The sequence below is a fragment of the Hemitrygon akajei genome, chromosome 6 (assembly GCF_048418815.1).
Source record: "Hemitrygon akajei chromosome 6, sHemAka1.3, whole genome shotgun sequence".
Lineage (NCBI taxonomy): Eukaryota > Metazoa > Chordata > Chondrichthyes > Myliobatiformes > Dasyatidae > Hemitrygon > Hemitrygon akajei.
This window is the reverse complement of record NC_133129.1, coordinates 91,546,120-91,665,387: the sequence shown is the minus strand read 5'-3', so window position 1 is coordinate 91,665,387 and position 119,268 is coordinate 91,546,120. Positions and strand designations below refer to the sequence as shown.

At 51.2% G+C, this 119,268-nt stretch overlaps 4 protein-coding genes and 1 long non-coding RNA gene across 5 annotated transcripts; 4 read left to right on the top strand and 1 right to left on the bottom strand.

Annotated features, from left to right (window-relative positions):
• Positions 1-13,331: 13,331 nt before the first annotated feature.
• Positions 13,332-15,929, top strand: LOC140729809 (uncharacterized). Its single transcript, XM_073050022.1, has one exon. The coding sequence runs from the start codon at positions 13,332-13,334 to the stop codon at positions 15,927-15,929; it is 2,598 nt and encodes an 865-aa protein (XP_072906123.1).
• LOC140729265 (platelet glycoprotein Ib alpha chain-like) lies at positions 15,914-16,685 on the top strand. The gene has a single exon (XM_073048843.1). It carries the CDS (start codon positions 16,023-16,025, stop codon positions 16,683-16,685), a length of 663 nt encoding a protein of 220 aa, XP_072904944.1. The 5' UTR covers positions 15,914-16,022.
• Positions 16,686-18,787: 2,102 nt separating this feature from the next.
• LOC140729264 (uncharacterized) lies at positions 18,788-22,032 on the top strand. The gene has a single exon (XM_073048842.1). The coding sequence runs from the start codon at positions 18,799-18,801 to the stop codon at positions 20,149-20,151; it is 1,353 nt and encodes a 450-aa protein (XP_072904943.1). The 5' UTR covers positions 18,788-18,798; the 3' UTR covers positions 20,152-22,032.
• A 2,375-nt stretch (positions 22,033-24,407) lies between these two features.
• LOC140729263 (ephrin type-B receptor 3-like) lies at positions 24,408-69,474 on the top strand. The gene is made up of 4 exons (XM_073048841.1): positions 24,408-24,590; positions 29,763-29,827; positions 65,832-66,507; positions 68,877-69,474. The coding sequence occupies exons 1-4, from the start codon at positions 24,539-24,541 to the stop codon at positions 69,155-69,157; spliced, it is 1,074 nt and encodes a 357-aa protein (XP_072904942.1). The 5' UTR covers positions 24,408-24,538; the 3' UTR covers positions 69,158-69,474.
• A 2,095-nt stretch (positions 69,475-71,569) lies between these two features.
• Positions 71,570-79,843, bottom strand: LOC140729261 (uncharacterized). The gene is made up of 2 exons (XR_012099299.1): positions 79,480-79,843; positions 71,570-77,311 (listed from the first exon to the last, which is right to left on the bottom strand). It is a non-coding gene; the product is annotated as an uncharacterized lncRNA (long non-coding RNA).
• Between the last annotated feature and the right edge of the window lie 39,425 nt (positions 79,844-119,268).

Genomic DNA, 119,268 nt, shown 5'->3' with positions numbered 1-119,268 from the left:
AACTGCCTGAAAGTCCGTGCCTTATTTGTCTTAATTTCTTCAACCTCATCAACAAAGCGTACTATATTATTGGCGAAATGCAACTTGCCCACAACTGATCGGTGCCAGCTGTCATAAGGGGACAGGAGGCTGGACCCAATTGCAGGACGCAGGCACTGAAGTACTAGGGCAGGACGGGAACAACTAAACGATAGACAAGATGTGGTGACCGTGGTGTGCGTGAGGGACGTGACATTCAAGGTGATGCTGGGGTTCCGGGAGAGTCTTAGAGTTCAGGCAAGGCAGGATCCTGGAGTTCAGGCAAGGCAGGATCCTGGAGTTCAGGCAAGGCAGGATCCCAGAGTTCAGGCAAGGCAGGATCCCAGAGTTCAGGCAAGGCAGGATCTTGGAGTTCAGGCAAGGCAGATCCCAGAGTTCAGGCAAGGCAGGATCCCAGAGTTCAGGCAAGGCAGGATCCCAGAGTTCAGGCAAGGCAGATCCCTGGAGTTCAGGCAAGGCAGGATCTTGGAGTTCAGGCAAGGCAGGATCTTGGAGTTCAGGCAAGGCAGGATCCCGGAGTTCAGGCAAGGCAGGATCCCGGAGTTCAGGCAAGGCAGGATCCCGGAGTTCAGGCAAGGCAGGATCCCGGAGTTCAGGCAAGGCAGGATCTTGGAGTTCAGGCAAGGCAGGATCTTGGAGTTCAGGCAAGGCAGGATCTTGGAGTTCAGGCAAGGCAGGATCCTGGAGTTCAGGCAAGGCAGGATCCCAGATTTCAGGCAAAGCAGATCCCTGGAGTTCAGGCAAGGCAGGATCTTGGAGTTCAGGCAAGGCAGGATCTTGGAGTTCAGGCAAGGCAGGATCCCGGAGTTCAGGCAAGGCAGGATCCCGGAGTTCAGGCAAGGCAGGATCCCGGAGTTCAGGCAAGGCAGGATCTTGGAGTTCAGGCAAGGCAGGATCTTGGAGTTCAGGCAAGGCAGGATCTTGGAGTTCAGGCAAGGCAGGATCCCGGAGTTCAGGCAAGGCAGGATCTTGGAGTTCAGGCAAGGCAGGATCTTGGAGTTCAGGCAAGGCAGGATCTTGGAGTTCATGCAAGGCAGGATCCCGGAGTTCAGGCAAGGCAGGATCCCGGAGTTCAGGCAAGGCAGGATCCCGAAGTTCAGGCAAGGCAGGATCCCGGAGTTCAGGCAAGGCAGGATCTTGGAGTTCAGGCAAGGCAGGATCTTGGAGTTCACTGGGCGGGCTGCATAACTCCTGGGCAGGGCCTGGATCACTCAGGCAGGAACACGGGGGCCTGAGCAGGTCATGGGGCACCTGGGTAGGTTGCAGAGCACAACCCGTCAGCAGCGAGGGATGCAAAGGGGCAGCAGCAGTCTGGCCACGCTTGCCCAACAGAGGCAAGGGATAGGAAGGGAACTAGCTCCAGGGTGACTGCCAGACTCACTCAAAGAACTCATCTTTAATGAGGGGAACTCCAAGCCAGGGAAACTGGAGGAACAGGATAGGCAGGACAACCCACCAACTCCACTCAGTCCCAGAGCCCCTTATATACACCGCCAGCCGATGGGCATTAGGTGCACCTCCTTGAGCCCCAACAAGCCACAATGATTCACAGGTGTGACCAATTGGGCTCAAGGGCGAAAGGAGAGAGGGCTACAAGACCCAGAGTCCGGAGTCCACGAACCGGATCAAGACCGGGAATGCGGGCTCCGGACCAGACCATAACACCAGCGTCCCTTTAATTTCCTCCAAGAGACTATGAATCCTGCTGGGATAAGTGTGTCTACAATCTTTCCCACTCCTGACCTCCTTGTATATCCCTGGACTGTTCCGAACAAAGTAACAACTATCACTTCCCTGTGCTCCAATTCCAACCCTGTATCCAAAGAGATGGTCATTTTTCCTCATGCTTCACTCATTCCCAGAAGGGATCCCAAATGGCATAGGTGTAAACATCATCAATAACTTGTCCTGGTTCAACCACGTGGATGATGCAACCAAGAAAGCGCAACAAAGCTTCTACTTCTTCGGAAGGTTAAAGGACGATTGTGTGTTCCTGACACCATCACCAAGTTTTACAGATGTTGCGCAGAAAGTATCCTGTCCCGATGCATCGTGGCTCGGTAAATCATCTGCTCTGCCCATGATCACTAGAAACTGCAGAGTTGTTGACACAATCTGTCCATCACAAGAAGCAGCCTCCCCTCCTACACTTCCCGCTGCTTCGAGTAAGCAGTCAACACAATAACCCGCTTCCCCATCCTGGGAATTCCATCTCCTCCCCTCTTCCATCAGGGAGAAGATACAAAAGCTTGAGATGACGTTTCGCGCATTGGCCTTCATTAAGTCAGGAGATTGAGGTCAAGAGCTGCAAGGACATGTTGAGCTCTATAAAAACTCCGCTCAGTTGTGATCTATTGTGTTCAGTTCAGTTCGCCTCATGATAGGAAGGATGTGGAAGCTTTATAGAGGGTGCCGGGGAGATTTACCAGGATGCTGCCTGGATGGGCAACCATGTGTTATGAGGGAAGGCTGAGCGAGCTGGAGCTTTTCTCTCTGTAGTGAAGGAGGATGAGAGGATACTGGATAAAGATGTACACGATGATAAGAGGCATAGATCGAGTGGAGAGCCAGCACCTTTATCCCAGAAATCATTAAGGGAGGGGGAGAAGCAAAATATCAAAGTGATTGGAGGAAAATATAAGAGGAGTGTAGAGGTATGTCTTTTACAGAGAGTTTGGTGGGTGTGTGTATCAAAATGCCAGGGGTTGTGGTAGAGACAGATACATTAAGGGCATTTAAGACACTCTTAGATAGGCACGTGGGTGCTAGAAAATGGAGGGGTATGTAGGAGGGAAAGGTTAGATTATCTTAAGGTGGGTTAAAAGGTTGGCACAACATCATGGGCTGAAGGGTCTGTACTGAGCTGTAATGATCCATGTTCTAACAAGAACCACCAAGCTCAAGGGAGCCCCCTGTTATTTCGGAATCAGGGCAACTGGAATCCATCAATGTTGGGCACTTACGCGAGAGGCCGCAGACACTGAGTGCAAACAAAATTCATCAACAAAGCACTTTTAGCTTAGTTGAACTATTGCAAAGCGACAGCACCGTTCTGATATTAAACGTATTATATTCATTAAAAGCTGTTTCCTTGCTTCTCTACATTCCTACGTAAAATTATATTTTTGTTCAGCTTCAAGCGTTCTTTCAGAACCACAAAGTCAATTCTTAGGAAGCAACACTTTCGGGAAAAAAACCTCGTTGTCCAGTGTTATTAGACCCCTGCGCGATAAAGAGGAATTCCTGATGTCTATGAAGCTCCTCGGTCGTCCAGGTCAGTGTATAATCAAGCAGTAGTCAATCAAGGCAAGCTGCAACAAATCAAGTTGTACAGCAAGTCCAGTTGCCTTGATTGACTACTGCTTGATATGCGCTCCTGATCTCTCAATCTGCCTTGCGTCCTCTGCCGGCACTGCACCTCCTCTGGAACTGTAACACTGCACTTCACTGCAGAGAAAAATGCTGGAGGACCTCAGCAGATAGAGGGATCTCGGCACGACTGCCTATTCATTTTCAGAGATGCTGCCTGACCTGCTGAGTTCCTCCAGCTCTTTGTGTGTGTTGCTTTGGATTTCCAGCACCTGCAGAATCTCTCGTGTTACTGATTGACTGAACTCTGCCTTCTGCGCTACCGTACTACCCCGACGAGCTTATGGATGAAATGATCTGTCTGGGTGGCACTTCAACAGAAGCTCCTCGCTGCACCTGTGACAATGATAAACCAATTCTCGACTCATTCTGGTTCTGCTGTCTAGTTTGCTTTGTACATTCCGTAGAGGGACGTGGGCCTCGCAAGGAATCACCCGTCCCTAGTTGCCCCGAGAAAGTGCCCTGTGGAGCCTCTGCAGTCCTTGAGGGGTGGGTACACCCGCAGTGCTGATCGGGTGAGAGCGCCAGGATATCGACCCAGTGCCGGTGAAGGAACGGATGGCAGAAAAGGAGCACCAAGGGAGACAGGTGGCGCGGGTGCTGACTTACCCAGCCCTGAGACACCAGGCAAGAAGCATTTGATTCCAAGCGATTGGTTTATTGACCATTACAGATCATTATGGGACCCAACCATGAATACCCTCTCCTTGCCCCCTTCCGTCTCTCAGCCCCCAATAGAGACCCATGTTAGGATCAGGACATCATTCACATATGCCAGGAGTTTTTTGCGTCAGCAGTACAGTGCAATACATAAAATTAATCCAGTACTGTGCAAACGTCTCAGGCACCCTAGCTGTCTACATGCCCAAGACTTTAAAACAATCCTGTATGTGCCTCAATCTCCACATGTCTGTCGTGTATCGGTCTGTGACACCACCCCCGGCAGCGTGTTACAGGCATCCACCCCTCCCTGTTGATAATGCTTCCAACAAATCTGCACAATTTGTTCCTGTTCAGTGAACTTCCTTAACCTTGAGAGAAATTTCGTTTCTGACCCCGCCCCCTCCACCACTTCCCCGTGATTACATCTACACTCAGCGGCAACTTTATTAGATACCTCCTGTACCTCTTTCAGCGGTCACTGAGTGTGTGTTCGTCGTCTTCTGTCGGTGTAGGCCACCCATCCACTTCAATGTTCGACGTGTTATCTGCTCGGAGATGCTCTTCCGCACAGCACTGTTGTAACGAGTTACTGTCGCCTTCCTGTCAGCTTGAACCAGTCTGGCCATTCACCTCTGACCTCGCTCATTAACAAGGCATTTTCACCCACAGAACTGCCTTTCACTGGCTGACCTTGTTTGTCCCTCACCACATTGTCTAATCTCCGGAGAGTATTGTGTGTGAAAATCCCAGGAGATCAGCAGTTTCTCTGACCACCCCGCCTGGCACCAAAAATCAGGCCACAGTCAAAGTCACTTCGATCACATTTCTTCCCTGTTGTGTATTGGACAGTTCAGCAATATTTGAGTTTGATTACACATTCCGGTCCTGTTAAATTATATGTCACGTGTTATATGTGTGTGGAGGCGCGAATTGTGCTGCCACGTGACATGCGAGCGCCTCGCTTAAAGTGAACACGAACTGAGACCCTCATTTCGGTCTCCAGTGTCCTCTTTGAATCAGCTTCATGTTTTGAAGTTAAGGAACATAACATTCCCCATTTCGATGTTCGGTCTGAACCTCTTGGCCAGGTCTGCATGCCTTTTTGCACTGAGTTCCTGCCACATTGATTGGCTGTTGAGATATTTTCATGTTGGCCAGGTGTAACGGTGCCCTAACAGAGAGGCCGGTCCGAGAGAGAGAGAGAGAGACCCCCGGGCTCTTCGGCCATCAGCCTTGGAGTTATGACCCCGCAGGACCCACTGACCCCTTACAACTCACCGCTGTGACTATCGGACTGTCCCGTGACCCGCTGCCCTGTGTGTGACTGCCCTATCTCAGCTTCCCTCTCCAAACACGAGTCCCCTTTTTAAAACTGTCAGCGAGCGGATGTACTTTGAGCCTCCGGCTGCGAGAGGCGGGGACTCTTGTGGGGTGAGAGCAGTCAGACAGACGCCCTCGTTGTTTTCCCACAGCGCTGAGGTGGACAGGGGCACAGAGTCCGCTCCACGGTCCCTGCGGAGTCCCAGCCCAAAGGCCGCTGGCCATGGCAATCTGGCTGTCCCTCTGCTTTTCTTCCATCGCGCTGGCTTTCGACGGTAGGTTTAAAGATGCAATTTATCCAGCACAATGTGTCGATTCCCAGTCGTACAGGGTCTATGGCGCATCGGGATAGAGGCGCTGCATCACGGATCCCGACGCGCGCGTTTGTGTTTTCACACACTCCCAGTGTCAGACACAGAGTGAAGCTCCCTCTACACTGTCCCATCACACACTCCCAGGGTCAGACACAGAGTGAAGCTCCCTCTACGCTGTCCCATCGCACACTCCCAGGGTCAGACACAGAGTGAAGGTCCCTCTACACTATCCCATCACACACTCCCATGGTCAGACACAGAGTGAAACTCCCTCCACACCGTCCCATCACACACTCCCAGGGTCAGACACAGAGTGAAGCTCCCTCTACACTGTCCCATCACACACTCCCAGGGTCAGACACAGAGTGAAACTCCCTCCACACAGTCCCATCACACACTCCCGGGGTCAGACACAGAGTGAAGGTCCCCCTACACTATCCCATCACACACACCCAGGGTCAGACACAGAGTGAAGCTCTCTCTACACTGTCCCATCACACACTCCCAGGGTCAGACACAGAGTGAAGCTCCGTCTGCACCGTCCCATCACACACTCCCAGGGTCAGACACAGAGTGAAGCTCCCTCCACACTGTCCCATCACACACTCCCAGGATCAGACACAGAGTGGAGCTGTTCTGAATGCGCTGGGAGAAATCGAGGAAAAACTGCTGTATTAAGGTCGTGAGTTATTTGGAGTTGGTTTGAAACATCTCTTGGACATCTAAGTGAGCGACTGGTTTAGTGTGGAAGGTTCGTTTGGAGTTTTTCTGCCAGTTTGGACGGGGTTCGTTGACGGCTGCGAACTGCGTAGCACCCTGCTGTGGCCGCTGGGACATAGAAACAATATGCCGGACCGGTCTCCAGAGAGTCGCAGGCCTTCGGGGAGTTATGCCAAGCCGGCTGCCTCTCCAGCCTTGAACAACGCCCTGTTTCGGTTGGTGAAAGTGGAACGCGGGGTGCAATGCATATTGCAAACTGGAACTACCCTGGAAAAGTGCGCGGAGGCTATGGAGGACTTGTTGGGGAGAGATGGTGTTTTGGCCACTGAGAAAGAGTTCGGGAAGGCAGTGTTTCATCTGAGGAATGATGAGTTGGAGCATCGGGCCCTCAGTAGGGGAATCGCGGTGGAGAACATCTTTTTCCAGATGGAGCTAGTGACAGCTCCCACACAACGCATCGTCCTCGGTCACGTAAAGCCTTTCATCCCCAACGTGGACCTGCTTCCCGCACTAGCACGCTTGGGGCAAGTACGGTCAGAAATAACTGCCATCAGGCACAAATTCAGGAGACGCACCCTCCGGACCGTAATCTCTTTCCGGCGACATGTATTCATGCAGCTGGAAAGGGAGGACGAAGTTGAGGGCCGGTTTACTGTCCGGCACGAGGGGGTAGAATATCAGGTGTATTGGAGCTCTGAGCGCCCACGGTGCCATGCGTGCGGGGAGGTGGGGCACTTTCGGAGGGACTGTCCTAGCACCCGAAAACCCAGGGAGTCCACTTCGGGAACTAGTGCCCCAGCTACCTCTGCCCCTGATCCGATTCCTGCTCCTACACCTGTGCCGGTCCCTGCTCCTGCCCCTGACCCTGTCTCTAACCCTGTCCCTGTTCCTACGTCTGTTCCAGTCTCTGCTCCTACCCCTGTGGTTCAGGCGAGTGATCCTGAGGCTACGTGCAGGGAGGTTCAGGCGAGGGACGGGCTGGAGCCTGTGCGGGGAAGGAAAGTGAGGAAGAAATCCAAACACATGAAGAAGTCGGCCCCCGAGACCGCAGAGCTCACGTCCATTTGCCCTGAAGTGGAGCGGGAGGCTCGGGGAAGTGCACAGTCGGACGGGGTGATGGAAGCGGAGAGGAACACTCCATCGTGAATCCCGCACCTGTGTGCTCCTCCGGCTTGAAGAGGAGAAGGGAATGTTCCCCCAAGAGGGCAGAGAATGTAGATGTGGGAGAGTCCCAGAAAGAGGTGGGAATCCGGGTGGAAGGTGTGTCTAACCCTGAATCCCCGGATGTAGCCACCAGTCCTGTGGTAGGTGGTGTGGTTGTGCAGGAAGCTAGTGCTGGGCCTGTTTGCACAACTAAAACAGACCTGGAGCCCTCCACCCAGGACTTAGCAGTAAGCGCCTCCCTGGAGGCAAGTGTATTAAACAGTATGAGCGGAGAGGAGACCAAGCTCTCTCACTGTCAGCATCAGGCTGCCGGTGAATCCCTTGGACCAGAGCTGCTGGGGTCCCCTTCATACCTGTCTCCTGGGGAGGGTGATATAACCTGCATGCCGACCCCATCAACTAATGGCCTGCAGGGAGTCCCTGGGGATTTTCCCTCCATCGTCGTAACTGTGGATAAGACTGATGTGACGGTGGAGCGGGAAGGTATGAGGGAGGTACCCGCTGCGCAGTGTGGGTTACAAGTGCAGCCCCCTTATACAACACACGAGGAGGAAGATGGGGGATCTGTCTGCTGTGAAGGGTTGGAGGGAGAATCTTTTGATAGCGAGACAATGGACATCCTCACCCCTCCTGAGAAATCCCCATTGATACCAGTGGAGGAGATCAGAGAGTTTACTCACTCCTCTGTGGGTGCAAAGCATCGGCCTAAACTGGCCTCGCTCCGCTGGCCTAGCATGCCGAGGCTGGTGAAGTCCCTGCGAGTCATCCTCGGACGGAAGTGGAAGGGGAAGAGGAATGCTGTGTCAGGGAATGACAGACGGCAGCTGAAATCCTTCCTGGATGACCTGGTGAGGGACATCAGGGTGAAAAGCAGCCTCGCTCCTTCGGGAGATGGTGGGTCACAGGGTAGTGATGGTAGCAGTCGGGCCCGGAAAGCAAAGAATATTCTTGGTTTTCTTCGGGATAGTGCGGCTGAGGGCGCCACCGCTCTCAGTGAGAAGGGGACTGGTGCTGAGGCCTAGTGTGCTCCCGACATGAAACTTACCATAGCTAGTCTTAATGTAAACGGTAGCAGGGGCTCTCTCCGCAGATATAACAATCTCTCAGTCCTCAGGGATGGGAGATACGCGGTGAGTTTCCTGCAGGAAACCCATACCACCCCGGGGGACGAGTCCGCTTGGCTCCTGGAGTGGCAGGGTGGGGTCTACATGAGTCACCTTAGCTCCAACTTTAGCGGAGTCGCGATCCTGTTGGCCCCAACCTTCCGGCCAGAAATCGTAGGAGTCCAAGATGTTGTGCCCGGCCGTCTGCTCCACCTGGCTGTGCGCCTCGATGGAGTACCGCTGCATTTTATCAACATGTATGCTCCGAGGCGCGGGGTGATGCAGACGCGCCTATTCTGTCAGCTGTCCACCTTGCTGAGTTCCATCGATCCTGGGGACAGCGACATCCTCGGGGGAGACTTCAACTGTACCCTCGAGGTGGAGGACCGCTCGGGCCTCCAACGCGACCCGGCATCGGCGAAAAGGTTAAAGGAGCTAGTCGGCTCCTTTGACTTGGTGGACAGCTGGCGGAATCTTCACCCCGACTCTAGCGCCTTCTCCAGAAGATCTAGAGAGGGGGGTTCCCGGATAGACCGCCTGTATATCTCTCGGGCTTATGTCTCCCGCGTGTCGGCGTCCTCCATGCGGCCGGTGTCGTGCTCGGATCATCACCTTGTGTGGATGGAATTTACTCCTCTGCACCCTCGGGTGGGATCCGGGTATTGGCACTTTAACAACCGGCTGCTGGAGGACAGCCGATTCCGGGATTCATTCCGAGCGTTCTGGGCCACCTGGAGAGAGAGACGGAGAGAGTTCTCTCCGTACGCGACTGGCGGCTCTCCGCCTCAGGACACAGCATTCCTCTTCCCCTTCCCCTTCCCCTTCTGTCTGAGGATGATTCACAGGGACTTCCCCAGCCTCGGCATGCTAGGCCAGCGAAGCGAGGCTAGTTTAGGCCGATGCTTTGCACCCACAGAGGAGTGAATGAACTCTCTGATCTCCTCCACAGGTATCAATGGGGATTTCTCAGGAGGGGTGAGGATGTCCATTGTCTCGCTATCAAAAGATTCTCCCTCCAACCCCTCACAGCAGACAGATCCCCCATCTTCCTCCTCGTGTGTTGTATAAGGGGGCTGCACTTGTAACCCACACTGCGCAGCGGGTACCTCCCTCATACCATCCCGCTCCACCTTCACATCAGTCTTATCCACAGTTACGACGATGGAGGGAAAATCCCCAGGGACTCCCTGCAGGCCATTAGTTGATGGGGTCGGCATGCAGGTTATATCACCCTCCCCAGGAGACAGGTATGAAGGGGACCCCAGCAGCTCTGGTCCAAGGGATTCACCGGCAGCCTGATGCTGACAGTGAGAGAGCTTGGTCTCCTCTCCGGTCATACTGTTTAATACATTTGCCTCCAGGGAGGCGCTTACTGCTAAGTCCTGGGTGGAGGGCTCCAGGTCTGTTTTAGTTGTGCAAACAGGCCCAGCACTAGCTTCCTGCACAACCACACCACCCACCACAGGACTGGTGGCTATATCCGGGGATTCAGGGTTCGACACAACTTCCACCCGGATTCCCACCCCTTTCTGGGACTCTCCCGCATCTACATTCCCTGCCCTCTTGGGGGAACATTCCCTTCTCCTCTTCAAGCGGGAGGAGCACACAGGTGCTGGATTCACGATGGAGTGTTCCTCTCCGCTTCCAACACCCCGTCCGACTGTGCACTTCCCCGAGCCTCCCGCTCCACTTCAGGGCAAATGGGCGTGAGCTCTGCGGTCTCGGGGGCCGACTTCTTCATCTGTTTGGATTTCTTCCTCGCATTCCTTCCCCGCACAGGCTCCACCCCGTCCCTGGCTTGAACCTCCCTGCACGTAGCCTCAGGATCACTCGCCTGAACCACAGGGGCAGGAGCAGAGACTGGAACAGACGTAGGAACAGGGACAGGGTCAGGGGCAGGAGCAGGGGCCGGCACAGGTGTAGGAGCAGGAATGGGATCAGGGGCAGAGGTAGCTGGGACACTAGTTCCCGAAGTGGACTCCCTGGGTTTTCGGGTGCTAGGACAGTCCCTCCGAAAGTGCCCCACCTTCCCGCACGCGTGGCACCGTGGGCGCTCAGAGCTCCAATACACCTGATAATCTACCCCCTCGTGCCGGACAGTAAACCGGCCCTCAACTTCGTCCTCCCTTTCCAGCTGCATGAATACCTGTCGCCGGAAAGAGATTACGGTACGGAGGGTGTGTGCTGCCTTTATGGCATTTGTTTAGTTTATTATATTTTCGCTTTAGTAATTCGTTTATTATCGTTTTCGAGTTAAAGTTAAGATTGTTTAAAGTAAATTCGTTGTCTGTGATACATCGCGGCATGCGATGACGTCACACCCGGTTACGCCGCGTCCTGTGGGAAAATACCGGTTTGGAGAAACGGGACGGAGGGGGCTCATGTGTGCAGGATCAGCGCGAGAAAAGTTTTCTTTCTACGCACTAGAAACATCATAGAAGCAACGCCGTAAGTTCATGAGATCATCGATATGTTGAATTAAAAATGTTAACGCTGATTCTGTTAAAAGTAATGACGGTTGATAAAGTTTATCTTTTTGTTATTTAAAGAGTTGCGGATAGTTTGTGTTGAAGTGTATTTAAAGCAGTCGATGGCGTAGGTAGATTCTGACTGTATGTTGCACTTTAATGCAATATAGTTGTTGTAGTTTTACTTTTGCAAGTATTTATGATGTAAATGTGATATCAAGAAGGAAACAAATACTGTATATATTTTGTATTGTTTTATCAACAGTTTTCACCATACGTTAATGTGGAAGAGTGAACAGTAAATGGTTAATCTTACTGGGACCACCTCATTGACTGGTTTAAGCTTGGTGTTTAGTTCAGAGTTCTTTTACACCTGTGCGAGAACACTACTGAATTTGTGCCTGATGAAAGTTATTTCTGACCGTACTTGCCCCAAGCGTGCTAGTGCGGGAAGCAGGTCCTCGTTGGGGATGAAAGGCTTTACGTGACCGAGGACGATGCGTTGTGTGGGAGCTGTCACTAGCTCTATCTGTAAAAAGATGTTTTCCACCGTGATCCCCCTACTGAGGGCCCGATGCACCGACTCATCATTCCTCAGATAAAACACTGCCTTCCCGAACTCTTTCTCAGTGGCCAAAACACCATCTCTCCCCAACAAGTCCTCCATAGCCTCCGCGCACTTTTCCAGGGTAGTTCCAGGATGCAAAATACATTGCACCCTGCGTTCCACTTTCACCGACCGAAACAGGGCGTTGTCCGAGGCTGGAGAGGCAGCCGCCTTTGCATAACTCCCCGAAGGCCTGCGACTCCCTGTAGACCGGTCCGGCATGTTGCTTCTGTGTCCGAATCGAGAAAGATACGGTGGTGATGCTGCTTATAAAGTCCTGGAGCGAGTTGAGTAACTGGCCGGAATACCTTGCTGGCTCAGTGCCAGAAATTCCAACGCCGGAAAAGGCTCCGTTAGTCCTGCTGAACTTCCAGGCCGTGAGAGGTCGAGACGTCTCAAACGATGTTTTGGCTCCTACACCGAACGAGAATCCCGACGATAAAGATGGAAGGAGGTTGTCCTGATGTCAGTGGGGGAACAACGGCGTTTGTCTCTGGTTTTTAGAGTGAAACGGCTTCCTGGCGAGTTGCCAGCGGCCACAGCAGGGTGCTACGCAGTTCGCAGCCGTCAACGAAACCAGTCCAAACTGGCAGAAAAACTCCAAACGAAGCTTCCACACTAAACCAGCCGCTCACTTAGATGTCCAAGATATGTTTCAAACCAACTCCATGTAACTCACGATCTTAATACAGCAGTTTTTCCTCGATTTCTCCTAGCACATTTAGAACAGCTCCACTCTGTGTCTGACCCCGGGAGTGTCTGATGGGACAGTGCAGAGGGAGCTTCACTCTGTGTCTGACCCCGGGAGTGTGTGATGGGACAGTGTGGAGGGAGCTTCACTCTGTGTCTGACCCTGGGAGTGTGTGATGGGACAGTGCAGAGGGAGCTTCACTCTGTGTCTGACCCTGGGAGTGTGTGATGGGACAGTGTAGAGAGAGCTTCACTCTGTGTCTGAACTTTTTTTTTACAAAATCCTTTATTATAAATATTGGTGCTATACAATATATACAAAACAGAGGCAAACACATTTACTTCACTACAAATAGACACTAGACATTACACCAAAATGTTGCCATCTCTATCAACAATGGCATTTACATCCTGCGGAGCCCAACGGTCCCGAAACTCCTCTAAGGTCACCGTGGACTGCATGAGTTCCTTTTCAATATTCACCCGATTACGAACATATCCCCCTAACAGGCAAAATAAACCACAATTAGGTAAACTACCAATATTCAAGTGAAGTTGAGCATGGAGTTCTTGGGCCCTTGAGGACCTACCGCGGATGCAAAGGGTTCATGACATCTCCTGGCATTGAAAATATTCAAAGAGGTTCTGCAAGAATGAAAGGGTGGAAGTACAAGGATAACTTGACGGCTCGGGGCCTGTTCTCATAGGACTCACTCTGCCCTAAGACATGAAACAACCAGGATTTGACATAAATTTAAGGTAATTGATAGGGCAACAGCTATTTGTTGGCCAACTGTAATAATACTTCTCTTTTCTTTTAGACATGTGGCAGTCAAGGATACAGTACCTGTTGACTTTCTGCTGTCTCTACACAATGGTGGCTAGCCTGATATCTGCTCCATGTATTCAATACAACGACTTAGAAGGAAAGGTGGCAACGAACTGCAGCAACCAATCTCTTGACTCCATCCCTCTGTCCCTCCCGACAGATACCGAGGTCCTCCAATTGAGTTTCAACAACATCACCTCTGTCTCCTTAAGCTCCTTTACAAACCTCACTAAGCTCCATAACCTTGACCTCTCAAACAACCAAATTAGACACTTGCACAGTGATTACCCCCTCTCAGTTCAGAAATTGGATCTCTCGTCTAACGCCTTAACCACACTTCCTGATTTCACGAAGTTGCCTCTCCTCAGGAAGTTGGTCCTTGATGGCAACGAAATATCAACTCTCCCGGAGAGAGCATTTGCACCCTTGATCAACCTGGAAGACCTCAGCATCAAAGGGAATGTCATCATTTCCATTCCTGACCACATCTTTGACCCACTGGAGAAGCTTCGATATCTCATCCTCTCTGCAAACAAAATCGAGGAATTCCCGAAGGTTGCACTGGGCAGGTTGGAAGAATTGCAGTTTCTTGACATCTCAAACAACAAACTAAGAACAATCCCTCAAGACTTCTTTGAAAACAACGTGCTTTTTTATGTGTACCTGCACGATAATCCCTGGGACTGTGAGTGCAGCGCGGTGAGGTATTTGAAGGGATGGATTGATGAAAACGACGGGAATATATACAAAAATGGGGGGGAACCGGACTCAGAGACAGTGGTTTGTGCAACTCCCACCACTTGGCAGGGGACTCCAATTATTAATATCCCGGATGACCAGATCTGTCCCAGTGTGACAACAGAAGTGATGACTCTGAGAACCACTGTTGATGAAACTCCAACCACATTTAACACTCTTTTCCATCAAACGTCTCCACACCAGGAGTTCTGTGCTCAATACATTGACTTAGAAGGAAAGGTGACAACGAACTGCAGCAACCAATCTCTTGACTCCATCCCTCTGTCCCTCCCGACAGATACCGAGGTCCTCCAATTGAGTTTCAACAACATCACCTCTGTCTCCTTAAGCTCCTTTACAAACCTCACTAAGCTCCATGACCTTGACCTCTCAAACAACCAAATTAGACACTTGCACAGTGATTACCCCCTCTCAGTTCAGAAACTGGATCTCTCGTCTAACGCCTTAACCACACTTCCTGATTTCACGAAGTTGCCTCTCCTCAGGAAGTTGTTCCTTGATGTCAACGAAATATCAGCTCTCCCGGAGGGAGCATTTGCGCCCTTGATCAACCTGGAAGACCTCAGCATCAAAGGGAATGTCATCGTTTCCATTCCTGACCACATCTTTGACCCACTGGAGAAGCTTCGATATCTCATCCTCTCTGCAAACAAAATCGAGGAATTCCCGAAGGTTGCACTGGGCAGGTTGGAAGAATTACAGTTTCTTGACATCTCAAACAACAAACTAAGAACAATCCCTCAAGACTTCTTTGAAAACAATGTGCTTTTTTATGTGTACCTGTACGATAATCCCTGGGACTGTGAGTGCAGCGCGGTGAGGTATTTGAAGGGATGGATTGATGAAAACGACGGGAATATATACAAAAATGAGGGGGAACCGGACTCAGAGACAGTGGTTTGTGCAACTCCCACCACTTGGCAGGGGACTCCAATTATTAATATCCCGGCTGACCAGATCTGTCCCAGTGTGACAACAGAAGTGATGACTCTGAGAACCACTGTTGATGAAACTCCAACCACATTTGACACTCTTTTCCATCAAACGTCTCCACACCAGGAGTTCTGTGCTCAATACATTGACTTAGAAGGAAAGGTAACAACGAACTGCAGCAACCGATCTCTTGACTCTGTCCCTCCCTCCATCCCGACAGATACCGAGGTCCTCCTATTGAGTTTCAACAACATCACCTCTGTCTCCTTAAGCTCCTTTACAAACCTCACTAAGCTCCATGACCTTGACCTCTCAAACAACCAAATTAGACACTTGCACACTGATTACCCCCTCTCAGTTCAGAAACTGGATCTCTCGACAAACGCCTTAACCACACTTCCTGATTTCACGAAGTTGCCTCTCCTCAGGAAGTTGTTCCTTGATGTCAATGAAATATCAACTCTCCCGGAGGGAGCATTTGCGCCCTTGATCAACCTGGAAGACCTCAGCATCAAAGGGAATGTCATCGTTTCCATTCCTGACCACATCTTTGACCCACTGGAGAAGCTTCGATATCTCATCCTCTCTGCAAACAAAATCGAGGAATTCCCGAAGGATGCACTGGGCAGGTTGGAAGAATTGCAGTTTTTTGACATCTCAAACAACAAACTAAGAACAATCCCTCAAGACTTCTTTGAAAACAACGTGCTTTTTTATGTGTACCTGCATGATAATCCCTGGGACTGTGAGTGCAGCGCGGTGAGGTATTTGAAGGGATGGATTGATGAAAACGATGGGAATATATACAAAAATGAGGGGGAACCTGACTCAGAGACAGTGGTTTGTGCAACTCCCACCACTTGGCAGGGAACTCCAATTATTAATATCCCGGATGACCAGATCTGTCCCAGTGTGACAACAGAAGTGATGACTCTGAGAGGCTTGGTGTAAGAAACTCTGACCACATTCCACATACTATTCCTGTAAACGTCTCCACACCAGGAGTTCTGTGCTCAATACATTGACTTAGAAGGAAAGGTGGGAATGAACTGCAGCCATCGATCTCTTGACTCTGTCCCTCCCTCCCTCCCGAGAGACACCGAGGTCCTTCTATTGAGTTTCAACAACATCACCTCTGTCTCCTTAAGCTCCTTTACAAACCTCACTAAGCTCCATGACCTTGACCTCTCAAACAACCAAATTAGACACTTGCACAGTGATTACCCCCTCTCAGTTCAGAAACTGGATCTCTCGTCTAACGCCTTAACCACACTTCCTGATTTCACGAAGTTGCCTCTCCTCAGGAAGTTGGTCCTTGATGTCAACGAAATATCAACTCTCCCGGAGGGAGCATTTGCGCCCTTGATCAACCTGGAAGACCTCAGCATCAAAGGGAATGTCATCGTTTCCATTCCTGACCACATCTTTGACCCACTGGAGAAGCTTCGATATCTCATCCTCTCTGCAAACAAAATCGAGGAATTCCCGAAGGATGCACTGGGCAGGTTGGAAGAATTGCAGTTTTTTGACATCTCAAACAACAAACTAAGAACAATCCCTCAAGACTTCTTTGAAAACAACGTGCTTTTTTATGTGTACCTGCACGATAATCCCTGGGACTGTGAGTGCAGCGCGGTGAGGTATTTGAAGGGATGGATTGATGAAAACGACGGGAATTTCTCAATACAAAATTTCTCCGACAGTTAGGACGGAACTGCCTGCTGCTCTTCACCCTGCTCTGCCTCTCGCTTGGCCTGGTCCTCTTTGAGATCTCCGCCCTCTCCTTCTACATCCTCAGATTCCACCGGAGACTCTACCGTCCCCTGAGGCAGTTGTCCCGACGGAGCTGGTACATCAGGCTGGTCCGCTACAGCCTGTTTCTCCCCGACTTACAGCAGATCTATCCTCCGCCAAGAGCTGCCTTCAGCCCGGATGCCACAGAGGCCTCCCCGCTAGAGGAAGAGGAGTGGACCAGTAATGCGACCGAGGCTGCTGGAGATGCATTCACTAGCTTCCTCTAAACAGATCTGGGGCAAAGGAACGCTTTGGGATTGAAAGCTTTCAGTTTTATAAGGTTTATTTGTATACATGCAAATGGAGTTAGGCCCACCTTCGTTATGCACCAAATGTTGCACATTATATGTATCAACTGGATTATTATTTCCCCACACATGTTCCCCCTCCTGTTCTATATCGCCATATTCAGTATAATATTGCCATATTGTAATTTTATAGAGAAGATATTGGGGCGATGGTAGTGTAGTGGTTAGCACAATGCTTTACAATACCAGGGTCCTGGGTTCAATTCCTGCTGCTGCTTGTAAGGAGTCTGTAAGTCCTCCCCATCACCACATGGGTTTCCTCCAGATGCTCTGCTTTCCTGCCACAGTCCAACGACGTACCAGTTGTCAGCATCATTGTAAATTGTCCCGTGTTTAGTCTAAGGTGATTTGCACATTCTCTCTGCATCACAGAGATTCCCCTGGGTTCTTTCCACATCTAGACCGCACATCAGGGCTGTCCCATCAGCCAATGGGTGCTCCTGATGAGGATGAGATGGCTCACAGAGAGCAGACATATTCACGGACCAGTCATACTCACTTTTTGTTGCAATAGCTTCCAATACAAATAAGTGTAAGGCGATGCATTTTGGAAAGTCAAACATGTGTAGGGCAGACCAGAGGGCCCTAGGAATAAATGCACATGGTTCACTGGTCTGTGCCACAGGTGAAAAGGGGGTTTAGCATGTCGCTGTTTTATCGGTCATAGCACCAATTGTTTACGACATTATGTTGCTGTTGTAGAAGTTGTTGGTGAGACCACACTTGGAGAATTGTGTACAGTTCTGGTCACCCCGTTATAGGAAAGACATAGTTAAACTGGAAAGGGTGCAGAGATGATTTATGAGATGTTGGCAGGACTGGGTGTAGTTGGTAGACCTGAGTTATAGGAAGGTAGGCCAAGATAAGTCTTTATTCCTTGCAACATAGGAGAACTCAGGGCAACCTACTGAAGGAGTTTAAAATTGTGGGTGACATCGATAGGTGGATGGTATCAGTCTTTCCCCAGGGTAGAAGAGTCAAAAACTAGGAGGGCAAAGAGCTGGCACGAGTGGGAGATGTTCTAAAAGGGACCAGAAGGGCACTCATTTCTTTGAGGGTGGTTAGGTTATGGAATGAACTGTTAAAGAAAGTGGTTGAGGCATCATTTAAGAAGCACTTGGACAGGTACTTGAAGGAGTGCGGTTTGGAAAGGTATGGGCCGAGCGCTGGGAATTTGAACTACAGGGTGATGTGGACTGGTTGCATGAATGGGCTTGATTCCCTGCTCTGTTACTCTATGTCTCTTTGGGTAGAGCATGGAAAAAGAGCATTCGGCCCATCCTATCCATGGTGGAGTCATGTAGGCGCATCTCCCCAATGCCAACCACCAACCCTTTTCCCCTCGGCCTTGCAATTCCTCCTCTAATATAAAGTCGCCCAATTCCCCTTGAAGGCCAGGACTGAAACCTGCCTCTGAGACCTGTCACAGCCTCAGCTTTAGACCCGTTTATCAGTGGTTTTTTATTCCACACTTGGCTGATAAGCCTACTGTGTGGTATCAGAGAGAAAACTGCCTGAAAGTCCGTGCCTTATTTGTCTTAATTTCTTCAACCTCATCATCAAAGCGTACTATATTATTGGCGAAATGCAACTTGCCCACAACTGATCGGTGCCAGCTGTCATAAGGGGACAGGAGGCTGGACCCAATTGCAGGACGCAGGCACTGAAGTACTAGGGCAGGACGGGAACAACTAAACGATAGACAAGATGTGGTGACCATGGTGTGCGTGAGGGACGTGACATTCAAGGTGATGCTGGGGTTCCGGGAGAGTCTTAGAGTTCAGGCAAGGCAGGATCCTGGAGTTCAGGCAAGGCAGGATCCTGGAGTTCAGGCAAGGCAGGATCCTGGAGTTCAGGCAAGGCAGGATCCCAGAGTTCAGGCAAGGCAGGATCTTGGAGTTCAGGCAAGGCAGATCCCAGAGTTCAGGCAAGGCAGGATCCCAGAGTTCAGGCAAGGCAGGATCCCAGAGTTCAGGCAAGGCAGATCCCTGGAGTTCAGGCAAGGCAGGATCTTGGAGTTCAGGCAAGGCAGGATCTTGGAGTTCAGGCAAGGCAGGATCCCGGAGTTCAGGCAAGGCAGGATCCCGGAGTTCAGGCAAGGCAGGATCCCGGAGTTCAGGCAAGGCAGGATCCCGGAGTTCAGGCAAGGCAGGATCTTGGAGTTCAGGCAAGGCAGGATCTTGGAGTTCAGGCAAGGCAGGATCTTGGAGTTCAGGCAAGGCAGGATCTTGGAGTTCAGGCAAGGCAGGATCTTGGAGTTCAGGCAAGGCAGGATCCCGGAGTTCAGGCAAGGCAGGATCTTGGAGTTCAGGCAAGGCAGGATCTTGGAGTTCAGGCAAGGCAGGATCCCGGAGTTCAGGCAAGGCAGGATCCCGGAGTTCAGGCAAGGCAGGATCCCGGAGTTCAGGCAAGGCAGGATCTTGGAGTTCAGGCAAGGCAGGATCTTGGAGTTCAGGCAAGGCAGGATCCCGGAGTTCAGGCAAGGCAGGATCCCGGAGTTCAGGCAAGGCAGGATCCCGGAGTTCAGGCAAGGCAGGATCTTGGAGTTCAGGCAAGGCAGGATCTTGGAGTTCAGGCAAGGCAGGATCTTGGAGTTCAGGCAAGGCAGGATCCCGGAGTTCAGGCAAGGCAGGATCCCGGAGTTCAGGCAAGGCAGGATCCCGGAGTTCAGGCAAGGCAGGATCTTGGAGTTCAGGCAAGGCAGGATCTTGGAGTTCAGGCAAGGCAGGATCTTGGAGTTCAGGCAAGGCAGGATCCCGGAGTTCAGGCAAGGCAGGATCCCGGAGTTCAGGCAAGGCAGGATCCCGGAGTTCAGGCAAGGCAGGATCTTGGAGTTCAGGCAAGGCAGGATCTTGGAGTTCAGGCAAGGCAGGATCTTGGAGTTCAGGCAAGGCAGGATCCCGGAGTTCAGGCAAGGCAGGATCCCGGAGTTCAGGCAAGGCAGGATCCCGAAGTTCAGGCAAGGCAGGATCCCGGAGTTCAGGCAAGGCAGGATCTTGGAGTTCAGGCAAGGCAGGATCTTGGAGTTCAGGCAAGGCAGGATCTTGGAGTTCACTGGGCGGGCCGCATAACTCCTGGGCAGGGCCTGGATCACTCAGGCAGGAACACGGGGGCCTGAGCAGGTCATGGGGCACCTGGGTAGGTTGCAGAGCACAACCCGTCAGCAGCGAGGGATGCAAAGGGGCAGCAGCAGTCTGGCCACGCTTGCCCAACAGAGGCAAGGGATAGGAAGGGAACTAGCTCCAGGGTGACTGCCAGACTCACTCAAAGAACTCGTCTTTAATGAGGGGAACTCCAAGCCAGGGCAACTGGAGGAACAGGATAGGCGGGACAACCCACCAACTCCACTCAGTCCCAGAGCCCCTTATATACACCGCCAGCCGATGGGCATTAGGTGCACCTCCTTGAGCCCCAACAAGCCACAATGATTCACAGGTGTGACCAATTGGGCTCAAGGGCGAAAGGAGAGACGGCTACAAGACCCAGAGTCCGGAGTCCACGAACCGGATCAAGACCGGGAATGCGGGCTCCGGACCGGACCATAACACCAGCGTCCCTTTAATTTCCTCCAAGAGACTATGAATCCTGCTGGGATAAGTGTGTCTACAATCTTTCCCACTCCTAACCTCCTTGTATATCCCTGGACTGTTCCGAACAAAGTAACAACTATCACTTCCCTGTGCTCCAATTCCAACCCTGTATCCAAAGAGATGGTCATTTTTCCTCATGCTTCACTCATTCCCAGAAGGGATCCCAAATGGCATAGGTGTAAACATCATCAATAACTTGTCCTGGTTCAACCACGTGGATGATGCAACCAAGAAAGCGCAACAAAGCTTCTACTTCTTCGGAAGGTTAAAGGACAATTGTGTGTTCCTGACACCATCACCAAGTTTTACAGATGTTGCGCAGAAAGTATCCTGTCCCGATGCATCGTGGCTCGGTAAATCATCTGCTCTGCCCATGATCACTAGAAACTGCAGAGTTGTTGACACAATCTGTCCATCACAAGAAGCAGCCTCCCCTCCTACACTTCCCGCTGCTTCGAGTAAGCAGTCAACACAATAACCCGCTTCCCCATCCTGGGAATTCCATCTCCTCCCCTCTTCCATCAGGGAGAAGATACAAAAGCTTGAGATGACGTTTCGCGCATTGGCCTTCATTAAGTCAGGAGATTGAGGTCAAGAGCTGCAAGGACATGTTGAGCTCTATAAAAACTCCGCTCAGTTGTGATCTATTGTGTTCAGTTCAGTTCGCCTCATGATAGGAAGGATGTGGAAGCTTTATAGAGGGTGCCGGGGAGATTTACCAGGATGCTGCCTGGATGGGCAACCATGTGTTATGAGGGAAGGCTGAGCGAGCTGGAGCTTTTCTCTCTGTAGTGAAGGAGGATGAGAGGATACTGGATAAAGATGTACACGATGATAACAGGCATAGATCGAGTGGAGAGCCAGCACCTTTATCCCAGAAATCATTAAGGGAGGGGGAGAAGCAAAATATCAAAGTGATTGGAGGAAAATATAAGAGGAGTGTAGAGGTATGTCTTTTACAGAGAGTTTGGTGGGTGTGTGTATCAAAATGCCAGGGGTTGTGGTAGAGACAGATACATTAAGGGCATTTAAGACACTCTTAGATAGGCACGTGGGTGCTAGAAAATGGAGGGGTATGTAGGAGGGAAAGGTTAGATTATCTTAAGGTGGGTTAAAAGGTTGGCACAACATCATGGGCTGAAGGGCCTGTACTGAGCTGTAATGATCCATGTTCTAACAAGAACCACCAAGCTCAAGGGAGCCCCCTGTTATTTCGGAATCAGGGCAACTGGAATCCATCAATGTTGGGCACTTACGCGAGAGGCCGCAGACACTGAGTGCAAACAAAATTCATCAACAAAGCACTTTTAGCTTAGTTGAACTATTGCAAAGCGACAGCACCGTTCTGATATTAAACGTATTATATTCATTAAAAGCTGTTTCCTTGCTTCTCTACATTCCTACGTAAAATTATATTTTTGTTCAGCTTCAAGCGTTCTTTCAGAACCACAAAGTCAATTCTTAGGAAGCAACACTTTCGGGAAAAAAACCTCGTTGTCCAGTGTTATTAGACCCCTGCGCGATAAAGAGGAATTCCTGATGTCTATGAAGCTCCTCGGTCGTCCAGGTCAGTGTATAATCAAACAGTAGTCAATCAAGGCAAGCTGCAACAAATCAAGTTGTACAGCAAGTCCAGTTGCCTTGATTGACTACTGCTTGATATGAGCTCCTGATCTCTCAATCTGCCTTGCGTCCTCTGCCGGCACTGCACCTCCTCTGGAACTGTAACACTGCACTTCACTGCAGAGAAAAATGCTGGAGGACCTCAGCAGATAGAGGGATCTCGGCACGACTGCCTATTCATTTTCAGAGATGCTGCCTGATCTGCTGAGTTCCTCCAGCTCTTTGTGTGTGTTGCTTTGGATTTCCAGCACCTGCAGAATCTCTCGTGTTACTGATTGACTGAACTCTGCCTTCTGCGCTACCGTACTACCCCGACGAGCTTATGGATGAAATGATCTGTCTGGGTGGCACTTCAACAGAAGCTCCTCGCTGCACCTGTGACAATGATAAACCAATTCTCGACTCATTCTGGTTCTGCTGTCTAGTTTGCTTTGTACATTCCGTAGAGGGACGTGGGCCTCGCAAGGAATCACCCGTCCCTAGCTGCCCCGAGAAAGTGGCCTGTGGAGCCTCTGCAGTCCTTGAGGGGTGGGTACACCCGCAGTGCTGATCGGGTGAGAGCGCCAGGATATCGACCCAGTGCCGGTGAAGGAACGGATGGCAGAAAAGGAGCACCAAGGGAGACAGGTGGCGCGGGTGCTGACTTACCCAGCCCTGAGACACTAGGCAAGAAGCATTTGATTCCAAGCGATTGGTTTATTGACCATTACAGATCATTATGGGACCCAACCATGAATACCCTCTCCTTGCCCCCTTCCGTCTCTCAGCCCCCAATAGAGACCCATGTTAGGATCAGGACATCATTCACATATGCCAGGAGTTTTTTGTGTCAGCAGTACAGTGCAATACATAAAATTAATCCAGTACTGTGCAAACGTCTCAGGCACCCTAGCTGTCTACATGCCCAAGACTTTAAAACAATCCTGTATGTGCCTCAGTCTCCACATGTCTGTCGTGTATCGGTCTGTGACGCCACCCCCGGCAGCGTGTTACAGGCATCCACCCCTCCCTGTTGATAATGCTTCCAACAAATCTGCACAATTTGTTCCTGTTCAGTGAACTTCCTTAACCTTGAGAGAAATTTCGTTTCTGACCCCGCCCCCTCCACCACTTCCCCGTGATTACATCTACACTCAGCGGCAACTTTATTAGATACGTCCTGTACCTCTTTCAGCGGTCACTGAGTGTGTGTTCGTCGTCTTCTGTCGGTGTAGGCCACCCATCCACTTCAATGTTCGACGTGTTATCTGCTCGGAGATGCTCTTCCGCACAGCACTGTTGTAACGAGTTACTGTCGCCTTCCTGTCAGCTTGAACCAGTCTGGCCATTCACCTCTGACCTCGCTCATTAACAAGGCATTTTCACCCACAGAACTGCCTTTCACTGGCTGACCTTGTTTGTCCCTCACCACATTGTCTAATCTCCGGAGAGTATTGTGTGTGAAAATCCCAGGAGATCAGCAGTTTCTCTGACCACCCCGCCTGGCACCAAAAATCAGGCCACAGTCAAAGTCACTGCGATCACATTTCTTCCCTGTTGTGTATTGGACAGTTCAGCAATATTTGAGTTTGATTACACATTCCGGTCCTGTTAAATTATATGTCACGTGTTATATGTGTGTGGAGGCGCGAATTGTGCTGCCACGTGACATGCGAGCGCCTCGCTTAAAGTGAACACGAACTGAGACCCTCATTTCGGTCTCCAGTGTCCTCTTTGAATCAGCTTCATGTTTTGAAGTTACGGAACATAACATTCCCCATTTCGATGTTCGGTCTGAACCTCTTGGCCAGGTCTGCATGCCTTTTTGCACTGAGTTCCTGCCACATTGATTGGCTGATGAGATATTTTCATGTTGGCCAGGTGTAACGGTGCCCTAACAGAGAGGCCGGTCCGAGAGAGAGAGAGAGAGACCCCCGGGCTCTTCGGCCATCAGCCTTGGAGTTATGACCCCGCAGGACCCACTGACCCCTTACAACTCACCGCTGTGACTATCGGACTGTCCCGTGACCCGCTGCCCTGTGTGTGACTGCCCTATCTCAGCTTCCCTCTCCAAACACGAGTCCCCTTTTTAAAACTGTCAGCGAGCGGGTGTACTTTGAGCCTCCGGCTGCGAGAGGCGGGGACTCTTGTGGGGTGAGAGCAGTCAGACAGAAGCCCTCGTTGTTTTCCCACAGCGCTGAGGTGGACAGGGGCACAGAGTCCGCTCCACGGTCCCTGCGGAGTCCCAGCCCAAAGGCCGCTGGCCATGGCGATCTGGCTGTCCCTCTGCTTTTCTTCCATCGCGCTGGCTTTCGACGGTAGGTTTAAAGATGCAATTTATCCAGCACAATGTGTCGATTCCCAGTCGTACAGGGTCTATGGCGCATCGGGATAGAGGCGCTGCATCACGGATCCCGACGCGCGGGTTTGTGTGTGTGGAGTTTTTCAGGTTCTACCTGTGACTGCGTGGTCTCTTCCCCCCCACCCCCAGGAGAGCTTTGTTCCCTCCCACGTCCCAAAGGTGCACGGGTCGCTGGGTCAATCGGCCCCTGTAATTTGCCCCTATTGTATGGCGAGGAGTAGAATCTGCTGGGAGTTAATGGGAATGTGGAGAGAATGAAATAAGATTGGTGTCAATACGGTGGTCAGTACGGATTCGATGGACCGAATGACCTGTTTCCAAGCTGCATGGCTCATTGATCGGGATGGTACTAGTAGAAAGATTAGAAAGTTTAACCGGATTAATTTAGATGTCAGATGGCGAGTTGCCAGGAGTAAAGGTGAATCTCAAAGAGTCAGTTGTTTTATTCATGGGATATGACGTACGTGATTTTTTTTCAATTTTCATTCTAAATATTCGTAGTTTGCGTACTACCAATCAGAAACATTTCAAGTGCCGCACCGTTTTCCAGCCGTGAGCAACAGCTGGTCCACGCAGCTGTAAAAAAAATTAGAGCGAACTGCAAACATTTTCTCTTTCGATCCTCCCACTTTCTGCCAACTCAAAGTGAACCCGTGGGCATGCGCAGGAGCCCCAGTTATGCCTGTCTTTACGTTGGCAATTTCCAACAGGTCGAGCCTGCCCTGGCAATGCTCTCCAACACTTTCCGCGACACATTGGCGACTGCGTCGCTGTTGCTTTATGCCCCTTGCTGAGCTGGTCAATTTCATCGACTTGGTCTCCTACTTCCATCTGCCCTTAAATTCACTTGCTGTATTTCTGACGCTTCTTTCCCCTTTCTCGATATCTCTGTCTCAAGCTTGGGAGAAAAACCGTCAACCGACATCTTTTACAAACCTACCGATTCCCATAGCTACCTCGATTACCTCTATCTCCTGTGAAAATGTTACTCCTTTTCCTCAGTTCCTTCGCCCCTGCCGCATCGGTTCTCAGGATGAGGCTTTCCTTTCCAGAACATCAGAGATATCTTCCTTCCTCAAATAACAGCGTTTCCCTTCTTCCGCCATTGATGCTGCCCTCGCTCCAATTCCTGGTCATCCGCGGTCACCCCATCTTCCCGCTGCTTTAACAGTGACAGAGTTCCTCTTGACCTCAGCACCCAACACATCATTCTCCACAACTTCCGCCATCTTCAACGGGACTCTACCGCCACGCATACCCGTACCTCCCCACCCAATTCCCCACTTTCTGTAAGGATCGTTCCCTGAGTGATTCCCTGGTCCATTCGCCCCTCCCCCCCCATTAATCTCTCTCGTGGCACCTATCCCTGCAAGCACCGGAAGTGCCACACTTGCCCATTCACCTCCTCCTCCCTCACCTCCATTCAGGGGCCCAAACAGTCCTTCCGGGTGAGGCAACACTTCACCCGTGAACCTGCTGGGGTTGTCTATAGTGTCTGGTGTTCCTGATGCGGCCTCCTCTGTATTGGTGAGACCCGATGTAGATTGAGGGAACGGGTTTGTCGATCACCTCCACTCCATCCGCAAAAAGCGGAATTTCCCGGTGGCCAGCCAATTCGATTCCTATTCCCATTCCCATTTCCGGCGTCTTCTTTCTCCTTTGCCATGATGAGGCTATTCTCGGGTTGGAGGAGCAACATCTCATATTCCGTCCAGGTAGCCTCCAAACTGATGGCATGAACATCGATTTCTCCAACTTGCGGGTAAAAAACAAACTACTCCTTTCCCACATCTTCACTTTCCCACTCTGCACTCTTCTCCTCACTGGCCTATCACCCCCCCCCCCCCACCCCGTGCCTTTCTTCTTTCTCTTTCTCCCATAATCCGCTCACCTTTCCGATCAGATTCCTTCTTCCCCGGCCCTTTAACTTTCCTCCCAACTTCTTACACCCCCCTCCCCCCACATGGCGTAACCTATCACAATCTAGATTCCTCCTTCTCCTGCCCCCACTCTTCCCGCTTCCTTTCCAGTCCTGTTGAAGGGTCTCGGTCCGAAGCGTCGACTGTTTATTCATTTCCATAGATGCTACCTGACCTGCTGAGTTCCTCCAACATTTTGTATGTGTTGCTCGGGATTTCCAACACCTGCAGAACCTGTTGTGTTGACACCATTCATTTCATTGAGTGTGCTCCGCCAATCAACCATGGTTGAGTTTTTTTTTCAACCCTATTCTCCCCGTAACCCTTAACCCCTTTACCGGCGTAACACACACACACACACAATGCTGGCTAGAACTGTACTGCTGGCCGACTGCTGCTTCTCGAGATATGGATGGGTTAGCTAGACTGAATTCTTCCTGGGTTCAGTGTGGTGATATCCCAACTATCGTGAAGAGCGGTCGCAAAGTCTTTATTCCAAACTAGGAGAGCATAGCAGAGTCGCGTAGTGACTAGCACAACGTTTTACAGTTACAGGCGGCCAGGGTTCAATTCCCGCCGCCGCCGATACATTCTCCCCGAGACCACGTGTTCTCCGGGTGCTCCCGTTTCCTTGCACAGACCAAAGACATGTCAGTTGGCAGGTTAACTGGGTGTTGTAAATTTTCCCGTGATTAGGCTAGGGTCGAATCGGGGTGGTTGCTGGGCGGCGCGGCTCAAAGGGCCAGCAAAGATCTATTCCACGCTGTAGCTCAATAAATAAATAAAAATGTAATTGGTGTCCATTATAACTGGACATATATTTCTGAAAGCAGCGAACCTTTTGGCAGAGGCAATCACCTTAGATGTCCGAGAGAAATTGGTAACTGGTTTCCTACTGTCACCTTTACTGAGGTACGGTGACAAAATTTGTTTTGCATGTCGTGCATTACAGCGAAGTAGTACAAGGGAAAAGCAGTAATAGAAGGCAGAATAAAGTGTTGCACTTACAGAGAGCGCAAGGGCCGTGGCGTAGGGTGAAGCAGAGAGTCCATCTGACTGTACTAGGTGACCATTCAATAGTCTTTTAACAACGGGATGGACACTGTCCTTGAGTCCGGGTGTACGTGCATCTTCTGCCCGAAGGGGTGGGTGGCGGGGGGTACTGTATGTCCTGATGTTGGCAGCTTTACAAAGGGAGGAACAAGTGTAGACGGAGTCCATGGCGGAGGCTGGCCGCTGTCCACGGCTCTCTGCAGTTTCTTGCGGTCCCGTGCAGAGCAGTGGGATGCCTCCGGAGGGAATGCTCTCTGTGGGGCATCGATAACGACTGTGAGGATCGTTTCTGTTTTCAGTCTCCTGAGGAAGTCGAGGGGAAGGTGAGCTTTCATGGCTGTGCACTCCCACCACCCACCTTGACAACAACAGAGAGACCATGGTCCACAGTCCATCAACATCTAACACTTCGACATCTCACAGGCTCGCTCTCTCCATGACGAGAGAGAGAGAAACAGATGTCTCTCCTTCCACCGCGACAGGGATGACAACAGCCGCCATTTCGATGTTGCAGCCAGTCTGAGGCCTTGCTCTTTTATTTCGAGTTCCCCAACTTGAGGATCGGCAGTTGGATTACTGTGTGCAGAACCACCCTCGCTGTCTTCGATGTTCCGGCTCCCGCTACGCTTCAGTGCAGGACACCAGTGAGAATTCGCGTCCGCAGGGCTGTGCAGGCCCCGAAGTCACTCGACTTCAGGCCAAACCGGGATCCAGTATTGCCGAAACGCGGCCGATCAGCGGGGCTCCGAGAACGCGAGTACGCCATTGTGCAGAGGCGCAGTTTTTGAGCGCCGCTGTGGCTCAAAGACCCCGACAGAACCCCAACCAACCCGAAAAAGGAAAGTAGAGACATTAGAATAGAAAAATATTAGCAGTTTCCCTGATGAGTTGGGAGAAGTCGCCCACTGGCGCATCTTTAACTCCGCCCAGTTTGGCCACTTTGGACACTATGTTGCTTTGCCTGGACACTCATGTTGTCTGCTTGGCACTGCTCCAGGGTGTACAGTATTTCAGAGAAGACATGCTAACCCCTCCTTGCTGGGTCGTCGTGGTCCCTTGTCTAATGAAACTCAGACCAGACTCTTCTGTGTGAGTGATTTTAGTTCGGCAAGATTCTGTACAGTTTGCCTGAGCTCTTACTAGTTTTTCCGATTGATTTCTGTAATAAATCTTTAGTTTGAACTGCCGAAGTCTCCCTGATTCCTGCACTTGAGAGTCATTGCGACTCTCTCTGGGTTATTCTTGAATTCTGCCAGCAGCCGTCTTGCCACGAGGTTGAGTCCTGTGATTTGAGTGTCTAGGGACCCAGAGCGTGAAACCCAGCTCGGCTCTTTGAGGGCGAGGGAGCTCCACTCCTCCATACTTCCAGGCCCGGTATTTGCCCTGTCGTTGTCAGGTTGCTCTCATTGGAATCTTGCTGTGCGCACATTGAACGCAGTCACTCCATGTATCAGAGGCGGCCATGGAATACTGTGAGCGGGGAGGAAAACACAGCTGCAAATGCTGGAAATCCGAGCTAAACTGAAACCAGAAACACTCGGCAGATCACGCAGCCTCAATGGAGAGAGAAACGGGCCTCGGCCGGCAACGCCGACTGTTGCTGCCTGACCCGATGAGTTCCTCCCCAACTTCACGCGTGTTTCTAGTGAAATAAAGTTCTTGTTTTGAGTCTAGCATTCTTCATCAGCGCCGAGAAAGTGAGAATCGAGTTGGTGCGGGTGGGGAAGGGACAAGGATAGGAATTCCTCTGATAGGACAAGATAATCAGACAATTCAGGGAACGTTAATAAAACCAGCAAAAGGGCTAAACACCCACCAGCTCAGTCAGCATCTAGGCAGAAAGAAAGGCATCGCTTCAGATCTGTTCTCGCTCCATTGATGCTGCCTGACCTGCTGGGTGTTTCCAGCACGTTCAGGTTTCTAGCATCCACAGTTTTTCCATCTAAAGAGCAGATGAAGACCTGTTTAACCAGATGCGAATATTGCGCAGTTGTTAGTTATCGCTGGGCTTCTGAAAAACGCAGGAAGGGGAAGGAGGAAGCAGAAGGAAGCCCGGCAAAGTGGGAGCAACGTGTCAGCTACAGCCAGAGGCAGCATTTTGACGGGTTGTCAAAGGTTCTATCGAAATACAAATCTCTCCTCTTTCTCTCTGATAGAGGTGCTCATGGACACTCAGTTGGAGACGGAGGAGCTGAACTGGCTGGCGCTGCCCAGCGGCGGGGTAAGGTGCCAACTTTCACAAACTCTTCCCTCGTCTTGCAAGATGCCCTTCCAACCCTTGAGTTGTGCTGCCCAGCAACCCCCAGTTTAACCCCAGCCTAATCACGGGACAGTTCACAATGACCTACCAGCCGGCACTTCTTTGGACTGTGGGAGGAATCCCGCGTGACCACCAGGAGAATGTACAAAGTCCCTACAGGCAGAGGCGGGAATTGAATCCTTGTCGCTGGTACTGTAGAGCGTCCTGCTAACCACCACGCTACCGTGCCAGCCCAGAGATGTCCAGACCCTTCGGCCCACCTCGTCTGTACTGACCACCATGCCTATCTACTCTGATCCTACATAATAAATTACCTCATCCCGCTGTGCCTTGCTCATTCAAGTCCCTGTCCAGATTACTGTTCCTGATAACTGAAGTCTTCCAATCCCAGGTAACATCTTTATGTGCCAGATTGTGTTGATTGAACACAGAACATAAACCAGTCCAGGCTGTAGAGGGTTATGTCACCACGGTTCGGATATGGGGCAAGTGTGGAGTGAGAGACACTGAAGCAGGTCGATAGTTCACAACTTTAATTCGAAAGTAATTAAAGGGAAAATAAAACAATAAACGGTAAGCCAAACAGGGTTGTTAACTAGAACTCTCCAAAGGGAAAACAAAGCCTACACCGTGGCTGCAAAGAATGTCTAAACATTAAATACCGCTGGTCTTCAGAGCCAGTTGACTTGAAAGTCCAATAACTCAGGGAAGGCCGAATGCAAAACAGCAGCGAAGCGTTGCTGTGCTCTGCCCAAGTCTCGACAAGCGCTACGAAAACAAGAATGGAGTTAAATACTATCACGATTAAGTAATAATGACGTGACACGTACAAATTCACAAGCGCAGTTGCCGCATCGACTGCGCTGCCGAATCCGCGGTTTGTGTCAGGACTCGACACTGTACGACGCTCTTCCAAATCACCGAGCTCCAAGTCGAAAGGAGTTCGCTCGATCCTTTATGACCAAGCCAGCAAAAACGTACCATCTTATACTAACGAAACTAAGTTAGCGAAACAGCAAAATTAGAGTTAAAAAAGGAGGATCTAGTGTTTTCCCGGCGTATATGACGAATAAACTCTTCTCGGGCTTTCAGTCGGGTACAGATATAGATTGTAACCGACGCTTCCACATCAAACTCCGCCATCTTCATCGGGGATGACCAGGGCAAGTCCGCTGGTATTTATACCCCGTAGTATGTCCCTCCTGATTGGTTAGTCCTCATCCAATCAGGTTTTCGCTGTCCCATTTTGATCACTATCGATTTCCAGTTCTTCCTTAGAGTCAGATCTTCGTCTTCGTTAAAATCCTGTCTCTCTAGTTTTATTTCATTGGCTTGGTCCCAAAGGCTATTGGCGCAGCACTGTGCCGCCTTAGTCAATCCTGTGGCTGTTGCGAGTGCGGTGATTTCTCCGGGTAACCCGAACGGATGCACCCCCTGTGCTCCTTGTTGCGGGTTTCCACCGTCTGACCGATATACGCTGCTCCGCTTTCACAGGAAACCGGCCGACCTGAGTCCCAGGTCACCTTTGACCCAGATAAGCTGCAACTTGAGCTTCGTTAGGGGTTTGTAGATGGTATTTCTTAAGGATCTGGCGATCCTTCGAGAAACCGCGGGAATATAGTGAAGACAGGCGGTAGCGAAAGGTTCCTCCCCGTTGCTAGGATTCCTGGTTTTTCTGTCAGCCCCTGTAAGGGCCCGATTGATTTCCATCACCTTCTGGCCGTTCCGTAGGAGCGTCATGCGTAATAGTCTTATTTTCTTGGGGAGACTCTCCGGGTCCGAAATAGTTTTCGCACCGTTAATCAGAGTAGAAAGAACTTTGGGAGGCGTGATGGTGGCTGTTGTTGAGGTTTAAGTCCGTGTGAGTGGGTTTCCAATAGACGCCATGTCCGGGGCTATCATCTGGTTTCCGTCGTATTAGCAGGTCCGGGAACATTCTTCTCCATCCCCATCGTAAATTGAATGTTTGGATTTATACTGTTCATATGGAAGTGGAAATTAGAGGAGCTAACCTTCAAACTAGCGGTCACGGAAAAGTATATCACCCCGTCCCTCTCCCTCTCAACGGAACGAAGAGAGCGGGAAACGTGACTCCTTCTGCCGCACCCTAAACCACGTGACAAATTACCCATAAATGCGCAACGTGCAAACAGCTCCTGGATAAACCTTTAACCTACTCCAATATCAACCTAACCCCTCCCTTCCAGATACCTACTTACTACCCGTTACACCACTGGCGTCTGGGGCAGCAATGAAGGTCCTCCACCCGGCGGTATTCAGGTCTTCCTTCATCACTTCAGTAGCTTCCTCTCGGTTTTCACTCCTGTCAGTCACACAAGTCCCGGGGGGAGACTCAGGAATACCGTCACACTCGGATGTAGAAGGATTCTTCATCCCCTTTCTTGATCTTTCTGTCTCCATCTCTGGAGACGGCTTATCTACTGATATCTACTACAAGCCTACGGACTTTCACAGCTACCTGGACTATTCCTCTTCCCATCCTGTCTCTTGCAAAAATGCCATCCCCTTCTTACAATTCCTCCGTCTCCGCCGCATCTGCTCTCAGGATGAGGCTTTTCATTCCAGGACGAAGGAGATGTCTTCCTTTTTTAAACAAAGGGGCTTCCTTTCCTCCACCATCAACTCTGCTCTCAAACGCATCTCTCCCATTTCCCGCACATCTGCCCTCACCCCATCCACCCCCATCCCTTCCCACTGATCTCCCTCCTGGCACTTATCCTTGTAAGCGGAACAAGTGCTACACCTGCCCTTACACTTCCTCCCTCACCACCATTCAGGGCCCCAGACAGTCATTCCAGGTGAGGCGACACTTCACCTCTGAGTCGGCTGGTGTAGTATACTGCGTCCAGTGCTCCCGGTGTGGCCTTTCATATATTGGTGAGACCCGACCCGTTTTGCTGAACTCCTACGCTCTGTCCACCAGAGAAAGCAGGATCTCCCAGTCTCCACGCATTTTAATTCCATGTCCCATTCCCATTCTGATATGTCTATCCATGGCCTCCTCTACTGTCAAGATGAGGCCACCCTCAGGTTGGAGGAACAACACCTTATATTCCGTCTGGGTAGCCTCCAACCTGATGGCATGAATATTGATTTCTCTAACTTCCGTTAATGCCCCTCCTCCCCATCTTAACCCATCGCTAATTTATTTATTTATTATTCTCCCCCCCCCCCCCCCCCTGCTTTTACTCTTTCTGCCTCTCTCACAATCACTCCTTGCCTGTTCTTCATCTCCCTCTGGTGCTCCCCTCTCCTTTCTTTCTCCCTAGGCCTCCCGTCCCATGATCCTCTCCCTTCTCCAGCTCTGTATCCCTTTTGCCAATCAACTTTCCTGCTCTTAGCTTAATCCCTCCCCCTCCTGTCTTCTCCTATCATTTCAGATCTCCCCCTCCCACTTTCAAATCTCTTACTATCTTTTCTTTCAGTTAGCCCTGACGAAGGGTCTCAGCCCGAAACATCAACTGTACTTCCTATAGATGCTGCCTGGCCTGCTGCGTTCCACCAGCATTTTCTGTGTGTTGCTTGAATTTTCAGCATCTGCAAATTTCCTCATGTTTAAGGATTCTTCATTGTTGTTTCGGTAACGATTTTGATTCTGGTATGAAAATACCAATGCCTTTGAATGGAAAATCCTACAGCAGGTAGAGGATTCTATCACAGGTAAAGCTCTAAATGAAATGGCATCGTAGGAAAGCAGAATCCCTCATCAGAGATTCCCACCACACAGGTATGCTCTCTTCTTGCTTCTGCCATCAGGTAGAAGGTACAAGAGCCTTGGGACTCATACCACAGGTTCAAGAACAGTTACTACCCCTCAACCATCAGGCTCTTGAACAAAAGAGGATAACTACACTCACTTGCTCATCTCATTATCTCATGTTCTCATTATGTATTGCTATTTAATTATATTTGCATTTGCACAGTTTGTTGTCTTCTGCACTCTGGTTGATCTTTCATTGATCCTGTTATAGTTACTAATCTGCGGATTTGCTGAGTATGCCCGCAGGAAAATGAATCTCGGATATGTGTGCCATATATATACTCAGATAATAAAATTTACTTTGAACTTTACCACTCTGGGTTATTAGCCCTGAGCTGAAGCCCTGAACCTATAGGGCCGATGGACCACTCTTAGTCTGGCCTCTACCCTTTGACCTGTTTGGGATGGGTGACCCTACCAAGAGCCAAAGCATAAAGCCCTGACTCCAGCCAATATAGCTCTCCAAGTCACCGAAGCACGCAAGATCGTAGTTTTCTTGGAGATCCCTTCCACATAGCCATCCATTTTACGCCTTTCATCCAAGAGCCTCTTATACAATGGTTCCCAATTTGGGGTCCATGGACCCCGTGATTAATGGTAGTGGCAGGGCTCCATGGCATAAAAAAATTGGAACCCCTGATCTTAAGCATCCCACCAGCGTATTCCAGACACTAGCCACTTTTTATGCATAGTTGTTTTTTAAAAATTATTTTATTTACTTATTTTCCTGTAAATGCACACAAGGAAATGAATTTCAGATTAGAATATGATAACAAATATGTACTTCAGTAATAGATTTACTTTGAACTTTGAAAATGTTTTCTGCACCCTCTTTTGCTTAATCAAAACCTTCCTGTAGGGTGGAGACCAGAACTTTACACAGTGCTCCAGGACAGCATGTTAGTGTAGTGGTTAGTCCAGTGACCCAGGTTCAATTCCCACCACTGCCTGTAAACACTTTGTCTGTTCTCCCCGTGACCACGTGGGCTTCTTCCGGGTGTTTCGGTTTCATTCCACAGTACAACGGCTATGGGTTAATTGATCGCATGGGTGCGATTGGAAAGCGTAGTCTCTTCGGGCTGGAAGGCTCAAAATCTAAGTCAAAAGAAAATACAACTGAACTATGACTTCCCAACTCTTGTACTCCGTGCCGTACGCCTTGCTCACTGCTCTTCCCAGTGTGGAACTATGTATTTGTAACTGTAAGTCGAGCATGTTCGCCCCGTACCCAACAGGCAGGATCTCCCGGTGGTCAACCATATGTCATCTCCTCTGCTGACAAGATGAGACCACTCTCAGATTTGAGGAGCAACACATCATAGTCCATTTGGGTGGCCTCCAAATTGACAAATCAAGTTCTCGAGCCTCCAGTAATTTCTGCGCCACCTCCTTCTTCTATTCCCTATTCTACATAGAACAGTACAGCACAGGAACAACCCTTTGACCCATAATGTTGCGCTGAAGCAGCTAAAAAGTAAATTTTAAAAAACCGAATCCTTCCTACCTACACAATGCCCATATTCCTCCATCTCATTCATATTCATGGGCCTATCTAAATGTCTCTTAAAAGCCTTACTCACCTCTTCTCTTCTCCATACCTACCCATCACCTCCCTCTGGTGCTCTTCATCCCTCCCTTTTTTCTAAGATCCACTTAAATCTCTTATCAGATTCCTTTTTGGTCCTTCCACCTATCAGCTACCAGCTTCTCAGTTCACACCCCCCCCCCCCTTCCCTGTCCGCCCACCTAATCACCTTCCAGCTTGTACATCTTCCCCTCCCACCACCTTCTTATTCTGGCCCTCTTTCCCTTTCCCCATTAACCAGTCGCGATGAAGCGTCCCAGTCCAAAACGTCGGCTGTTTATTCCCTAGCATAGATGCAGCCTGGCCTGCTGAGTTCCTCCAGTATTTTGTGCTTGTGGCACTAGGTCTTGTTGTTCAACAACACTCCCCAGTGCCCTACCACTTTCTCGGCACGATCTGCCCTGGCTTCACCATGATCATCATCACCCCGTGCCGTGCCGTATTATGTGGACAATCATGGTCTAGCCACGGCCACGATTGTTGTTGGCAAATTTTTCTACAGAAGTGGTTTGCCATTGCCTTCTTCTGGTCAGTGTCTTTACAAGACGGGTGACCCCAGCCATTATCAGTACTCTACCGAAATTGTCTGCCGCCTGTCAAGATGATTATGTAGGTGAAAATGATTAGTAGGTTTGTGTGTCAGGACAATACTGGTGATGAGGTGGACGGCAAAGAAGGCCGCACAGGCTCATGACGGGATGTTGTTCAACTGGGAAATAGGGAAAGGGAATGGCAAATGAAATTTAACTCAAACAAGAGCAAATTGGTGCATTTTGGAAAGCTAAACCAGGACTTGTGATCTGCACCAGCTGCTCATACGACCGTCCACCACCTGCTCCCATGGCTTCATGTGACACTGATTGGGGGGGGGGAGGGGTCTAAGCAGGTGCTACACTTTGCCCAAGGGTGACCTGCAGGCTAGTGGAGGGAAGGAGCGCCTTACTCCTCCTTTGGTGGAGACGCATCTCCACCCTACCACCCAGCCCTGGTTTAGCTTTCCAAAATGCATCACTTTGTACTCGTTTGAGTTAAATTCCATCTGCCATTCCTTTACCCATTTTCCCAGTTGAGCAAAGTTTCTAATCGTTGTCATAGAAACATAGAAATCTACAGCACATTACAGGCCCTTCGGCCCACAATGTTGTGTTGACCATGTAACCTACTCTAGAAACTGCCTACAATTTCCCTTACCGCCTAGCCCTCTATTTTTCTAAGCTCCACGTACCAATCTAAGAATTTTTTAAAAGACCCTATTGTATCCACATCAACCACCATCCCTGGTGGTGCATTCCACACACCCTCCACTCTCTGTGTGAAAAACTTAGCCCTGACATCCCCTCTGTACCTACTTCCAAGCACCTTAAAACTATGCGCCCCCGTGTTACCCATCTACATGATCATCTTGATTATTAATATACAGTTAATTATTAATATGATGAACAACAGGGGACCCTGTGCCACCCCGATCTTAAAAAAATCCTCTACTACCAGTTTTTTTTTCCAACCAGCAAACTAACTTTGTCTCCGATTTTCTAACGCACTCTGATCCCAATGTACCCTGACCTTCCGGACTATTTCTGTGCCACTGCTGATAGTTATTTATTTAGAGATACAGCTCGGAGTAGACCGTAACAGTCCCGGACAACCCTGATTTAACCTTAGCCTAATCACGGGACAATTTACAATGACAATTAACCCTCCCGGTACCTTGTTACCGGGATTCATGATGGGCTTAGATCAGGTAGGCAGTTTCCCCCAGGGCACGGGTTTAAAGTGAGAGGGGAGACACTTTGAAAGCGATCTGACGGTTACGATGTTCACATGGAGGGGGGTGGTTATCGGGGAACGGGCTGCGGTGGAGGCAGATACAATTACAACGGTTAGAGAGTCCTTGGACAGGAGAGGAGTGGGAAATTTACGAGGCAAATATAGGCAGGTAGGATTTGTGTGGATGTGTTACAGTCGGCAGGGTTGAGCCGAAGGTCCTGTTCCTGTGTTGTGCGGCTGATTTTAAGAGTCGCGTTTCACGAGAGAAATTCTTGCCCTCGGGACGCCGCAGAGGTGTTTCCCCACTGAGCTGAATGCCATCCTTGGGACTGACACCCAATTAGCCAATCACAGGCGTAGCCTGGCCTCTGGCTGGGCGGGGGATAACTGAGCAACTTCCAATGGGCACAGCTGTGTTGACCCCTGAGTCCTGCACTGTCCCCGCCCCCTGAAGCTCCCCGACAAGGTGGGACTGGGATGGGGTCGTTCTCTCATGACTTTCATGGAATCACTTCAGCGGAAGTGATATTGACCAGAGGCTGAGGATAACTACTTAGAATACAGAGCAGTTCAGTATAGGAACAGGCCTTTCGGTCCATCATGTCTGTGCTGAACGCGATGCCATAAACCTATATTAAACTATCTGCCTGCACATGATACATATTCCTCCATTTCTCCACTATTCATGTAACTGTAGAAAATTATGTCTGCTCCATGCGCTCACCATTCTCTTTCTAAAAACGAACTTGTCCCACGCATCTCCTTCAAACTGTCCCTCACTCGCCTTAAACCCATGCCCTGTAGTATTTGACATTTCTACGCAGGAGGGGGGATTCTTCCTATTTTATACATTTCATTACGAGCAGCGTGTGTGTATGTGTGTGTGGGGGGGGGGGGTCGTCGAAATGTCAACATTTCCGGTCAGGTTCCTGCACGCACTGAGAATGGAGCAGTGGGTAAAGCCCAGAGTTGATCCTGCCCCCCAATGCCCCCCCTGCCGGCTCTGTGCATGAGCGTGGAGCTTGCTTTTCTCTCTGTGACCACATGGGTCCGCCCTCCGTATCCCCCCCACCCACAGGTACTCGGTTTCCTCCCACATCCTAAAGACGCAGAGGGTCGGTGGGCCAAAGAGCTGCTGTAAATTGCCCCACTCCACCCCCCAGGATGTGGCTGAGGGAGGAACTCTGGAGGGTGCTGACGAGAGGTGGGGGAAGCAGCTAGCAACTGTTCACTGATTAAACAACTTCTCCCTCCACTCTATTTGAGCTACTAGAGTCAGTACACTGTTTGAGCAATGAGATCCTGTATACTGATTGAACAACTAAACCCTGCTTGCTAATTGAACTACGAGACTATTTGCCCTTTTGAGCAACTAGACCCTGTTCACTGATTGAGCAACTAGACACTGTTTGCTGATTGAACAACTAGACCCCATTCGCTGATTGAGCAACTAAACCCAGTTCACCAGGGCAACTAGACACTGTTCGCTGTCTGAGCAACTAGACCCTGTTTGTTGTTTCAACAATTAGACATATTTGCTGATTGAACGAGAAACTGTTCACTGATTGAACAACTGGACCCTGTTCACCAACAGGCCAACTAGACCCTGTTCACTGATTGAGGAAATAGACACTGTTTGCTGATTGAGGAACTAGACCCTGTTCACTATCTGAGCAACTAGACCCTGTTCGCTGTCTGAGCAACTAGACCCTGTTCGCTGATTGAGCAACTAGACCCTGTTCGCTGTCTGAGCAACTAGACCCTGTTCACTGTCTGAGCAACTAGACACTGTTCACTATCTGAGCAACGAGACCCTGTTTGCTGTCTGAGCAACTAGACACTGTTTGCTGATTGAGCAACTAGACCCTGTTCACTGTCTCAGCAACTAGACCCTGTTTGCTGTATCAGCAACTAGACCCTGTTCGCTGTCTGAGCAACTGGACACTGTTCACTGATTGAGCAACTAGACCCTGTTCACTGTCTCAGCAACTAGACCCTGTTTGCTGTATCAGCAACTAGACCCTGTTCGCTGTCTGAGCAACTGGACACTGTTCGCTGATTGAGCAACTAGACACTGTTCGCTGATTGAGCAACTAGACACTGTTCGCTGTCTGAGCAACTAGACACTGTTCACTGATTGAGCAACTGGACACTGTTCGCTGATTGAGCAACTAGACACTGTTCGCTGATTGAGCAACTAGACCCTGTTCACTATCTGAGCAACTAGTCCCTGTTCCCTGTCTGAGCAACTAGACCCTGATCACTGATTGAGCAACTAGACACTGTTCACTGATTGAGCAACTAGACCCAGTTCACTGTCTGAGCAACTAGACACTGTTCACTGTCTGAGCAACTAGACACTGTTCGCTGATTGAGCAACTAGACACTGTTCACTGTCTGAGCAACTAGACAATGTTTGCTGTCTCAGCAACTAGACACTGTTCAATGATTGAGCAACTAGACACTGTTCACTGATTGAGCAACTAGACCCTATTCGCTGTCTCAGCAACTAAACCCTGTTAGCTGACTCAGCAATTAGACACCGTTCACTGATTGAGCAACTAGACACTGTTCGCTGTCTGAGCAACTAGACACTGTTCGCTGTCTGAGCAACTAGACACTGTTCGCTGTCTGAGCAATTGACACCAGTCGCTGTCTGAGCAATTGACACCGTTAACTGTCTGATCAACAAGACCCTGTTCGCTGTCTGAGCAACTAGACACTGTTCGCTGTCTGAGCAACTAGACACTGTTCGCTGATTGAGCAACTAGACACTGTTCGCTGATTGAGCAACTAGACACTGTTCGCTGTCTGAGCAACTAGACACTGTTCGCTGATTGAGCAACTAGACACTGTTCGCTGTCTGAGCAACTAGACCCTGGTCGCTGTCTGAGCAACTAGACCCTGGTCGCTGTCTGAGCAACTAGACACTGTTCGCTGTCAGAGCAACTAGACCCTATTCGCTGTCTGAGCAACTAGACCCTGTTCGCTGTCTGAGCAACTAGACCCTGTTCGTTGATTGAGCAACTAGACCCTGTTCACCAGGGCAACTAAACCCAGTTTGCTGATTGAGCAACTAGACCCTGTTTGCTGATTGAGCAACAAGACCCTGTTTGCTGATTGAACAACTAGACATCTGAGCAACTAGACACTGTTCGCTGTCTGAGCAACTAGACCCTGTTCGCTGTCTGAGCAACTAGACACTGTTCACTGCCTGAGCAACTAGACCCTGTTCACTGATTGAGCAACTAGACCCTGTTTGCTGTCTCAGCAACTAGACTCTGTTCACTGCCTGAGCAACTAGACTCTGTTCGCTGATTGAGCAACTAGACCCTGTTAGCTGACTCAGCAATTAGACACCGTTCACTGATTGAGTAACTAGACACCGTTCACTGTCTGAGCAACTAGACCCTGTTCGCTGTCTGCGCAACTAGACCCTGTTCGCTGTCTGAGCAACTAGACCCTGTTAGCTGACTCAGCAATTAGACACCGTTCACTGATTGAGCAACTAGACACCGTTCACTGTCTGAGCAACTAGACACTGTTCGCTGTCTGAGCAACTAGACACTGTTCGCTGTCTGAGCAACTAGACACTGTTCACTGATTGAGCAACTAGACACTGTTCACTGATTGAGCAACTAGACGCTATTCGCTGTCTCAGCAACTAGACCCTGTTAGCTGACTCAGCAATTAGACACTGTTCACTGATTGAGCAACTAGACACCGTTCACTGTCTGAGCAACTAGAAACTGTTCGCTGTCTGAGCAACTAGACACTGTTCGCTGATTGAGCAGCTAGACACTGTTCGTTGATTGAGCAACTAGACCCTGTTTGCTGTCTCAGCAACTAGACACTGTTCACTGATTGAGCAACTAGACCCTGTTTGCTGTCTCAGCAACTAGACCCTGTTCGCTGATTGAGCACTATCTGAGCAACTAGACCCTGTTCGCTGATTGAGCAACTAGACCCTATTTGTTGTTTCAACAATTGGACCTATTTGCTGATTGAACTAGAAACTGTTCACTGATTGAACAACTGGACCCTGTTCACCAACAGGGCAACTAGACCCTGTTTGCTGTCTCAGCAACTAGACACTGTTCACTGATTGAGCAACTAGACACTGTTCGCTGTCTGAGCAATTGACACCAGTCGCTGTCTGAGCAATTGACACCGTTCACTGTCTGAGCAACAAGACCCTGTTCGCTGTCTGAGCAACTAGACACTGTTCGCTGTCTGAGCAACTAGACACTGTTCGCTGTCTGAGCAACTAGACACTGTTCGCTGATTGAGCAACTAGACACTGTTCGCTGATTGAGCAACTAGACCCTGTTCGCTGATTGAGCAACTAGACCCTGTTTGCTGTCTCAGCAACTAGACCCTGTTCACTGCCTGAGCAACTAGACCCTGTTCGCTGATTGAGCAACTAGACCCTGTTCGCTGTCTGAGCAACTAGACCCTGTTCGCTGTCTGAGCAACTAGACCCTGTTCGCTGATTGAGCAACTAGACACTGTTCGCTGTCTGAGCAACTAGACACTGTTCGCTGTCTGAGCAATTGACACCAGTCGCTGTCTGAGCAATTGACACCGTTCACTGTCTGATCAACAAGACCCTGTTCGCTGTCTGAGCAACTAGACACTGTTCGCTGTCTGAGCAACTAGACACTGTTCGCTGATTGAGCAACTAGACACTGTTCGCTGATTGAGCAACTAGACACTGTTCGCTGTCTGAGCAACTAGACACTGTTCGCTGTCTGAGCAACTAGACACTGTTCGCTGATTGAGCAACTAGACACTGTTCGCTGTCTGAGCAACTAGACCCTGGTCGCTGTCTGAGCAACTAGACCCTGGTCGCTGTCTGAGCAACTAGACACTGTTCGCTGTCAGAGCAACTAGACCCTATTCGCTGTCTGAGCAACTAGACCCTGTTCGCTGTCTGAGCAACGAGACCCTGTTCGTTGATTGAGCAACTAGACCCTGTTCACCAGGGCAACTAAACCCAGTTTGCTGATTGAGCAACTAGACCCTGTTTGCTGATTGAGCAACAAGACCCTGTTTGCTGATTGAACAACTAGACATCTGAGCAACTAGACACTGTTCGCTGTCTGAGCAACTAGACCCTGTTCGCTGTCTGAGCAACTAGACACTGTTCACTGCCTGAGCAACTAGACCCTGTTCACTGATTGAGCAACTAGACCCTGTTTGCTGTCTCAGCAACTAGACTCTGTTCACTGCCTGAGCAACTAGACTCTGTTCGCTGATTGAGCAACTAGACCCTGTTAGCTGACTCAGCAATTAGACACCGTTCACTGATTGAGTAACTAGACACCGTTCACTGTCTGAGCAACTAGACCCTGTTCGCTGTCTGCGCAACTAGACCCTGTTCGCTGTCTGAGCAACTAGACCCTGTTAGCTGACTCAGCAATTAGACACCGTTCACTGATTGAGCAACTAGACACCGTTCACTGTCTGAGCAACTAGACACTGTTCGCTGTCTGAGCAACTAGACACTGTTCGCTGTCTGAGCAACTAGACACTGTTCACTGATTGAGCAACTAGACACTGTTCACTGATTGAGCAACTAGACGCTATTCGCTGTCTCAGCAACTAGACCCTGTTAGCTGACTCAGCAATTAGACACTGTTCACTGATTGAGCAACTAGACACCGTTCACTGTCTGAGCAACTAGAAACTGTTCGCTGTCTGAGCAACTAGACACTGTTCGCTGATTGAGCAGCTAGACACTGTTCGTTGATTGAGCAACTAGACCCTGTTTGCTGTCTCAGCAACTAGACACTGTTCACTGATTGAGCAACTAGACCCTGTTTGCTGTCTCAGCAACTAGACCCTGTTCGCTGATTGAGCACTATCTGAGCAACTAGACCCTGTTCGCTGATTGAGCAACTAGACCCTATTTGTTGTTTCAACAATTGGACCTATTTGCTGATTGAACTAGAAACTGTTCACTGATTGAACAACTGGACCCTGTTCACCAACAGGGCAACTAGACCCTGTTTGCTGTCTCAGCAACTAGACACTGTTCACTGATTGAGCAACTAGACACTGTTCGCTGTCTGAGCAATTGACACCAGTCGCTGTCTGAGCAATTGACACCGTTCACTGTCTGAGCAACAAGACCCTGTTCGCTGTCTGAGCAACTAGACACTGTTCGCTGTCTGAGCAACTAGACACTGTTCGCTGTCTGAGCAACTAGACACTGTTCGCTGATTGAGCAACTAGACACTGTTCGCTGATTGAGCAACTAGACACTGTTCGCTGCCTGAGCAACTAGACACAGTTCGCTGTCTGAGCAACTAGACACTGTTCGCTGATTGAGCAACTAGACACTGTTCGCTGATTGAGCAACTAGACACTGTTCGCTGATTGAGAAACTAGACCCTGGTCGCTGTCTGAGCAACTAGACCCTGGTCGCTGTCTGAGCAACTAGACCCTGGTCGCTGTCTGAGCAACTACACACTGTTCGCTGTCAGAGCAACTAGACCCTGTTCGTTGATTGAGCAACTAGACATCTGAGCAACTAGACACTGTTCGCTGTCTGAGCAACTAGAACCTGTTCGCTGTCTGAGCAACTAGACACTGTTCGCTGCCTGAGCAACTAGACCCTGTTCGCTGATTGAGCAACTAGACCCTGTTTGCTGTCTCAGCAACTAGACCCTGTTCACTGCCTGAGCAACTAGACCCTGTTCGCTGATTGAGCAACTAGACCCTGTTCGCTGTCTGAGCAACTAGACCCTGTTCGCTGTCTGAGCAACTAGACCCTGTTCGCTGATTGAGCAACTAGACCCTGTTCGCTGATTGAGCAACTAGACACTGTTCACTGTCTGAGCAACTAGACACTGTTCACTGCCTGAGCAACTAGACCCTGTTCACTGTCTGAGCAACTAGACACTGTTCACTGCCTGAGCAACTAGACCCTGTTCGCTGATTGAGCAACTAGACCCTGTTTGCTGTCTCAGCAACTAGACCCTGTTCACTGCCTGAGCAACTAGACCCTGTTCACTGCCTGAGCAACTAGACCCTGTTCGCTGATTGAGCAACTAGACCCTGTTCGCTGTCTCAGCAACTAGACCCTGTTCGCTGTCTCAGCAACTAGACCCTGTTCACTGTCTCAGCAACTAGACCCTGTTCGCTGTCTCAGCAACTAGACCCTGTTCGCTGATTGAGCAACTAGACCCTGTTCGCTGATTCAGCAACTAGACCCTGTTCGCTGTCTCAGCAACTAGACCCTGTTCGCTGATTGAGCAACTGGACCCTGTTCACTGTCGGAGCAACTGGACCCTGTTCGCTGTCGGAGCAACTAGACCCTGTTCGCTGATTGAGCAACTAGACCTGTTCGCTGTCTGAGCAACTAGAGACTGTTCGCTGTCTGAGCAACTAGACCCTGTTCGCTGATTGAGCAACTGGACCCTGTTCGCTGTCTGAGCAACTAGACCCTGTTCGCTGTCTGAGCAACTAGACCCTGTTCACTGATTGAGCAACTAGACCCTGTTCACTGATTGAGCAACTAGACCCTGTTCGCTGTCTGAGCAACTAGACCCTGTTCGCTGATTGAGCAACTAGACCCTGTTCAATGATTGAGCAACTAGACCCTGTTCGCTGTCTGAGCAACTAGACACTGTTCACTGATTGAGCAACTAGACCCTGTTCGCTGTCTGAGCAACTAGACACTGTTCGCTGTCTGAGCAACTAGACACTGTTCACTGATTGAGCAACTAGACCCTGTTCGCTGTCTGAGCAACTAGACCCTGTTCACTGTCTGAGCAACTAGACCCTGTTCGCTGTCTGAGCAACTAGACCCTGTTCACTGATTGAGCAACTAGACCCTGTTCGCTGTGTGAGCAACTAGACACTGTTCACTGTCTGAGCAACTAGACACCGTTCACTGATTGAGCAACTAGACCCTGTTCGCTGTCTGAGCAACTAGACACTGTTCACTGTCTGAGCAACTAGACACTGTTCACTGATTGAGCAACTAGACCCTGTTCACTGTCTCAGCAACTAGACACTGTTCGCTGTCTGAGCAACTAGACCCTGTTCGCTGTCTGAGCAACTAGACACTGTTCGCTGATTGAGCAGCTAGACACTGTTCGTTGATTGAGCAACTAGACCCTGTTTGCTGTCTCAGCAACTAGACACTGTTCACTGATTGAGCAACTAGACCCTGTTTGCTGTCTCAGCAACTAGACCCTGTTCGCTGATTGAGCACTATCTGAGCAACTAGACCCTGTTCGCTGATTGAGCAACTAGACCCTATTCGCTGTCTGAGCAACTAGACCCTGTTCGCTGTCTGAGCAACGAGACCCTGTTCGCTGTCTGCGCAACTAGACCCTGTTCGCTGTCTGAGCAACTAGACCCTGTTAGCTGACTCAGCAATTAGACACCGTTCACTGATTGAGCAACTAGACACCGTTCACTGTCTGAGCAACTAGACACTGTTCGCTGTCTGAGCAACTAGACACTGTTCGCTGTCTGAGCAACTAGACACTGTTCACTGATTGAGCAACTAGACACTGTTCGCTGTCTGAGCAACTAGACCCTGGTCGCTGTCTGAGCAACTAGACCCTGGTCGCTGTCTGAGCAACTAGACACTGTTCGCTGTCAGAGCAACTAGACCCTATTCGCTGTCTGAGCAACTAGACCCTGTTCGCTGTCTGAGCAACGAGACCCTGTTCGTTGATTGAGCAACTAGACCCTGTTCACCAGGGCAACTAAACCCAGTTTGCTGATTGAGCAACTAGACCCTGTTTGCTGATTGAGCAACAAGACCCTGTTTGCTGATTGAACAACTAGACATCTGAGCAACTAGACACTGTTCGCTGTCTGAGCAACTAGACCCTGTTCGCTGTCTGAGCAACTAGACACTGTTCACTGCCTGAGCAACTAGACCCTGTTCACTGATTGAGCAACTAGACCCTGTTTGCTGTCTCAGCAACTAGACTCTGTTCACTGCCTGAGCAACTAGACTCTGTTCGCTGATTGAGCAACTAGACCCTGTTAGCTGACTCAGCAATTAGACACCGTTCACTGATTGAGTAACTAGACACCGTTCACTGTCTGAGCAACTAGACCCTGTTCGCTGTCTGCGCAACTAGACCCTGTTCGCTGTCTGAGCAACTAGACCCTGTTAGCTGACTCAGCAATTAGACACCGTTCACTGATTGAGCAACTAGACACCGTTCACTGTCTGAGCAACTAGACACTGTTCGCTGTCTGAGCAACTAGACACTGTTCGCTGTCTGAGCAACTAGACACTGTTCACTGATTGAGCAACTAGACACTGTTCACTGATTGAGCAACTAGACGCTATTCGCTGTCTCAGCAACTAGACCCTGTTAGCTGACTCAGCAATTAGACACTGTTCACTGATTGAGCAACTAGACACCGTTCACTGTCTGAGCAACTAGAAACTGTTCGCTGTCTGAGCAACTAGACACTGTTCGCTGATTGAGCAGCTAGACACTGTTCGTTGATTGAGCAACTAGACCCTGTTTGCTGTCTCAGCAACTAGACACTGTTCACTGATTGAGCAACTAGACCCTGTTTGCTGTCTCAGCAACTAGACCCTGTTCGCTGATTGAGCACTATCTGAGCAACTAGACCCTGTTCGCTGATTGAGCAACTAGACCCTATTTGTTGTTTCAACAATTGGACCTATTTGCTGATTGAACTAGAAACTGTTCACTGATTGAACAACTGGACCCTGTTCACCAACAGGGCAACTAGACCCTGTTTGCTGTCTCAGCAACTAGACACTGTTCACTGATTGAGCAACTAGACACTGTTCGCTGTCTGAGCAATTGACACCAGTCGCTGTCTGAGCAATTGACACCGTTCACTGTCTGAGCAACAAGACCCTGTTCGCTGTCTGAGCAACTAGACACTGTTCGCTGTCTGAGCAACTAGACACTGTTCGCTGTCTGAGCAACTAGACACTGTTCGCTGATTGAGCAACTAGACACTGTTCGCTGATTGAGCAACTAGACACTGTTCGCTGCCTGAGCAACTAGACACAGTTCGCTGTCTGAGCAACTAGACACTGTTCGCTGATTGAGCAACTAGACACTGTTCGCTGATTGAGCAACTAGACACTGTTCGCTGATTGAGAAACTAGACCCTGGTCGCTGTCTGAGCAACTAGACCCTGGTCGCTGTCTGAGCAACTAGACCCTGGTCGCTGTCTGAGCAACTACACACTGTTCGCTGTCAGAGCAACTAGACCCTGTTCGTTGATTGAGCAACTAGACATCTGAGCAACTAGACACTGTTCGCTGTCTGAGCAACTAGAACCTGTTCGCTGTCTGAGCAACTAGACACTGTTCGCTGCCTGAGCAACTAGACCCTGTTCGCTGATTGAGCAACTAGACCCTGTTTGCTGTCTCAGCAACTAGACCCTGTTCACTGCCTGAGCAACTAGACCCTGTTCGCTGATTGAGCAACTAGACCCTGTTCGCTGTCTGAGCAACTAGACCCTGTTCGCTGTCTGAGCAACTAGACCCTGTTCGCTGATTGAGCAACTAGACCCTGTTCGCTGATTGAGCAACTAGACACTGTTCACTGTCTGAGCAACTAGACACTGTTCACTGCCTGAGCAACTAGACCCTGTTCACTGTCTGAGCAACTAGACACTGTTCACTGCCTGAGCAACTAGACCCTGTTCGCTGATTGAGCAACTAGACCCTGTTTGCTGTCTCAGCAACTAGACCCTGTTCACTGCCTGAGCAACTAGACCCTGTTCACTGCCTGAGCAACTAGACCCTGTTCGCTGATTGAGCAACTAGACCCTGTTCGCTGTCTCAGCAACTAGACCCTGTTCGCTGTCTCAGCAACTAGACCCTGTTCACTGTCTCAGCAACTAGACCCTGTTCGCTGTCTCAGCAACTAGACCCTGTTCGCTGATTGAGCAACTAGACCCTGTTCGCTGATTCAGCAACTAGACCCTGTTCGCTGTCTCAGCAACTAGACCCTGTTCGCTGATTGAGCAACTGGACCCTGTTCACTGTCGGAGCAACTGGACCCTGTTCGCTGTCGGAGCAACTAGACCCTGTTCGCTGATTGAGCAACTAGACCTGTTCGCTGTCTGAGCAACTAGAGACTGTTCGCTGTCTGAGCAACTAGACCCTGTTCGCTGATTGAGCAACTGGACCCTGTTCGCTGTCTGAGCAACTAGACCCTGTTCGCTGTCTGAGCAACTAGACCCTGTTCACTGATTGAGCAACTAGACCCTGTTCACTGATTGAGCAACTAGACCCTGTTCGCTGTCTGAGCAACTAGACCCTGTTCGCTGATTGAGCAACTAGACCCTGTTCAATGATTGAGCAACTAGACCCTGTTCGCTGTCTGAGCAACTAGACACTGTTCACTGATTGAGCAACTAGACCCTGTTCGCTGTCTGAGCAACTAGACACTGTTCGCTGTCTGAGCAACTAGACACTGTTCACTGATTGAGCAACTAGACCCTGTTCGCTGTCTGAGCAACTAGACCCTGTTCACTGTCTGAGCAACTAGACCCTGTTCGCTGTCTGAGCAACTAGACCCTGTTCACTGATTGAGCAACTAGACCCTGTTCGCTGTGTGAGCAACTAGACACTGTTCACTGTCTGAGCAACTAGACACCGTTCACTGATTGAGCAACTAGACCCTGTTCGCTGTCTGAGCAACTAGACACTGTTCACTGTCTGAGCAACTAGACACTGTTCACTGATTGAGCAACTAGACCCTGTTCACTGTCTCAGCAACTAGACACTGTTCGCTGTCTGAGCAACTAGACCCTGTTCGCTGTCTGAGCAACTAGACACTGTTCGCTGATTGAGCAGCTAGACACTGTTCGTTGATTGAGCAACTAGACCCTGTTTGCTGTCTCAGCAACTAGACACTGTTCACTGATTGAGCAACTAGACCCTGTTTGCTGTCTCAGCAACTAGACCCTGTTCGCTGATTGAGCACTATCTGAGCAACTAGACCCTGTTCGCTGATTGAGCAACTAGACCCTATTTGTTGTTTCAACAATTGGACCTATTTGCTGATTGAACTAGAAACTGTTCACTGATTGAACAACTGGACCCTGTTCACCAACAGGGCAACTAGACCCTGTTTGCTGTCTCAGCAACTAGACACTGTTCACTGATTGAGCAACTAGACACTGTTCGCTGTCTGAGCAATTGACACCAGTCGCTGTCTGAGCAATTGACACCAGTCACTGTCTGAGCAATTGACACCGTTCACTGTCTGAGCAATTGACACCGTTCACTGTCTGATCAACAAGACCCTGTTCGCTGTCTGAGCAATTGACACCAGTCGCTGTCTGAGCAATTGACACCGTTCACTGTCTGAGCAACAAGACCCTGTTCGCTGTCTGAGCAACTAGACACTGTTCGCTGTCTGAGCAACTAGACACTGTTCGCTGTCTGAGCAACTAGACACTGTTCGCTGATTGAGCAACTAGACACTGTTCGCTGATTGAGCAACTAGACACTGTTCGCTGCCTGAGCAACTAGACACAGTTCGATGTCTGAGCAACTAGACACTGTTCGCTGATTGAGCAACTAGACACTGTTCGCTGATTGAGCAACTAGACACTGTTCGCTGATTGAGAAACTAGACCCTGGTCGCTGTCTGAGCAACTAGACCCTGGTCGCTGTCTGAGCAACTAGACCCTGGTCGCTGTCTGAGCAACTACACACTGTTCGCTGTCAGAGCAACTAGACCCTGTTCGTTGATTGAGCAACTAGACATCTGAGCAACTAGACACTGTTCGCTGTCTGAGCAACTAGAACCTGTTCGCTGTCTGAGCAACTAGACACTGTTCGCTGCCTGAGCAACTAGACCCTGTTCGCTGATTGAGCAACTAGACCCTGTTTGCTGTCTCAGCAACTAGACCCTGTTCACTGCCTGAGCAACTAGACCCTGTTCGCTGATTGAGCAACTAGACCCTGTTCGCTGTCTGAGCAACTAGACCCTGTTCGCTGTCTGAGCAACTAGACCCTGTTCGCTGATTGAGCAACTAGACCCTGTTCGCTGATTGAGCAACTAGACACTGTTCACTGTCTGAGCAACTAGACACTGTTCACTGCCTGAGCAACTAGACCCTGTTCACTGTCTGAGCAACTAGACACTGTTCACTGCCTGAGCAACTAGACCCTGTTCGCTGATTGAGCAACTAGACCCTGTTTGCTGTCTCAGCAACTAGACCCTGTTCACTGCCTGAGCAACTAGACCCTGTTCGCTGATTGAGCAACTAGACCCTGTTCGCTGTCTGAGCAACTAGACCCTGTTCGCTGTCTCAGCAACTAGACCCTGTTCACTGTCTCAGCAACTAGACCCTGTTCGCTGTCTCAGCAACTAGACCCTGTTCGCTGATTGAGCAACTAGACCCTGTTCGCTGATTCAGCAACTAGACCCTGTTCGCTGTCTCAGCAACTAGACCCTGTTCGCTGATTGAGCAACTGGACCCTGTTCACTGTCGGAGCAACTGGACCCTGTTCGCTGTCGGAGCAACTAGACCCTGTTCGCTGATTGAGCAACTAGACCTGTTCGCTGTCTGAGCAACTAGACACTGTTCGCTGTCTGAGCAACTAGACCCTGTTCGCTGATTGAGCAACTGGACCCTGTTCGCTGTCTGAGCAACTAGACCCTGTTCGCTGTCTGAGCAACTAGACCCTGTTCACTGATTGAGCAACTAGACCCTGTTCACTGATTGAGCAACTAGACCCTGTTCGCTGTCTGAGCAACTAGACCCTGTTCGCTGATTGAGCAACTAGACCCTGTTCAATGATTGAGCAACTAGACCCTGTTCGCTGTCTGAGCAACTAGACACTGTTCACTGATTGAGCAACTAGACCCTGTTCGCTGTCTGAGCAACTAGACACTGTTCGCTGTCTGAGCAACTAGACACTGTTCACTGATTGAGCAACTAGACCCTGTTCGCTGTCTGAGCAACTAGACCCTGTTCACTGTCTGAGCAACTAGACCCTGTTCGCTGTCTGAGCAACTAGACCCTGTTCACTGATTGAGCAACTAGACCCTGTTCGCTGTGTGAGCAACTAGACACTGTTCACTGTCTGAGCAACTAGACACCGTTCACTGATTGAGCAACTAGACCCTGTTCGCTGTCTGAGCAACTAGACACTGTTCACTGTCTGAGCAACTAGACACTGTTCACTGATTGAGCAACTAGACCCTGTTCACTGTCTCAGCAACTAGACCCTGTTCGCTGTCTGAGCAACTAGACACTGTTCGCTGATTGAGCAGCTAGACACTGTTCGTTGATTGAGCAACTAGACCCTGTTTGCTGTCTCAGCAACTAGACACTGTTCACTGATTGAGCAACTAGACCCTGTTTGCTGTCTCAGCAACTAGACCCTGTTCGCTGATTGAGCACTATCTGAGCAACTAGACCCTGTTCGCTGATTGAGCAACTAGACCCTATTTGTTGTTTCAACAATTGGACCTATTTGCTGATTGAACTAGAAACTGTTCACTGATTGAACAACTGGACCCTGTTCACCAACAGGGCAACTAGACCCTGTTTGCTGTCTCAGCAACTAGACACTGTTCACTGATTGAGCAACTAGACACTGTTCGCTGTCTGAGCAATTGACACCAGTCGCTGTCTGAGCAATTGACACCGTTCACTGTCTGAGCAACAAGACCCTGTTCGCTGTCTGAGCAACTAGACACTGTTCGCTGTCTGAGCAACTAGACACTGTTCGCTGTCTGAGCAACTAGACACTGTTCGCTGATTGAGCAACTAGACACTGTTCGCTGATTGAGCAACTAGACACTGTTTGCTGCCTGAGCAACTAGACACAGTTCGCTGTCTGAGCAACAAGACCCTGTTCGCTGTCTGAGCAACTAGACACTGTTCGCTGTCTGAGCAACTAGACACTGTTCGCTGTCTGAGCAACTAGACACTGTTCGCTGATTGAGCAACTAGACACTGTTCGCTGATTGAGCAACTAGACACTGTTCGCTGCCTGAGCAACTAGACACAGTTCGCTGTCTGAGCAACTAGACACTGTTCGCTGATTGAGCAACTAGACACTGTTCGCTGATTGAGCAACTAGACACTGTTCGCTGATTGAGAAACTAGACCCTGGTCGCTGTCTGAGCAACTAGACCCTGGTCGCTGTCTGAGCAACTAGACCCTGGTCGCTGTCTGAGCAACTACACACTGTTCGCTGTCAGAGCAACTAGACCCTGTTCGTTGATTGAGCAACTAGACATCTGAGCAACTAGACACTGTTCGCTGTCTGAGCAACTAGAACCTGTTCGCTGTCTGAGCAACTAGACACTGTTCGCTGCCTGAGCAACTAGACCCTGTTCGCTGATTGAGCAACTAGACCCTGTTTGCTGTCTCAGCAACTAGACCCTGTTCACTGCCTGAGCAACTAGACCCTGTTCGCTGATTGAGCAACTAGACCCTGTTCGCTGTCTGAGCAAGTAGACCCTGTTCGCTGTCTGAGCAACTAGACCCTGTTCGCTGATTGAGCAACTAGACCCTGTTCGCTGATTGAGCAACTAGACACTGTTCACTGTCTGAGCAACTAGACACTGTTCACTGCCTGAGCAACTAGACCCTGTTCACTGTCTGAGCAACTAGACACTGTTCACTGCCTGAGCAACTAGACCCTGTTCGCTGATTGAGCAACTAGACCCTGTTTGCTGTCTCAGCAACTAGACCCTGTTCACTGCCTGAGCAACTAGACCCTGTTCGCTGATTGAGCAACTAGACCCTGTTCGCTGTCTGAGCAACTAGACCCTGTTCGCTGTCTCAGCAACTAGACCCTGTTCACTGTCTCAGCAACTAGACCCTGTTCGCTGTCTCAGCAACTAGACCCTGTTCGCTGATTGAGCAACTAGACCCTGTTCGCTGATTCAGCAACTAGACCCTGTTCGCTGTCTCAGCAACTAGACCCTGTTCGCTGATTGAGCAACTGGACCCTGTTCGCTGTCGGAGCAACTGGACCCTGTTCGCTGTCGGAGCAACTAGACCCTGTTCGCTGATTGAGCAACTAGACCTGTTCGCTGTCTGAGCAACTAGACACTGTTCGCTGTCTGAGCAACTAGACCCTGTTCGCTGATTGAGCAACTGGACCCTGTTCGCTGTCTGAGCAACTAGACCCTGTTCACTGTCTGAGCAACTAGACCCTGTTCACTGATTGAGCAACTAGACCCTGTTCACTGATTGAGCAACTAGACCCTGTTCGCTGTCTGAGCAACTAGACCCTGTTCGCTGATTGAGCAACTAGACCCTGTTCGCTGATTGAGCAACTAGACACTGTTCACTGTCTGAGCAACTAGACACTGTTCACTGCCTGAGCAACTAGACCCTGTTCGCTGTCGGAGCAACTGGACCCTGTTCGCTGTCGGAGCAACTAGACCCTGTTCGCTGATTGAGCAACTAGACCTGTTCGCTGTCTGAGCAACTAGACACTGTTCGCTGTCTGAGCAACTAGACCCTGTTCGCTGATTGAGCAACTGGACCCTGTTCGCTGTCTGAGCAACTAGACCCTGTTCACTGTCTGAGCAACTAGACCCTGTTCACTGATTGAGCAACTAGACCCTGTTCACTGATTGAGCAACTAGACCCTGTTCGCTGTCTGAGCAACTAGACCCTGTTCGCTGATTGAGCAACTAGACCCTGTTCAATGATTGAGCAACTAGACCCTGTTCGCTGTCTGAGCAACTAGACACTGTTCACTGATTGAGCAACTAGACCCTGTTCGCTGTCTGAGCAACTAGACACTGTTCGCTGTCTGAGCAACTAGACACTGTTCACTGATTGAGCAACTAGACCCTGTTCGCTGTCTGAGCAACTAGACCCTGTTCACTGTCTGAGCAACTAGACCCTGTTCGCTGTCTGAGCAACTAGACCCTGTTCACTGATTGAGCAACTAGACCCTGTTCGCTGTGTGAGCAACTAGACACTGTTCACTGTCTGAGCAACTAGACACCGTTCACTGATTGAGCAACTAGACCCTGTTCGCTGTCTGAGCAACTAGACACTGTTCACTGTCTGAGCAACTAGACACTGTTCACTGATTGAGCAACTAGACCCTGTTCACTGTCTCAGCAACTAGACACTGTTCGCTGTCTGAGCAACTAGACCCTGTTCGCTGTCTGAGCAACTAGACACTGTTCGCTGATTGAGCAGCTAGACACTGTTCGTTGATTGAGCAACTAGACCCTGTTTGCTGTCTCAGCAACTAGACACTGTTCACTGATTGAGCAACTAGACCCTGTTTGCTGTCTCAGCAACTAGACCCTGTTCGCTGATTGAGCAACTAGACCCTGTTTGCTGTCTCAGCAACTAGACCCTGTTCGCTGATTGAGCACTATCTGAGCAACTAGACCCTGTTCGCTGATTGAGCAACTAGACCCTATTTGTTGTTTCAACAATTGGACCTATTTGCTGATTGAACTAGAAACTGTTCACTGATTGAACAACTGGACCCTGTTCACCAACAGGGCAACTAGACCCTGTTTGCTGTCTCAGCAACTAGACACTGTTCACTGATTGAGCAACTAGACACTGTTCGCTGTCTGAGCAATTGACACCAGTCGCTGTCTGAGCAATTGACACCAGTCGCTGTCTGAGCAATTGACACCGTTCACTGTCTGAGCAATTGACACCGTTCACTGTCTGATCAACAAGACCCTGTTCGCTGTCTGAGCAATTGACACCAGTCGCTGTCTGAGCAATTGACACCGTTCACTGTCTGAGCAACAAGACCCTGTTCGCTGTCTGAGCAACTAGACACTGTTCGCTGTCTGAGCAACTAGACACTGTTCGCTGTCTGAGCAACTAGACACTGTTCGCTGATTGAGCAACTAGACACTGTTCGCTGATTGAGCAACTAGACACTGTTCGCTGCCTGAGCAACTAGACACAGTTCGATGTCTGAGCAACTAGACACTGTTCGCTGATTGAGCAACTAGACACTGTTCGCTGATTGAGCAACTAGACACTGTTCGCTGATTGAGAAACTAGACCCTGGTCGCTGTCTGAGCAACTAGACCCTGGTCGCTGTCTGAGCAACTAGACCCTGGTCGCTGTCTGAGCAACTACACACTGTTCGCTGTCAGAGCAACTAGACCCTGTTCGTTGATTGAGCAACTAGACATCTGAGCAACTAGACACTGTTCGCTGTCTGAGCAACTAGAACCTGTTCGCTGTCTGAGCAACTAGACACTGTTCGCTGCCTGAGCAACTAGACCCTGTTCGCTGATTGAGCAACTAGACCCTGTTTGCTGTCTCAGCAACTAGACCCTGTTCACTGCCTGAGCAACTAGACCCTGTTCGCTGATTGAGCAACTAGACCCTGTTCGCTGTCTGAGCAACTAGACCCTGTTCGCTGTCTGAGCAACTAGACCCTGTTCGCTGATTGAGCAACTAGACCCTGTTCGCTGATTGAGCAACTAGACACTGTTCACTGTCTGAGCAACTAGACACTGTTCACTGCCTGAGCAACTAGACCCTGTTCACTGTCTGAGCAACTAGACACTGTTCACTGCCTGAGCAACTAGACCCTGTTCGCTGATTGAGCAACTAGACCCTGTTTGCTGTCTCAGCAACTAGACCCTGTTCACTGCCTGAGCAACTAGACCCTGTTCGCTGATTGAGCAACTAGACCCTGTTCGCTGTCTGAGCAACTAGACCCTGTTCGCTGTCTCAGCAACTAGACCCTGTTCACTGTCTCAGCAACTAGACCCTGTTCGCTGTCTCAGCAACTAGACCCTGTTCGCTGATTGAGCAACTAGACCCTGTTCGCTGATTCAGCAACTAGACCCTGTTCGCTGTCTCAGCAACTAGACCCTGTTCGCTGATTGAGCAACTGGACCCTGTTCACTGTCGGAGCAACTGGACCCTGTTCGCTGTCGGAGCAACTAGACCCTGTTCGCTGATTGAGCAACTAGACCTGTTCGCTGTCTGAGCAACTAGACACTGTTCGCTGTCTGAGCAACTAGACCCTGTTCGCTGATTGAGCAACTGGACCCTGTTCGCTGTCTGAGCAACTAGACCCTGTTCGCTGTCTGAGCAACTAGACCCTGTTCACTGATTGAGCAACTAGACCCTGTTCACTGATTGAGCAACTAGACCCTGTTCGCTGTCTGAGCAACTAGACCCTGTTCGCTGATTGAGCAACTAGACCCTGTTCAATGATTGAGCAACTAGACCCTGTTCGCTGTCTGAGCAACTAGACACTGTTCACTGATTGAGCAACTAGACCCTGTTCGCTGTCTGAGCAACTAGACACTGTTCGCTGTCTGAGCAACTAGACACTGTTCACTGATTGAGCAACTAGACCCTGTTCGCTGTCTGAGCAACTAGACCCTGTTCACTGTCTGAGCAACTAGACCCTGTTCGCTGTCTGAGCAACTAGACCCTGTTCACTGATTGAGCAACTAGACCCTGTTCGCTGTGTGAGCAACTAGACACTGTTCACTGTCTGAGCAACTAGACACCGTTCACTGATTGAGCAACTAGACCCTGTTCGCTGTCTGAGCAACTAGACACTGTTCACTGTCTGAGCAACTAGACACTGTTCACTGATTGAGCAACTAGACCCTGTTCACTGTCTCAGCAACTAGACACTGTTCGCTGTCTGAGCAACTAGACCCTGTTCGCTGTCTGAGCAACTAGACACTGTTCGCTGATTGAGCAGCTAGACACTGTTCGTTGATTGAGCAACTAGACCCTGTTCGCTGTCTGAGCAACTAGACCCTGTTCACTGTCTGAGCAACTAGACCCTGTTCGCTGTCTGAGCAACTAGACCCTGTTCACTGATTGAGCAACTAGACCCTGTTCGCTGTGTGAGCAACTAGACACTGTTCACTGTCTGAGCAACTAGACACCGTTCACTGATTGAGCAACTAGACCCTGTTCGCTGTCTGAGCAACTAGACACTGTTCACTGTCTGAGCAACTAGACACTGTTCACTGATTGAGCAACTAGACCCTGTTCACTGTCTCAGCAACTAGACACTGTTCGCTGTCTGAGCAACTAGACCCTGTTCGCTGTCTGAGCAACTAGACACTGTTCGCTGATTGAGCAGCTAGACACTGTTCGTTGATTGAGCAACTAGACCCTGTTTGCTGTCTCAGCAACTAGACACTGTTCACTGATTGAGCAACTAGACCCTGTTTGCTGTCTCAGCAACTAGACCCTGTTCGCTGATTGAGCAACTAGACCCTGTTTGCTGTCTCAGCAACTAGACCCTGTTCGCTGATTGAGCACTATCTGAGCAACTAGACCCTGTTCGCTGATTGAGCAACTAGACCCTATTTGTTGTTTCAACAATTGGACCTATTTGCTGATTGAACTAGAAACTGTTCACTGATTGAACAACTGGACCCTGTTCACCAACAGGGCAACTAGACCCTGTTTGCTGTCTCAGCAACTAGACACTGTTCACTGATTGAGCAACTAGACACTGTTCGCTGTCTGAGCAATTGACACCAGTCGCTGTCTGAGCAATTGACACCAGTCGCTGTCTGAGCAATTGACACCGTTCACTGTCTGAGCAATTGACACCGTTCACTGTCTGATCAACAAGACCCTGTTCGCTGTCTGAGCAATTGACACCAGTCGCTGTCTGAGCAATTGACACCGTTCACTGTCTGAGCAACAAGACCCTGTTCGCTGTCTGAGCAACTAGACACTGTTCGCTGTCTGAGCAACTAGACACTGTTCGCTGTCTGAGCAACTAGACACTGTTCGCTGATTGAGCAACTAGACACTGTTCGCTGATTGAGCAACTAGACACTGTTCGCTGCCTGAGCAACTAGACACAGTTCGATGTCTGAGCAACTAGACACTGTTCGCTGATTGAGCAACTAGACACTGTTCGCTGATTGAGCAACTAGACACTGTTCGCTGATTGAGAAACTAGACCCTGGTCGCTGTCTGAGCAACTAGACCCTGGTCGCTGTCTGAGCAACTAGACCCTGGTCGCTGTCTGAGCAACTACACACTGTTCGCTGTCAGAGCAACTAGACCCTGTTCGTTGATTGAGCAACTAGACATCTGAGCAACTAGACACTGTTCGCTGTCTGAGCAACTAGAACCTGTTCGCTGTCTGAGCAACTAGACACTGTTCGCTGCCTGAGCAACTAGACCCTGTTCGCTGATTGAGCAACTAGACCCTGTTTGCTGTCTCAGCAACTAGACCCTGTTCACTGCCTGAGCAACTAGACCCTGTTCGCTGATTGAGCAACTAGACCCTGTTCGCTGTCTGAGCAACTAGACCCTGTTCGCTGTCTGAGCAACTAGACCCTGTTCGCTGATTGAGCAACTAGACCCTGTTCGCTGATTGAGCAACTAGACACTGTTCACTGTCTGAGCAACTAGACACTGTTCACTGCCTGAGCAACTAGACCCTGTTCACTGTCTGAGCAACTAGACACTGTTCACTGCCTGAGCAACTAGACCCTGTTCGCTGATTGAGCAACTAGACCCTGTTTGCTGTCTCAGCAACTAGACCCTGTTCACTGCCTGAGCAACTAGACCCTGTTCGCTGATTGAGCAACTAGACCCTGTTCGCTGTCTGAGCAACTAGACCCTGTTCGCTGTCTCAGCAACTAGACCCTGTTCACTGTCTCAGCAACTAGACCCTGTTCGCTGTCTCAGCAACTAGACCCTGTTCGCTGATTGAGCAACTAGACCCTGTTCGCTGATTCAGCAACTAGACCCTGTTCGCTGTCTCAGCAACTAGACCCTGTTCGCTGATTGAGCAACTGGACCCTGTTCACTGTCGGAGCAACTGGACCCTGTTCGCTGTCGGAGCAACTAGACCCTGTTCGCTGATTGAGCAACTAGACCTGTTCGCTGTCTGAGCAACTAGACACTGTTCGCTGTCTGAGCAACTAGACCCTGTTCGCTGATTGAGCAACTGGACCCTGTTCGCTGTCTGAGCAACTAGACCCTGTTCGCTGTCTGAGCAACTAGACCCTGTTCACTGATTGAGCAACTAGACCCTGTTCACTGATTGAGCAACTAGACCCTGTTCGCTGTCTGAGCAACTAGACCCTGTTCGCTGATTGAGCAACTAGACCCTGTTCAATGATTGAGCAACTAGACCCTGTTCGCTGTCTGAGCAACTAGACACTGTTCACTGATTGAGCAACTAGACCCTGTTCGCTGTCTGAGCAACTAGACACTGTTCGCTGTCTGAGCAACTAGACACTGTTCACTGATTGAGCAACTAGACCCTGTTCGCTGTCTGAGCAACTAGACCCTGTTCACTGTCTGAGCAACTAGACCCTGTTCGCTGTCTGAGCAACTAGACCCTGTTCACTGATTGAGCAACTAGACCCTGTTCGCTGTGTGAGCAACTAGACACTGTTCACTGTCTGAGCAACTAGACACCGTTCACTGATTGAGCAACTAGACCCTGTTCGCTGTCTGAGCAACTAGACACTGTTCACTGTCTGAGCAACTAGACACTGTTCACTGATTGAGCAACTAGACCCTGTTCACTGTCTCAGCAACTAGACACTGTTCGCTGTCTGAGCAACTAGACCCTGTTCGCTGTCTGAGCAACTAGACACTGTTCGCTGATTGAGCAGCTAGACACTGTTCGTTGATTGAGCAACTAGACCCTGTTTGCTGTCTCAGCAACTAGACACTGTTCACTGATTGAGCAACTAGACCCTGTTTGCTGTCTCAGCAACTAGACCCTGTTTCCTGATTGAGCACTATCTGAGCAACTAGACCCTGTTCGCTGATTGAGCAACTAGACCCTATTTGTTGTTTCAACAATTGGACCTATTTGCTGATTGAACTAGAAACTGTTCACTGATTGAACAACTGGACCCTGTTCACCAACAGGGCAACTAGACCCTGTTTGCTGTCTCAGCAACTAGACACTGTTCACTGATTGAGCAACTAGACACTGTTCGCTGTCTGAGCAATTGACACCAGTCGCTGTCTGAGCAATTGACACCGTTCACTGTCTGAGCAACAAGACCCTGTTCGCTGTCTGAGCAACTAGACACTGTTCGCTGTCTGAGCAACTAGACACTGTTCGCTGTCTGAGCAACTAGACACTGTTCGCTGATTGAGCAACTAGACACTGTTCGCTGATTGAGCAACTAGACACTGTTTGCTGCCTGAGCAACTAGACACAGTTCGCTGTCTGAGCAACAAGACCCTGTTCGCTGTCTGAGCAACTAGACACTGTTCGCTGTCTGAGCAACTAGACACTGTTCGCTGTCTGAGCAACTAGACACTGTTCGCTGATTGAGCAACTAGACACTGTTCGCTGATTGAGCAACTAGACACTGTTCGCTGCCTGAGCAACTAGACACAGTTCGCTGTCTGAGCAACTAGACACTGTTCGCTGATTGAGCAACTAGACACTGTTCGCTGATTGAGCAACTAGACACTGTTCGCTGATTGAGAAACTAGACCCTGGTCGCTGTCTGAGCAACTAGACCCTGGTCGCTGTCTGAGCAACTAGACCCTGGTCGCTGTCTGAGCAACTACACACTGTTCGCTGTCAGAGCAACTAGACCCTGTTCGTTGATTGAGCAACTAGACATCTGAGCAACTAGACACTGTTCGCTGTCTGAGCAACTAGAACCTGTTCGCTGTCTGAGCAACTAGACACTGTTCGCTGCCTGAGCAACTAGACCCTGTTCGCTGATTGAGCAACTAGACCCTGTTTGCTGTCTCAGCAACTAGACCCTGTTCACTGCCTGAGCAACTAGACCCTGTTCGCTGATTGAGCAACTAGACCCTGTTCGCTGTCTGAGCAAGTAGACCCTGTTCGCTGTCTGAGCAACTAGACCCTGTTCGCTGATTGAGCAACTAGACCCTGTTCGCTGATTGAGCAACTAGACACTGTTCACTGTCTGAGCAACTAGACACTGTTCACTGCCTGAGCAACTAGACCCTGTTCACTGTCTGAGCAACTAGACACTGTTCACTGCCTGAGCAACTAGACCCTGTTCGCTGATTGAGCAACTAGACCCTGTTTGCTGTCTCAGCAACTAGACCCTGTTCACTGCCTGAGCAACTAGACCCTGTTCGCTGATTGAGCAACTAGACCCTGTTCGCTGTCTGAGCAACTAGACCCTGTTCGCTGTCTCAGCAACTAGACCCTGTTCACTGTCTCAGCAACTAGACCCTGTTCGCTGTCTCAGCAACTAGACCCTGTTCGCTGATTGAGCAACTAGACCCTGTTCGCTGATTCAGCAACTAGACCCTGTTCGCTGTCTCAGCAACTAGACCCTGTTCGCTGATTGAGCAACTGGACCCTGTTCGCTGTCGGAGCAACTGGACCCTGTTCGCTGTCGGAGCAACTAGACCCTGTTCGCTGATTGAGCAACTAGACCTGTTCGCTGTCTGAGCAACTAGACACTGTTCGCTGTCTGAGCAACTAGACCCTGTTCGCTGATTGAGCAACTGGACCCTGTTCGCTGTCTGAGCAACTAGACCCTGTTCACTGTCTGAGCAACTAGACCCTGTTCACTGATTGAGCAACTAGACCCTGTTCACTGATTGAGCAACTAGACCCTGTTCGCTGTCTGAGCAACTAGACCCTGTTCGCTGATTGAGCAACTAGACCCTGTTCGCTGATTGAGCAACTAGACACTGTTCACTGTCTGAGCAACTAGACACTGTTCACTGCCTGAGCAACTAGACCCTGTTCGCTGTCGGAGCAACTGGACCCTGTTCGCTGTCGGAGCAACTAGACCCTGTTCGCTGATTGAGCAACTAGACCTGTTCGCTGTCTGAGCAACTAGACACTGTTCGCTGTCTGAGCAACTAGACCCTGTTCGCTGATTGAGCAACTGGACCCTGTTCGCTGTCTGAGCAACTAGACCCTGTTCACTGTCTGAGCAACTAGACCCTGTTCACTGATTGAGCAACTAGACCCTGTTCACTGATTGAGCAACTAGACCCTGTTCGCTGTCTGAGCAACTAGACCCTGTTCGCTGATTGAGCAACTAGACCCTGTTCAATGATTGAGCAACTAGACCCTGTTCGCTGTCTGAGCAACTAGACACTGTTCACTGATTGAGCAACTAGACCCTGTTCGCTGTCTGAGCAACTAGACACTGTTCGCTGTCTGAGCAACTAGACACTGTTCACTGATTGAGCAACTAGACCCTGTTCGCTGTCTGAGCAACTAGACCCTGTTCACTGTCTGAGCAACTAGACCCTGTTCGCTGTCTGAGCAACTAGACCCTGTTCACTGATTGAGCAACTAGACCCTGTTCGCTGTGTGAGCAACTAGACACCGTTCACTGTCTGAGCAACTAGACACCGTTCACTGATTGAGCAACTAGACCCTGTTCGCTGTCTGAGCAACTAGACACTGTTCACTGTCTGAGCAACTAGACACTGTTCGCTGATTGAGCAACTAGACCCTGTTCACTGTCTCAGCAACTAGACACTGTTCGCTGTCTGAGCAACTAGACCCTGTTCGCTGTCTCAGCAACTAGACACTGTTCGCTGTCTGAGCAACTAGACCCTGTTCGCTGTCTGAGCAACTAGACACTGTTCGCTGATTGAGCAGCTAGACACTGTTCGTTGATTGAGCAACTAGACCCTGTTTGCTGTCTCAGCAACTAGACACTGTTCACTGATTGAGCAACTAGACCCTGTTTGCTGTCTCAGCAACTAGACCCTGTTCGCTGATTGAGCACTATCTGAGCAACTAGACCCTGTTCGCTGATTGAGCAACAAGACCCTATTTGTTGTTTCAACAATTGGACCTATTTGCTGATTGAACTAGAAACTGTTCACTGATTGAACAACTGGACCCTGTTCACCAACAGGGCAACTAGACCCTGTTTGCTGTCTCAGCAACTAGACACTGTTCACTGATTGAGCAACTAGACACTGTTCGCTGTCTGAGCAATTGACACCAGTCGCTGTCTGAGCAATTGACACCGTTCACTGTCTGAGCAACAAGACCCTGTTCGCTGTCTGAGCAACTAGACACTGTTCGCTGTCTGAGCAACTAGACACTGTTCGCTGATTGAGCAACTAGACACTGTTCGCTGATTGAGCAACTAGACACTGTTCGCTGCCTGAGCAACTAGACACAGTTCGCTGTCTGAGCAACTAGACACTGTTCGCTGATTGAGCAACTAGACACTGTTCGCTGATTGAGCAACTAGACACTGTTCGCTGATTGATAAACTAGACCCTGGTCGCTGTCTGAGCAACTAGACCCTGGTCGCTGTCTGAGCAACTAGACCCTGGTCGCTGTCTGAGCAACTACACACTGTTCGCTGTCAGAGCAACTAGACCCTGTTCGTTGATTGAGCAACTAGACATCTGAGCAACTAGACACTGTTCGCTGTCTGAGCAACTAGAACCTGTTCGCTGTCTGAGCAACTAGACACTGTTCGCTGCCTGAGCAACTAGACCCTGTTCGCTGATTGAGCAACTAGACCCTGTTTGCTGTCTCAGCAACTAGACCCTGTTCACTGCCTGAGCAATTAGACCCTGTTCGCTGATTGAGCAACTAGACCCTGTTCGCTGTCTGAGCAACTAGACCCTGTTCGCTGATTGAGCAACTAGACCCTGTTCGCTGATTGAGCAACTAGACACTGTTCACTGTCTGAGCAACTAGACACTGTTCACTGCCTGAGCAACTAGACCCTGTTCACTGTCTGAGCAACTAGACACTGTTCACTGCCTGAGCAACTAGACCCTGTTCGCTGATTGAGCAACTAGACCCTGTTTGCTGTCTCAGCAACTAGACCCTGTTCACTGCCTGAGCAACTAGACCCTGTTCGCTGATTGAGCAACTAGACCCTGTTCGCTGTCTGAGCAACTAGACCCTGTTCGCTGTCTGAGCAACTAGACCCTGTTCACTGTCTCAGCAACTAGACCCTGTTCGCTGTCTCAGCAACTAGACCCTGTTCGCTGATTGAGCAACTAGACCCTGTTCGCTGATTCAGCAACTAGACCCTGTTCGCTGTCTCAGCAACTAGACCCTGTTCGCTGATTGAGCAACTGGACCCTGTTCGCTGTCGGAGCAACTGGACCCTGTTCGCTGATTGAGCAACTAGACCCTGTTCAATGATTGAGCAACTAGACCCTGTTCGCTGTCTGAGCAACTAGACACTGTTCACTGATTGAGCAACTAGACCCTGTTCGCTGTCTGAGCAACTAGACACTGTTCGCTGTCTGAGCAACTAGACACTGTTCACTGATTGAGCAACTAGACCCTGTTCGCTGTCTGAGCAACTAGACCCTGTTCACTGTCTGAGCAACTAGACCCTGTTCGCTGTCTGAGCAACTAGACCCTGTTCACTGATTGAGCAACTAGACCCTGTTCGCTGTGTGAGCAACTAGACACTGTTCACTGTCTGAGCAACTAGACACCGTTCACTGATTGAGCAACTAGACCCTGTTCGCTGTCTGAGCAACTAGACACTGTTCACTGTCTGAGCAACTAGACACTGTTCACTGATTGAGCAACTAGACCCTGTTCACTGTCTCAGCAACTAGACACTGTTCGCTGTCTGAGCAACTAGACCCTGTTCACTGTCTGAGCAACTAGACCCTGTTCACTGTCTGAGCAACTAGACCCTTTTCGCTGATTGAGCAACTAGACCCTGTTCACCAGGGCAACTAAACCCAGTTTGCTGATTGAGCAGCTAGAGCCTGCGCACTGTTTGAACATCTAAACCCTGCTCGCTAATTGACTCTATTAGACTCTATTTTGCCAGTTCAGCAACGAGACCCTGTTTTTTGTTTGAACAATTAGACCCAGTTCGCTGACTGTACAACTAGACCTTGTTCACCGACAGGGCAACTAGACCCTGTTTCCTGATCGAGCCAACAGACCCCGTTCGCCTGTTGAGCAACTGGACTCTGTTGTAATGTTCCCTCTGAGGTGTGCGTGTGTGCACACATCATTTGCTATGAGTGCACAAAGGAATTTAAAATGCACTGAAACGGTTGTTACCCTCTACCTTGTTGGCATGTTAAGTACGTTTAATGATCGTACACAATCGCATTTCATTTTTCGTTTCCAGGTGCGGACGCAGATTTTAGAACTAGCTTATTTATAGTGTTTTTTTATAGAAGAAGTGATTGATCCACTGTGTTAAAATCCAAGGAAGCCCAAAAGAACCGCTAGTTCATTTAAAAGGAAACAGAAACTGCTACACCGAAGGCCCGTGAGGTCAGGAAAGCGCAGCTACGAGAAATATTTACGCACAATACATAAGCCGGTGTTGCCTGCCTGTATTGTGGCGATGCAAACGTTGCTGGGGAATTTGCAAGAGTGAAGAAGTGGGATGATATTTGGAAACTTGACTTTTTAAAGCATCATTTAGCGAGCAAATCACATATGGACGGTGTGCAAAAGCTCCGGCGTGAAAATCCCTCATTACCCACCACAGGCCCGCTACGTATGTTTTGCGAGAGTGCAGATGAACGGAAGCGAAAACGATGAATCCCAGAGGAGATCGAATTTCTTATTGGCTGTTATTTTACTTATTTTAAACAATGAACAACGAACTGGACTTGGTATTTGCTATCCTAATTTGGCACAGAGCAAAAAAGAATTGCACAGCACAAGATTTTTGCATACACTGATAATCACAAATTAGAAGGAACATCGCTTATTTCCTGTTTGAGCAATTTGAATGGGAAAAGGGGCCCAAATCTCGTTGCTGGAAGCTACGCCTTCTGGTCTTGGACGCCTCTGTTATAGGGGTAGCTTTATCACCATCCACCCTTCCCTGACCGCCAGATGATTCCCATTTCCCCAGTTCTCTCGGGATCCTATTCCAGTGTTTTCGATCTAGTGGGATTGATTTTGTTTCCTCTGTCTCTCCTGGCAGTGGGAAGAGGCTGTGGCCGTGGACAAAAATTTCCAGACCACACGGACGTACCGGGTGTGCAATGTGGAGCTTCCGAACCAGGACAACTGGCTGCGCAGTAGCTTTATCCAGCGGGGAGAGGCTCGACTGGCCTACGTGGACCTGAGGTTCTCCGTCCGGGACTGCACGTCCTTCCAGGTGGCCGCTGGCATCTGCCGGGAGACTTTCACCCTCTACTACCGCCAGTCCGACTCTGAGGAGACGGTCCCGGCCGCCGGCGCCGAGCAGCTGAGAGCGGCGTACGCCAAGGTGCAGGAGGTGGCCGCCGAGCACGTCTTCAGCCTAGGGGGTAGCGGCCGGGTGAACAGGGTCACAGTGAGGGTGTGGCCGCTCTCCAAGGCCGGCTTCAGGCTGGCTTTCCGGGACCGGGGGGCCTGCATCAACTTGCTCTCCGTCCGGGTCTACTTCAAGAAGTGCCCGGCCACCGTCGCCAATCTGGCCCACTTCCCCGAGGTGGCAACGGGCGACGGGCCGTCCTCGCTGGGGGTGGCGGCCGGCCTCTGCGTGCTCAACGCCGAGGAGGACTCCGTCCCACTCAAGATGTTCTGTGGCAGCGAGGGCGACTGGGTGGGAGGCGCCGGCGCCTGTCGCTGCCGCCGCGGTTACCAGAGCAATGAGGAGCTCACTGCATGTACAGGTACAGAAAAGCCCCGGATCCTCTCCCCCCACCACACACTCACACCCCCATTCTTCTCAAACACTCTTACAGCAGCCCCTCACCTCCAGAAAATACACACCTGCCTACCCCACGAACTCTCGCCCCTCGTTCCCCTCGCAACACACGTCCCACATTCTCTCACACGCACACTCTCATACCCCCTACAGCAGAGGCCGGGTTGACCGTGAATGCAGCGTCCCAGCTGTCTACGTGATACGCCAACCAGGGCAATACAATATGGAGAGCAACTTCGCCTCCTCCACACAGCTGATGAAGCCAAAGCAACGGCAGCTACAGTTTGGCACCGGGATTCGCCAGTCTTTCTCCCCCGGGGTTTGCTCCCGAGAGCTTTCCCACGACTGGGCACACCCACGAGGCAGCGGAGGTCGGAGACCAGACTTTTCCGCTTCCTGGATGAGCCCCATCTGCCTGAAGCGACGGGTTTTAAACCGCCAGTAACCTGTCTTTGCCCCTTCGCCCGTCACTGGAAATTGTTCCGCCGGGCTAAGCCACACGTGAAGCCCAAGAGCTGGACTTGGGTGTCAGAGGCTGTCTGAGTCGCAGCCATTACTAGGAAGTGGAGCTTATCCCTATCACCACTCCCGGTTATAACAAACTTAAGGAACCGCACTTGTCACAAAAGCTCCCTCGCCTTATCCCCTCACATTCAAACACCGCCGCACCCGCTTCACGCACCCCTCCCTGACACTCTCTATACACACAACCATCTCTCACACGTCGCCCCCACGCACACCCTTCACACCCCACTCCTCTGACACTCCCTACACACACAAAGAGTCATTCCATTACACCGCCCCTTTACCCCCTCATATTAAAGACCACCCCACGTGCTCACAGCTCCTCGACTGATACCCAGACACGTTTCTCAAGCACTCACCTCGCAGTCTCCCACCCTGGGGAAACACACACACACACACACACACACACACACACACACACACACACACACACACACACACACACACACACTCACACACACACACACACACACACACACACACACACACACACACACACACACACACACACACACACCTGAGGTCGGGATCAACGTCACAGTCGAGTTTGTTGATACACACAACTCTGTACGGGTGCAATGGAAAGCTTACTTACTGCAGTACCACAGCGCCGTGGTCCGGACTCCCACCCACTGCCGTTCACCCTTCACTGAACAGTCAGCTAAACCACAGCTCGCCATCCCAATCTTTCAAACTTCTCGACCTTTCTCTCCCGTCTCCTTCCACATTGCAATCGACGTGTCGGGTCGCTGTGTTGATCAGCCGCAGTAATCATGGCCGCTCCCCTCCCTCGCAACCCTGTCTGTCGGGAGTGTGGGGAGATTGAAATGGGATCGGTGTAAATGATCGGTACGGACTCTCTCTGGGGTGGTGTCTGTCCACTCTGCTGTGCCTGTGATCTAGGCCCCACCTTTAGGACAACACAGAGTCTATGTACACCGATCAACAAGTCTGCCTCGCCCTTACCCCGTGGGGCCGCACAGCAGAAGGTTACCCCGGACTCGGAGCAGTCCGGAGACGTTGTCCAGTCACAGACCCTGCTCCTGCGCAGCCCCCGCCCCTATATCAGACCGCACGTTTGTCCTTTGATCTATCTCCCAATTTTTCCCACGGGGTCAAATAGTCGAAATATTCAAGTTTTGTCTAAGGGGAGAATAAGGGAGGACACTTATTTATTATTTTTATTTATCGAGGGACAGCGCAAAGTAGGTCTTTTCGGCTCTTCGAGCCCTGCAATCCCCCAATTTAACCCGAGTCTAACCACGGGACAATTTACAACCCACCAACCGGTAGGTGTTTGGAATGTGAGAGGGAATAGGAGTACCCGGAGGAAACCGATGAGGCCAGGGGTAAAAGTACAAGCTCATTACACGCAACGGCTGGAATTAAACCCGCACTGGCTGTACTGTAAAGCGTTGTGCTAACCACTCCGTCACTGTGCTGCCTCGGGAGGGGATGAGGGTCCAGAACTCACAGCCCAAAGCAGAAATGCTTCCTGTGTCTGCACATTTCGCAGACGTTGGAATCGTGAGGAAATGAAAGTCCAGCAGGAGGCTGTTCGGCCCATTCTATATGTGTTAGTCAAGGAAAATGCTTTCCAACCCAACTCATGCAACTCTGCTGTTGACTGCTCTTCCAGTGTACACCCGCCACCGTTCCGGCTCCGACAATGACCCCCGACTCCTCCCTAATTCTTCTTTTAGTTAAAGCCTCGGCGTTTGTTTTTTTTAACCTATGGTCACCCCCATGGGCCATCAACTATATCTAAGGCCTTCATAACTTCACTAACTCCACCCTCCCTCCCCACAGAAATTGAAGATTATGTGACGCTCACCCCCGCCCAATCATCCCGGGATGTCCCGCGCCCCTCCTGCAGCCAATCGGAAGAGCAGACTGCCCTCTTGCGAGCCAATGGGCGCCTGCTGGAGGAACAGGCTAGGACCCTGGGACAACTGGTACGAGCGGTGGGGGCCCTCAACGACACCCTCAGCGCCATCTTGCAGAGGCTTCCCGGACTCCTGGAAGGAACGGCCGAGGGTGACTCCTCGTCGGGCGCTGATCCCAGGGAGGAGGACAGAGCTCCCAACTAACGCCATAGACATTGGAAGACCCAAGCTGGAGGAATCAGGAATAGGGGGCAGGGAACTGTCGACGTTTCGGGGTCGAGACCCGGTATCTGGACTGAGCGGAGAGAGAAGATGGCCAATCTCTGTCTCCCAAACCCCAACTTTTCCCCGTCTTCCCATCTCGTCTCACCCCTTATTCCCCGCCCCCCCCCCCCCCCCCGCATCGTTAACTGGAGCTCTGGGCCATTTTAATAGCCCTCCCCTTTCCCCACAGACCTGTCTGTCCTCGGCCGCCTCCACCGCCAATGTGAGGGCAAACTCAAGCTGGGTGGGGGGGGGGGGGGGGGGGCGGTATGAGCACCTCATATTCCTAATGGCATGAACGTTGGAATTTCCAGCAGAGAAAATCTGCCGAAGCTGGAAATCCAAGCAACAGACACAGAATGCTGGAGAAACTCAGCAGGTCGGTCGGCATCGACGGAAATGAGTGGAAGCCAACAGCTTTCATCGGGACTGGAACGGAAGGGAGAAGTCAGAGTAAGAAGGTGGGGGAGGGGAGGAAGAAGAATAACGTGATACGTCAAACCGGGAGGGGGTGGGGGGGGGTTGAAGAGATGGGAAGCTGATTGGTGAAAGGGATAAATGGCTGATAGCAGAGGGTAGAAGACCGTGTGAGAAAGAGGAGGAGAGGTATCAGAGGTGATGGGCAGGTAAGGAGATAAGGTGACGGAGGGAAACAGCAATGGTGAAGCGTGGGGTGGTGGGGGGGAAAGCAACCACAAGATGTTCGAGAAATCGATGTTCATGCCATGAAGTTGGGGTCTACCTAGACGGAATATAAGGTGTTACTCCTCCAAGCTCAGTGCGGCCACATGGCGGCAGTAGAGGAGACCACGGACTGACATGTCGGGATTTCCTTTTTCCAGCTGCCCCTTTATCCCCGGGGTTTCTCTCTCCAGTTCCCCCCATCACCCTGCGTAATTCCCCCTCCCATAGTACATAGAGTGGTTTTCTGTGACTCAGTTACGCGGGAAATGGTTCTGGGTCGCGAGTTATGGGAGTTTGGAGTTGCAAATATGGAGAGAATACATGTTAAGAAACTTATTAGTATAAAGGCGTAAAAGAAATTTGGTTGTGATTAATTGCGTCCGGAGGGGAGGGGTTGAGGAGGGCCGTGGTCGAGAGGAAGAGAGAATGCGGAAACTGGAAAAGGTCCCGTCGGCTGGTTTGAAGTTGGCAGCAATGACGGAGGGACGCGCGGTTTAAAGCGAGCGGAGTGAATGACAGGAGTTTTTGGCTGTTGCTGGTTTCCAACACATCAGGAGCCTGATCCCTACTCTGTTTAACCTCTTCACTTGGATTGTCTTTGGTTATGAATTGCAGCAAATGTCCTAGCCTGCAACTCGACTTTCCCTATTTCAGTGACCGGCATTCTGTCCTAATCAATCAATGAGTATTGATTCTTGCATATTGCCGTCCCTGCGACCCCCGCCCCATTTTCTTAATCACGAAAGGGATTTGGAGCCCAGGTTCTAGCCTTAGGACCACATTCAGGAGAGCCCCGTGATTTCGGAAGTAATATTGGAAAGCGGTTCCGGGAGTTCAATAGGCTGGAGAAGAGAGAGCGTTCCGGTCGTCGCTGCTGTGCTCGGCTGGCAAGGAAATGCAGGACATCCTCTCGGTTCAGCACTACTCGTTTCCGACTGTAACAACCCCAACACCCGCATTTTAGATACGACACGGCCGTGTAATTTAATTTCCAGTAAATGCAGGATTCCAGTGAGTGGGAACGGGGTGCAGTTTCAGTACCCAATCCGGACTCTGGGGACCATCGGATTATCAGATAACTCCTTGTACAAAATTTCCACAGAGCGACGCGGAAATTCTGTTTATTTTACAGAGCTTTGGTCGTAAATGAAGACTTTCTGAGATGTCTCCGAGGTGCGGGGTTGAACTTAGTTCCATTTCCAGGTCAAAGGTCCGGACCCGGAACGTCGACTGTCCACTTCCCCCTACAGTGGGACTGCCCGACCCGCTTGTGGCTCGGAATCCCACCCCGAGCCCCCAGTGAGAGCGAACTACATACAGAAGATTCTGCGGGTACTGGAAATCCAGAGCAACGCACGCAAAATCGCTCCAGGCACTGAGCAGGTCAGGCAGCATCTAAAGAGCCAACGTTTCGGATCCGCTTCGATCATCAGGACGTCGGCCCAAAACGTCGACACTTACTTCCCCTTCCATAGATGCTTCCGGACCTGCTGAGTTTTTCCAGCATTGAGAATGTGTGTTGTGCAGTCACTGAATGTCCCGGAGTTCTGTTCCACGGGGAAGTGGGGAGTAATCCCGGAGCTCAGGGTCCAGGCAGAGCTCCCAACAGTGAGGGGATTAAAACCGGGGATGATCGAGAGGCCAATACAATGAAATCATAACGGGAAGTATTAAAATATCACACTTTATCAATCAAAATGTTCACAAAGGGCAAGGTACGAATCACAGAGAATGAAAGGGGAAAAGGTCTTCTGGTCGGGTTTAGTTTACAACGGGAGGCGTCCCTATCCGATGGGCTGTGGTAATTGAGAGGCGGGGCAATATTTGGAGCAGCATCGTCCCTTAACCCGGGCCATCCAAACGGGGTCATGGGATCTTGAACGGAGAGGAGGTTCGGTCCGTTCGCCACGAGCCGAGGGAGGGGGCAGCAACCGGGGCGGCTTCTGTTGTGATTCCGGTAGATCCGTTACAGGTCATTCCCCGGGTTCCGTTCCGAGCCGGGGAGACGTCTGGAAAGCGCAGTCGTCCGACTCCTCGACGCCACCCCACCCGGCTGGCGATGACCGCAATCCACCCTCCATTCTCTCAGACACCCACAACTGGCAGTACCTGGGGAGGGAACTGCGGATTGGAACGGGCCCGACAACGGGGTGACCGCCTCACCATGAGCATTGCTCACCCATCGGAGGCCGGGGATCGACGAGGAAGGAGTTTGAGGCGAGATTGTAAAGATTAATCCGGGCGGGGGGGAGGGCAGGGCACAGGGCGAATGAGCACCCTTTCCTATGGGGAAGACAAGGAGATCTCCCTTCTCTTTCCCAGGAGGGGAGGGTGAAGGTGTAAGTGCACAGGTCTCTCTCGGGGGAGGGAATCAGACAAGGACACTGGTCTCTCTCTTGGGGTGCAGACAGAAGGGTACTGTCTCTCTGGGGGGGGGGATTGCAGAGACAAGGGCCACAGGTCTCTTCCTCTCGGGGGGGGGGGCAGAACAAGGGCACTGATCTCTCTCGGGGGGGCAGAACAAGGGCACTGATCTCTCGCTCTTGGGGAGGCAGAACAAGGGCACTGATCTCTTGCTCTCGGGGGGGCAGAACAAGGGCACTGATCTCTCGCTCTTGGGGAGGCAGAGGCACAGGTCACAGGTCTCTCTATTGGGAGCAGAGACAAGGTCAGATCACTCGTCGGGGACAGGGACAAGGGCACAGGCTTCTCATGGGGTAAGAGCGGAGTCAAGGTCACAGATCACTCTCTGGGGTGGGCAGAGACAAGGGCACAGGTCTCTCTCTGTCAGGGAGGGGGCAGAGACAAGGGAACAGACCTCTCATGGGGGAGGGACAGAGTCAAGGTCACAGATCACTCTCAGGGGGGCAGAGACAAGGGAACAGATCACTCTCGGGAGGCAGAGACAAGGTCACAGATCATTCTTTTGAGGGGGCAGAGACAAGGGCACAGGCCTCATGGGGGGGACGGACATCTCTGTCTCTCTCTCTCTCTTCCCCCCACATTGGGGTGTTTCTGGGACTAGTGGACGACACCGTGACCCGGGGGCGCTCTGAATGGCGATGGCCGAGCTGTAATTTCAACGTTTTCGTTGTGAATGGTGAATTACAGTAATGTTTTGCTGTGATCACCGACTAGGACTCCTTAGAAAACGGAACAAAGAAGGGGACCATCTTTATTCCATTTCCAAAGGTGTGGGGAAACAGAGGACAAAGACAGGGGGCAGGGACCGTCACTAACTAGGGGGTCGCGACCTGTTAGTCTCCTTCAGCGAGACACGGGACACCCTCTCACCCTGTTGGAACCCTCTCCCTCCACAACGAATGGTGGAAGAAGGTCTCGATAAACGAATTTATCTCCAGTGGGGTTCTGAGAGAACCCGGGGTGGTTTCCGGAAGCGGGGGATAGATAACGGAACAGGCTCGATGGGCAGTATGGCCCAATTCTGCTCCTGTGCCTTATGATCTGAGCTCCACCTGACCCTCGAACCATGGTAGGCGACGATCATGCGTTGCCTGGGGTAATAATCCACGGAGAAACGCCCCTGATAAATCCCGACGACTGGCCGGCCAGTAATTCGAGGACAGCTTCCGAAACAGGACCTACTAGCTCCCACCCGGACGTGGGGAACCGCCTGGAGTTTTACCAGGTACCGGCAAGATTAGACGGGAGCCCCCGACTCCAGCTCCTCTCTTCTGAGGTGCTTCTTCCTGTCAAGTCCACGGACCTCGTCCTGGTTGGTCCTGCTCCAGGCGGGGCGGGGGCATCAGTCCAACGACCCCTCACAGAACAGGCACCCGGCCTCCCGTCCATCGTCTACACCACCCGATTCGTCGGGAGAGCAGCCAACATGATCAAGGATGCCTCCGACCATCTCCTCCCCTCCCCTCCCCTCCCCTCCCACCGGGCAGGAGCGCGCGTACCGCCGGGCTCAAGGACAGCTTCCACCCCGCTGTTATCAGACTCTTGAATGGATCTCTGGTGTATAGAAGAGTACAGCACAGGAACAGGCCATTCGGCCCACAAAGCTAATCAGTAACACTCAAACACTAACCCCTCCTGCCTACACCGTGTCCATATCCCTCCATCTTCCTCACATCCATGTGCCTGTCCAAAACCCTAAAAATGTACCCTTGATCGACCTCGTCGTGGCCTTTTTATAAAATCTTTATTGTGTGCCTGCGCCGCACTTCCTCTGTAACTGCGCAACACACACACAACGCTGGAGGAACCCAGCAGGTCGGGCAGCCTCTACGGAAATGAATCAACAGTCGGCGTTTCGGGCCGAGACCCTTCTTCAGGACTGGAAAGAGAGGGGGCAGACACCACAATAAAAAGGTGGAGGGAGACTTCACCCAGAGAGTGGTGGGAGTGTGGAATGAGCTGCCAGATGAAGTGGTAAATGCGGGCTCACTTTTAACATTTAAGAAAAACTTGGACAGGTTCATGGATGAGAGGAGTTTGGAGGGATATGGCCCAGGTGCAGGTCAGTGGGACTAGGCAGCAAAATGGTTCGGCACAGACAAGAAGGGCCGAAGGGCCTGTTTCTGTGCTGTAATGTTCTCTGGTTCTATGGGAAGGAGGATAGCTGGTGGGTGATAGGTGAAGCCCTGCGTGTAGGAAAGGTAAAGGGCCGGAGAGGCAGGAATCTGACAGAAGAGTAGAGTGCAGTACAGGGGAAGGGAAGGAGGGACACCGAGGGAAGAGATAGGCAGGTTAGAAGAGGTGAAAGGCCAGAGTGAGGAATAGAAGAGGGGGGAGAAGGAGGAGTTTTTTTTAACCAGAAGGAGAAGTCGCTATTCATGCCATCAAGTTGGATATTACCCAGACGGAATATAAGGTGTTGCTCCTTCACCCTGAGAATGGCCTCATCTTGGCGCAATAGGAGGTCACAGACCGACACTCAACTAACACAAACATTTACCCCATTCGGTTAATCTCTCGTTACCTTGAAGTGTTATGTACGGAACAATCTATTCGGGTGGTGGCACTATAGCGTACCGGTTAGCACAATTATTTACACCACTGACGATTCACCGATCAGGGTTCGATTCCCGACGCTGCCTATAAAGAGTTTATATGGAATTTCTGTTATCACATTTTTGGGGGGGGGGTACTCTAGTTTCCTCTCCCGTTTCAAACACGTTCAAGTTGGGGTCATCGAGTTGCGGGCACACTACGTAGGCACTGGGAGTGTGGCAACGCTTGTGGGCTGCCAGGCACGATCCTCGCTGATTTGGTTTGATGCCAAGGAAGCATTTCACTGTCTGATTTGATGTACAATAAAATGGCTCCAATTCCCTCTCTCCCTCCTCATTGCCGCTGTCACCCAGTAAAGGTTGGGGTCTGGTTCACCACCCCCCTGAACTAGGAGTGTGCTCTCAGATCTCCATCACCACACCCTTCCTCTTTGATCTACGGGGAGGGGAGGTAACGTTAGTAGTTCCACAACATGGCTGGTCTGACTGAGAAAGGAGCTGCTCTGGGAAATCACTGCGCAGAAACCTGGCTCAGGAGGAAACAGACCAATCACCAAAACAGGCCCTTTGGCCCATCCACTCCGTGCAGGCCTCCAATCCCATTTGTTCTCCCATGCCACTTCTACCTGGCTCCTCGAACAGGATCGCCTGTTGGTCTTCCCAACTCAGGAGATGGCGGCCAAATCAGGCAGTGGTTCCTGTGGCCTCCAGCGAACCTTGGAGTCAGCCTGTGATCTACTGGGTCCCGGCCAGGGTGGGCTGTGTTGAGAGAATGGGCAAAGAGCAGGCTCTTTCGCCCTCCCGTCAAAGCTTAACCCACACCTATCCCCGAAACCTGCCAACTGGCGATGGGTTTATTATGGTCACAAGTACTGATGTACAGTGGAAAAACTCTTTTGCGTGCAGTCATTGCATCACATCAGTGTACTGCGGTGGTACGGGGGGGGGGGAGCATTAACAGAATGCAGAATAAAGTGTTACAGAGGGAGCGCAGTGCAGGCAGACAATAAGGTGCGAGGGCCACGTCAAGGTAAATTGTGAAGTCAAGAGTTCATCTTATTGTAGACGCAAGGCACTGCAGATGCTGGAAATCTGCATCAACAGATACAAAATGCTGGGGGCTCTGGAAAATAACAGTCCTCGTTTTGGGCTGAGACCCTCCATCTTATTGTACCAGAGTTCCATTCGACAGCCCTACAAGCTGTCCTTGAGCCCGGTGGAGCGCACTTTCAGGTGTTTGTATCGTCTGCCCGATGGGAGAGGGGAGAAGAGAGAATGCCCGGGGCAGGGGAGGTCTTTGACCGTGTTGGCTGCTGTACTGAGGCAGTGAGAAGTTTAGACAGAATCCATGGAGGGGAGGCTGGTTTCTGTGATGTTCCAAGCTGTGTCCACAACCCTCTGCAGCTTTCCGTGGTCATGTACAGAGCAGTTGCTGTACCAAGCCAGGGCACGTCCAGATAGGATATGCCTTCTACGGTGCATTGATAAGGGAACGCGCTGAACTGCTGTGGCCTCCTGAGGAAGGAGAGGCGCTGGCAAGCTTTCTTGGCCTCGGTGTCAATTGCAGCTGTTAGCATGGACAATACAGTAGGGGGAGGCCTTCCCTGGTGGGATTCCTGGGCACAAGAGGGTTGGGAGAGTGGGCAAGGGTGGGTGGGCGTTGGCAGGATGATAAAGCCAGGCTATGGGCCGTGGGTCAGGCTGGGTACTCAAGAGGAGGGAAAGCCAAACTCTCCCACCATCCCACCCAGACAAGGACCTGCATCAGGACCATCGCCACCTGCAAGGTCACAGTCAACATCTGAAGGGGCTGAGATGGAGAAGCAAGGGTGGGGAAGTGGCTCTCGTTGGGTGTCAACTCCACCAGGAGGAACCCACCAGACCGAATGGCCTTACTCTGTGTGATCCAGAGTGAGGCAGCTCCGCTCATCACTGGCATCTTCCTATAAGGGCGAAGGGTGACCGCTCTGCCACAGAGGACCTATCCTTCCCAGAACAGCAGCTGAAAGGCGGCAGGCTGGAGGTCCCTCGATTCCGGGGAAATAGGGCAATGAGACCTCTTCGTGGTAACGTGGTTGGGGCCCCAGACCAGACCGAACCTAGCCCAATCTTGCAGGCTGGGCCTGGTCAGAATCCAAGTCCAGCACTGGGTGAAGATCCCACGTGTGGGTTATGGAAGGAGAAGGGAGTGGAGGAACTGTGACGATGAAGGGGTGGATAGGGTCTGGAGGAGGGCGAGAGAATGGGGCTGGGTGGACAGAGGTAAGGGTCAGCTACCCAGTAGATTCCAGTGTCCTCCCCCCCCACCCACCCTGCCCTCAGGTGTTGGGAAGGGAGGGGCGCCTGCTCCTCAGGGGCACTTTCGCTCGACACACTGCTTCCCGCCTTCTTCATACTCCTGCTTGGAGATCCACATCTGCTGGAAAGTTCCCTGCGGGGAGAGAGGGTGGGAGTATCAGGCCCACTCAGCAGTTCCCGATGACTGACTTTGCACCCCGCCCCCCCAGCCCCAGTCCTTCCACATTTACTGAGTGTACAGACGAGACTAACACAGAAGAGATTTGAAGCTAAAGTACAAGAGATGTTTCTCCCGTAGATGGTGGACATCTTGAGAAACACACTCACACACACACACACAAAATGCTGGAAGAGCTCAGTAGGTCAGGTAGCCTCTAAGGAAAGGAAAAACCAATCAGCCTTTTATCAGGACCAAAAAAGAGGGGTGGGGGGGGGGGGAAAAGAACAGAAGTCAGAATAAGAAGGTGAAGGGAGTGGGGAGGGGGTGAAGTAAGGGCTGGCAAATAAGGAATTGATGGGAGAGGAGAGTGGACCATTAGAGAAAGGGAAGGTGTAGGAGGGGACCCAAGAGGAGGTGAAGTGCAGGTGAGAAGGGGACACAGAATGTGGAATGGGGGAAAAAAGAGAGCGGGCGGTGGGGGGGGGGGTGCAGAGAATGTTCATACCATCAGGTTGGTGGCTACCCAGATGGAATATGAGGTGTTGCTCCTCCAACCTGAGAGTGTCCTCAAGGTGACAGTAGAGGAGGCAGTTTCCAGACATGTTGGGATGGGAAGAGCAAGTCAAATTGAAATAGGAGGCCACCAGGCGACCTTGCCTTTTGTGGAAGACTGGAATAGGTGCTGTGGTTGATACTGAAGGTGATTATCGAATTTTGATGGATAAATGGGCTGAGGAATGGCAAGTGGAGTTTAATTCGAGTAAGAGCAAGGTGTTGCATTTTGAGAAGACATATTAGGGTAGGACTTCCACAGTGATGAATGGGGTCCTGGGGAGTGTTGTAGCACAGAGGGGCCTGGGAGTACAGGTGCACGGTTCCCTGAAAGTGGAGTCACAGAAAGGGCGGTGAGAGTGGCTTCTGGGCATGCCAAGAGGGCAGTTGGAGCAACGCTCTGGGTGTGCCAAGAGGGCAGTGGGAGCAACGCTCTGGGTGTGCCAAGAGGGCAGTGGGAGCAACGCTCTGGGTGTGCCAAGTGCAGCTTTTGGCACACTGGCCTTCACTAGTCAGGCCACTGAGTGTAGAGTTAGATGTTATTCTGATTTGTTCACCCTGCCATGAAAAAGATGCCTTGAAACTGGATATAGTGCAGAGAGGATCGATGGGGGTATTGCCAGGACTTGATTGACTGAGTTATGGAGTGAGGTTGAGCAGGTTAGGACTTTATTCCTTGGAGTTTAAGGGGCGAGAGGTAACCTTACAGAGGTGCATAACAAATTTCATGACATTTGTGAGTGATGATAAACCTGATTCTGATACGGGTCTCTATTGTAGACTGGGAGTGGGAAGGGGGCAGGGAGCAGGAAGCACCAGAGAGACATTCTGTAATGATCAATAATCCAATTGTTTGGAATCAAATTACCTTGCCTGGTTTCTCAAGGCTGGGTGTGTCTGCACCCACATGTCTCCCTATCCCTCCAACATTCCTTATCTGCATCTCACCCTACACCCCTCCCACGGTGCACCACCCTCACCATTCCCAATATCTTTTGCTCTGACCAGATTTACAAACTCACTCTCCACTCCACACTGACAAATACAGTACTATGCAAAAGTTTTAGGTGTGTGTGTGTATATATATATATATATATGTAGAGAGAGAGAGAGAGAGAGAGACACTATGATGACTTTTGCACAATACTGTATATTACGTCTTTCCAGTTACCAAGTAACACTTAATACTACTGAGCTAATACAAAACTAAGCGTTCTTATTTCTGTTTCCCAATCACATTCCTATTTTAACCAAATACAGTACTGTGCAAAGATTTTGGGCATTATATTTTTATATATATATACACACACCCAAGAACTATACATTAACAACACTTGAAAGACACTCAGACAGGTCCATGGATAGGAAAGGTTTAGAGACATATGGGTGTCTACTCAACAATCTCCTTCCTCCCCCCATTCCCATCTATATTACCTCCCCTCGCCCCCACCATTCTTCCGAACTCCCCATCCAACTGTCCACCTTCTCCCCACACCCCACTCCATCATCACCCTCTCCTCTCCTCCACTCTGTACCAGCCACACACACCCACTCCCTCCGAGCCCCGCCCTCTGCAGACAGACACTCACCAGGGAGGCGAGGATAGAGCCCCCGATCCAGGGGCTGAAACGGCGCTCCACCGTGCTGTTGTTGGCGATCAGCTTCAGTCGCATGCTCTGGGGGAAGACGGGACAAGGGTAACCAGGGTGGGGTAGAGAATCACCAGATTCGACCCATCCCTGTGCACTCTGATCTGCTCCCTCCCTCTTAAATTTCTTCCTAGATTTCTTCTTTCCTTCAAGTGAGGCTGCTCAGGCCATCGAGTCCAAGCTGAACCCCAGAGCAGTCTCAATCCTCCAATACTTGTCCTGCAACCCATCCTCTCCACATTATCATACTCCCCATCATATTTCCATCAACTGCTCCCCAGATTCAACCCCTCACCCAAATACTAAGGGGGTGATTTACAGTGGCCGTTTAACCACCAACCCTGGATGATGTTGGGAGGCGGGAGGGAAATGTAGCTCCCGGTGGGAAACCCAACGGGGGTCACAGGGAGAACGTGTGTATACACACACACACACACACACACACACACACACACACACACACACACACACACACACACACACACACACACACACACACACACACACACACACACACACACACACACACACACACAGTAACAGGGACTCTACCCACTGCGCCCGTCCCATTATTAGACTAAACCCTCCCAAAATCATTCTCCCACACTCCGAATTCTCACTCCCTTTGCCCTCTGAAACCACCCATCCAGTTTGCACCCTTGACCCTCAGCTCCGTTGCACTCTGACCCCTCAGGCCCGCTCCTCGAATCGGTGTTGACGAGCTGCAGAGCGACAGCGCCACCACGGGGCGGTAACCGGTACTGCAGCTCTGCCCCTTCATTAGAACAAGTCATCAAACGGTTGGAAACAACTTGGCGTCCGCTCCTCCACCCCCCGGGGTCATGGGACCCTGGCTACAACTCAGGGAAGCCTAGAGATGCCTACGCAGCTGGGAATACCGGTCCAGATTAGGCTCAAGAAAGGAAAAATGAAACCTGTCTCTCTTTCTCTCTGTACTTTCATGACTCATTCCATCCCCACAATCCAGACCAGACTTTCCCTTCTCTAATGTTATTTGCTGAGTATTCAGTTTCGTGCCAAACTGTTCATTCTCTCTCCTCCCCCCTCCTTTTGGGCAGAAGATAGAAAATCAGAAAGCATGTACCATTAGGCTAAAGGACAGCTTCTACTCCATTACTGAATGGTTCCCTAGTACAAGATGGGCCCTTGACTTTACAATCTACTTCAGTATGATTTTGCATTTTACTGTTTACCTGCACTGCACTTTCTCGGTAGCTGTTACAGTTGTTATTGTTATTGTTTTACCTTATTCTACCCTATGTGGCCAAGTGGTTAAGGCGTTCGTCTAGTGATCTGAAGGTCGCTAGTTCGAGCCTTGGCTGAGGCTGCGTGTGTGTCCTTGAGCAAGGCACTTAACCACACATTGCTCTGCGACAACACCGGTGTCAAACTGTATGGGTCCTAATGCCCTTCCCTTGGACAACATTGGTGGCGTGGGCAACTGGGCAACTGCCGGTCTTCCATAAAAAAACCTGCCCTGGAAACTTTCCAAGGTGCAAATCATGGCCTATCGAGACTAACAGAGGTCTACGTACACTGTATACAAGTATACATATACTGTATACATGAACAGTGTACAAGTTTTCACTGTAACTCAGTACATGACAATAATAAACCAATACCATTCCACCCGAGGGGCGTTTCAAGGTTTCAATATTTCACAATCTCAATTATTCAAGAACTTCATTACTGAAGTTCTGTGATGTACAGATTAGACTATCTATCGATTGGACTTTTCCAGTTTTATGGTTTTTATATTCTGTGTTTTTGCCTGGTTTTTCTTCTTGTCACAATTTGTTGTTTTTTTTTCCTGTGAGGGGTGGGGGCTTGGGGGTTGACGTTCTTGTTGCTGTTTGGCGTGTTTTGTTAGATTTTTTTTGTGGGAAACGGGGTGGGGGTTGATGATCGTGTTGCTGTTCCTTTTCATGTGGGGGGGGTGGGTTTGATGTTTTTCTTTGAATGGATTCCATGGCTTTCTTTGTTTCGTGGTTATCTGGAGAAGACAAATCTCAGAGTTATATTCTGCATATATACTTGGATAATAAATGAAGGAACATTTGATTAAAACCGTTTTCTGAAGGACTTAGATGAGCATGTGGTTGAGAGTATAATATTCAGTAGCAAAATTTATTCCCACGCCCAGCACGATTTGGAATTCTGTTATTGCTTTCCCTTACGCTACCTCAAAACATTATAATAATGATTTGATCTGTACAGACAGGATGCTAGACAAGCTTTTCGCTCATCTTGGTACATATGACAATAATAAACCAATTCCAGTTTCTTTCAGCTACATCTATGACATCTCAACAGCTTTCAGTTCCCTAGCCCTGACAGCCTCACTTTCACCAAGCACAGTCACTATATCACATCTATCCCCCAACAGGAAAGTCGTTGGGATTCTCCGTTTCTCAAATCCGACTAGTTTCCCCTACATCAATAACCACACCCCCACCCTCTGTCTAGGAGAACTGGTCCTCACCCTCAAAAACTCCCTCCTTTTGTTCACCCTCCCAACTTCCTCTAAACCAAACATGACCTCAGCTGCGCCCATCTTTCCTTAGGCTATGTGCAGCGGTCTTTGTCCCAAACCTGTTCCCCCACCCTTCCTCTGCTACACAATCGATCCCATCGGCACCCCTGCGCTGGCTCGTCAGTTCCATCGACTTCGCCGCCAACTCCTGCCCTGCCCTCAAACTCACTCTGTCACACCCGTCAACTCTCTCTCCTCTTTCCTCATCTCCCTGTCACCATCCAAGATTACCCACTCTCCACAGATGCTGCATTCCTCCAGTGCTTTGTGTGCTTCCTACTGACAGTAACTATTAATCAGTCCTGCCAACACTAACGTGATCCACTGTGCACCTAGTTAAAATAGTGACCTACTAATCAATCCTCCCACAACCGGTGTAGTTGTTAGACATGTCAGGCAAAGGGTCCACACTCCAAATATTGACTGTTCATCTCCTTCCACAGACATTGACCCGTTTCTTCACTCTCTGTGTTTCTCTAGATTCCAGCATCTACAGTCTTGTGTCTGCTGTCCAATTCTCCCTCCTGCAGTGTCATCCAATTAACAACGACTACTAAATCAGTTCTCCTACCACTAGTGTGGGGTAGAGATATGTCTCTACCAAATGCGCCTTTTCCCTTGGCTAGCCTACAGGTCACCCTGGTGCAAAGTGAAGCACCCGCTTCACACGCCGATCAGATATGCGCAGCTGATGTACATCACAAGAGCCGGTTATGCGTCCAGTGATGCCAGACAATTTCTGAACAGGTTTGATAATGGCTGCAGGGTGTGTGTGGTGGGGGGGGGAGGGGGGAGTTGCCCATCTTGTAAAGACACTGCCCAGAAGCTAGCAATGGCAAACCACTTCTGTAGAAAAATTTGCCAGGGACATTTATGGGCATGGAAAGACCACAGTCACCCACATAATACAACACGGCACACAACGATAGAACTACCAGTGTCACTGTCTGCCCAGTTGACAGTAATTGCTGTTTGCTCTTCCCACCACCAGTGTTGCTGTAGTGCGCTGTACATCTTGTTGCTAGTGACTGCTAAGTGGTCTTCCCACCACCGGTGTCGCTGAAGGGTAATGTGCCCTTATCATCAGTGCCTGCTGTTGCTCCTTTCAGCACCAAGTGTGGTTGCAGTTTGGTGTTTCCAGGACAACGGCCACAACTTTCACAAGTTGAAGGAATGGTGCAGGGCCCCATTTGTGCATTTTTCTGTAAAAATCATGTTAACACCATGGAGCACACACAAAATGCTGGAGGAACTCAGCAGGCCAGGCAGCATCTATGGAAATGAGTAAACAGTCAACGTTTTGGACCGAGACCCTTCAGCAGGACTGGGGAAAAAAGATGGGAGTCAGATTAAGGTGGTCAGGGGAGGGGAGGAAGAAACCCAAGGTGATAGGTGAAACCGGAGGGGGGGGGGGTAGAGGGGTGATGTAAGGAGCTGGGACTTTGATAGGCGAAAGATACAGGGCTGGAGAAGGAAGAATCTAATAGGCAAGAACAGAACGGCATGGAAGAAAGAAAAGGGGGAGGAGCACCAGAGGGAGGCAATAAGGTGGGGGGGGGGGGAAGAACAGGAATGGAGAATGGCGAAGCGGGAGGGGCATTACCAGAAGTTCGAGAAATCGATGTTGGAGGCTACCCAGATGGAATATAAGGTGTTGTTCCTCCAACCTGAGTGAGGCCTCATCACAACAGTAGACTGACATGTCAGAAGGGGAATGGGACGTGGAATTAAAATGGGTGGCCTCTGGGAGATCCCACTTCTGGCAGACAGAGTGTAGGTGCTCAGCGAAGCAGTCTCCCCATCTACGTCAGGTCTCACTGATATACAGGAGGCCACACTGGGAGCACCGGATACAGTAGATGACCCTGACCAATTCACAGGTGAAGTAACACACACAAAATGCTGGTGGAACACAGCAGGCTAGGCAGCATCTATAGGGAGAAGCGCTGTCGACGTTTCAGGCCGAGACCCTTTGTCAGGACCCTGTGTTCCAGCAGCATTTTGTGTGTGTTGCTTGAATTTCCAGCATCTGCAGACTTCCTCATGTTTGTCACAGGTGAAGTGTCGCCTCACCTGGAAGGACTGTTTGGGGCCCTGAAAGGTAGTGAGGGAGAAAGTGTAGGGGCAAGTGTAGTACTTGTTCTGCTTGCAAGGATAAGTGCCAGAAGGGAGATCAGTGTGGAGGGACGAATGGACAAGGGAGTTGCGTGGGGAGTGATCCCTGTGAAAAGCAGAAAGTGGAGGGGTGAAGGGGACAGAGAAAAAGATGTGCTTGGTGGTGGGATCCCACTAGAGATGGCAGAAGTTATGGAGAATTATGTTTTGGATGCGGAGGCTGGTGGGGTGGTAGGTGAGGACAAGAGGAACCCTATCCCTGGTAGGGTGGTGGGAGGATGGGGTGAGAGCAGACATGCGTGAAATGGAAGAGATGTGGTTGAGGACAGCATTGATGGTGGAGGAAGGGAAGCCCCTTTCTTTGAAGAAGGAGACCATCTCCATATTTCTGGAATGAAAAGCCTCATCCTGAGAGCAGATGTGGTGGAGACGGAGGACTTAAGAGAAGGGGATGGCATTTTTAAAAATAACAGGGTGAGAAGAGTTATAGTCCAGGTAGCTGTGAGAGTCTGTGGGTTTGTAATAGACATCAGTAGATAAGCTGTCTCCAGAGATGGATATAGAGAGGTTGAGAGGAGGGAGGAGAGGGAAGTGTCAGAAATGGACCAGGTAAATTTGAGGGCAGGGTGGAAGTGGATGAAGTTGAGCTCAGCATGTGTGCAGGAAGCAGCACCAATGCAGTTGTTGATGCAGCATAGGAAAAATCAGGGGAGCAATACCAGTGTAGGCTTGGAACATAGACTGTTCCATGTAGCGGACAAAAAGGCAGGCATAGCTGGGATCCACGGCTACATCTTTTGTTTGAAGGAAGTGGGAGGAGCCACAGGAAAAATTATTGAGTGTGAGGACGTTCCGCCAGGTGAAGGGGAACTGGTTAGGCCTGATGTCCAGAAAGAAAGGGAGAGCTTTGAGGCCTTTCTGGTGGAGGATGAAGGAGTATAGGGACTGGACATCCATTGTGAAAATAAGATGCTCGGGGCCAGGGAACTTGAAATCATTGAAAAGATCAAGTGTGTGTGAACTGAGATGGATGTAGTTGTAAGGGAATGGACTGGAGGATAAAACAGAGTCAAGGTATGCAGATATGAGTTCAGTAGGGGTAGGAACAAACTGAAACAATGGGTCTACCTGGGCATGCAGGTTTGTCGATCTTGGGTAGCAACGGGAGGTGCTGGGTGAGGGAACTATAAAATTTGTGGCAGTGGATGGGAGATCCCCAGAGTTTAAAAGGTTAGTGATGGTGTGGGAGACAGTGGTCTGGGGCTCCTTAGTTGGGGTCCTGTTCGAGGGGTAAGCAAGGGGAGCTGTCTGAGATTTGGCGCTGGGCCTCAGCAAGGTCAGTACACCAGATTACTACAACACCCCCCTTATCTGAGGGTTTGATGGTGAGGTTAGGAGTGATGCGGAGGGAGTGGAGAGCAGAGCGTTCGGAAGGAGTGAGGTTGGAATAGGAGAGAGGAGAGTTTAAGTTGAGATGATTGATGTCCCATTGGCAGCTGGCAATGAGAAGGTCTAGAGCAGGAGGAGACCGGGGTGGGGTGTCCCGGAAGAGCAGGTGGATTGAAGGAGTCATCGGTGCAGAGTGGGGAGTCCTTGCCAAAGAAATTGGCTCAGGGACAGAGGCAGCAGAAGAAAGACTCAGCGCCGTGGTGTGGGCGCAAGGGGACAAAGGCGAGGCCCTTACTGAGGACAGAACGTTCTGTCTCAGAGAGAAGGTCGGAGGGGATGGTGAAGACCTGGCACGGATGAGAGCTGGGATTGGAGAGGTGAGGGGTTGGTAGAGTCAGAGGAGAGGGGAGGGTTGGTGTGGTCAGGGAAGGTGGGTGAGAGGACGACAGAGACTCTGAGGACCCAAGAGCTGATGGTGGGACCCGAGAGACACAGATTGTAGAGGGGAGATGGGGGTTCCAGCAGCAGCGCATTAAGTCCTGGCCTAGAGGTGCTGTTGGTCCAGGCTGGAGTTGGAGTTGGAGGTTGGAGGTTGTGCAATTGGCACTTTAGAGATGTCTGAGGTCATTGGAACCAGCAGTAATGGCGGTGGAGTCCAGAGGTTTTGAATCTGCTCGGGATCATTAGAAATGTAGAGGACAGCAGCAGGGCTCGCGGTCTGGAGATGTCCACGTCTGCCGGCGCTGGAGTCTGCAGATGGCCAATCTTCCGACTCTTGCAGGACATGAGAAAATCGAAGAACCGGAGAATGGAAGTGTGGATCCGGTGGAGGATAAAGTTCATTGGACAGGTTCATTGCAGGTGGAAGAGAGGGAATCCCGGAGTTGTGGAAGTGACTGGGATAGGGACCCCAGGTACCTTCTCATGGTGGAAAATGTGGCGCGTAGAACATGGTGGGAGAAACAGCGGAAGAAGTAGTCAATTGAATGTGAGTACCTGGGGTCTTCAGAGGGTCTGAATCGAGAGGCTTGAAAATGGATCTGGAGATCCAGGGACAAAAATGTTTGCATTTGGGCTGCTGAATTCTAATAACAGAGATAAAAACAATCACACTTTGCCAGATTTGCCGGAGCTGGCCTCAGCATGGACCAGTGGCGGGCAGGCGGGCGGCCTGAGAAGGTGAAAAATAGCCCTAATCTGGAGCAGTGGAAATACTTCATCCTGTCTAACAGTGACAGGGCCACGTACAGCACAGGGGCAGACAGGAGTCACACTGAAACCTGGAACAAAACATAAGACATCGGAGACCGCAGACCGGGCAGCATCTGCGGAGGGAAATGAAAAGTCAGCATCTCATCTGGACTGAAGGAAGGGGGAGGGTGGTTTAGCCGTGTAAAAAGGTGTAATAAGAGGTGTTGGGACCCACACAACCTCTCAACACCCTCCCTTTCCATGTCCCACCGCCCTCTCCCAACAGATTCCCTTCTTCAGCCCTTTGTCACTTCCAACTTTCACCTCCCAGCTTCTGATGCCATTGACAATCCCCCTTCCCTCATCCACCCATCACCTCCCAGCTTGTAACACCATTCATACTGCCCCTTCCCTCATCCACCCATCACCTCCCAGCTTGTAACACCATTCATACTCCCCCTCCCTCATCCACCCATCACCTCCCAGCTTGTAACACCATTCATACTCCCCCTTCCCTCATCCACCCATCACATCCCAGCTTGTAACATCATTCATACTCCCCCTCCCTCATCCACCCATCACCTCCCAGCTTGTAACACCATTCATACTCCCCCTTCCCTCATCCACCCATCACATCCCAGCTTGTAACATCATTCATACTCCCCACTCCCTCATCCACCCATCACCTCCCAGCTTGTAACACCATTCATACTCCCCCTTCCCTCATCCACCCATCACATCCCAGCTTGTAACATCATTCATACTCCCCCTCCCTCATCCACCCATCACCTCCCAGCTTGTAACACCATTCATACTCCCCCTTCCCTCATCCACCCATCACCTCCCAGCTTGTAACATCATTCATACTCCCCCTTCCCTCATCCACCCATCACCTCCCAGCTTGTAACATCATTCATACTCCCCCTTCCCTCATCCACCCATCACCTCCCAGCTTGTAACATCATTCATACTCCCCCTTCCCTCATCCACCCATCACCTCCCAGCTTGTAACATCATTCATACTCCCCACTCCCTCATCCACCCATCACCACCCAGCTTGTAACATCATTCATACTCCCCCCTCCCTCATCCACCCATCACCTCCCAGCTTGTAACATCATTCATACTCCCCCCCCCTCATCCACCCATCACCACCCAGCTTGTAACATCATTCATACTCCCCCCTCCCTCATCCACCCATCACCTCCCAGCTTGTAACATCATTCATACTCCCCCCTCCCTCATCCACCCATCACCTCCCAGCTTGTAACATCATTCATACTCCCCCCTCCCTCATCCACCCATCACCTCCCAGCTTGTAACATCATTCATACTCCCCCCTCCCTCATCCACCCATCACCTCCCAGCTTGTAACATCATTCATACTCCCCCCTCCCTCATCCACCCATCACCTCCCAGCTTGTAATATCATTCATACTCCCCCCTCCCTCATCCACCCATCACCTCCCAGCTTGTAACACCATTCATACTCCCCATCCCTCATCCACCCATCACCTCCCAGCTTGTAAACATCATTCATACTCCCCCCTCTCCCTCATCCACCCATCACCTCCCAGCTTGTAACATCATTCATACTCCCCCCTCCCTCATCCACCCATCACCTCCCAGCTTGTAACATCATTCATACTCCCCCTCCCCTCATCCACCCCTCACCACCCAGCTTGTAACATCATTCATATTCCCCCCTCCCTCATCCACCCATCACCTCCCAGCTTGTAACATCATTCATACTCCCCCATCCCTCATCCACCCATCACCTCCCAGCTTGTAACATCATTCATACTCCCCCTCCCCTCATCCACCCATCACCACCCAGCTTGTAACATCATTCATATTCCCCCCTCCCTCATCCACCCATCACCTCCCAGCTTGTAACATCATTCATAATCCCCCATCCCTCATCCACCCATCACCTCCCAGCTTGTAACATCATTCATACTCCCCCCTCTCCCTCATCCACCCATCACCTCCCAGCTTGTAACATCATTCATACTCCCCCTTCCCTCATCCACCCATCACCTCCCAGCTTGTAACACCATTCATACTCCGCCTCCCTCATCCACCCATCACCTCCCAGCTTGTAACATCATTCATACTCCCCCTCCCCTCATCCACCCATCACCACCCAGCTTGTAACATCATTCATATTCCCCCCTCCCTCATCCACCCATCACCTCCAGCTTGTAACATCATTCATACTCCCTCTCCCTCATTCACCCATCACCTCCCAGCTTGTAACATCATTCATACACCCCATCCCTCATCCACCTATCACCTCCCAGCTTGTAACATCATTCATACTCCCCATCCCTCATCCACCCATCACCTCCCAGCTTGTAACATCATTCATACTCCCCCATCCCTCATCCACCCATCACCTCCCAGCTTGTAACATCATTCATACTCCCCCCTCTCCTCATTCCACCCATCACCTCCCAGCTTGTAACATCATTCATACTCCCCATCCCTCATCCACCCATCACCTCCCAGCTTGTAACATCATTCATACTCCCCCATCCCTCATCCACCCATCACCTCCCAGCTTGTAACATCATTCATACTCCCCCCTCTCCCTGATCCACCCATCACCTCCCAGCTTGTAACATCATTCATACTCCCCCCTCTCCCTCATCCACCCATCACCTCCCAGCTTGTAACTTCATTCATACTCCCCCTTCCCTCATCCACCCATCACCTCCCAGCTTGTAACATCATTCATACTCCCCCCTCCCTCATCCACCCATCACACCTCCCAGCTTGTAACATCATCCATACTCCCCCCTCTCCCTCATCCACCCATCACCTCCCAGCTTGTAACTTCATTCATACTCCCCCTTCCCTCATCCACCCATCACCTCCCAGCTTGTAACATCATTCATACTCCCCCCTCCCTCATCCACCCATCACCTCCCAGCTTGTAACATCATTCATACTCCCCCCTCCCTCATCCACCCATCACCTCCCAGCTTGTAACATCATTCATACTCCCCCCTTCCCTCATCCACCCATCACCTCCCAGCTTATAACATCATTCATACTCCCCCCTCCCTCATCCACCCATCACCTCCCAGCTTGTAACTTCATTCATACTCCCCTTCCCTCATCCACCCATCACCTCCCAGCTTGTAACATCATTCATACTGCCCCCTCCCTCATCCACCCATCACCTCCCAGCTTGTAACATCATTCATACTCCCCCCTCCCTCATCCACCCATCACCTCCCAGCTTGTAACATCATTCATACTCCCCCCCTTCCCTCATCCACCCATCACCTCCCAGCTTATAACATCATTCATACTGCCCCCTCCCTCATCCACCCATCACCTCCCAGCTTGTAACATCATTCATACACCCCATCCCTCATCCACCCATCACCTCCCAGCTTGTAACATCATTCATACTCCCCCCTCTCCCTCATCCACCCATCACCTCCCAGCTTGTAACATCATTCATACTCCCCCCTCCCTCATCCACCCATCACCTCCCAGCTTGAAACACCATTCATACTCCCCCCTCCCTCATCCACCCATCACCTCCCAGCTTGTAACATCATTCATACTCCCCCTCCCCTCATCCACCCATCACCTCCCAGCTTGTAACATCATTCATACTCCCCCTTCCCTCATCCACCCATCACCTCCCAGCTTGTAACATCATTCATACTCCCCCCTCTCCCTCATCCACCCATCACCTCCCAGCTTGTAACACCATTCATACACCCCCCTCCCCTCATCCACCCATCACCTCCCATCTTGTAACACCATTCATACTCCCCCATCCCTCATCCACCCATCACCTCCCAGCTTGTAACATCATTCATACTCCCCCCTCCCTCATCCACCCATCACCTCCCAGCTTGTAACATCATTCATACTCCCCCCTCCCTCATCCACCCATCACCTCCCAGCTTGTAACATCATTCATACTCCCCCCTCCCTCATCCACCCATCACCTCCCAGCTTGTAACATCATTCATACACCCCATCCCTCATCCACCATCACCTCCCAGCTTGTAACATCATTCATACTCCCCCCTCTCCCTAATCCACCCATCACCTCCCAGCATGTAACATCATTCATACTCCCCCCTCCCTCATCCACCCATCACCTCCCAGCTTATAACATCATTCATACTCCCCCCTCTCCCTCATCCACCCATCACCTCCCAGCATGTAACATCATTCATACTCCTCCTTCCCTCATCCACCCATCACCCCCCAGCTTGAAACACCATTCATACTCCCCCCTCCCTCATCCACCCATCACCTCCCAGCCTGTAACATCATTCATACTCCCCCTCCCCTCATCCACCCATCACCTCCCAGCTTGTAACATCATTCATACTCCCCTTCCCTCATCCACCCATCACCTCCCAGCTTGTAACATCATTCATACTCCCCCCTCCCTCATCCACCCATCACCTCCCAGCTTGTAACATCATTTCATACTCCCCTTCCCTCATCCACCCATCACCTCCCAGCTTGTAACATCATTCATACTCCCCCCTCCCCTCATCCACCCATCACCTCCCAGCTTGTAACATCATTCATACTCCCCCCTCCCTCATCCACCCATCACCTCCCAGCTTGTAACACCATTCATACTCCCCCTTCTCCCTCATCCACCCATCACCTCCCAGCTTGTAACACCATTCATACACCCCCCTCCCCTCATCCACCCATCACCTCCCAGCTTGTAACATCATTCATACTCCCCATCCCTCATCCACCCATCACCTCCCAGCTTGTAACATCATTCGTACTCCCCATCCCTCATCCACCCATCACCTCCCAGCTTGTAACATCATTCATACTCCCCATCCCTCATCCACCCATCACCTCCCAGCTTGTAACATCATTCATACTCCCCATCCCTCATCCACCCATCACCTCCCAGCTTGTAACATCATTCAAACTCCACATCCCTCATCCACCCATCACCTCCCAGCTTGTAACATCATTCATACTCCCCCTTCCCTCATCCACCCATCACCTCCCAGCTTGTAACACCATTCATACTCCCCCCTCCCTCATCCACCCATCACCTCCCAGCTTTGTAACACCATTCATACTCCCCCCTCCCTCATCCACCCATCACCTCCCAGCTTGTAACACCATTCATACTCCCCCTTCCCTCATCCACACATCACCTCCCAGCTTGTAACATCATTCATACTCCCCCTTCCCTCATCCACCCATCACCTCCCAGCTTGTAACACCATTCATACTCCCCCCCTCCCTCATCCACCCATCACCTCCAGGCTTGTAACACCATTCATACTCCCCCTTCCCTCATCCACCCATCACCTCCCAGCTTGTAACTTCATTCATACTCCCCCCTTCCCTCATCCACCCATCACCTCCCAGCTTGTAACATCATTCATACTCCCCCCTCCCTCATCCACCCATCACCTCCCAGCTTATAACATCATTCATACTCCCCCTTCCCTCATCCACCCATCACCTCCCAGCTTGTAACATCATTCATACTCCCCCTTCCCTCATCCACCCATCACCTCCCAGCTTGTAACATCATTCATACTCTCCCCTCCCCTCATCCACCCATCACCTCCCAGCTTGTAACATCATTCATACTCCCCCCTCCCTCATCCACCCATCACCTCCCAGCTTGTAACATCATTCATACTCCCCCCTCCCTCATCCACCCATCACCTCCCAGCTTGTAACATCATTCATACTCCCCCTTCCCTCATCCACCCATCACCTCCCAGCTTGTAACATCATTCATACTCCCCCCCTCCCTCATCCACCCATCACCTCCCAGCTTGTAACACCATTCATACTCCCCCCTTCCCTCATCCACCCATCACCTCCCAGCTTGTAACTTCATTCATACTCCCCCTTCCCTCATCCACCCATCACCTCCCAGCTTGTAACATCATTCATACTCCCCCCTCCCTCATCCACCCATCACCTCCCAGCTTGTAACATCATTCATACTCCCCCCTCCCTCATCCACCCATCACCTCCCAGCTTATAACATCATTCATACTCCCCCATCTCCCTCATCCACCCATCACCTCCCAGCTTGTAACATCATTCATACTCCCCCTCACTCATCCACCCATCACCTCCCAGCTTGTAACATCATTCATACTCCCCCCCACCCTCATCCACCCATCACCTCCCAGCTTGTAACATCATTCATACTCCCCCCTCCCTCATCCACCCATCACCTCCCAGCTTATAACATCATTGATACTCCCCCTCCCTCATCCACCCATCACCTCCCAGCTTGTAACATCATTCATACTCCCCCCTCCCTCATCCACCCATCACCTCCCAGCTTGTAACATCATTCATACTCCCCCCTTCCCTCATCCACCCATCACCTCCCAGCTTATAACATCATTCATACTCCCCCCTCCCTCATCCACCCATCACCTCCCAGCTTGTAACATCATTCATACACCCCATCCCTCATCCACCCATCACCTCCCAGCTTGTAACATCATCCATACTCCCCCCTCTCCCTCATCCACCCATCACCTCCCAGCTTGTAACTTCATTCATACTCCCCCTTCCCTCATCCACCCATCACCTCCCAGCTTGTAACATCATTCATACTCCCCCCCTCCCTCATCGACCCATCACCTCCCAGCTTGTAACATCATTCATACTCCCCCCTCCCTCATCCACCCATCACCTCCCAGCTTGTAACATCATTCATACTCCCCCCTTCCCTCATCCACCCATCACCTCCCAGCTTATAACATCATTCATACTCCCCCCTCCCTCATCCACCCATCACCTCCCAGCTTGTAACATCATTCATACACCCCATCCCTCATCCACCCATCACCTCCCAGCTTGTAACATCATTCATACTCCCCCCTCTCCCTCATCCACCCATCACCTCCCAGCTTGTAACATCATTCATACTCCCCCCTCCCTCATCCACCCATCACCTCCCAGCTTGTAACATCATTCATACTCCCTCCCTCATCCACCCATCACCTCCCAGCTTGAAACACCATTCATACTCCCCCCTCCCTCATCCACCCATCACCTCCCAGCTTGTAACATCATTCATACTCCCCCTCCCCTCATCCACCCATCACCTCCCAGCTTGTAACATCATTCATACTCCCCCTTCCCTCATCCACCCATCACCTCCCAGCTTGTAACATCATTCATACTCCCCCTTCTCCCTCATCCACCCATCACCTCCCAGCTTGTAACACCATTCATACACCCCCATCCCCTCATCCACCCATCACCTCCCAGCTTGTAACACCATTCATACTCCCCCATCCCTCATCCACCCATCACCTCCCAGCTTGTAACATCATTCATACTCCCCCCTCCCCTCATCCACCCATCACCTCCCAGCTTGTAACATCATTCATACTCCCCCCTCCCTCATCCACCCATCACCTCCCAGCTTGTAACATCATTCATACTCCCCCCCTCCCTCATCAACCCATCACCTCCCAGCTTGTAACATCATTCATACACCCCATCCCTCATCCACCCATCACCTCCCAGCTTGTAACATCATTCATACTCCCCCCTCTCCCTCATCCACCCATCACCTCCCAGCATGTAACATCATTCATACTCCCCCCTCCCTCATCCACCCATCACCTCCCAGCTTATAACATCATTCATACTCCCCCCTCTCCCTCATCCACCCATCACCTCCCAGCATGTAACATCATTCATACTCCTCCTTCCCTCATCCACCCATCACCTCCCAGCTTGAAACACCATTCATACTCCCCCCTCCCTCATCCACCCATCACCTCCCAGCTTGTAACATCATTCATACTCCCCCTCCCCTCATCCACCCATCACCTCCCAGCTTGTAACATCATTCATACTCCCCCTTCCCTCATCCACCCATCACCTCCCAGCTTGTAACATCATTCATACTCCCCCCCTCCCTCATCCACCCATCACCTCCCAGCTTGTAACATCATTCATACTCCCCCTTCCCTCATCCACCCATCACCTCCCAGCTTGTAACATCATTCATACTCCCGCTCCCCTCATCCACCCATCACCTCCCAGCTTGTAACATCATTCATACTCCCCCCTCCCTCATCCACCCATCACCTCCCAGCTTGTAACACCATTCATACTCCCCCTTCTCCCTCATCCACCCATCACCTCCCAGCTTGTAACACCATTCATACACCCCCCTCCCCTCATCCACCCATCACCTCCCAGCTTGTAACATCATTCATACTCCCCATCCCTCATCCACCCATCACCTCCCAGCTTGTAACATCATTCATACTCCCCATCCCTCATCCACCCATCAACTCCCAGCTTGTAACATCATTCATACTCCCCATCCCTCATCCACCCATCACCTCCCAGCTTGTAACATCATTCATACTCCCCATCCCTCATCCACCCATCACCTCCCAGCTTGTAACATCATTCAAACTCCCCATCCCTCATCCACCCATCACCTCCCAGCTTGTAACATCATTCATACTCCCCCTTCCCTCATCCACCCATCACCTCCCAGCTTGTAACACCATTCATACTCCCCCCTCCCTCATCCACCCATCACCTCCCAGCTTGTAACACCATTCATACTCCCCCCTCCCTCATCCACCCATCACCTCCCAGCTTGTAACACCATTCATACTCCCCCTTCCCTCATCCACCCATCACCTCCCAGCTTGTAACATCATTCATACTCCCCCTTCCCTCATCCACCCATCACCTCCCAGCTTGTAACATCATTCATACTCCCCCCTCCCTCATCCACCCATCACCTCCCAGCTTGTAACACCATTCATACTCCCCCTTCCCTCATCCACCCATCACCTCCCAGCTTGTAACATCATTCATACTCCCCCTTCCCTCATCCACCCATCACCTCCCAGCTTGTAACATCATTCATACTCCCCCCTCCCTCATCCACCCATCACCTCCCAGCTTATAACATCATTCATACTCCCCCTTCCCTCATCCACCCATCACCTCCCAGCTTGTAACATCATTCATACTCCCCCTTCCCTCATCCACCCATCACCTCCCAGCTTGTAACATCATTCATACTCTCCCCTCCCCTCATCCACCCATCACCTCCCAGCTTGTAACATCATTCATACTCCCCCCCTCCCTCATCCACCCATCACCTCCCAGCTTGTAACATCATTCATACTCCCCCCTCCCTCATCCACCCATCACCTCCCAGCTTGTAACATCATTCATACTCCCCCCTCTCCCTCATCCACCCATCACCTCCCAGCTTGTAACATCATTCATACTCCCCCCACACTCATCCACCCATCACCTCCCAGCTTGTAACACCATTCATACTCCCCCCTCCCTCATCCAACCATCACCTCCCAGCTTGTAACATCATTCATACTCCCCCCTCCCTCATCCACCCATCACCTCCCAGCTTATAACATCATTCATACTCCCCCATCTCCCTCATCCACCCATCACCTCCCAGCTTGTAACATCATTCATACTCCCCCTCACTCATCCACCCATCACCTCCCAGCTTGTAACATCATTCATACTCCCCCCACCCTCATCCACCCATCACCTCCCAGCTTGTAACATCATTCATACTCCCCCCCACCCTCATCCACCCATCACCTCCCAGCTTGTAACATCATTCATACTCCCCCCTCCCTCATCCACCCATCACCTCCCAGCTTATAACATCATTCATACTCCCCCTCCCTCATCCACCCATCACCTCCCAGCTTGTAACATCATTCATACTCCCCCTCCGTCATCCACCCATCACCTCCCAGCTTGTAACATCATTCATACTCCCCCCTCCCTCATCCACCCATCACCTCCCAGCTTATAACATCATTTAGACTCCCCCCCTCATCCACCCATCACCTCCCAGCTTGTAACACCATTCATACTCCCCCTTCCCTCATCCACCCATCACCTCCCAGCTTGTAACATCATTCATACTCCCACATCCCTCATCCACCCATCACCTCCCAGCTTGTAACATCATTCATACTCCCCCCTCTCCCTCATCCACCCATCACCTCCCAGCTTGTAACATCATTCATACTCCCCATCCCTCATCCACCCATCACCTCCCAGCTTGTAACATCATTCATACTCCCCCATCCCTCATCCACCCATCACCTCCCAGCTTGTAACATCATTCATACTCCCCCCTCTCCCTCATCCACCCATCACCTCCCAGCTTGTAACATCATTCATACTCCCCCCTCTCCCTCATCCACCCATCACCTCCCAGCTTGTAACTTCATTCATACTCCCCCTTCCCTCATCCACCCATCACCTCCCAGCTTGTAACATCATTCATACTCCCCCCTCCCTCATCCACCCATCACCTCCCAGCTTGTAACATCATCCATACTCCCCCCTCTCCCTCATCCACCCATCACCTCCCTGCTTGTAACTTCATTCATACTCCCCCTTCCCTCATCCACCCATCACCTCCCAGCTTGTAACATCATTCATACTCCCCCTCACTCATCCACCCATCACCTCCCAGCTTGTAACATCATTCATACTCCCCCCACCCTCATCCACCCATCACCTCCCAGCTTGTAACATCATTCATATTCCCCCACCCTCATCCACCCATCACCTCCCAGCTTGTAACATCATTCATACTCCCCCCTCCCTCATCCACCCATCACCTCCCAGCTTATAACATCATTCATACTCCCCCTCCCTCATCCACCCATCACCTCCCAGCTTGTAACATCATTCATACTCCCCCCTCCCTCATCCACCCATCACCTCCCAGCTTGTAACATCATTCATACTCCCCCCTCCCTCATCCACCCATCACCTCCCAGCTTATAACATCATTTATACTCCCCCCCTCATCCACCCATCACCTCCCAGCTTGTAACACCATTCATACTCCCCCTTCCCTCATCCACCCATCACCTCCCAGCTTGTAACATCATTCATACTCCCCCATCCCTCATCCACCCATCACCTCCCAGCTTGTAACATCATTCATACTCCCCCCTCTCCCTCATCCACCCATCACCTCCCAGCTTGTAACATCATTCATACTCCCCATCCCTCATCCACCCATCACCTCCCAGCTTGTAACATCATTCATACTCCCCCATCCCTCATCCACCCATCACCTCCCAGCTTGTAACATCATTCATACTCCCCCCTCTCCCTCATCCACCCATCACCTCCCAGCTTGTAACATCATTCATACTCCCCCCTCTCCCTCATCCACCCATCACCTCCCAGCTTGTAACTTCATTCATACTCCCCCTTCCCTCATCCACCCATCACCTCCCAGCTTGTAACATCATTCATACTCCCCCCCTCCCTCATCCACCCATCACCTCCCAGCTTGTAACATCATCCATACTCCCCCCTCTCCCTCATCCACCCATCACCTCCCAGCTTGTAACTTCATTCATACTCCCCCTTTCCTTCATCCACCCATCACCTCCCAGCTTGTAACATCATTCATACTCCCCCCTCCCTCATCCACCCATCACCTCCCAGCTTGTAACATCATTCATACTCCCCCCTCCCTCATCCACCCATCACCTCCCAGCTTGTAACATCATTCATACTCCCCCCTCCCTCATCCACCCATCACCTCCCAGCTTGTAACATCATTCATACTCCCCCCTTCCCTCATCCACCCATCACCTCCCAGCTTATAACATCATTCATACTCCCCCCTCCCTCATCCACCCATCACCTCCCAGCTTGTAACATCATTCATACACCCCATCCCTCATCCACCCATCACCTCCCAGCTTGTAACATCATTCATACTCCCCCCTCTCCCTCATCCACCCATCACCTCCCAGCTTGTAACATCATTCATACTCCCCCCTCCCTCATCCACCCATCACCTCCCAGCTTGTAACATCATTCATACTCCCTCCCTCATCCACCCATCACCTCCCAGCTTGAAACACCATTCACACTCCCCCCTCCCTCATCCACCCATCACCTCCCAGCTTGTAACATCATTCATAATCCCCCTCCCCTCATCCACCCATCACCTCCCAGCTTGTAACATCATTCATACTCCCCCTTCCCTCATCCACCCATCATCTCCCAGCTTGTAACATCATTCATACTCCCCCTTCTCCCTCATCCACCCATCACCTCCCAGCTTGTAACACCATTCATACTCCCCCCCTCTCCCTCATCCACCCATCACCTCCCATCTTGTAACATCATTCATACTCCCCCCTCCCTCATCCACCCATCACCTCCCAGCTTGTAACATCATTCTACTCCCTCCCTCATCCACCCATCACCTCCCAGCTTGAAACACCATTCATACTCCCCTCTCCCTCATCCACCCATCACCTCCCAGCTTGTAACATCATTCATACTCCCCCATTCCTCATCCACCCATCACCTCCCAGCTTGTAACATCATTCATACTCCCCCCTCTCCCTCATCCACCCATCACCTCCCAGCTTGTAACATCATTCATACTCCCCCCTCTCCCTCATCCACCCATCACCTCCCAGCTTATAACATCATTTATACTCCCCCCCTCATCCACCCATCACCTCCCAGCTTGTAACACCATTCATACTCCCCCTTCCCTCATCCACCCATCACCTCCCAGCTTGTAACATCATTCATACTCCCACATCCCTCATCCACCCATCACCTCCCAGCTTGTAACATCATTCATACTCCCCCCTCTCCCTCATCCACCCATCACCTCCCATCTTGTAACATCATTCATACTCCCCCCTCCCTCATCCACCCATCACCTCCCAGCTTGTAACATCATTCATACTCCCTCCCTCATCCACCCATCACCTCCCAGCTTGAAACACCATTCATACTCCCCTCTCCCTCATCCACCCATCACCTCCCAGCTTGTAACATCATTCATACTCCCCCATCCCTCATCCACCCATCACCTCCCAGCTTGTAACATCATTCATACTCCCCCCTCTCCCTCATCCACCCATCACCTCCCAGCTTGTAACATCATTCATACTCCCCCCTCTCCCTCATCCACCCATCACCTCCCAGCTTGTAACTTCATTCATACTCTCCCTTCCCTCATCCACCCATCACCTCCCAGCTTGTAACATCATTCATACTCCCCCCTCCCTCATCCACCCATCACCTCCCAGCTTGTAACATCATCCATACTCCCCCCTCTCCCTCATCCACCCATCACCTCCCAGCTTGTAACTTCATTCATACTCCCCCTTCCCTCATCCACCCATCACCTCCCAGCTTGTAACATCATTCATACTCCCCCCACCCTCATCCACCCATCACCTCCCAGCTTGTAACATCATTCATATTCCCCCACCCTCATCCACCCATCACCTCCCAGCTTGTAACATCATTCATACTCCCCCCTCCCTCATCCACCCATCACCTCCCAGCTTATAACATCATTCATACTCCCCCTCCCTCATCCACCCATCACCTCCCAGCTTGTAACATCATTCATACTCCCCCCTCCCTCATCCACCCATCACCTCCCAGCTTGTAACTTCATTCATACTCCCCCTTCCCTCATCCACCCATCACCTCCCAGCTTGTAACATCATTCATACTCCCCCCTCCCTCATCCACCCATCACCTCCCAGCTTGTAACTTCATTCATACTCCCCCTTCCCTCATCCACCCATCACCTCCCAGCTTGTAACATCATTCATACTCCCCCCTCCCTCATCCACCCATCACCTCCCAGCTTGTAACATCATCCATACTCCCCCCTCTCCCTCATCCACCCATCACCTCCCAGCTTGTAACTTCATTCATACTCCCCCTTTCCTTCATCCACCCATCACCTCCCAGCTTGTAACATCATTCATACTCCCCCCACACTCATCCACCCATCACCTCCCAGCTTGTAACACCATTCATACTCCCCCCTCCCTCATCCAACCATCACCTCCCAGCTTGTAACATCATTCATACTCCCCCCTCCCTCATCCACCCATCACCTCCCAGCTTATAACATCATTCATACTCCCCCATCTCCCTCATCCACCCATCACCTCCCAGCTTGTAACATCATTCATACTCCCCCTCACTCATCCACCCATCACCTCCCAGCTTGTAACATCATTCATACTCCCCCCACCCTCATCCACCCATCACCTCCCAGCTTGTAACATCATTCATACTCCCCCCACCCTCATCCACCCATCACCTCCCAGCTTGTAACATCATTCATACTCCCCCCTCCCTCATCCACCCATCACCTCCCAGCTTATAACATCATTCATACTCCCCCTCCCTCATCCACCCATCACCTCCCAGCTTGTAACATCATTCATACTCCCCCTCCGTCATCCACCCATCACCTCCCAGCTTGTAACATCATTCATACTCCCCCCTCCCTCATCCACCCATCACCTCCCAGCTTATAACATCATTTAGACTCCCCCCCTCATCCACCCATCACCTCCCAGCTTGTAACACCATTCATACTCCCCCTTCCCTCATCCACCCATCACCTCCCAGCTTGTAACATCATTCATACTCCCACATCCCTCATCCACCCATCACCTCCCAGCTTGTAACATCATTCATACTCCCCCCTCTCCCTCATCCACCCATCACCTCCCAGCTTGTAACATCATTCATACTCCCCATCCCTCATCCACCCATCACCTCCCAGCTTGTAACATCATTCATACTCCCCCATCCCTCATCCACCCATCACCTCCCAGCTTGTAACATCATTCATACTCCCCCCTCTCCCTCATCCACCCATCACCTCCCAGCTTGTAACATCATTCATACTCCCCCCTCTCCCTCATCCACCCATCACCTCCCAGCTTGTAACTTCATTCATACTCCCCCTTCCCTCATCCACCCATCACCTCCCAGCTTGTAACATCATTCATACCCCCCTCCCTCATCCACCCATCACCTCCCAGCTTGTAACATCATCCATACTCCCCCCCTCTCCCTCATCCACCCATCACCTCCCTGCTTGTAACTTCATTCATACTCCCCCTTCCCTCATCCACCCATCACCTCCCAGCTTGTAACATCATTCATACTCCCCCTCACTCATCCACCCATCACCTCCCAGCTTGTAACATCATTCATACTCCCCCCCACCCTCATCCACCCATCACCTCCCAGCTTGTAACATCATTCATATTCCCCCACCCTCATCCACCCATCACCTCCCAGCTTGTAACATCATTCATACTCCCCCCTCCCTCATCCACCCATCACCTCCCAGCTTATAACATCATTCATACTCCCCCTCCCTCATCCACCCATCACCTCCCAGCTTGTAACATCATTCATACTCCCCCCTCCCTCATCCACCCATCACCTCCCAGCTTGTAACATCATTCATACTCCCCCCTCCCTCATCCACCCATCACCTCCCAGCTTATAACATCATTTATACTCCCCCCCTCATCCACCCATCACCTCCCAGCTTGTAACACCATTCATACTCCCCCTTCCCTCATCCACCCATCACCTCCCAGCTTGTAACATCATTCATACTCCCCCATCCCTCATCCACCCATCACCTCCCAGCTTGTAACATCATTCATACTCCCCCCTCTCCCTCATCCACCCATCACCTCCCAGCTTGTAACATCATTCATACTCCCCATCCCTCATCCACCCATCACCTCCCAGCTTGTAACATCATTCATACTCCCCCATCCCTCATCCACCCATCACCTCCCAGCTTGTAACATCATTCATACTCCCCCCTCTCCCTCATCCACCCATCACCTCCCAGCTTGTAACATCATTCATACTCCCCCCTCTCCCTCATCCACCCATCACCTCCCAGCTTGTAACTTCATTCATACTCCCCCTTCCCTCATCCACCCATCACCTCCCAGCTTGTAACATCATTCATACTCCCCCCTCCCTCATCCACCCATCACCTCCCAGCTTGTAACATCATCCATACTCCCCCCTCTCCCTCATCCACCCATCACCTCCCAGCTTGTAACTTCATTCATACTCCCCCTTTCCTTCATCCACCCATCACCTCCCAGCTTGTAACATCATTCATACTCCCCCCTCCCTCATCCACCCATCACCTCCCAGCTTGTAACATCATTCATACTCCCCCCTCCCTCATCCACCCATCACCTCCCAGCTTGTAACATCATTCATACTCCCCCCTCCCTCATCCACCCATCACCTCCCAGCTTGTAACATCATTCATACTCCCCCCTTCCCTCATCCACCCATCACCTCCCAGCTTATAACATCATTCATACTCCCCCCCTCCTCATCCACCCATCACCTCCCAGCTTGTAACATCATTCATACACCCCATCCCTCATCCACCCATCACCTCCCAGCTTGTAACATCATTCATACTCCCCCCTCTCCCTCATCCACCCATCACCTCCCAGCTTGTAACATCATTCATACTCCCCCCTCCCTCATCCACCCATCACCTCCCAGCTTGTAACATCATTCATACTCCCTCCCTCATCCACCCATCACCTCCCAGCTTGAAACACCATTCACACTCCCCCCTCCCTCATCCACCCATCACCTCCCAGCTTGTAACATCATTCATAATCCCCCCTCCCCTCATCCACCCATCACCTCCCAGCTTGTAACATCATTCATACTCCCCCTTCCCTCATCCACCCATCATCTCCCAGCTTGTAACATCATTCATACTCCCCCTTCTCCCTCATCCACCCATCACCTCCCAGCTTGTAACACCATTCATACTCCCCCCTCTCCCTCATCCACCCATCACCTCCCATCTTGTAACATCATTCATACTCCCCCCTCCCTCATCCACCCATCACCTCCCAGCTTGTAACATCATTCATACTCCCTCCCTCATCCACCCATCACCTCCCAGCTTGAAACACCATTCATACTCCCCTCTCCCTCATCCACCCATCACCTCCCAGCTTGTAACATCATTCATACTCCCCCATTCCTCATCCACCCATCACCTCCCAGCTTGTAACATCATTCATACTCCCCCCTCTCCCTCATCCACCCATCACCTCCCAGCTTGTAACATCATTCATACTCCCCCCTCTCCCTCATCCACCCATCACCTCCCAGCTTATAACATCATTTATACTCCCCCCCTCATCCACCCATCACCTCCCAGCTTGTAACACCATTCATACTCCCCCTTCCCTCATCCACCCATCACCTCCCAGCTTGTAACATCATTCATACTCCCACATCCCTCATCCACCCATCACCTCCCAGCTTGTAACATCATTCATACTCCCCCCTCTCCCTCATCCACCCATCACCTCCCATCTTGTAACATCATTCATACTCCCCCCTCCCTCATCCACCCATCACCTCCCAGCTTGTAACATCATTCATACTCCCTCCCTCATCCACCCATCACCTCCCAGCTTGAAACACCATTCATACTCCCCTCTCCCTCATCCACCCATCACCTCCCAGCTTGTAACATCATTCATACTCCCCCATCCCTCATCCACCCATCACCTCCCAGCTTGTAACATCATTCATACTCCCCCCTCTCCCTCATCCACCCATCACCTCCCAGCTTGTAACATCATTCATACTCCCCCCTCTCCCTCATCCACCCATCACCTCCCAGCTTGTAACTTCATTCATACTCTCCCTTCCCTCATCCACCCATCACCTCCCAGCTTGTAACATCATTCATACTCCCCCCTCCCTCATCCACCCATCACCTCCCAGCTTGTAACATCATCCATACTCCCCCCTCTCCCTCATCCACCCATCACCTCCCAGCTTGTAACTTCATTCATACTCCCCCTTCCCTCATCCACCCATCACCTCCCAGCTTGTAACATCATTCATACTCCCCCCACCCTCATCCACCCATCACCTCCCAGCTTGTAACATCATTCATATTCCCCCACCCTCATCCACCCATCACCTCCCAGCTTGTAACATCATTCATACTCCCCCCTCCCTCATCCACCCATCACCTCCCAGCTTATAACATCATTCATACTCCCCCTCCCTCATCCACCCATCACCTCCCAGCTTGTAACATCATTCATACTCCCCCCTCCCTCATCCACCCATCACCTCCCAGCTTGTAACTTCATTCATACTCCCCCTTCCCTCATCCACCCATCACCTCCCAGCTTGTAACATCATTCATACTCCCCCCTCCCTCATCCACCCATCACCTCCCAGCTTGTAACTTCATTCATACTCCCCCTTCCCTCATCCACCCATCACCTCCCAGCTTGTAACATCATTCATACTCCCCCCTCCCTCATCCACCCATCACCTCCCAGCTTGTAACATCATCCATACTCCCCCCTCTCCCTCATCCACCCATCACCTCCCAGCTTGTAACTTCATTCATACTCCCCCTTTCCTTCATCCACCCATCACCTCCCAGCTTGTAACATCATTCATACTCCCCCCTCCCTCATCCACCCATCACCTCCCAGCTTGTAACATCATTCATACTCCCCCCTCCCTCATCCACCCATCACCTCCCAGCTTGTAACATCATTCATACTCCCCCCTCCCTCATCCACCCATCACCTCCCAGCTTGTAACATCATTCATACTCCCCCCTTCCCTCATCCACCCATCACCTCCCAGCTTATAACATCATTCATACTCCCCCCTCCCTCATCCACCCATCACCTCCCAGCTTGTAACATCATTCATACACCCCATCCCTCATCCACCCATCACCTCCCAGCTTGTAACATCATTCATACTCCCCCCTCTCCCTCATCCACCCATCACCTCCCAGCTTGTAACTTCATTCATACTCTCCCTTCCCTCATCCACCCATCACCTCCCAGCTTGTAACATCATTCATACTCCCCCCTCCCTCATCCACCCATCACCTCCCAGCTTGTAACATCATCCATACTCCCCCCTCTCCCTCATCCACCCATCACCTCCCAGCTTGTAACTTCATTCATACTCCCCCTTCCCTCATCCACCCATCACCTCCCAGCTTGTAACATCATTCATACTCCCCCCACCCTCATCCACCCATCACCTCCCAGCTTGTAACATCATTCATATTCCCCCACCCTCATCCACCCATCACCTCCCAGCTTGTAACATCATTCATACTCCCCCCCTCCCTCATCCACCCATCACCTCCCAGCTTATAACATCATTCATACTCCCCCTCCCTCATCCACCCATCACCTCCCAGCTTGTAACATCATTCATACTCCCCCCTCCCTCATCCACCCATCACCTCCCAGCTTGTAACTTCATTCATACTCCCCCATCCCTCATCCACCCATCACCTCCCAGCTTGTAACATCATTCATACTCCCCCCTCTCCCTCATCCACCCATCACCTCCCAGCTTGTAACATCATTCATACTCCCCCCTCTCCCTCATCCACCCATCACCTCCCAGCTTGTAACTTCATTCATACTCTCCCTTCCCTCATCCACCCATCACCTCCCAGCTTGTAACATCATTCATACTCCCCCCTCCCTCATCCACCCATCACCTCCCAGCTTGTAACATCATCCATACTCCCCCCTCTCCCTCATCCACCCATCACCTCCCAGCTTGTAACTTCATTCATACTCCCCCTTCCCTCATCCACCCATCACCTCCCAGCTTGTAACATCATTCATACTCCCCCCACCCTCATCCACCCATCACCTCCCAGCTTGTAACATCATTCATATTCCCCCACCCTCATCCACCCATCACCTCCCAGCTTGTAACATCATTCATACTCCCCCCTCCCTCATCCACCCATCACCTCCCAGCTTATAACATCATTCATACTCCCCCTCCCTCATCCACCCATCACCTCCCAGCTTGTAACATCATTCATACTCCCCCCTCCCTCATCCACCCATCACCTCCCAGCTTGTAACTTCATTCATACTCCCCCTTCCCTCATCCACCCATCACCTCCCAGCTTGTAACATCATTCATACTCCCCCCTCCCTCATCCACCCATCACCTCCCAGCTTGTAACTTCATTCATACTCCCCCTTCCCTCATCCACCCATCACCTCCCAGCTTGTAACATCATTCATACTCCCCCCTCCCTCATCCACCCATCACCTCCCAGCTTGTAACATCATCCATACTCCCCCCTCTCCCTCATCCACCCATCACCTCCCAGCTTGTAACTTCATTCATACTCCCCCTTTCCTTCATCCACCCATCACCTCCCAGCTTGTAACATCATTCATACTCCCCCCTCCCTCATCCACCCATCACCTCCCAGCTTGTAACATCATTCATACTCCCCCCTCCCTCATCCACCCATCACCTCCCAGCTTGTAACATCATTCATACTCCCCCCTCCCTCATCCACCCATCACCTCCCAGCTTGTAACATCATTCATACTCCCCCCTTCCCTCATCCACCCATCACCTCCCAGCTTATAACATCATTCATACTCCCCCCTCCCTCATCCACCCATCACCTCCCAGCTTGTAACATCATTCATACACCCCATCCCTCATCCACCCATCACCTCCCAGCTTGTAACATCATTCATACTCCCCCCTCTCCCTCATCCACCCATCACCTCCCAGCTTGTAACTTCATTCATACTCTCCCTTCCCTCATCCACCCATCACCTCCCAGCTTGTAACATCATTCATACTCCCCCCTCCCTCATCCACCCATCACCTCCCAGCTTGTAACATCATCCATACTCCCCCCTCTCCCTCATCCACCCATCACCTCCCAGCTTGTAACTTCATTCATACTCCCCCTTCCCTCATCCACCCATCACCTCCCAGCTTGTAACATCATTCATACTCCCCCCACCCTCATCCACCCATCACCTCCCAGCTTGTAACATCATTCATATTCCCCCACCCTCATCCACCCATCACCTCCCAGCTTGTAACATCATTCATACTCCCCCCTCCCTCATCCACCCATCACCTCCCAGCTTATAACATCATTCATACTCCCCCTCCCTCATCCACCCATCACCTCCCAGCTTGTAACATCATTCATACTCCCCCCTCCCTCATCCACCCATCACCTCCCAGCTTGTAACTTCATTCATACTCCCCCTTCCCTCATCCACCCATCACCTCCCAGCTTGTAACATCATTCATACTCCCCCCTCCCTCATCCACCCATCACCTCCCAGCTTGTAACTTCATTCATACTCCCCCTTCCCTCATCCACCCATCACCTCCCAGCTTGTAACATCATTCATACTCCCCCCTCCCTCATCCACCCATCACCTCCCAGCTTGGAACATCATCCATACTCCCCCCTCTCCCTCATCCACCCATCACCTCCCAGCTTGTAACTTCATTCATACTCCCCCTTTCCTTCATCCACCCATCACCTCCCAGCTTGTAACATCATTCATACTCCCCCCTCCCTCATCCACCCATCACCTCCCAGCTTGTAACATCATTCATACTCCCCCCTCCCTCATCCACCCATCACCTCCCAGCTTGTAACATCATTCATACTCCCCCCTCCCTCATCCACCCATCACCTCCCAGCTTGTAACATCATTCATACTCCCCCCTTCCCTCATCCACCCATCACCTCCCAGCTTATAACATCATTCATACTCCCCCCTCCCTCATCCACCCATCACCTCCCAGCTTGTAACATCATTCATACACCCCATCCCTCATCCACCCATCACCTCCCAGCTTGTAACATCATTCATACTCCCCCCTCTCCCTCATCCACCCATCACCTCCCAGCTTGTAACATCATTCATACTCCCCCCTCCCTCATCAACCCATCACCTCCCAGCTTGTAACATCATTCATACTCGCTCCCTCATCCACCCATCACCTCCCAGCTTGAAACACCATTCACACTCCCCCCTCCCTCATCCACCCATCACCTCCCAGCTTGTAACATCATTCATACTCCCCCTCCCCTCATCCACCCATCACCTCCCAGCTTGTAACATCATTCATACTCCCCCTTCCCTCATCCACCCATCACCTCCCAGCTTGTAACATCATTCATACTCCCCCTTCTCCCTCATCCACCCATCACCTCCCAGCTTGTAACACCATTCATACACCCCCTCCCCTCATCCACCCATCACCTCCCAGGTTGAAACACCATTCATACTCCCCCATCCCTCATCCACCCATCACCTCCCAGCTTGTAACATCATTCATACTCCCCCCTCTCCCTCATCCACCCATCACCTCCCAGCTTGTAACATCATTCATACTCCCCCATCCCTCATCCACCCATCACCTCCCAGCTTGTAACATCATTCATACTCCCCCCTCTCCCTCATCCACCCATCACCTCCCAGCTTGTAACATCATTCATACTCCCCCCTCTCCCTCATCCACCCATCACCTCCCAGCTTGTAACTTCATTCATACTCTCCCTTCCCTCATCCACCCATCACCTCCCAGCTTGTAACATCATTCATACTCCCCCCTCCCTCATCCACCCATCACCTCCCAGCTTGTAACATCATCCATACTCCCCCCTCTCCCTCATCCACCCATCACCTCCCAGCTTGTAACTTCATTCATACTCCCCCTTCCCTCATCCACCCATCACCTCCCAGCTTGTAACATCATTCATACTCCCCCATCCCTCATCCACCCATCACCTCCCAGCTTGTAACATCATTCATACTCCCCCCTCTCCCTCATCCACCCATCACCTCCCAGCTTGTAACATCATTCATACTCCCCCCTCTCCCTCATCCACCCATCACCTCCCAGCTTGTAACTTCATTCATACTCTCCCTTCCCTCATCCACCCATCACCTCCCAGCTTGTAACATCATTCATACTCCCCCCTCCCTCATCCACCCATCACCTCCCAGCTTGTAACATCATCCATACTCCCCCCTCTCCCTCATCCACCCATCACCTCCCAGCTTGTAACTTCATTCATACTCCCCCTTCCCTCATCCACCCATCACCTCCCAGCTTGTAACATCATTCATACTCCCCCCACCCTCATCCACCCATCACCTCCCAGCTTGTAACATCATTCATATTCCCCCACCCTCATCCACCCATCACCTCCCAGCTTGTAACATCATTCATACTCCCCCCTCCCTCATCCACCCATCACCTCCCAGCTTATAACATCATTCATACTCCCCCTCCCTCATCCACCCATCACCTCCCAGCTTGTAACATCATTCATACTCCCCCCTCCCTCATCCACCCATCACCTCCCAGCTTGTAACTTCATTCATACTCCCCCTTCCCTCATCCACCCATCACCTCCCAGCTTGTAACATCATTCATACTCCCCCCTCCCTCATCCACCCATCACCTCCCAGCTTGTAACTTCATTCATACTCCCCCTTCCCTCATCCACCCATCACCTCCCAGCTTGTAACATCATTCATACTCCCCCCTCCCTCATCCACCCATCACCTCCCAGCTTGTAACATCATCCATACTCCCCCCTCTCCCTCATCCACCCATCACCTCCCAGCTTGTAACTTCATTCATACTCCCCCTTTCCTTCATCCACCCATCACCTCCCAGCTTGTAACATCATTCATACTCCCCCCTCTCCCTCATCCACCCATCACCTCCCATCTTGTAACATCATTCATACTCCCCCCTCCCTCATCCACCCATCACCTCCCAGCTTGTAACATCATTCATACTCCCTCCCTCATCCACCCATCACCTCCCAGCTTGAAACACCATTCATACTCCCCTCTCCCTCATCCACCCATCACCTCCCAGCTTGTAACATCATTCATACTCCCCCATCCCTCATCCACCCATCACCTCCCAGCTTGTAACATCATTCATACTCCCCCCTCTCCCTCATCCACCCATCACCTCCCAGCTTGTAACATCATTCATACTCCCCCCTCTCCCTCATCCACCCATCACCTCCCAGCTTGTAACTTCATTCATACTCTCCCTTCCCTCATCCACCCATCACCTCCCAGCTTGTAACATCATTCATACTCCCCCCTCCCTCATCCACCCATCACCTCCCAGCTTGTAACATCATCCATACTCCCCCCTCTCCCTCATCCACCCATCACCTCCCAGCTTGTAACTTCATTCATACTCCCCCTTCCCTCATCCACCCATCACCTCCCAGCTTGTAACATCATTCATACTCCCCCCACCCTCATCCACCCATCACCTCCCAGCTTGTAACATCATTCATATTCCCCCACCCTCATCCACCCATCACCTCCCAGCTTGTAACATCATTCATACTCCCCCCTCCCTCATCCACCCATCACCTCCCAGCTTATAACATCATTCATACTCCCCCTCCCTCATCCACCCATCACCTCCCAGCTTGTAACATCATTCATACTCCCCCCTCCCTCATCCACCCATCACCTCCCAGCTTGTAACTTCATTCATACTCCCCCTTCCCTCATCCACCCATCACCTCCCAGCTTGTAACATCATTCATACTCCCCCCTCCCTCATCCACCCATCACCTCCCAGCTTGTAACTTCATTCATACTCCCCCTTCCCTCATCCACCCATCACCTCCCAGCTTGTAACATCATTCATACTCCCCCCTCCCTCATCCACCCATCACCTCCCAGCTTGTAACATCATCCATACTCCCCCCTCTCCCTCATCCACCCATCACCTCCCAGCTTGTAACTTCATTCATACTCCCCCTTTCCTTCATCCACCCATCACCTCCCAGCTTGTAACATCATTCATACTCCCCCCTCCCTCATCCACCCATCACCTCCCAGCTTGTAACATCATTCATACTCCCCCCTCCCTCATCCACCCATCACCTCCCAGCTTGTAACATCATTCATACTCCCCCCTCCCTCATCCACCCATCACCTCCCAGCTTGTAACATCATTCATACTCCCCCCTTCCCTCATCCACCCATCACCTCCCAGCTTATAACATCATTCATACTCCCCCCTCCCTCATCCACCCATCACCTCCCAGCTTGTAACATCATTCATACACCCCATCCCTCATCCACCCATCACCTCCCAGCTTGTAACATCATTCATACTCCCCCCTCTCCCTCATCCACCCATCACCTCCCAGCTTGTAACATCATTCATACTCCCCCCTCCCTCATCCACCCATCACCTCCCAGCTTGTAACATCATTCATACTCCCTCCCTCATCCACCCATCACCTCCCAGCTTGAAACACCATTCACACTCCCCCCTCCCTCATCCACCCATCACCTCCCAGCTTGTAACATCATTCATACTCCCCCTCCCCTCATCCACCCATCACCTCCCAGCTTGTAACATCATTCATACTCCCCCTTCCCTCATCCACCCATCACCTCCCAGCTTGTAACATCATTCATACTCCCCCTTCTCCCTCATCCACCCATCACCTCCCAGCTTGTAACACCATTCATACACCCCCTCCCCTCATCCACCCATCACCTCCCAGGTTGAAACACCATTCATACTCCCCCATCCCTCATCCACCCATCACCTCCCAGCTTGTAACATCATTCATACTCCCCCCTCTCCCTCATCCACCCATCACCTCCCAGCTTGTAACATCATTCATACTCCCCCATCCCTCATCCACCCATCACCTCCCAGCTTGTAACATCATTCATACTCCCCCCTCTCCCTCATCCACCCATCACCTCCCAGCTTGTAACATCATTCATACTCCCCCCTCTCCCTCATCCACCCATCACCTCCCAGCTTGTAACTTCATTCATACTCTCCCTTCCCTCATCCACCCATCACCTCCCAGCTTGTAACATCATTCATACTCCCCCCTCCCTCATCCACCCATCACCTCCCAGCTTGTAACATCATCCATACTCCCCCCTCTCCCTCATCCACCCATCACCTCCCAGCTTGTAACTTCATTCATACTCCCCCTTCCCTCATCCACCCATCACCTCCCAGCTTGTAACATCATTCATACTCCCCCCACCCTCATCCACCCATCACCTCCCAGCTTGTAACATCATTCATATTCCCCCACCCTCATCCACCCATCACCTCCCAGCTTGTAACATCATTCATACTCCCCCCTCCCTCATCCACCCATCACCTCCCAGCTTATAACATCATTCATACTCCCCCTCCCTCATCCACCCATCACCTCCCAGCTTGTAACATCATTCATACTCCCCCCTCCCTCATCCACCCATCACCTCCCAGCTTGTAACATCATTCATACTCCCCCCTCCCTCATCCACCCATCACCTCCCAGCTTATAACATCATTTATACTCCCCCCCTCATCCACCCATCACCTCCCAGCTTGTAACACCATTCATACTCCCCCTTCCCTCATCCACCCATCACCTCCCAGCTTGTAACATCATTCATACTCCCCCATCCCTCATCCACCCATCACCTCCCAGCTTGTAACATCATTCATACTCCCCCCTCTCCCTCATCCACCCATCACCTCCCAGCTTGTAACATCATTCATACTCCCCATCCCTCATCCACCCATCACCTCCCAGCTTGTAACATCATTCATACTCCCCCATCCCTCATCCACCCATCACCTCCCAGCTTGTAACATCATTCATACTCCCCCCTCTCCCTCATCCACCCATCACCTCCCAGCTTGTAACATCATTCATACTCCCCCCTCTCCCTCATCCACCCATCACCTCCCAGCTTGTAACTTCATTCATACTCCCCCTTCCCTCATCCACCCATCACCTCCCAGCTTGTAACATCATTCATACTCCCCCCTCCCTCATCCACCCATCACCTCCCAGCTTGTAACATCATCCATACTCCCCCCTCTCCCTTATCCACCCATCACCTCCCAGCTTGTAACTTCATTCATACTCCCCCTTCCCTCATCCACCCATCACCTCCCAGCTTGTAACATCATTCATACTCCCCCCTCCCTCATCCACCCATCACCTCCCAGCTTGTAACATCATTCATACTCCCCCCTCCCTCATCCACCCATCACCTCCCAGCTTGTAACATCATTCATACTCCCCCCTCCCTCATCCACCCATCACCTCCCAGCTTGTAACATCATTCATACTCCCCCCTTCCCTCATCCACCCATCACCTCCCAGCTTATAACATCATTCATACTCCCCCCTCCCTCATCCACCCATCACCTCCCAGCTTGTAACATCATTCATACACCCCATCCCTCATCCACCCATCACCTCCCAGCTTGTAACATCATTCATACTCCCCCCTCTCCCTCATCCACCCATCACCTCCCAGCTTGTAACATCATTCATACTCCCCCCTCCCTCATCCACCCATCACCTCCCAGCTTGTAACATCATTCATACTCCCTCGCTCATCCACCCATCACCTCCCAGCTTGAAACACCATTCATACTCCCCCCTCCCTCATCCACCCATCACCTCCCAGCTTGTAACATCATTCATACTCCCCCCTCTCCCTCATCCACCCATCACCTCCCAGCTTGTAACATCATTCATACTCCCCCCTCTCCCTCATCCACCCATCACCTCCCAGCTTGTAACTTCATTCATACTCCCCCTTCCCTCATCCACCCATCACCTCCCAGCTTGTAACATCATTCATACTCCCCCCTCCCTCATCCACCCATCACCTCCCAGCTTGTAACATCATCCATACTCTCCCCTCTCCCTCATCCACCCATCACCTCCCAGCTTGTAACTTCATTCATACTCCCCCTTTCCTTCATCCACCCATCACCTCCCAGCTTGTAACATCATTCATACTCCCCCCTCCCTCATCCACCCATCACCTCCCAGCTTGTAACATCATTCATACTCCCCCCTCCCTCATCCACCCATCACCTCCCAGCTTGTAACATCATTCATACTCCCCCCTCCCTCATCCACCCATCACCTCCCAGCTTGTAACATCATTCATACTCCCCCCTTCCCTCATCCACCCATCACCTCCCAGCTTATAACATCATTCATACTCCCCCCTCCCTCATCCACCCATCACCTCCCAGCTTGTAACATCATTCATACACCCGATCCCTCATCCACCCATCACCTCCCAGCTTGTAACATCATTCATACTCCCCCCTCTCCCTCATCCACCCATCACCTCCCAGCTTGTAACATCATTCATACTCCCCCCTCCCTCATCCACCCATCACCTCCCAGCTTGTAACATCATTCATACTCCCTCCCTCATCCACCCATCACCTCCCAGCTTGAAACACCATTCACACTCCCCCCTCCCTCATCCACCCATCACCTCCCAGCTTGTAACATCATTCATACTCCCCCTCCCCTCATCCACCCATCACCTCCCAGCTTGTAACATCATTCATACTCCCCCTTCCCTCATCCACCCATCACCTCCCAGCTTGTAACATCATTCATACTCCCCCTTCTCCCTCATCCACCCATCACCTCCCAGCTTGTAACACCATTCATACACCCCCCTCCCCTCATCCACCCATCACCTCCCAGCTTGAAACACCATTCATACTCCCCCATCCCTCATCCACCCATCACCTCCCAGCTTGTAACATCATTCATACTCCCCCCTCTCCCTCATCCACCCATCACCTCCCAGCTTGTAACATCATTCATACTCCCCCATCCCTCATCCACCCATCACCTCCCAGCTTGTAACATCATTCATACTCCCCCCTCTCCCTCATCCACCCATCACCTCCCAGCTTGTAACATCATTCATACTCCCCCCTCTCCCTCATCCACCCATCACCTCCCAGCTTGTAACTTCATTCATACTCTCCCTTCCCTCATCCACCCATCACCTCCCAGCTTGTAACATCATTCATACTCCCCCCTCCCTCATCCACCCATCACCTCCCAGCTTGTAACATCATCCATACTCCCCCCTCTCCCTCATCCACCCATCACCTCCCAGCTTGTAACTTCATTCATACTCCCCCTTCCCTCATCCACCCATCACCTCCCAGCTTGTAACATCATTCATACTCCCCCTCACTCATCCACCCATCACCTCCCAGCTTGTAACATCATTCATACTCCCCCCACCCTCATCCACCCATCACCTCCCAGCTTGTAACATCATTCATATTCCCCCACCCTCATCCACCCATCACATCCCAGCTTGTAACATCATTCATACTCCCCCCTCCCTCATCCACCCATCACCTCCCAGCTTATAACATCATTCATACTCCCCCTCCCTCATCCACCCATCACCTCCCAGCTTGTAACATCATTGATACTCCCCCCTCCCTCATCCACCCATCACCTCCCAGCTTGTAACATCATTCATACTCCCCCCTCCCTCATCCACCCATCACCTCCCAGCTTATAACATCATTTATACTCCCCCCCCTCATCCACCCATCACCTCCCAGCTTGTAACACCATTCATACTCCCCCTTCCCTCATCCACCCATCACCTCCCAGCTTGTAACATCATTCATACTCCCCCATCCCTCATCCACCCATCACCTCCCAGCTTGTAACATCATTCATACTCCCCCCTCTCCCTCATCCACCCATCACCTCCCAGCTTGTAACATCATTCATACTCCCCATCCCTCATCCACCCATCACCTCCCAGCTTGTAACATCATTCATACTCCCCCATCCCTCATCCACCCATCACCTCCCAGCTTGTAACATCATTCATACTCCCCCCTCTCCCTCATCCACCCATCACCTCCCAGCTTGTAACATCATTCATACTCCCCCCTCTCCCTCATCCACCCATCACCTCCCAGCTTGTAACTTCATTCATACTCCCCCTTCCCTCATCCACCCATCACCTCCCAGCTTGTAACATCATTCATACTCCCCCCTCCCTCATCCACCCATCACCTCCCAGCTTGTAACATCATCCATACTCCCCCCTCTCCCTTATCCACCCATCACCTCCCAGCTTGTATCTTCATTCATACTCCCCCTTCCCTCATCCACCCATCACCTCCCAGCTTGTAACATCATTCATACTCCCCCCTCCCTCATCCACCCATCACCTCCCAGCTTGTAACATCATTCATACTCCCCCCTCCCTCATCCACCCATCACCTCCCAGCTTGTAACATCATTCATACTCCCCCCTCCCTCATCCACCCATCACCTCCCAGCTTGTAACATCATTCATACTCCCCCCTCCCTCATCCACCCATCACCTCCCAGCTTGTAACATCATTCATACACCCCATCCCTCATCCACCCATCACCTCCCAGCTTGTAACATCATTCATACTCCCCCCTCTCCCTCATCCACCCATCACCTCCCATCTTGTAACATCATTCATACTCCCCCCTCCCTCATCCACCCATCACCTCCCAGCTTGTAACATCATTCATACTCCCTCCCTCATCCACCCATCACCTCCCAGCTTGAAACACCATTCATACTCCCCCCTCCCTCATCCACCCATCACCTCCCAGCTTGTAACATCATTCATACTCCCCCTCCCCTCATCCACCCATCACCTCCCAGCTTGTAACATCATTCATACTCCCCCTTCCCTCATCCACCCATCACCTCCCAGCTTGTAACATCATTCATACTCCCCCTTCTCCCTCATCCACCCATCACCTCCCAGCTTGTAACACCATTCATACACCCCCCTCCCCTCATCCACCCATCACCTCCCAGCTTGTAACACCATTCATACTCCCCCATCCCTCATCCACCCATCACCTCCCAGCTTGTAACATCATTCATACTCCCCCCTCCCCTCATCCACCCATCACCTCCCAGCTTGTAACATCATTCATACTCCCCCCTCCCTCATCCACCCATCACCTCCCAGCTTGTAACATCATTCATACTCCCCCCTCCCTCATCCACCCATCACCTCCCAGCTTGTAACATCATTCATACACACCATCCCTCATCCACCCATCACCTCCCAGCTTGTAACATCATTCATACTCCCCCCTCTCCCTCATCCACCCATCACCTCCCAGCATGTAACATCATTCATACTCCCCCCTCCCTCATCCACCCATCACCTCCCAGCTTATAACATCATTCATACTCCCCCCTCTCCCTCATCCACCCATCACCTCCCAGCATGTAACATCATTCATACTCCTCCTTCCCTCATCCACCCATCACCTCCCAGCTTGAAACACCATTCATACTCTCCCTCCCTCATCCACCCATCACCTCCCAGCTTGTAACATCATTCATACTCCCCCTCCCCTCATCCACCCATCACCTCCCAGCTTGTAACATCATTCATACTCCCCCTTCCCTCATCCACCCATCACCTCCCAGCTTGTAACATCATTCATACTCCCCCCTCCCTCATCCACCCATCACCTCCCAGCTTGTAACATCATTCATACTCCCCCTTCCCTCATCCACCCATCACCTCCCAGCTTGTAACATCATTCATACTCCCCCTCCCCTCATCCACCCATCACCTCCCAGCTTGTAACGTCATTCATACTCCCCCCTCCCTCATCCACCCATCACCTCCCAGCTTGTAACACCATTCATACTCCCCCTTCTCCCTCATCCACCCATCACCTCCCAGCTTGTAACACCATTCATACACCCCCCTCCCCTCATCCACCCATCACCTCCCAGGTTGTAACATCATTCATACTCCCCATCCCTCATCCACCCATCACCTCCCAGCTTGTAACATCATTCATACTCCCCATCCCTCATCCACCCATCACCTCCCAGCTTGTAACATCATTCATACTCCCCATCCCTCATCCACCCATCACCTCCCAGCTTGTAACATCATTCAAACTCCCCATCCCTCATCCACCCATCACCTCCCAGCTTGTAACATCATTCATACTCCCCCTTCCCTCATCCACCCATCACCTCCCAGCTTGTAACACCATTCATACTCCCCCCTCCCTCATCCACCCATCACCTCCCAGCTTGTAACACCATTCATACTCCCCCCTCCCTCATCCACCCATCACCTCCCAGCTTGTAACACCATTCATACTCCCCCTTCCCTCATCCACCCATCACCTCCCAGCTTGTAACATCATTCATACTCCCCCTTCCCTCATCCACCCATCACCTCCCAGCTTGTAACATCATTCATACTCCCCCCTCTCGCTTATCCACCCATCACCTCCCAGCTTGTAACACCATTCATACTCCCCCCTCTCTCTCATCCACCCATCACCTCCCAGCTTGTAACACCATTCATACTCGCACCTCCCTCATCCACCCATCACCTCCCAGCTTGTAACATCATTCATACTCCCCCTCCCCTCATCCACCCATCACCTCCCAGCTTGTAACATCATTCATACACCCCCCTCCCTCATCCACACATCACCTCCCAGCTTGTAATATCATTCATACTCCCCCTTCCCTCATCCACCCATCACCTCCCAGCTTGTAATATCATTCATACTCCCCCTTCCCTCATCCACCCATCACCTCCCAGCTTGTAACATCATTCATACTCCCCCCTCCCTCATCCACCCATCACCTCCCAGCTTGTAACATCATTCATACTCCCCCTTCCCTCATCCACCCATCACCTCCCAGCTTGTAACATCATTCATACTCCCCCCTCTCCCTCATCCACCCATCACCTCCCAGCTTGTAACACCATTCATACTCCCCCTTCCCTCATCCACCCATCACCTCCCAGCTTGTAACATCATTCATACTCCCCCCTCTCTCTCATCCACCCATCACCTCCCAGCTTGTAACACCATTCATACTCCCCCCTCTCTCTCA

Bases quoted from the DNA above. Each gene is read 5' to 3' on its own strand.
- LOC140729264 (XM_073048842.1), top strand. From the start codon at position 18,799: ATGGTGTGCGTGAGGGACGTGACATTCAAGGTGATGCTGGGGTTCCGG.
- LOC140729809 (XM_073050022.1), top strand. From the start codon at position 13,332: ATGGTGGCTAGCCTGATATCTGCTCCATGTATTCAATACAACGACTTA.
- LOC140729263 (XM_073048841.1), top strand. From the start codon at position 24,539: ATGGCGATCTGGCTGTCCCTCTGCTTTTCTTCCATCGCGCTGGCTTTC. The intron at 24,591-29,762 runs GTAGGTTTAAAG...TCTCTCTGATAG, and splicing joins CATCGCGCTGGCTTTCGACG to AGGTGCTCATGGACACTCAG. The intron at 29,828-65,831 runs GTAAGGTGCCAA...CTCTCCTGGCAG, and splicing joins TGGCGCTGCCCAGCGGCGGG to TGGGAAGAGGCTGTGGCCGT.
- LOC140729265 (XM_073048843.1), top strand. From the start codon at position 16,023: ATGAACTGCAGCCATCGATCTCTTGACTCTGTCCCTCCCTCCCTCCCG.